At 49.5% G+C, this 117,844-nt stretch overlaps 6 protein-coding genes and 1 pseudogene across 8 annotated transcripts; 3 read left to right on the top strand and 4 right to left on the bottom strand.

Annotated features, from left to right (window-relative positions):
• Positions 1-3,265: 3,265 nt before the first annotated feature.
• On the top strand, positions 3,266-10,046 carry LOC118078313 (zinc finger protein with KRAB and SCAN domains 1-like). Its single transcript, XM_035102126.2, has 4 exons — positions 3,266-3,409; positions 5,719-6,152; positions 7,525-7,651; positions 9,565-10,046. Exons 1-4 carry the CDS (start codon positions 3,379-3,381, stop codon positions 10,044-10,046), a joined length of 1,074 nt encoding a protein of 357 aa, XP_034958017.2. The 5' UTR covers positions 3,266-3,378.
• A 293-nt stretch (positions 10,047-10,339) lies between these two features.
• On the bottom strand, positions 10,340-20,673 carry LOC118078349 (glycolipid transfer protein domain-containing protein 2-like). Of its 2 annotated transcripts, none has more exons than XM_035102171.2 (4): positions 19,124-20,673; positions 17,120-17,211; positions 15,485-15,675; positions 10,340-13,876 (listed from the first exon to the last, which is right to left on the bottom strand). In XM_035102171.2, the coding sequence occupies exons 1-4, from the start codon at positions 19,623-19,625 to the stop codon at positions 13,333-13,335; spliced, it is 1,329 nt and encodes a 442-aa protein (XP_034958062.1). In that variant the 5' UTR covers positions 19,626-20,673; the 3' UTR covers positions 10,340-13,332. The 2 variants fall into 2 exon arrangements, with proteins under 2 accessions (XP_034958062.1, XP_034958063.1); XM_035102172.2 differs by having other exon boundaries at positions 17,120-17,208; positions 19,124-20,654.
• A 1,028-nt stretch (positions 20,674-21,701) lies between these two features.
• On the bottom strand, positions 21,702-30,855 carry TMEM176B (transmembrane protein 176B). The gene is made up of 7 exons (XM_060282013.1): positions 30,569-30,855; positions 28,297-28,577; positions 25,383-25,490; positions 24,338-24,391; positions 23,752-23,961; positions 23,477-23,587; positions 21,702-22,234 (listed from the first exon to the last, which is right to left on the bottom strand). The coding sequence occupies exons 2-7, from the start codon at positions 28,534-28,536 to the stop codon at positions 22,148-22,150; spliced, it is 810 nt and encodes a 269-aa protein (XP_060137996.1). The 5' UTR covers positions 28,537-28,577; positions 30,569-30,855; the 3' UTR covers positions 21,702-22,147.
• Positions 30,856-36,914: 6,059 nt separating this feature from the next.
• On the top strand, positions 36,915-40,560 carry LOC118078321 (vitelline membrane outer layer protein 1 homolog). The gene is made up of 3 exons (XM_060281412.1): positions 36,915-37,286; positions 39,353-39,474; positions 40,254-40,560. The coding sequence occupies exons 1-3, from the start codon at positions 36,915-36,917 to the stop codon at positions 40,558-40,560; spliced, it is 801 nt and encodes a 266-aa protein (XP_060137395.1).
• A 1,244-nt stretch (positions 40,561-41,804) lies between these two features.
• Positions 41,805-47,420, bottom strand: LOC118078315 (transmembrane 4 L6 family member 5-like). 2 transcript variants are annotated; one of them, XM_035102128.2, is made up of 5 exons: positions 47,208-47,420; positions 44,894-44,974; positions 43,548-43,687; positions 42,180-42,375; positions 41,805-41,961 (listed from the first exon to the last, which is right to left on the bottom strand). In XM_035102128.2, exons 1-5 carry the CDS (start codon positions 47,379-47,381, stop codon positions 41,944-41,946), a joined length of 609 nt encoding a protein of 202 aa, XP_034958019.1. In that variant the 5' UTR covers positions 47,382-47,420; the 3' UTR covers positions 41,805-41,943. The 2 variants fall into 2 exon arrangements, with proteins under 2 accessions (XP_034958019.1, XP_034958020.1); XM_035102129.2 differs by having other exon boundaries at positions 41,807-41,961; positions 42,240-42,375.
• Positions 47,421-51,869: 4,449 nt separating this feature from the next.
• Positions 51,870-76,718, top strand: LOC118078355 (zinc finger protein 420-like; annotated as a pseudogene).
• A 6,659-nt stretch (positions 76,719-83,377) lies between these two features.
• On the bottom strand, positions 83,378-103,211 carry ZMYND15 (zinc finger MYND-type containing 15). The gene is made up of 16 exons (XM_035137020.2): positions 102,875-103,211; positions 100,557-100,785; positions 99,847-100,002; positions 99,414-99,574; positions 99,185-99,270; positions 98,660-98,677; positions 98,390-98,423; positions 98,049-98,135; positions 97,486-97,602; positions 96,429-96,517; positions 87,594-87,695; positions 87,121-87,147; positions 86,199-86,322; positions 85,791-85,849; positions 84,792-84,952; positions 83,378-83,561 (listed from the first exon to the last, which is right to left on the bottom strand). The coding sequence occupies exons 1-16, from the start codon at positions 103,209-103,211 to the stop codon at positions 83,378-83,380; spliced, it is 1,971 nt and encodes a 656-aa protein (XP_034992911.1).
• Between the last annotated feature and the right edge of the window lie 14,633 nt (positions 103,212-117,844).

Genomic DNA, 117,844 nt, shown 5'->3' with positions numbered 1-117,844 from the left:
GACTTAGTGATCTCTTCCTCAATTTTTTTATCTTTGTATTTTCCGAATATTTTTCTATCTTTTCCTGATCTACTATTTCCTCCCTATATAAGTTGGTATAGAAATGAACAAAAGATTCCTTAATTTCCCTTGGGTCTACTATCACTTTACCATCCTCCACTAATTTGTCTACAATTTTTCTTTCTGTTTTTTCTTTAACTGCCAGGCTAAGTATCTCCCTGCCTTATTGGAAAATTCAAAAAAAATTTGTTTTAAATATCTTATCTTGTTTTCTATCTCTTTATCTAATAAGGAAGAAACTTGATTCTGCAAAAATTTTATAGCTCTTTTCAATTCCTCTTTCCTTTGACCTTTTAATTTCCCTAATTCGATTTCATTTTCCCTTAATTCTTTTAACAAATTTTCCAATTTATTTTCTCTTTCTTTCCTCTTCCAGCTACTTTGACTAATAAAGAACCCCCTCAGAACGGCCTTCCCAGCATCCCAGACTATATTCAATGGTGTATCTTGGTTTAAATTCATTTCAAAATAATCTTTTAACACACCCTCCGCTTTAGCTATTTCATGCATTAATCATTTTATCTATGTGGCTCTTCACTTTAATTCTCTTCTCTTCCACTCATGCAAGAGCCTGGCTGCTGGATCCGGCCAAAGGCTCATCTAGTTCATCATCGTCTTCTCACAGGGACCGACCAGATGCCTGTAAGAAGCTGTCACAGAAAAATTCTGGGTGCAGGTTTACTTAATTGCCCAGCTGATTGCGTTGCCATTCCCTGTGGGTCTCTCCTGTTCAGCAAAAGAAGGAATCTCTAGCCAAGCAAAGAAGCAAACCAGCAGTCAGTGGAGCTGATCTTGATTGTTGCAACAAGGTTCAAATACACATGGAGTAGGAACCATGAGCATGGGGTTACATGGACCTTTAAGATGCCCCTCCCTTCCCATAATATATTTCTAGATACATCACAGATACCTGTACATCACCAAAATGTCACCAAGAAGGAGGGGATATTGCACAGTAACATGAGTCCATCATTCATCCCTGTTATCAGAGTCAGTTCCGGACACCTTCTAACTACTCACCACCAAGAGAACAATAAAACTACTGGTATTTACACCTATCCTTGCCCTCCGGGCTTTCCTGAAGATGGGCTTTGTGAACACCTGGCTTCTGCGAACTCCACCAAGGGATATCTGTCAGGTCCATTGTTATCTTTTGCCTTGGGAGGTGGGAGGTGTAAGTGACTCTATGCCTCTTCCAGATGAGTCATTTGCCATTGGAACCAAGGAAATGGGTCAAACCATTGAATTTTGGTGGTTATTTGATTCTATATTGGATAGTCAAGGGAAACAGTACAGTTCATGGTAACCACTTATTGCTACAGTTTTATAGAAGTTGTTTAACTGCCCATCCCCCATTCCTGGTTTTAACAGAAGCCCATTAGGAGAACCCGAGTGCAAATCCTCTCTTCTCCCTCAGCTTCCAAAAACTGATATTCAGAAGCATAGCTGCCTTCGACTGCAGAAGTTGATGCACATTGAGAGTTTTTCCAGATTTGTTTGCACAAAGTTTGCAAGAAAGTCACCAGACCCTCCAGGTGTCCCTTTTTTCCAGGGATGTCCTCATTTAGAGAAGCCGTCCTGGTTTCTGATTTGATTCTGGAATATCCCGCTTTTCCTTAGGGTGTCCCTATTTTCATTGGAGAAATGTTGGAGGTTATGGAGTTATCCGACCTCTGAGCCAGGTGAAGGCAATCAGACAGCATAGGGAAGTGCTTTTTTATGTTTAATGTTTTATTATGTTGGAGGCAGCCCATAGTGGCAGGGGAAACCCAGTAACGTGTGGGGTATAAATAGTAAAATTATCATTATGGAATGCAACGTTCCTATTTTCATCGGATAAATGTTGGAGGGTATGAATCACTGGTCTGATCCACCTTTTCCCCTGCAAGCTGCTGCTCCTGTTTCTGTTTCCAAATGTTAGCCGAAATTCCAGGGTGCGAGGATACTCCGCAGACCAGCTCGTGGGGTGCAAGTCCCCCACAGGTCTTTGGTGTCAGCAAAAGAAGGAAGTTCCAGCCAAGGAATGGAGCAAAACAGCAGTCAGTAGACCACGACCTTTATTGTTGCTCAACAGGTCCCCACAAGGAGCTCCCCACTGGTTGATCTTTGGTAATTCACAAAATACAGAGTCCATTCATAAAACGCAGGGTTCATACATAAACCAGTAACATAATTTCAATGTTATATATTGAGCGTATATTTGATCACTTGAATGTACAGGTTTATGGCCATGGTGTAATACAGTGAAGTAATATCAGTGTCCAAGCTGCGGGAGGCAGTGGAAGACAGGAGTGCCTGCCGTGCTCTGGTCCATGGGGTCACCAAGAGTCGGACATGACTAAACAACAATATCAGTGTACTGGATGAAGCAAAGTTTTGAAGCAATGATTCTTCAACATCAACTTCGTTGGACTGGTCATGTTGTGCGGATGCCTGATGATCGTCTTCCAAAGCAACTACTCTATTCTGAACTTAAAAATGGAAAGCGTGATGCTGGTCAGGGCTGGCCCTACGGCCAGGCTGGGTGGTGCAGGGTGCCACGGCGCCGGCCCGCCAAGGGGGGCGCCTCGCAGCTGTGCCCGCCCGCTGGCCGCTCCGCCTCGCAGCAGTGCCCTCGGCAGCCGCGCTGTGCGCTGAGCCCACCCGCCGCACTGGAAAACGGGGCGCCGGAGGGCGCCGGTGGTGCCAAGGCGCCAGAGGTGCTTAAGACGGCCCTGATGCTGGTGGTCAACAAAAGAGGTTTAAAGACTGTCTCGAGGCAAATCTTTAAAAATGTAGTATAAACACTGACAACTGAGAAACACTGGCCTGCGAGGGCTCCAGTTGGAGAACAGGCTTGACCAAAGGTGTCCTGGGCTTTGAAGACACTCGAACTCAGGACGCAAGGGAGAAACGTGCCAAGAGGAAAGTGCGCTTGGCAAATCCACACCGTGATCAACTCCCACCTGGAAACCAATATCCCCACTGGGGAAGGACGTGCGGATCCAGAATTGGCCTCCACAGTCCCTTACGGACTCATTGTTAAAACCTCCTTCCTTTCCGTAACACAAGGGAGGGAGCACATTAGCACGTCACCCCCCCCGAAAACGTCACTGACTGTGCGCAAAGCACATGGCTTCTGTTGGGCTTCTGCTCTGGAGCAGAAAACGCAGAGAGGGAGAGAAGGATGAGCCGGGTGCGCACGGCTTGCCAAGGGTTAAAAGGAGCTGAGCTGGATTCCTAGAGAGGACAGGAAATGAAAGTGTCGCGGGGGGGGGGCAGGTCCTCCGTCCCCCCTCCCTTCCTGCAAGGGGGGAGGGGCTGTCATCTCCTTTACAAATGCTTCCTCGGCGATGGCTTCTGCGCTCTGGTGAGTCTCTCTCTCTCTCTCTCTCCCTCCCTCCCTCCCTCCCTCCCCCTCTCCCCGGAGGGGAGTTGATCCCTCTGGGCAACCCCTTCTCCCCCCCCTCCCCACGGAGCAGACTTTCTTTCCTCTACCTGTTCCCAAAATCAAGCGCAGCTGCGTTTCTTGGCCTGGACGTGGGAAGCAGCAGTAGCAGCAGTGCTGGTTTATTGGGCGGGGGGGGGGGGCTTCCCGAAATGGATTAACTGAATGGATTCTAGGCACTGAGCTGATGAAAAGATCATATATTAATATTCATCATAATAATTTATTATTTATACCCCGCCCATCTGGCTTGGTTTCCCCAGCCACTCCGGGCGGCTTCCAACTGAATATTAAAACCAATGCAGCATCAAACATTAAAAACGTCCCTAAACAGGGCCGCCTTCACTTGTCTTCTAAAAGTAAAATAGCTGCTTCTTTCCTTGACATCTGCTGGGAAAGTGTTGCACAGGGCAGGTGCCGCCACCGAGAAGGCCCTCCGCCTGCTTCCCTGTAACCTCACTTCTTGCAGCAAGGGAACTAACTACCAGAAGGCCCTCGGTGCTGGACCTCCGTGAACAGAATTTTGGAAGGGAGATGAATGTAGAAGTTGTATTTGTTTTTTTCTCATGGGAAATATTTGTAATGGGAAATGATAATATTGTTGTTATTATTACTCTTGTTATTATGCCTGATCCAGGCATCTGGCTGAACTGTTTGGCCCCTGAATGTGCTGCTTGTAAATACACATGGTTTTGGTCCACTCATAGGTTGTTTTATATAAGGAATAGGGGTCTAGAAATTCAAGTTATTGTTATAGCAGTGATGAAAGTTTTAACTTGGGATTTTAACTACCAAAAATGCCCTCTGCCTGGTTCCCTGTAACTTCTCCTGAGCTGAAGAACAGGGGTAGGCAACCGAAGGCCTGTGGGCCGGATGCGGCCCAATCGCCTTCTCAATCCGGCCCACAGACGGTCCGGGAATCTGCGTGTTTTTACATGAGTTGAATGTGTCCTTTTATTTAAAATGCATCTCTGGGTTATTTGTGGGCCCTGCCTGGTGTTTTTCATGAGTAGAATGTGAGCTTTTATTGAAAACTAGTGTATTTCAGCCCGTTCAATAATGGGCGCTAGAACATCCCGGGGTTCGGAGAAGCGCTTGCGCAGCGCTTCTCCGAACCCTGGGACCTGTCCTTGCTGTCGGCGGCAGGGGGACAGGAACGAAGGAGGAGAAAGCAGCCCTTTCTCCTCCTTCCTTTCTCTCCCCCCTGCCGCCGACAGCCCTTTCTGTCGGCGGTGAGGGGAGAGGAACGAACGGAGAGAAAGCAGCCCTTTCTCTCCATTTGTTGCTCTCCCCTCCACCGCCGACAGAAAGCACAAATCCGATCCTCTGCTTCTCCCTTCCCCCACCTGACAGAGCCAAATGCCGGCTCTGTTGGGCGGGGGGAGGGAGAAGCCGAAGACCGATCGGATCTTCTGCTTCTCCCTCCCCCCCTCCCGACAGAGCCGGCAACCCTGCCGCGCCATACTTCGGCTCCGGGACTTCTTCCCCTTTTTCCCGCCGCCGCCAAGCCAGTCCCCCAGCCGAATTGCCCGCTGCCGCTTCGAGTTCCTCGTCTACGGCAAGCAGGCAGACAGCTCGCCTGCTTGCCTTCGCCGAGGAAGCGCTGTCCCATGCCGGCGGTGCGTGGCAAGGCGGCCGGGGGAGGAGCGCTTCTCTCCCCCGCCGCCTCGCAGCGCACCTCCAGCATGAGACGGGGCTTCGGAGCGGCGGTTGGCGGAGCGGTGGTTGTCTCTGCCTCCAATCCCTGTGTCCCTGGGGCACATGTGCAGTAACCCAGGGACACACGGAATCTGGACGCAGAGACACAGGGACTTTATTATATAGGATGCATCTCTGGGTTATTTGTGGGGCATAGAAATTCGTTCATTTCCCCCCCCCCCAAAAAAAATAGTCTGGCTCACCACATGGTCTGAGGGATGGTGGACTGGCCCACAGCTGAAAAAGGTTGCTGACCCCTGCTGTAGAAGGACTCTGGATCCTGTAGCCAAGGGCTATGTTGTCATTCTGGGACCTGGACCTTGTGGTACTTACAGCCTGGGCTGTGGTACGGTCCAACCCTGGTTCCTAGCAAGACTCATCCACACTTGCTCAGAGAACATTTCTCTTCTCCTGACAATGTGTCAATTTTATAGTGAAAAAATGCATTTACTTTGTAGAATTTGCTAGCACCTCTAATTCAGATGGACAGAAAATGGCAGGAAAAAAGAGAGTTTCCTTCCTGTCTCTTGCAGGCTTCCTGAGAGCACAGATGGATGAGCAAGACTTAGCTGGCCCTAAAGCAGGAAGAAGCCAGGCCATGGAAACTGGGAGCAGTGGGGGATTCTGGGAAAACTCCGTTCAGAAGCTCCTGGGAGATGAGGACACCCTCCGCTCAGATGTGCAGAGCCAGCAGTTCAGGCAGTTCTGCTACCAGGAGGCCAAAGGACCTCGGGAGGTTTGCAGCCGACTCTACCACCTTTACTATCAGTGGCTGAAGTCAGAAAAGCACATGGAAGCTGAGATGCTGGACCTGGTGATCTTGGAGCAGTTCCTGGCTGTCCTTCCCCCGGAGATGGAGAGCTGGGTGAGGGAATGCGGAGCAGAGACCAGTTCCCAGGCGGTGGCCCTGGCCAAAGGTTTCCTCCTGAGTCAGGCAGAGGAGAGGAAGCAGGCAGAGAGGAAGCAGGTGAGAGAGACTTTCCTCTGGATACTCCCAAGGGGCTCCAAACAGGAGGGAGAAGATCCTAAAATGCTGTGGCATTCCTTCTCTAACCTTTCTCCCCATTCACTTTCATCTGAGTGGTGTGTTTTGAAACATGGGTTTTTTGGTATTTTACCTGCCACAGGTGTGACATCTGTCTTAGCAGACTTTATAAGAACCTTCAGACATTTGCTTGGGACATTGTGTCAAAATTTGAAAGCAATCGGTCAAGCGGTTTTGGTGAAAAGTGGACATAAACCCACATTTCCCTTTTACATTTATATATATAGATTTATGTGTAAGTGCTACGATGGGCTTCTAAGCAGCTGACATATCATAGAAACAGTGACAAAGATTCCCCAACTCTTCAAAATAGCACATGGGTAACAGGAAGAGAAGATCCTTCCATTTGTGGCCCTTGAAGTCGCCTTGCAATTGTCAAGGGTTTGCTCCATAAAGGTTCAGGCTAGACCTCAACAATTTGTTGGCAGATTAAACACAATGCAGGGTCCCCAAAATAGACCAGGTGCAGCAGCTTCATCCAGTATTATTGACTGAAGGCAAATGAGCATAACAATTCACGAATCCAACTCTTCAGGATTTGCATAGTACTTAAGAATCCGCTTGCAATATAAAAAATTAATTTAAACTTAAAATAAGACTAAGAACTTAGCACTTAGACATACTATATACAGATCACCACACTAGAAATAGAGAGAGAGAGAGAGAGAGAGAGAGAGAGAGAAAGTGAAGCCCAGGTTTCTTCTTATGTTTATAAGCAGCAGGGCCCTGGTTACAGAGAAATAACAGGGCCAGCTTCAACCAGGTGTAATCAGCTTCTCTGAGGGAATAACCCCCAAATCAGGAACCTTCTGCTCGTTTCCAGGCAGAATGGAAAAATTGCTGACCAGCTAGAGACTAGCCGCTTGCAGCTTGTAGTAGCTTCTCGCTTGTCAGCAATACCACCTCCCTCTTCCCTATCCACAAGCCTTGAATTCTACCCCAGCTTCTTTATGGCTGGTCCAAGATTTAAGACTTGTTTACCAGTTCGTCATCCCAAAACCCCCAGTGGTGCCCAACCCTCAGAGCACCATCCCTGCAGGGGCCACGTGGTGCAGCGTAGTGGACCTTTGCTCAGCATTTTTGAGTATCCCCATTGCAATTAACACAAGACAGCAATGAACAGGCAGGAAACAAGACCGCAAAGTGTAGTAGAATCATTAGACTGCCTTAGAGGAGGACCAAAATAAAATAAAAATTCCTTAGAGACCAACTAAGTTTGTTATGGATATGAGCTTTCGTGTGCATGCAGACTTCTTCAGATATCAGAGGAGGACCTTTGTCTTTTCCCTATCAGGGTCCAGTGTGCTTTGAAGATGTAGCTGTGCATTTCACGGAGGAGGAGTGGGCGTTGCTGGATCCTGACCAGAGAGCATTGCATAAGGAAGTCATGGAGGAGAATCGTGGGATCATGGCCTCTCTTGGTAAGGCTCCCGGTTGGATGATAATATCTGCTTTGAAATTCCATAGTTATATACAGTGAGGGGGGAAAGTATTTGATCCCCTGCTAAATTTGCCCGTTTGCCCTCTGACAAAGAAATGACCAGTCCATAATTTTAATGGTAGGTTTATTGCAGCTGTGAGAGACAAAATAACAACAGGAAAAACCCCAGAAACCCAGAAGACAAAAGTCAGAGATTGATGTGCATTATAATGAGTGAAATAAGTATTTGATCCCTTTGCAAAAAATGACTTAGTACTTGGTAGCAATTACAGAGTTGGCAATTACAGAGGTCAGACGTTTCTTGTAGGTGGCCACCAGGTTTGCACACATCTCAGGAGGTATTTTGTCCTGCTCCTCTTTGCAGATCCTCTCCAAGTCAGTAAGATTTCGAGGCTGATGTGTAGCTACCCAACCCTTCAGCTCCCTCCACAGATTTTCGATGGGATTAAGGTCTGGAGACTGGCTAGGCCACTCCAGGACCTTAATGTGCTTCTTCATGAGCCATTCCTTTGTTGCCTTGGCCATGTGCTTTGGGTCATTGTCATGCTGGAATACCCACCCTCGACCCATTTTCAATGCCCTGGCTGAGGGAAGGAGGTGCTCACCCAAGATTTGACAATACATGGTCCCATCCATCATCCCTTTGATGCAGTGAAGGTGTCCTGTCCACTTAGCAGAAAAACACCCCCAAAGCATAATATGTCCCCCTCCATGTTTGACGGTGGGGGTGGTGTTCTTGGGGTCGTAGGCAGCATTCCTCCTCCTCCTCCAAACACGGCGAGTTGAGTTGATGCCAAAGAGCTCGATTTTGGTCTCATCTGAGCACAACACTTTCACCCAGTTCTCCTCTGGGTCATTCAGATGTGCATTGGCAAACTGCAGGCGGCCTGTACATGAGCAAGGGGACCTTGCGGGCTCTGCAAGATCTCAGTCCTTCAAGGCGTAGTGTGTTACCAACTGTTCTCATGGCGACTATGGTCCCAGCTGCCCTGAGATCATTGACAAGTTCCCCCCATGTAGTTCTGGGCTGCTTCATCATTGTTCTCCTGATCATTGCAACTCCACAAGATGAGATCTTGCATGGAGCCCCAGACCGAGGGAGGTTGACAGTTATTTTGTGTTTCTTCCATTTGCGAATTATTGCACCAACTGTTGTCACCTTCTCACCAAGCTGCTTGGCAATAATAGTCTTGTAGCCCAGTCCAGCCCTGTGCAGGTCTACAATCTTGTCCCGGACATCCTTGGACCGCTCTTTGGTCTTGGTCTTGGTGGCTACTTTGGAATCTGCTGGATGGATTGCTTCTGTCGACAGGTGTCTTTTGTACAGGTACTGTAACGAGCTGGGATTACAGGTAAGACCTCTCCTTTATAGCAGGTGCTTCTAATCTCGGCTCGTTACATACAGTGAAGATACCAGGTAGCCTGACATCTGGCTGGTTGATAGGGGATCAAATATTTATTTCACTCACTATAATGCTTCTGTCTGTTTTTGGTTGAACAAAGAGACCATGGACCATGGAAATGGAGCAAAAACAGGTGACTGACAATCATAGCTGCCAAGTTATCCCTTATTTTAAGGGATTTTCCGTTATGCTGAATAGGCTTCCTCGCGAGAAAAGGGAAAACTTGGCAGCTATGCTGACAATAGAGATGCAGAAAATTCCATGATTGGGCCAAACAAAATCCATCCCAGAAGAGTCAGGCTTTGCACATCTCAGGTTCCCACAAATACATCCATGAAGACCAGTTAACAAAGGCAGTGAACCTTGGAGTAAGACCACTTTTCTAACCCCCTTCCATTATTCCACTATCACAAGAGTAATTTATCATTGTCCAATCATTTGGGGCTCCATTTATTTCTGAGGTTCTAATCCATTTTTCTCTCCATCGCAGGTGGTGATGAATTGGAAATGAAGAACAAGGGAGACAACGACAAAATCCACATAGTGGAGAAATCATACGAATATTTGGAGTGTGGAGAGAGCTCCATCTCCCTTTCCACTTCCTATCAAAGAAATCCTATTGGGATGAAGCGCTATCAGTGCTTGGAATGTGGCAAGAGATTCACCCAGAAGGGAATTCTCACTGCCCATCAGAGAATTCATACAGGGGAGAAACCCTATCAGTGCTTGGAATGTGGAAAGAGCTTCACCCAGAAGCAAAGTCTCACTGCCCATCAGAGAATTCATACACTGGAGAAACCATTTCACTGTCAAAAGTGTGGAAAGAGCTTCAAGTGGAAGTCAAATCTCACTTCCCATCAAAGAATTCATATGGGGGAGAAACCATTTCAGTGTTTGGATTGTAGAAAGAGCTTCACCCACAAGAACAATCTCATTTCCCATCTAAGAATACATACAGGGGAGAAACCATAGCAGTGTTTGGAATGTGGAGAGAGCTTCACCTTGAAGGAAACTCACTGACCATCAGATAATTCATACAGGGGAGAAACCTTATCAATGCTTCAAATGTGGAAAGAGGTTTAGGGAAAAGGCCACACTTAGGGCCCATCAAAGAACTCATACAGGGGAGACGCCATATCAGTGTCATAGCTGCCAAGTTATCCCTTTTTTAAAGGGATTTTCCATTATGCTGAATAGGCTTCCTCGCGAGAAAAGGGAAAACTTGGCAGCTATGATCAGTGTTTGAAATGTGAAAAGAGCTTCAGTCGAAATGACAATCTCACTTTCCATCAAGGAATCCATGCAGGGGAGAAACCATAACCATTTTCTCTCACATCCATGGAATGCACCCTCAATCCCCAGTATTTATTTAGACTACATACCCACACCTGGGCCCACCTAGCAGTTCTGAAGGGAGAGATTTGCCATTTGTGTTATTGAGCTAAATTTGATCCTATCGTTTGCATTGCCTGCATTATATAATTCTGAGTGTATGGCAGGGGTCTGCAAACTTTTTCAGCAGGGGGCCGGTCCACTGTCCCTCAGACCTTGTGGGGGGCCAGACTGGTGTTTTTTTGTGGGGGAATGAATGAATTCCTATGCCCCACAAATAACCCAGAGATGTGTTTTAAATAAAAGGACACATTCTACTCATGTAAAAAGACGCTGATTCCTGGACTGTCCGCGGGCCGGATTTAGAAGGTGGTTGGGCCGGATCTGGCCCCCGGGCCTTAATTTGCCTACCCTTGGTATATGCCCCCCCCCAATATCCCTGGGATGTCTTGCTTAAAATGCTTTCCTCTTTGGAAGAGGAATGCGTCTCTGTACCAAAGTGGGCCAAAGTGTAATGAAAACATTTGACAGCTAGCTACCAAGGCCGGATGACTGTCTTGTCTGATGCTAGCAGTCTGACGCACAGAGCAGGCAAGATAGATAGGAACTCAAGCCCCCCACTCAAGGCTGCTTGAGTCAGCATGTGTTTACAAGAAGAACTGGACACAGGAAGATCCTTATATGGACTTGAAACTTATGACCCCCCCTTGCGTGCGCATTTACCAAGAAGTGTATAAGAATCTTTGCAAACTTGTGTTTCTTTACTTTTGTCGTGAAGCTGATCACCAAGAGTCTCTTAAATTTAAGAATTAAATTCTTTCTCTGGATTCAACCCTCGGCGTTGTTATTGACTGTCTCTGTCCTTGCCTGGGCGCAACTTAAGGACCCTTGTTAGCAACTAAGGCTACAGTTCAAAAGCACGTCAAAGTGCAAGTAGATACAGAGGAACCGCTCCAGTGGGAAGGTAAACGGCGTTTCCGTGCGCTGCTCTGGTTCGCCAGAAGCAGCTTAGTCATGCTGGCCGCATGACCCAGAAGCTGTCCATGGAGAAACGCCGGCTCCCTTGGCCTATAGAGCGAGATGAGCGCCGCAACCCCAGAGTCATCCGCGACTGGACCGAACAGTCAGGGGTACCTTTACCTTTACCCACATCTGGAGATGCAAATCATTGGCCAAGGTGTTGAATAACTTCCTCACCTCACACCTGGGGAGAGTTAACAAGGATTTGGCAACACTGAGGAGCTTGCCATCAATGCTGAGCTTTCATTTGAAGATGTTGACAAGCTTTTCACATACTTCCACTTCAAGTGCATCGAGGTTGCAAATCTGTGGAGCTCCTGAGCGCTACTGCCATTCTCAGGATAGTGCACATGCACTGGACATCTGCCAGAAAAGCCACAAGTTCCAGTCCTTCCTCTGGGAGAAGGTGAGGCAGAGGAGGAGTCCCTGGCTTCTGTCCTCCTTCGATCACAAGCGCATTTCAGGAGCAGAGAACGGTATTCACGAGGAAGATGACAGTTCTCTGCTCATCTTACCTCAAAGGTGGGATCCTGACCAAGTACAGTTTTTCTGCTTCTGCCAACTGCAGTTCTCATCTGCAGACATCCAAAACATGGAGGAAGGCTTGGATTGAGCTGAGACTCCAAACAATACAGCTCCCCCCCCCCCCGGGCAGCGTCTGACACCCTTTTCCACTTAGGTGGAGAGAGCACCAGATCTTGACCAGTGGGACATTTTTGTCAGTGCCTCGCATATATTCCTCCAACAGGTGACCCTGCCCTACTGAGACACTGTAGGATGAGGGATTTTTGAAACCACGCTGGGTTTCCGTGTCTCCAGCCCAGGCCTTGCGACCCTCCTCACACGAGGCCTTGCGCCCAACAGATTGTCAGGTATCACATCCCCAATAAGCCTTGCTCTTCTTTTCAAGATTTGGAAACCATTTTGTCCAGCGTATGACACTTGTTTAGGTGTATCCTGCCTAGCAGACTATCACCTGGGCCGCTTCCCCTCAGCTATTACTGAATACAAATGTCTCTGTAGTATATTGCAAAATCTATTGAAGGTTCTGGTTCTATATCATGTTTGTATATTCAGGTGGGAAGCGGTCCAGCCACCCCACCTCTCCCGAGCATCCTCCAAAGGATGAAGTTCAAACTACAAGAAAGAAGATTCCACCTCAACACCTATCTAGCAATATATATAGCTTGATTTTATATAGTATGCAAATATCAAGGCAGAGTCACACGGTGGCCCCTGTCTCCCCCTCTGTGTGCATGCGCGTGTGCAGTATGTCTGGCTCATTTAAGCATATTTAGCACCTTTATATTCAGCAAATATGGAGCCCACATGTGAGGAATACTTTTATTTCTTATCAGTCTTCCATACAGTATTTGCCCCTAAAACCTAGGCTTCTAGGCAGCAGAAGCCGAGCTTGCAGGTGCAGAGCTCCGAGCAGCCACCAGAGGGAGCCACGAGCATCTAGGATCGCCCCCTTCGCAAACACATTTAGGCTTCATTCTGCTCCCGGGTCAACAGCTACATTAGGGGACTGAGCAGGGGCTGCGATGCTGGCACTTCCCGCCAAACACCGCCCCCCCCCCCGGGCGTCGTGCTGCAAGTTGCCCCACCGAATAATCCTGGCACTACAGAGTCCGAAGGGACCCCCAGGGGCCATCCAGCCCCACCCCCTCCAATGCAGCCATCGCAGCTGAAGCATCCCTGTCAGGTCCCCCCCCCCAAGCTCTGCTCGAAACCTCCCCACGAATCCTGGAGCCGGAAGGCATCCCGGGGGTCAGCCTGGCAATGCAGCGCCCCCTCGCCTGGCGCTACCAGCCTTGGTCCCCCTGGGACTGGGTCCCGTGCCAGGGAAGGGACCCCCTGCTTTTTCCCTTGGGGAAGGGAGGGGCAGTGAGGGAGGGGGGCCTCAGGGCAGCGCCAGCATCCCGTGTGCGGCATACAGCTCCTGGGTGGCGTTGTAGACGTGGGCGATGCTGCGGACGGTGTCCCGGAGCCTGCGGAGGCCCTTGCCTTCCTCCTCCTCCTCGCCGCCCCCTCCGGCGCTCAGGATGCGGTAGAGTTCGCGGCGGGAGGGCATGGCCAGGAAAGCCAGGGCGGCCGCCTGGCGCACCCACCAGCTGTGGTAGGGCGCCAGGGCTTCCTGGTAGGCGTCGGCGCACATGCGGGAAGGCTCCGCGCCCTCGGCGCTGGTGCCCAGCTTGCGCAGAAAGAGCTCCAGCCACTTCAAGGCCCGGTGGAGGCGAAGGAGGGTCCGGCAGCCGGACGGGGGGCGGCCGGCCGGCAGGGACTGGAAGCCCACCAGCCCCCGGGCCAGCTCGAAGCGCACCATGGACTGGAGGGTGCGGTAGTGGGCTCCGTGGGGGCCGCGCTGGTTCTCCTGCAGGATGGCGATCTTGGTGCGCGTCTCGCCGGAGATCAGGCCGAAGGCGGCGCCCAGCGCGTCCATCAGCCTGCCAGGAAGGAGAGGGGGCCGGCCGGAGTCAGGCAAGGCAAGAACGAAGCAAGCTGCGGAAATGGTGGGCACCCACCCACCCCCCGCTTGCCGAGTCGGGGGACAAGGGAGGAGGACTGAGCCTTTGCGGGAGGGGGGGAACTTGCAGCGCCTGCTGTGGAGCTGCTGCTGCCGCCTCTCGCATTGTTCTTGCGAAGTGACCTCCCCGGCGGGGGCGCAAGTCTGGGCAGCGTTTGGCGGTCCTCCCCTAGGTGCCCAGTTGACAAGATCGCCCTCCCTCTCCTCCGCCTCGCTCAAGTGGTCCAAAGGAAAGCAGAGTAAGACCAGCTGGGCTGCAGGAGTTGCCGGCAGCCGGAAGGAGGCGGACGAGGCGCCACCCAACCGCCTCAGGGACTCCGCTTCGGATTTGTGGAGGGTTTGCTCCGTAGCCTCTTCTTCTCCCGAAAATATGCTGCCTGCCTGCCATACCATAACGCTTTCATACCAATCTAGGGGGTCAGGGGGCCTTAGGAAAGGAACTGAGTTTTAACCACTGCGTGGTGAAAAATGAAAACTAATTTAAAAATTGGCAAAAAAAGAACAGCAAAGGGACTGAGAATAAAACAGCCCATGTCATAATGCCATTGTACAAATCTGAGGTGCGGCCACATTTGGAGTACTGTAAGTGTGTCTAGTTCTGGTCGACTCATCTCAAAAGGGATATTGCGGTATTGGAAAAGGTTCAGAAAAGAGCAACTGAAATGTTCAAGAGGTTGAAGCGACTCCTCTGTGAAGAAAGGTTGTGAAGCTTGGGACTTTTTAGTTTGGAGAGAAAAAGAAAGTAAATACTCACCCACCCACGCTTCCCTTTCCCCCATGATTTCTAGTCAGGGGTCTGATAGGGGTTGGCTTGTGTGTTTGTCCCGCTGCTTTTCCTGGGGAAACACTCTGTTTATTACTGAGGGCTCCACACACAGAGAGAGGGAAAACTCAACAGGTGCAAACAGCAATTCTGTTTTTTTTGCTTTGTTTTTTTGGTAGATTGCCGTTTGTTACGATTGAGCACTAAAGAGCGGCTTCTCCCTGGGAAAGGAGGGGGGCAAGGGGGAAACTGCTTGAACCCATGTTTTCTAGGCAGAGAACAAACAGGTGGCCACTAGCCACAATGGCCACACTCTGCCCTGTGCAGTCAGAGGCAGCAATACTTCTGAATATTATTTGCTGGGAACCACAGGAGGGGCGAGTGCTGCTCTTTTGTTCAGGTCCTGCTTGTGGGTTTTCTATTTGGAACACCTGGCTGGCCCCTATGAGAAGAGGATGCTGGGCTAGATGGGCCCCTTTTGGCCTCATCCAGCAGCCAGGCTCTTCTGAGGCTCTTCTGGAACCTCCTGGCCCAGGCCCAGTCTATCTGGAGTCCTAGCTTCCCGACTCCTTCCAGCTCTAGGATTCTGTGCTGCTTCTTCACCTGTTTCTGTTTCCTGCGGGACCTGGAAACCCCTCGCTGCTTCTGGCAAGCCTGTCCCGGGAACTTCTGATCTGGGCCAGAATCTCTCTCTCGGGAAATGCGGCAGCTACTTCCAGGGAGGCTCCCTTGGCTTTTGGGGTGGGGGGCGCTGCTCTTACTCACTTGATCAGCTCTTTCCAGCCGCTCAGGTATTCCCGGATGAGGATTTGCCCGCCGGGCGTGAGGCTGGCAGCGAAGGCCCTCTGCAGACGTGCAACTCGAAAGCCCTCGCCCGGGTCCGGGGGCTCAGATGGGGTCTGCAGGAGGAGGGCGGCCCCAGTGGCGGCAGAAGGGGGCGAGGCGGAAGGAGGGGGCTGTGAGCAGAGCAGAAGGGAGGGGTCACTGGGGTGGGTGAGCTGGGGTGCCTTGGGGCAGAAAAAGCAACCCTCCGACCCTCATGCCCACCCCACCCCCCACATCACCATTCCAAATGTAACAAAGAATTTAGCCTCTGGCAACTTAGAATCTAGAACTGTAGAGCAGGAAGGTACCCCCAGGGGCCATCTAGTCTAACCCCATGCAATGCAGGGATTGCAGCTAAAGCATCGCTGACAGGTGGCCACCCAATGTTTGCTTAAAAACCTTCAATAATAGCAAGCAGGGAGGCTTGATTGCTTTTGTTAAGATCCCTGCATTGCAGGGGGTTAGATAACCCTCGGGGTCCCTTCCAACTCTGCCATTCTACAGTTTTATGATTCTCTCCAGCTGGGATCCTGGTGTGGGAATGTTGTGGGTAACAGGAGAGGGTATATGGATTAATATTATCCTTCCTAACTCGTGTTAGCAAGTTTCTTCGCTTAGCAGAGTGTATTCCCCTATTACACAGCAGGAAGCTGGTTGCAGACCCGTTAGAATCTCTTCAGACAATAAGCAATTCAATCTGACTTGCCCAGATTGAGATATGTTCTATTATTCCTGATAAGACCCATTGAATACCTCGTAAAAGAATAAAGACACCACAGTCTTATTCATACCGGTAAGTAACAAAAAGTAGTTTTAGTTACAGGTAGGTAGCCATGTTGGTGTGCCGTAGTCAAAAAAAATAAAAATAAAAATCCTTAGAGCACCTTAGAGACCACCTACGTTTGTCATTGGTATGAGCTTTCGTGTGCATGCACACTTCTTCAGATACACACGATCGTTTACTCACGATCAAGCAGAGCACAGTGTGATCCCTGAAGGCAGACTTTAGGTTTAAAGTTACAAGCATGTACAAATAGGTTTACCCCATATGGGAGATAACACAGCCCAGGTGAATCAGAAAGCAGGCAGGATCAAAAAGAAGGGAGGTGGCTCAGTGACTTGACCTTTTACCAGGTCTGGAAAGGTCTTGCTCGCCTACTTTGTGGTCTGACTCTTCCTGACCCCGTGGACCAGAGCAGGCCCACCTGTAGTCACATGCAAAGGAAGTAACAGGTGTAACAGAAGAAGAATCTGAAGAAGTGTGCATGCACACGAAAGCTCATACCAAAATAAAAACTTAGTTGGTCTTTAAGGTGCTACTGAAGGAATTTTTTTATTTTAGGTGTAACAGAAGTTCAACAGGCTGGACCAACATCCCCTGCATGTCCACTCTAGCACAACAGGTAACGTTGTACTTGATTGCTCCAGTAGATTACATCGCACACCTAGTGGAAATCCCAGCACTGCAAAACTCTCCCCGTTTTTGGATTTGGATTTTAAAGCATGAGCAAATCCCCATTGAACTCCATTCCAAAACTGGGAGGGGCTGAGTTGGGGGGCATTCCGGGTTCTCACCTTCCTCTCTGCATCCTCCTTGCTGGGCAGCGTCCCCCCAAACCAGCGGCACGGACGGACCCCCCAAATGCAGGTGGAGCTCGGCACTTCTGCTGCGGCACAGAAAGCAGGCAATGCGAGACCCCCCCCAAGGGCAGGAAGGCAGAGAAAACACAGGGATTGATTAGGGGGAAACTCAAAGCTAGAACAAAGCAATTGCAGGTGGATGAGACCCCTGTTGGGGTGGGGGGGGTTCCCCAGAGGCCTGTTTGCAATATTGACCCCCCCCCTCACCCCTGGCAGCCTGGAAGAGCCCCAGTTAAAACCAAAGTGACCAAAAACATCTCCAGAGGCCTGAAAGCAGGTGGGGCGGGGGCGGGGGGGATGGCTGATGGAAGTTGTAGCCCAAAAGATCTGGGGGGAGGGCACCAGGTTGGCAAAGGTTGGTCCAGCCCTGACATGTTCTGCTTCTGCCCAAGAATTTAAAGAGCTCTTGGTCCCAGAGGGGCGGGGCATAAATAATTAATAATCCCAGTTCATAGGAAATGCAGTCTAATGGGTCTTTAAAAAAAAAAGATCATAGTTGGAAGGTACCCTCAAGGGTCATCTAGCTCAACCCCTTGAAATGCAACGAATGAATCCCAGCTAAAGAATCTGCATATTGCATTTACACTCCAATTTCGCGTCTATCCTAGGATTGAAGGCAATATCAAAGGGGGCACAGGGAGTTTCCCCCAGGATGTCTCCTATCCTGGCAGCCCAGCAGGGAGGGGGGCTCCATCACACTGGGCTGCCACCCACACCAGAGGGACCTCTGAGACAAACTGGTTTTGCTGCTGCTGCTGCTGCTGCTAAGGGGTTAGGCAAAATTCGGAGTTACAGAGGTCTCCAAGACCCACCTGAAAGGTAGAATTACCTATTGTAGCAATGTGGTGGCTGCAGCCCCCCCCCTTCACATCAGGTCTGCCTCCACTTCTGTGTTTCTTAAGGGTGCAGACTGAGGTGGATGTGAGTGGAGGAGAAGGGGGCACATGGGGTTGAGATTATTGCACTCCAGGGGGTTGGACTAGATGACCCTTGGGGTCCCTTCCAACTCTACAGTTCTGTGATTCGATGTAGCCTCCCCATTCTCTCTCTCTCTCTCTCTCTCTCTCTCTCACACACACACACACACACACACACACACACAGTCATAACTGGGGACAGAGCAGGGGCATATAATTCTGTATGAATTTAAAGCATAATTGATCAAATCAACACTTTCTGAAGCAATCTGTGAGGGGCGAAACACGGGTCTCCTCGCCAGTCTGCCCTTATCTGAATGCAGCCATGCAGTTGCCCAGCCAAAGGGTGTTGACAAAAATATGTGTGTTAGGGGAAAGACAGTGAAGATAACAATGAAAATGCGTTCTGTTGGGGGGAAAGGTCTACATTTGTGAAAACTGCCTGTACAAATGTGTTTCTCTAATAGAAATTCGCACCCAAATGCACCTAGGAACATGAGAGGAGCCTGCTGCTGGATCAGGCCAGTGGCCCATCTAGTCCGACAGCTTTTGCTCACAATGGCTGAACAGATGCCCCAAATGAAAATACGCAAGCAGGATCCCAACTCCCCCCCCCCCGCGGTTTCCAGCAAATAATATTCGGGAACGTTGCTGCCTCGAACTGTGAAGGCAGAGCAAAGCCATCGTGGCTGGTACTAGCCGCCCAGAGCTCCCTCCTCCTCCTCCGTGAATTTCCCTGAGCCTCTTCTAATGCCACCCAGGTGAGTGACCAAGCCTGTCTCTTGCAGGAGGGAGGGAGTTCCGCAGGTTAACGGAGAAGTTCTTTCTTTCACCTGCCCTGACTCTCCAAGTATCCAGCTTCAGCTTTAGCAGGAAAGCTTTTGTCTGCCCCCCCCCGCCCCATTTTTTAAATAACAATTGAAAATGGTTGCAAAATGAAGAACCTGAGAGTTGGAAAAGGAGATCCCAGGGGAAGCGAAAGGCCACAGCCCCCCGACCCCGACCCCGACCCTCGACTTACGGAGGCGGAGGCTGGAGAAGCAGAGGAGGAGGAGGAAGAAGAAGATCCCCACGGCACAGGCCAGGCGGCAGAGACGGGTGGGGGTCCACCCCGTGGCACCCATCCCCGGCTGCTGCACCCTGGCGCTCGTGCCGGCGGCTGTGTCCTTCCCCCGCCCGCCCGGCCTCCCTTTGCACCCTGACCGGGGCTGTCTGCTCAGGTGGGGAGATAAGGCTTCCTTATCAGTCGGGGACAAGAGGAGGGCGGGGGCTGGTGGCGCGGGTGGGGAGGGGGCGGCCACCTCTGCCCCATCCCGCGTCTCCAGGGACAGGGTCCCACCCTTGGGGCTGCCTCTGAGCTTTGGCAAGGGCGCTTTGACATCTCCACCGGGATGGGACTGGAGTGGACCTGCCAATCTCAGGCCCGTGGATCGATGCGGCACGGATCCGTCTCGGGAGACACGTGGCAGCCGCTTGCTGCCCCCGGAATGGAGCCAGGACTCAGGGAAAGAGCCGAGCAGCATTGGAGAGTTGGGCAAAAGCGACCCGAACCTTCAGGCACTTTTGGTACGATCCGGCGATCCTGGATACAGCAGCAGAAGAAAGAAGCATCGTTTTCGGGACCAGCCTAGCGAACCTTGAACGAGACCCGATCATCAGATACCGCTGAGATCCTGCCCTTGGACTTTTCGCCCCCGTGCAGCCAGCCGGGCTCGTTCTACGGGACTTCTTTCAAAGTTTTGGTTTCTCGCATTTCGATTTTGATCTGTTGCTTTCTCTGTTCTTTCTATTTTATTCATAGCTGTCAAGTTTTCCCTTTTCTCGCGAGGAAGCCTATTCAGCATAAGGGAACTTCCCTTTTAAAAAGGGAGAACTTGGCAGCTATGTTTTATATACGCTACAAAACGTTTCCCATCGCATGTATTTGATTTTTACTCGTTTTTACTCGTTAGCCCCCCACACGATCTTTGCCATTAGGTGGCATATAAATATTGGAAATGAAGCGACATGAAATCCATTTGCCGTGGGCCTGCCTCCCTCCCTCCACCCCCCAACCTGGAGGAGCAAAACACAGGTGGGCCTCGTTCCCTTTGGGGTTTACCTTGCAAACAGGCAGTCTGTGGGACTGGGGTTAATGATTGACATGCTGGGAGACCTTTGCTCCAGCGGAAAGCAAACAGGTCCCGGGACAGAGTATGGTCTCCCTTTTTCTATATTGGGACTATGGTTGCCCTTGTTGTCCATGTGTCTGGCACCGATCCAGTCTTATCCCACCCTTTGCTGATTAGCCAGCAAAAGGGTCCACCAGCAAGGGTCTAATTTGAGTTCTTTGGAACCTATCTCATCTGGGAATCCAGGTGTTTTCCCTTGATTTGGCTGGCTAGAAGTCTATTTCATCAGGTGGCAGACACTCAATATAGCAGAGCATGCCTTGCTTGAGGATTTCCACGCTTTTTTTTTACTCTGTTGTTTATGAGGCCACGTGGTCTGTGCCGGAGACTGTGGCATGTAGGGAGGGTGCTGTGGGGGGGGGGGGCGCAGCCTCCTGGCAAATAGAAGGGGAAGAAATGGAGGCAGTGAGAGATTTTACTTTCTTGGGCTCCTTGATCACTGCAGATGGTGACAGCAGTCCCGAAATTAAAAGACGCCTGCTTCTTGGGAGAAAAGCAATGACAAACCTAGACAGCATCTTAAAAAGCAGATACATCACCTTGCCGACAAAGGTCCGTATAGTTAAAGCTATGGTTTTCCCAGTAGTGATGTATGAAAGTGAGAGCTGGACCATAAAGAAGGCTGATCGCCGAAGAATAAATGCCTTTGAATTATGGTGCTGGAGGAGACTCTTGAGAGTCCCATGGACTGCAAGAAGATAAAACCTATCCATTCTGAAGGAAATCAGCCCCGAGTGCTCACTGGAAGGACAGATCGTGAAGCTGAGGCTCCAATACTTTGGCCACCTCATAAGAAGAGAAGAATCCTTGGAAAAGACCCTGATGTTGGGAAAGGTGGAGGGCACAAGGAGAAGGGGACGACAGAGGACGAGATGGCTGGACAGTGTTCTTGAAGCTACAAACATGAGTTTGACCAAACTGTGGGAGGCAGTGCAAGACAGGAGTGCCTGGCGTGCTCTGGTCCATGGGGTCACGAAGAGTCGGACATGACTAAACGACAACAACAAATCCTGTTAGCAATTGGGAAAGGTGGCCAATCCTCTTCCTCACCATGACCACGAGGACCCAGGTTTTCCATGTGCCCATGAAGTGTGGGATGTGATACATAAGTAGCAGTCAAGTACAACATTCCTTGTTTTCCTAGAGCGGACATGCGAGGAAATGTTTAGTTCAGCCAGTCAAAAAACTTCCTGTTTCCTCCTGGCTGTGGCATACTTCCTTTTGCATGTGACTAGAGGTGGGTGTGACCTTACCTGTCCAGGTAACAAAAGGGAGAGGGCACACAGCCCCCCCTTTTAGCTAGTCCCATTTAGCTAGTCCCAGCCACTGGGAGTATCTCCATATGGGATAGATCCACATGTATATACTTTGTAATGTATATACTTTCTTCAGGAATCCAACTGTGAACTGAATGAGTGAGTAAACTACTTTTATATACTTTACACAAGATTGTGGTGTGTTTATTCTTTTAAGAGGAATATAAGGGAACTTACCAGGAACCTAATAGTGAGAGGCTTAAACAAGTCTGCAACCGCTGTGCATTAAAAAGGGGAAGGTAAAACTCTGCTAAGTTATAGAACTTGCTAGCGCAAGTTAGGAAGGATATTAATTAACAATATATCCTCTCCTGCCACCCTGAACATTCCAGCAGGAAGTTGATGGAGAACCCCAACCACCCTCAAACAAAATAACAACATAGCTGCTTTAATAGGTTGAGATGCAGGAGGAACTTTTAACCCCACCCCACACCCCACTCCCCAGGAGAAAGGTCTTGGCAAGCACTGGGTCACAATCCACTGGGCTAAGTCGGGTGAAGCAGAAGGCAAGCATAGCATGACATTTCTCTTAAAGGCTACAGCTCAGCACCACCCCACTCAGGCTATGTGCTCAATAAGGGCCTCATCCTGATCAGGAGGGGCCACATCCAGGTCTCCGACTGCACCAGAGTCTGCACTGCTTTCCTGCAAAGCAAGGGGGAGAGGAGAAGGAAGTGTGAGGGGGCAGTTTGGGGGAAGGAGAGAAAAGTCCTGTGGAGAAACTGAGGCTGGAGAATGAAACTCCCAGCTCTCCAAATCCACCTCGTTCCTCCATTCCATAGCAACAGGTGAAGCCCCACAAGCAGGAATGCTGCCCCCTCCCTCACAGGTGTAAGGTGGGGAGGCTCTTCCTGCTACCCCCTTCTCCTTTTGTTTCCCTGGGGGGTTGAAAGGTGCCAGGAGCCCAAATCCCCAGAGGCTTCTTTGCCCATGAGTCGCACCCCAGGTATCAAAGCTCTGCCCCCTCTGCAGGTGGGCCCAGGCCCCCTGCATGCCCATGCCATAGAATCCTAGAAGGGACCACCAGGGGTCATCTAGTCTGAGGGAATCCATTCAAGTGCTGAGCAGCTCTTCCTGTCAGAAAGTTCTTCCAGATCCTTTGTCAGAATCTCCTGCTTTGCCATTTGAATCAGTTGGGCAGAAAACAAGCCTGCTCCATCTCTCGCGGGACGGCTCTTTCGACCAAGCTGGCAGTAAGTCACACCATTCAAGGTTGGCGCTCATTCTTTCTTAGCAAAAAGAGCATGATCTTCACAGACTTGGCAGAGGGTCATCATGCCTAATGAGCGTAGCAGCAGCTCAACCCGGGTAGGTCTTACCCCAAGAATCAGTTGCCGAGAATGAAAGCTCCCAGCTCCCCACAGCCATCACGTTCCTTCCTCTCCAGGGCTTTCTCAGAGCGATCAGAGACCCCCCCCCCCAATTCACCAAGGTTATAAAACAACAATAGGCAAGATTATTCCCTAGCTCTACTGAACATCACAGGTGATGCTAAATTCCCCCCAGTCTCTTTTCCTATCCCCCCCCCCTTAAAGCCCCTTTTCCTGCATCAAATCCGGTCTTTGCCAGCGTCCATTTTTGCCCTTGTCATGGAGTAGGGAGAGAGATGGGTTCAGAACTCTGGGTTTGGGACTTCCTTTTGCTCGAAGGAGGAGATAAGAGAGCCTTCTTCAGATATCTAAAGGGCTCTTCCGTGGAAGATGGAGCAAGGTTGTTTTCTGCTGCTCCAGAGGTTTGGACCTCAGTCCATGGACTGAAATTACAAGAAAGGAGATTCCAGCTAAACATCAGGAAGAGCTTTGTGACAGTAAGAGCTGTTCCACAGTGGAATGGACTCCCTCAGAAGGGGGTGGACACCCTCCAGCCCCCCCAGTCCCCCCCAACTACCTTCAGGGTGCAGCAGAGGATGCGGAGGCCGTATCCAAGGCAGAAGAGAGCAATCGCCACGGCAGCAACGGAGAAAATGAGCAGCAAGACCTTCACAGCAAAGTTGACGCCCTGGGGAGGAAAAGAGAAACAGAGGAGAAGACCACATTGGGGCTGCTGTTCCAAACTGTGGGAGGGCGCAGCAGGTTTGGGGGAGGCTGCTGCTCTGGCCCCCCCAATCTTGTAACAGGGCCAACCGCAAGCCCCTGATCCGTGATGGGATTCTGCTCACTCACCATGAGATCCCACAAGATTCGCTCGCACTCTCTCTGTCTCCAGTCATAGCCTGGGCTGGGCCGGGTTGGAGAAGGTCCCCATTCGGTCTGGCACGTATTCTTTATCCAGTAGAAGGTCTGGTCAAGGTTTGGGATCCAAGCGATGCCTTTGGTCAGAGCCACAATTCCAGCCACGACACTGGCCAAATTGAAGGTGGTGGCCACATGGACCTGGTTCCAGCATGGTGGGAGAGGACCAAAAATGTCAGGTGAGCTCCCTCCAGTCCAGCAGGCAACCTTGGGTAGGGCTGGGGGGGCAGTGGGGGCAGAGCTGCTCAGGCTTTCAGCTTTTGGGGGACTGGAGGTGGGGGAGGGGCTGAGCCTCCATTTCTCTCATCATGGGTCTACCGGTCACTTCCCTTCCCCCCTTACACGTGAGCTGAAACCTCATAGAATCATAGAACTGTAGAGTTGGAAGGGGGTCCAATGGTCATCTAGTCCAACCCCGTGAAATGCAGGAATCACACAGCTTAAGAATATCTGACCCAGAAATCTTTGAGATCAAAAGTGGGCGACCCAGGTTTTCTCTGGCACCTGCCACACTTACCCAAACGCCAGCACGTCTCTCGCCCATGATGGACAAGGCTCCAGAGAGCATAACCTGTGAAGGGGGAAAGGCCAAAGTGAAGGAAGGCTGTGTGGGGCAGAGGGGAGGGAGACACACAACTCCTGTTGCTCCTGGAGCCACCAGAAGTGGCCTGCACCCCACCCCTTCTGAGGAGACCTTCCTCAGCTGCTTCAGTGGCTATGGGACTGAATCACAGAATTGTAGAGTTGGAAGGGACCCCAAGGATCATCTAGTTCCACCCCCTGCAATGCAGGAATCTCAACTAAAGCATCCTTGAAGGATAGCATCCCACATCTGCTTAAGAACCTCCAAGGAAGGAGAGTCCACCATCTCCCAAGGGACTCCTGTCAAAAAACTGTCAAACAGCTCTTACTGCCAGAAACTAGCCAGTGGTCTCTGGGGATCTCTGTTTACCTGGAAGTAGGTCTGGGGTAGGATAGGAAATAAAGGCCACAGAGAGGATCCGCTGTCTGCCTAGTGGGGGACTGGGAGATGCCTGGGGCTACTGCAGGCTTCACTGGACTCCTAACTCCCAGCAGCCAGCATGCCCAGTGGTCAAGAATCCAGGCTTATTTCTGCTCCTGCCCACCCACCACCTGCTCTTCTGAACTTCACACGAGATGGTGACCTTGTGCAGTCATGGGAGGCATAACTGCATTTGCCCAGATCCATCATTTCTTTCTCCCTCCTTCCTGTCAATCTCTCTTTCTCCCCTCCCTGCCTTACTGCTGTTTTCACTATGGGATGTCAGACTGTAATCTCCTTGGGGGCAGGGACCTGCCTGTTTGTTGCCTATATAGCTGAATTGTGCCATGCTTGCTCATGGCAAATGTTGGTTCTCATCAGCCACAATCCTCAGGGAGCCCTATTGCCCCAGTTGCAGTACAGGAAGAATAATCCTGACCTGATCAGTCCCTCACGCTTGTTGTGAGGAGGTTAAAGTGCGCAAAGTACCCCTGAACATGTCTGAAGTGCTTCATAAACTGTAATTCGCTTCCAAGCATGGCAGCTTCCCAGGACTCACCAGGCCTCCCATCCAGTAAGGCGCTCCTGTCCGTATGTAGAATAAATGTCCATAGTCATTCACCACCCCAAGACTGATGACCACGATTCCCAGCAGGATCTGGGCCCCCTGAAAGGCAAATCCACCCAGGTTAAGGTTTTCGCAAGAGACATGTTTCATGGAACTTCAGCATTGCAGAATTGGAAGGAACACCCAGCGATCATCTAGTCCAACCCCTGCAATGCTAGAATCTCAACTAAAGCATCCGTGACAAAGGGCCACCAAACCTCTGCTTAGAAACCTCCAATGAAAGAGAGTTCGCATCCTCCAGCTGCTATGTCAGAAAGTACTTTCTGATGTTGAGTCGGAATCTCCTTTCTTGCAACCTGAAGCCATTGGGTTGAGTCCTACCCCCCAGAGCAGCAGAAAACACGCTTGTTCCATCTTCCATGTGGCAGCCCTGGAGATCTCTGGAGAGAGATGGCCATCGTGTCATCTCTCAGTGACACATACAAGATACATTGAGTGGCTCTGTTGACTTAGGACTCCCATGTGCCCAGTCTTTAGTTTGGTTTTCCGCATGTGTGTGTGTGTGTGTTTTCCATAGTTTAACAGTGGTTTTCAATCAGTGTGCCCTGGCACCTTGGGGTGCCTTGAATGACGCTCAGGGGTGCCGTGGGCAACGCTGGCCTCTGGCCTCCTTCCCTCCCCTCCCCTCCCTCCTCTGATGTGCTCTGGGGTCTTTACCTCCCAGAGGCCCAGCCCTTTTCTGCAGCAGAGGCTGCCAGAAGGACTCTCAAGGAGACATGAGAGAGAGGAGGCTGAGGAAACACTCCCCAAGGGAGGGCGAGAGGCTGCAGGCAAGGGGTGACATAACTGGGCCCCTGAGCCCCACAGTGGTGCCGCAGGAAGAATGTACTTGGTAAAGAGAGGTGTGGACTCAAAAAAGTTGAAAACCTCTGGTCTAACTATATTCTGCATGTTCTGAAAGAAAAGACTTCTCTCATGTCACCTCTTGCTCTTCATGAGCCTGTATAATTTATAGGCCTGGGAACTCCACTTTTGCAACCGACAACTGCTGTTCGACAAAGTAAAGCTGTGTCAAATGTCACAATGTTGTGTTGATTGGAGAAATCCACCCCACACCCCCATGGCTCCATCCCTATCTCAGCACACCTGAGATGAAGGGAAAGGGGGCGGGGATTTGCAGTGCTCAAATGTCATTGGTGCATCTTTTCTGTGGGATGCAAAGGGTTAAGTGCAGTCAAGTCGCAACAATCCCTAGAGGACTGTGGAGGACTGTGGAGGAACACATGCCTAGCTTGGTTTCCTGTTCCTCCACATGCAAATGAGTTGGGGAAGCGGCAGATAAATTCACTAGCGAGAAGCCATTTCCCCCCTCTTGGACCAGACCTCTCTTGGACTTCAAGGAATCAACATCTAGTGAGGATGAGATGGAGTCTCACTTCCTATAAGTGAACTTCACATGTATATATCACTTTTTACCTAAGCCAGTCTACCTCTTGAGTGTGCTGTACCTCGAGATGCTTGTAAGTAAACATCTTTTATACTCTTAAGAGCATTGTGTCGTGTCTTTTCTTTTAAGAGGGACAAAGGGGAAATACCAGGAAAGTACACTTTATTTTACAGGCTTAAATCAAGCCTGCGCAAACGCTTTTCTGCTGTGTATTTTGCAAAAGGGGAATGTTTATACTCTGCTAAAGTTTGGTGCTTGCTAGCGCAAGTGGGGATAGGATATATTAAACAATATCTCCTCGTCCACATCCCTGAACATTCCCACAGTTTCACTCCCACCTCCTCCTGCAAACCCACTTTTATAGGAGAATCTCCCCATTTTATTCCATCTCTGGATCCATTTTACGCAGTTAGAGCTTTGCAGTCTGAAATCTGTGTGTGTCCTTTCCTGATAGAACAGGCAGAAGGTTGTGCAAGCCTTCTTTTCTTATAGTTCTGAGAGCAATAAAAAGGAATGATGTGAAGATGGAGAACGAAGCACTGGGCAATCAGCCAAGGATCGTGATGATGTACATTAAGTCTCAGGTCAAGAAGGGAACAAAAAGTCTCCACAGAGAGAACTGAAGGAAGACCTTGGCAGACCACTAAGATGAGGAGCAATCGCTCAGAAGACAATGAGGAAAGACACTCGAAGATGGCTATGTATTTGTAGATGTGATTAAAATGAGGAGGTCAGAAGAGCCAAAGCATCTCTGAGTGGTTTAAGAATGAGTGACAACATGTTGTAACTGTGCGACCACAATGAGAAAGCATTGCTGCAATTGTCTGGTCAGGTTTTCATTGACTCAAACTACAAGAAAGAAGATTCCACCTAAACATTAGGAAGAACTTCCTAACAGTAAGAGCTGTTCGACAGTGGAATTTGCTGCCAAGAAGTGTGGTGGAGTCTCCTTCTTTGGAGGTCTTTAAGCAGAGGCTTGACAGGCATATGTCAAGAATGCTTTGATGGTGTTTCCAGCTTGGCAGGGGGTTGGACTGGATGGCCCTTGTGGTCTCTTCCAACTCTATGATTCTATGATTCTATTCTATGATTCTATGACTGTGTAGTAGTTGGACGGGCATCATCAAAGGTAGTCTGTCTGATATTTTGGGAAGCTGATCCTACATACATTTGTGTTAAGAAAGGCCTAATTCTTCACTTAAAGCCTGTGTCTATTGGCGTTCCTTCAGGGAACTCTGATTAAGGCAAACCCTTTAAACTTTCTCCAACATTTACATTCTGCAAACACAATCACTTGTTCGGAACTCTGTTCTTGTGAGATTGGCCTTCAGGGCATGTGGCCCAATCCTGCACATGCTTCCTTGGAAGTGAGCCCCTTCATTGAATGGCTCTGCTGCCTAGTGAGTGTCCAGCAGATTGTGTAGCCAGTTAAGTGTACACACACACATACACACTTACCCCCAAAACTTTCTGCTCCCCATTGCAATGGAGCCAGCAATGGCGGGCTGTTGTGGGGGCAGAGGCTGGTGACTGCTGGGTCTTCTGTGCGGGCTCCTGCTGCCTTGCCCAGCACTGCCCCACAGCCTTGAACAGGTAAGAGAGAGAAGACTCCTGGTTGATGGTGATGTTGATCACATTCTTGTCTGAAATCTCCGCAGGGACCTTTTGCTCGTTCAACGTGAGCAAGCCAGTGGACATCTTGGCCTCTTCCAGTGAGTACAGGTGAGAGCAAGAGGCACCTGGAGGGACACCCAGAGCAATGTGTTACTTTGTAATATTGCAACATTTATGGTTGCATGCCCCTCCAATCTCCATGTGGTGTGAGACTCCAGGGACTCATGTTTCCTTTGGGAAGGAGGCACAGCGGAGACTGTGGTGTCTTTATGATATATGGTTTATTTACACCATTTGAGCAGATGGGGCTCAACCACCTGGGAGAAGGAAAACTGATTTTAAACCTCTGCTGCCTTGAGGGATACGGTATCTCTGGGAGAAGACAAGGCTAAGGAGCAAACCATCCACAAAAAATCCTGATCGAGTCCCCAAGATGGTTGGATAGCGCAGTGTTTTTCAACCTTTTTTGGGCAAAGGCACACTTGTTTCATGAAAAAAATCACGAGGCACACCACCATTAGAAAATGTTTAAAAAGTTAACTCTGTGCCTATATTGACTATATATAAAGTAATTCTCCCATGGCACACCAGGCAACATCTCGCGGCACACTAGTGTGCCGCGGAACAGTGGTTGAAAAACACTGGGATAGCGCCTCAAACGTCTCATTCTGGCAACTCCTGGAGCCCAGCTGGTGGCAAACATCTTGCTCTGCTTTCCTTTGGACCACATCAGCGAGGCTGAGAGGGGGGTCTTGTCATCTGGGCAGACCAGGACCTCCAGACACACGGCCCTGGATTGTGACCCGGGGAGGTCACGTCAGTGCTGCTAATGCAGTGGTTGGACTTCACCCCCAGTGGTGAACTCTGTTGTCTCTTAAGACAGACAGATGTCAACAACAAAACAGCCTGAGCCTACGATGGAGGGGTTCATAGCATTAACCCCCCCCTTTTAAACAAAGGTATTTTCCTCCCATGGCCACAGTTGTGGATTCAAACAGAAATCCAACTTTTCTTTCAATTGTTGCTTGCTGCTTTACCTCTAGGTCTCATCACTTCCACCTTCAACTCTGATCTATCCTTCTTACTACCTAGCGTATCTCATGAGTTGAGGGAGGGGCCTCATACTGTCTTTCAACACTTGCTGGAGCCAAAGGCTAGAAGGACTCACATACAGCCTCCTTCATCCCCTGCCCCAAACTCATAACACTTTTTAAAGACTGTTTCCACAAACATTTGAAACTCATCTTGTGGTGAGGTATGTTAGGCTGAGAGGCGATAACTGGCCCAAGAGAACACCCAGGGAGCTTCACGACTGAGTGAGAATTCGAACCCAAGTCTCACCTGGGTCCTATTCCAAAGCTTTAACCACTGCAGCCCACTGTTTCAGTGTATCTGTTTCAGTGTATCTGAAGAAGTGTGCATGCACACGAAAGCCCATACCTATGACAAACTTAGTTGGTCTCTAAGGTGCTACTGGAAGGATTTTTTTTTTTTTTGGCTCTGGGAAGTGAGCTTATGAGAATTCAACCAAATTATTCCCTGCAAGATACATCAGGCTGATACTGCCTAAACTGTCTTGCTCTCTCTCACACATAATAATAATAATAATAATAATAATAATAATAATAATAATAATAATTTATTATTTATACCCCGCCCATCTGGCTGGGTTTCCCCAGCCACTCTGGGCAGCTTCCAACAGAAACATTAAAATACACTAATTTCTTAAACATTAAAAGCCTCCCTAAACAGGGCTGCCTTCAGATGTCTTCTAAAAATCTGGTAGCTGTTTTCCTTTTTGACAAGGGATTTGCTTGCTGGCTCAGTGCTCACGATTGCAAACACAAGCAGCTAAAACCTCAGCTTTTTAAAAAAATGCCCCAAAGAAGCCCTCACTTCTTATGGTTGGTGTGGCCTATAGGTAGGATCAAGAGGATTAGAATGGTGGAATCCAAGAACTGTAGAGTCAGAAGGAACCCCAAGGGCCATTTAGCCCTTTGCCAGGGCTAGGCCTCCATGGCATTCTGCCTGAGGTATGGTGAGCCAGATTTCCTGTTTGGATCCACAGCCATTTCTGGTGGGATTCTCAGAGAACCAAACCCCGGGGGAGACTCACCCTTGGCAGAAACGCGGACACTCGCTGGGGTGGCTCCTGGCTGTTGGCGCTGCCAGCGGCTGAGGCTGCGTTGCTCCGAGGGGCTCCTCTTCTGCGCAGATGCTGTGGCAGGAAGGAGCAAGCAAAACCAATAAACGGGCCAATTCTGGCAGCAGCCTCTTCCTGCCACAATTGCCTCAGAGGGGATTTCCAGTCTTGGAGGCGCTGGAGCTGAGCGTGCAATGAAAGTTTTTGTCCTCCTGATGAACCCAAGATGCAGCTGGCCAAGAGAACAAGGGAGCCCTGCCAAAGCCGTCCTTGGAGGATGTCAACAAGCCGCTACTCTGGACATTGAAATGGAAAAGGGCATTTGTAATGGCAAGAGCGAGGCAGGCCGGCCTCTGGAGACCAAGTGGGGAAAGCCGTGCTCCAGCAACCCGGGCGCTGCTTGCGGGCTCCCTCCCATTGGGGCACCACAAGGAGAAGATGCTGAACCGTTTGGCCTGATCCAGCTGCTGCGGAGCTCTGCTTAGCTTCTTCTTGTTGTTGTTTAGTCGTTTAGTCGTGTCCGACTTTTTGTGACCCCATGGACCATAGCACGCCAGGCACTCCTGTCATAGCTGCCAAGTTTTCCCTTTTCTCGCGAGGAAGCCTATTCAGCATAAGGGAAAATCCCTTAAAAAAAGGGATAACTTGGCAGCTATGACTCCTGTCTTCCACTGCCTCCCACAGTTTGGTCAGACTCATGTTCGTAGCTTCGAGAACACTGTCCAACCATCTCGTCCTCTGTCGTCCCCTTCTCCTAGTGCCCTCAATCTTTCCCAACATCAGGGTCTTTTCCAAGGATTCTTCTCTTCTCATGAGGTGGCCAAAGTATTGGAGCCTCAGCTTCACGATCTGTCCTTCCAGGGAGCACTCAGGGCTGATTTCCTTCAGAATTGATAGGTTTGATCTTCTTGCAGTCCATGGGACTCTCAAGAGTCTCCTCCAGCACCATAATTCAAAAGCATCAATTCTTCGGCAATCAGCTTAGCTTCTTAGGGTTCCTAAATGGTCCCTCAAGACCTCGTGGGGCTGCTGCTCCCACCACCCCCAGTCACCGTATCTGTAGGAGCCGTGGTCCAGCAGCGTCCACAGAGGATGGAGTAGTTCCTCTGACTTATTGCATTCCCAATTCATCTCCTTGCTCAGTGAGCTTGCCACCCTTGGACTCCCCAGCAGCAGACAGAGTTTGGAAAATGTGGCAGAGAAGCCAGGAGAGCAGAGCTGAGCCTCCACGTCCAGAGGTTTTCTACCTGGGAACAAAGCAGCTGTCCAGAAAGAGCCCTTGGAAAGTTCCTGAGCTTCCCTAGGATCCAGCCAGCCATTGAGGGGACGGGGGATGTTTCGTTTTGAAAGCTCCGGAGCCCCAGCGCTGCTCAGCTCCACCTGAACCTCTCTCTCTCCGCCCCCATACCTCAGAAAGGTCACATGCACCTCTGATCCTAAACTCCCAGTAGCCCAAATGTCAAGTGTCTGGACATGTGTGGACCCTGAAACCCAGAGACTGGCAAGCAAACACACTTCAGTAGTCAAATTAAGGAGTTTTATTTGGAATAAAAGGGAAAGCAGGCAGATGGCAAAAGCAGCGTAGGAAACAAACCTCAGTGCTGTGGCTCTACAACTAAGAACCTGCTGGATCAGGCCAGTGGCTCACCTGGCCCAGCATCCTGTTCTCACAGAGGCCAAACAACCCTAATAATGATGGTGATTTTATTGTTTATATGCTGCCCACCTGACTGGGTTGCCCCAGCCCCTCTGAGCACCTCCCAATGAAATATTAAAAACACAATAACAATATCCGCCAGGTTCTTAGAGAACAGGATCTTGTGGAAGGTGGGCTGGACTATCAGCTGCAGCCGGCAGCCACCTCCTCCTCCTTTTCTCCAGGGTCTCTCTGCCTGGGCATCACCTCATCCAGAATGAAGGCAGAAAGAGCTCAGCGAGGGATAAGAGGGAGGAAGGGAGCTGAAAAATGCAGCCAGGCAGCAGCCTAAGGGATTAGCGCTTGATAAGGGGAAATATGCAGTCTGTTTACTCAGGGAGCCCAGAGGAAGTAAAGGGGGGGGGGAGATTTCAGCAGCTGAGATGGCCAGGCTGCCCAGAAAAGGCAACCAGATAAGGCATTATCAGGTATCCTGGCAGACAGGAGAGAAGCAACAAAATAAAAAAAATCCTTCCAGTAGCACCTTGTTGTTGTTGTTTAGTCGTGTTAGTCTCTTCGTGACCCCATAGACCAGAGCACACCAGGCTCTCCTGTCTTGCACTGCCTCCCGCAGTTTGGTCAAACTCATGTTCGTAGCTTTGAGAACACTGTCCAACCATCTCGTCCTCTGTCGTCCCCTTCTCCTAGTGCCCTCAATCTTTCCCAACATCAGGGTCTTTTCCAGGGAGTCTTCTCTTCTCATGAGGTGGCCAAAGTCTTGGAGCCACAGCCTGAAGCTGAGTGTAGTACCCTAGAGACTGTTAACAAATGAAATTGGTCTTACAAGAAAAAAAAGGGGTGAGATGGCTAAAGAAATCTGACATCAGGAATCACAAGACAGAGAAACCAGTAGGAGAACACTTCACTCTCCCAGGACATTCTATACCAGATCTCAAAGTAGCTGTCTTATTGCAAAAGAATTTCAGAAATAGACTGGAAAGAGAAGTTGCTGAACTGCAACTTATTAACAAACTTAAAACCATGGAGGGACCTGGTCTGAATAAAGACATTGGATTCTTATCTCATTATACATGATAAAGCTATTTTTAGCCATCTCATCCCTTGCTTTTTCCTGTAAGACCAATTGCAGTCGTTAACAGTCAACAGGTTTACCACACCTATCAGCCAATCACCCACCCCCACCACCCTTCTGAGTAATACCCCTCTCTACCCTCTCACTATATATAAGGGTCTGGTGACTTCTGTTTCAGTGTATCTGAAGGAGTGTGCATGCAGACGAAAGCTCAGACCAATGACAAACTTAGTTGGTCTCTAAGGTGCTACTTTCCCCTTCACGGATCACTGCCTTGTCGTGGCGAAGGGTCTTGAATAACTCAGAGAAGCTATGAACTATGCCGTGTAGGGCCACCCAAGATCGACAGGTCATAGTGGAGAGTTTTGACTAAACGTGATCCACCTGGAGAAGGAACTGGCAAGCCACTCCAGTATCCCTGCCAAGAAAACTCAATGGACAAAGACAACAGGCATATAAAAGTTATGACGCTGGAAGATGAGCCCCTCAGGTCGGAAGGTGTCCAACATGCTACTGAGGAAGAGCGGAGGACAAGTACAAGTAGATTCAGAGCTGATGAAGCGGCTGGGCCAAAGCCGAAAGGACGCTCAGTTGCGGATATGCCTGGAAGCGAAAGGAAAGTCCAATGCTGTAAAGAAAAATATTGCATAAGAACCTGGAATGTAAGAACCATGAACCTTGGTAAACTGGATGTGGTCAAAAATGAGATGGCAAGAATAAATATTGACATCCTGGGCATCAGTGAACTAAAATGGAAGAGAATGGGCGAAAGCAGTTCGGATGACTATCATATCTACTACTGTGGGCAAGAATCCCGTAGAAGAAATGGAGTGGCCCTCATAGTCAACAAAAGAGTGGCAAAAGCTGTAATGGGATGCAATCTCAAGAATGACAGAATGATCTCGATACGAATCCAAGGCAGACCTTTTAACATCACAGTAATCCAAGTTTATGCACCAACTACCGGTGCTGAAGAAAGTGAAATTGACCAATTCTACGAAGACTTACAACATCTTCTAGAAATGACACCAAAGAAGGATGTTCTTCTCAGGGCCGGCTCATCGTAGACCCCCGGTGGCGCAGGGCACCATGGCGACGGCCTGCCAGGAGGGCGCCGCGAGCTGTGCCCGCCCGCTGGTCGGCCGGTTTGCTGCGCAGCTGCACGCAGCGCCCACCTGCCCACTGCGCTGGGAAACGGGGCAGAAGGGCGCCGGAGAGATCCGGCGCACCATGGCGACAGGGGCGCTTAAGACGGCGCTGGTTCTTCTCATTACAGGGGATTGGAATGCTAAAGTAGGGAATCAAGAGATAAAAGGAACAACTGGCAAGTTTGGCCTTGGAGTTCAAAACAAAGCAGGGCAAAGGCTAATAGAGTTCTGTCAAGAGAACAAGCTGGTCATCACAAACACTCTTTTCCAACAACACAAGAGACGACTCTACACATGGAGATCACCAAATGGGCAGCATCGAAATCAGATTGATTATATTCTCTGCAGCCAAAGATGGAGAAGCTCTATACAGTCAGCAAAAACAAGACCTGGAGCTGACTGTAACTCAGATCATCAGCTTCTTATAGCAAAATTTCAGCTTAAACTGAAGAAAGTAGGAAAAACCACTGGGCCAGTAAGATACAATCTAAATCAAATCCCTTATGAAAACACAGTGGAAGTGAGGAACAGGTTTCGTACAAAGATTACCATAATAAAGGACAAAAGTGGAAAGAGGACCTAACAGAAGCAGAAGACATCAAGAAGAGGTGGCAAGAATACACAGAGGAATTATACCAGAAAGATATACCGTAGTTAAACTACGGTCATACCGTAGTTAAACTGTGGAACTCCCTCCTGCAGGAAACAGTGATGGTTTCCCGCCTGTGGGGCTTTTAAAGGGGACTGTGCATGTTCCTGGAGGAGGAGAGGGAGGTGGGTGGCTTGGCTACAGGATGGCTCTGCTCTGCCTCCACGGCCAGAAGACACCCGTTGCTGGCAGCCACAGGAGAGTGTTGCTCTTGTGCTTGGATCCTGCTTGGGGTTTCCCTTTGGGGCACCTGAGCCCTCCACATCGTTCGCCTGCTATACGTGCACGGAAAACAACAGCTATAGCCGAGATCTGTGCTGAACATTGCAGTGCGTCCCTGACTATTATCATTGTGCAATTATAAGATTATTGGGTAATCTTAGACGGTTGCATAACATTGGAAGGGGCGTGGCTGTGACTCTCTTGCCAAGGGATCCTGCCCTTTGAAGTTTTCCACCTTCACCTCCATACTGGGTAACTATGAATAAATTGGGTGGTGAGACAAAGCTTTCAGGGTGAAGAGTTTGATTTCAGGGCACTTCTTTCATGGCATGGGCACTACCCCTGGTCCCAATCCAGCTCAGCTAAGAGCCGGGGGGGGGAGCCTACCATGCTGGGACAAATCCTGGCTCAGCCAGTTGTGATCTATTAACTTCCCCTACCTTGCAGGGCTGTTGTTGCAAGGACTGGATGAAAACTGGTAAGAGCGTGAGAACATCAGAACAGCCTGCTGGATGAGACCTGGCCAGGACATGAAAAGAGCTCTGCAGGATCAGGCCTGTGGTGTGGCCCATCCAGTCCAGCATCCTGTTCTCACGATGGCCAACCAGAGGCTCCTTATGGGAAGCCCGCAAGCGGGATCCGAGCACAAGAGCAACATTCTCCCCTCCTGTGGCTGCCAGCAAACTGGCCTTGTGAAGCAGTGCAGCTTCTGATTGTGGAGGCAAAGCAGAGCCGTCCTGGCCAGCAGCCACCGCAGGCCCTCTCCTCCTACATGAAATGGGCTGGTCCTCTTCTGAAGCCATCCAAGTTGGGGGGGCCACCATTGCCTCCTGTGGGAGGGAGTTCCATAGATTAACTCTGAGCTGCCTGAAGGAGGACTTTATTTTTTCTGCCCTGAATCTTCCAGCATTCAGCTTCACTCGGTGCTCCTGAGTTCTAGTGTCAGGAGAGAGGGAGGAAAACTTCGCTCCATCCACTTTCTCCCTGCCAGGCATCATCTTACAGTTTCTATCATACTCTCACCATTCCTCAGTCTAAACTAAAAAGTCCTAAATGCTGCATCACTTTCCACCTTGGGGAGCCCCTCCATTCCCTGGATCATTGCACTGGCTCTTTTCTGAACCTTCTCCAGCTCTGCAATGTCCTTTTTGAGATGAGGCGACCAGAACGTCACACGGTATTCAAAGTGTGGTTGTGCCACAGATTTGCATAGTGGCATTACGATACGGGCAGTTTTATTTCCAACGCCTTTCCTCATGATCACTGGCACAAAATCCGCATTTTTCACCGCCGCCACATCCCAGCTCAGCCAGCTAGTAGCACTCCCTCCCCCTCCCTCGCAGGGTTGTTGTTGCGAGGATAAAATGGAAGGAACCTGTTAGCCACTTTGAGCCTCTCAGAGGATGAAACCGGAATCAAAGGCCAACAGTACAAATGAAGCTGTGTTTAGGGGGGGAGAGATGCTCAGAAAGGAGGCCACAAATTGTCCTTTCTCAGGTGGCTTCCTTCCAGGGCAGATCAATGAAGCAGAGTTCTAGTTTCCCCTTTTGTCCTGAGTTAATCCGAACTGGATGGACCGGTCCTCCTGCTGCGGCAGCACCCGTGGGTGCCTCGGAACAAGCTGCCGCCACCAGGCCTGCGCCCTCCACCCCCCGAGGGAGCCAATCCCTGGGCAAGGAGGAGGCCCACCCCGCAGCCACAGCCCAGGGGATAAAAACCCAAGGGGCACATCCACCAACAGGCACCTCCTGAGCATTGCGATGTGGCCAGTGGGGCGCACAGGCCTGGTGGCCGTCTTGCTGGCCGCAGCCATGGCAGCGGAGGCCAAAGAGGTCCTGGAATTCAAGCCTGAAATTGGGGTGTCCAACGGAGGCCTCTGGGGCGCCTGGGCCTGGCAGGAGATGTGCCCGGAGGAGACCTACGCCACGGGATTCAGCCTCAAGGTAACACCCCCTCCCCACCAAAAAGAAAAGCCCCACCCCTCCTTTGTGCCTGGTCTGGCTCTCCAAAACAGGGGGCCATCCCAGCTGAGCCTAGGGGTGGACCTACATTGGGGGGCCCTGAAGCCTGAACTGTCATGGAGGCCCCTTCGCAACCAGCAACCTTCACAACATCTGCGTTACTGACCCTCAAACTTTCAGATTGTTGAAATATAATATATGAACAAACAATCAATTTGAGTCACACAGCTCAAATTGGGTCTACTAGACCCATTCTTTTAAAAAGTTACAGGTAGGTAGCCGTGTTGGTCTGACGTAGTCGAAACGAAATCAAAAAAATTCCTTCCAGCAGCACTTTAAAGACCAACTAAGTTTTTTATTTTGGTATAAGCTTTCGTATCTGAAGAAATTTGCATGCACCCGAAAGCTCATACCAAAATAAAAAACTTAGTTGGTCTTTAACAGGGGTCAGCAAACTTTTTCAGCAGGGGGCCGGTCCACTGTTCCTCAGACCTTGTGGGGGGCCGGACTATATTTTGGAAAAAAATATGAACTAATTCCTATGCCCCACAAATAACCCAGAGATGCATTTTAAATAAAAGGACACATTCTACTCATGTAAAAACATGCTGATTCCCGGACCGTCCACGGGCCATATTTAGAAGGCGATTGGGCCGCATCCGGCCCCCGGGCCTTAGTTTGGGAACCCTGGTCTTTAAGGTGCTGCTGGAAGGAATCTTTTTTAAAAGGAATGTGAAATGAAGTCACTTCTGGGGCTCCTCTGGGATTAGGGGTCGTGAAGCCGAAGCTTCATTAGTTTCATACAGTAGTAGATCTGCTCCTATGAAGGAGTGAAATTTGGGTGGTGCCCCTGAGCATGTACAGAGCACCTTTCTTCCTGATAGCCTCCTGTGCTCCCCTAGTGACCAGTGACCAAACAGCAAAAATGGAATGAATTCATTCCCCCCCTCCATTTATTAACACTTTTATACAGCTTGATTAGGGGGAAGGAATAACAACCCCCCTCCATTTCCAAGATGTTTTGTGATGTTGCACCTTGGAGGGGGAGTGATGGCGTTCCCAATGGGAAGCCAGCTAGCAAGATTCACACCCAAAACTCCTTCCCCTCCTGCAGGTTCCAGCTTCTTCTTCTTTGGTGATCCCTCCTCCTAGCGAGGAAGATTGTTGCATACGAAAGAGTGCCGTGGCTTCCAGCAACTGTGTTCCGAGAGGCATTGCTGCCTCTGAAGGTGGAAGCAGAGAATGACTGTCATGGCTAGTTGCCATCCATATGCCTCTCTCCCTCCGTGATTTATCCCAACCTCTTTTAAAGCCATCTAGGTTGGTGGCCCTCACTGCCTCCTGTGGCCGGGAGTTCCAGTGTTTAACTACGATGTCCTTCCTGTCACCTGCGCTGAATCTCCCAACATTCACGTTTCCCCGGATGCCCTCGAGTTCCCCTGTGTCCTGAGAGAGGGGGGTGACTTTTCTCTGGATGTTTTCTCCATGTAGAAATGATTTTATACACATTGATAATAATATAATAGTAATTTATTACTTATACTCCGCCCATCTGGCTGGGTTTCCCCAGCCACTCTGGGCGGCTCCCAGGACAATATTAAAAGCACGAGAAAACATCAAATATTAAAAACTCCCCTAAATAGCACCTTGCTCTGCCTGCGTAATTCCAGAGTGGAGTCTCTAAGATGCTTGGATGGCGCCTCGCTCGGACGCCTCCTTCCGGCAACTCCTGCAGCCAAGGCTGGGGTGGGGGGCGTGGGGGTCTCGTCATCTGGGAAGCCCAAGCCCCCCAGGCACACGGCCTAGACTTGCGCCCTGGGGAGGAGGTCACTTCGGTGCTGCTGACACAACGGCTTGGCTTCCGTGGTCTCTCTCCAGACAGAGGCGGATGCCCATTGCCCACCACTCTCGCTCGCCTTTTCTCTAACTTGAACAGCCCCAAACGCCGAAAACTTTTCCCCATTGTGTGTGGGGGTGTGGGTGTGGGGAGGTGTCGCTCCATCTCCGGGATCCTTTTGGCCGACCCCCCTTCTCCCTCGCCGCCCCAGGTGGAAGCCTACCGGGGCCCGATGGACGACGACACGGCGCTGAACGGGATCCGGCTCTTCTGCACTCGGGGCGGCCGTGGGGACAAGCACGAAGCGCACACCGTGGAGTCCCAGAGCGGCCCGTGAGTGGCTCCCTCCCTCTCCCTCTCCCTCTCCCTGACTCCTGGCTGCTTCTGCCCCCTGCGCCTCATACCCCCGCCCGCCCCAAAGGATTGCGGCGCAGCTGCCCTGGTCCTTAGGGCACTTGGCTGGGATAGGATCTGGGTTCGAACCCCCGCACTCGGTCTTGAAGCTCTCACTGGGTGACCGGGGGCAGTTACTGCCTTCTCTCATCCTGGCCTACCTCGCAGGGTTGTGGTGGCGGTCACTCGGTGAGCTTCATGACCGAGTGGGGATTCGAACCCTGGTCTCTCCAAGGTCCTAGTCTTCATCTAATCCCTGCAACACGGGAGGTGGCGGACTCTCCGTCCTTGGATGGCCATCTGTCATGGATGCTTCAGCTGTGATTCCTGCATTGCCGAGGGTTGGGCTAGATGACCCCTTGGGATCCCTCCCAACTCCGCAGTTCCATGTTTGCGTGACTCCACCTGTTCTGACCTGCATCTCCCATCCGCCCCAGAGAGCACAACCATTTGTGACCTCATCATGGCGTGCATTGCAGGGGGCTGGACTAGATGGCCCTCGAGGACCCTTCCAACACCGCAATTCTAGGATTCTACCAACCCTGCAAGGCCGGCGAGGGTGAGAGGCATTCACCCAGCCAGAGGGGATTCGAAGCCTGGTCTCCGCCAGGTCCTCGAGGGTCCGTCCGGCACTCCAACCACTGCACCGCACTGCCTCTCTCTCTGAAGGGCTGGCCCTGGCCTGACTCTCTCACTCCCGCTCCCTTTTCTTCCCCCAGGTGGGGCCAGTGGTCGCCGCCCAGCTGGTGCCCCGAGGGCACGTACCTGACCAGGTTCTCGCTGAGGGTGGAGCAGACCCGGCGCGGCATCCACGACGACATGGGCGCCACCAACGCCCGCTTCGCCTGCTCCGGAGAGGGCGCCCACCTGGAGGGGCGCGGCTTGAGCTGGGGGGAGTACGGCGAGTGGAGCCCGCCCTGCCGGAAGGGCCTGTGTGGCATCCAGACCAAGCAGGACCCCGTGCGGGGAGCCCTGAGGGACGACACCGCCCTCAACGACGTGCGCTTCTTCTGCTGCAGCCGCTGAGGAGGGAGGGACGGGACCCCTCCCGCGCCGACCCGGCCGGCCCTGCCGTCGGGGAAAGGCCAGCAGGGAGCAGCGGGCCCCGTCCTGCTTCTCCTGCACTGGCCTGGTCGTGCTTTCTGAGGGGCAGCGGGGCGGGCTCAATGGCCCTGGGGCGGGCGTGCCTTCCAGCTCGATCCTTCTGATTTGCAGGGAGTTGGAATGGATGACCTTTATGTGGCCCTCTGTCACGGATGCTTTAGGCATTTTAGGGGGCTGGACTAGATTACCCCCGGGGATCCCTTTCAACTCTACACTTCTATGTTACTTCCCTCTCCCACACCTGTTGCACCAGGTCTCCATCAGCAGCTGACACGCCCCCTCCTTCTGAACCCAGGCTTTGTCCCAGAATGCATTAACAATAAAAATTGCCTCTGAGCGCGTGCAAAGTGCTTGCTTGCTTGGACAGTCCACCTTCTTCTCTCCAAGAAGCTCAAGGTAGCGCCTAGGGTTTGCTCTTCCTCATTCCATCCCTGCCAGGTAGGTGAGGCTGCGAGAGGCAGCGACTAGCCCCTGAAGGGAAGCCAGGGAGAATCATGGCCGGGGCTGGGGGCGGGATTTGTACCCTGGTCTCCCAGGTCATGGTCTGACACTTCCCACTACTCCACATGGCTCACTCATCTCTGTCCCCGCTAGCTGTTCACCAGGTATATGAGCAAAGTGCCTCTGAGCCTATGAGGAGTGCCTTTTTAAGGCACTGTCCATCCTCCCCCCCCCTTCCAGTCCACCCTGAGCACTTCCTCCTCCTTTTACGACTGCAGAACTTGGAAATGTCAAGCGATGCTCCTCCGGCCACCGGCCAGCCCTTGTGGCTGAATGGAACCTCACTTCTCGGAGGCACTCTATCCCCAAAGGCCACTCATAAGAACGCAAGACAAGCCCCGCCGGATGAGGGCAAAGCGAGACCACCGAGCCCGGCAGAGTCTGCTGAGCCGGCCAGTCCGTGGATCTGTCTGTCTAGCCCTCCGTGGATCTGTCTGTCTAGCCCTCTTTCAAAGCCATCGCTGCTTCCTGCGGGAGGGAGTTCCGCAGCTTAACGGTGCGTGCGCTGCTTGCTGCAGCCCCAAAGTGTGCGAGAATCTTCTCCCCTTGTTGCAGCCCCCCCCCCCCCGCGCAGCAGATCCAGATCCCTCTCTTCAGGGTCCCCCGTTCAGCGCCTCCCTCCAAAAGCTCCGCCTCCCCCCCCCCCGCACAGCAACCCTGCAGAGCCGGACTCAACAACCGGGAGAGAGCTGGTTTATTCCGACTTTTTAAAACCGTAGAGGTGAGGGGTGGGGGTGGGGGCTGCGGGGGAGCTTGGAGGGAGTGTGCACGTTGCGGGTGGGGAGTCTAGCCCAGCTGGGTCCCTCAAAGGCCCCCGTCGCCCTACGAGAAAAGGAGAGAGATAAATGGGCCAGTGAAACAGATGACTCGCAGGGGCCGTGGCTAGTAGCACCTGGACTTAGCGCCCGATCTGGTGGGAGCCAAGAGAGGCCACAACCCCCGCCGGGGGTGGCCCTGCTTTGCCAGGTGGGGGGTCACTGGCCCTCCTCCCACGAGCCTTCCCGGCCCGCCCCCCCCCATTTGGCAGCAGTCCCCCTTACCGCCCGGTCCTCGTCTTTGCGGCAGTCCCCGCACACGGTGCCCACCAGTCCATTGACCACCTGAAGTCCGCACAGCGCCACCTCCAGCAGCCCCAGGCCCAGCAGGATGGAGAAGAGCACCACGTGCCACAGCACCACGTTGGGGGGGTTCACGCACGCCGCCTCCCACAGCGTCCGGTTGCCCAGGTAGCTCTCACTGAGGGGGAGACAGGCAGGCAGGCCAGCGCCATCAGCTCAGGGGGCGCTATTTCATAGAATCCTAGAGTTGGAAGAGACCCCAAGGGCCATCCAGTCCAACCCCCTGCCAAGCAGGAAACACCATCAAAGCATTCCTGACATATGCCTGTCAAGCCTCTGCTTCAAGACCTCCAAAGAAGGAGACTCCACCATTGATTTAAGCAGAGGTTGGATGGCCCTCTGCTTGAAGGGACGCTTCACTTGTGATTCCTGGGCTGGATGACCCGGGGGTCCCGCTCCACAGCCCTGCGAGATATCCTAGGCTGAGAGGTGGTCAGACCCACAGACCCACAGGGTAGGATTTAGGTTTGAAAGTCATGGGGCCCTTTCTAGGTCCAGCTGTCCTTTGCCAACAACAAATGGTCCCTGCTTTTTTGTGTTGAATATATGCTATATGGCAGGGGTGCCCCAACTAAGGCCCGGTGGCCGGATGTGGCCCAATCGCCTTCTAAATCCGGCCCGCGGACGGTCCGGGAATCAGCATGTTTTTACATGAGTAGAATGTGTCCTTTTATTTAAAATGCATCTCTGGGTTATTTGTGGGGCATAGGAATTAGTTCATATTTTTTAAAAAAATATAGTCCGGCCCCCCACAAGGTCTGAGGGACAGTGGACCGGCCCCCTGTTGAAAAAGTTTGCTATATGGTAATTGATAGACCTCATAGGTATCTAAAGCCATTTGCACAGAACATAATATGTATGTTATCACAGTAATTCTTGAACTGAAATACTATTAAGAAGAAGTATATTAATAGTGAAATACAATTACGAAGAAGTATATTGGGGGGGGGGCAAGAGAGTGGGGACCTAAGCTATAGCTTGTTTAGCTTATACGTAAATCTGGCCCCGCCCACAGAGTTTCTTGGCCAAGTGCGGAGATTTGAAGCCATGTCTCTCCAAACCTGGGTCTATCCCAAACGAGACACTTGCAGCCAGGATCCGAGCACAAGAGTGCTTCCTGCCCGCCTCCTGAGGTTTCCAGCAACTGGGATTCAGAAGCTTGTCTGATCCTCTTTTAAAGTCCCCCAGGGGGTGGGGAGGGGGGGCTGTCCCTCCCTCTCTCCTGCAGGTGTTTGGGAGGAGCCCTTGCAAATCAGTTGCCTCCCAAGAACCCGCCCCCCAGCTCCTCACCTGAGGTCCTTGAAAGGTGACCCCCACGTCCCATTCTTCACCTCGCACCAGGGTCCGTCGGCCAGGCCGGTGGACGACACCACAAGGCAGTAGAAGCCCCCCAGCCCCCCAAAGATGGAGCAGAAGACGGAGCGCAGCATCTGTGGTGGAGGAGAAGGTGAGGAGGGGGCCTGGTGCCGCCCAACACATGCCCCACTTGCCCAGCCCCTCTTCTGCTCCAAGGACTTGAACCCAGAGCCCTCTTGGCACTGCCACGATAGGACGCTCACCCCTCTTCCTCTCCCCTTGGTGGGACAAGGTGGGAGCTCCCAGTCTCCCTACCTAGAAACAGGACTCTGTACCCCTAAACTGCAACCAGACCCCCAGGTTGTGTCTGCGAAAACATCATTGGGGGGCATGTGCAGAGCGTGCCAATGAGTCCTGGTGTCTGATGCACATGCCTCTGTGCCTGGACAGAGTGCCTTTACCTCACTACTGGGCCGGGGTGGGGGTGGGGAGAGGAACCCAAAAGCGGGGTGGGGTCCTCCAGGGCACATAAAATAAACGACCGTTTGTGATCTGCTTGATTCCCCCTCCTTGGCCAGAGCTGAAAATAGGAATAAAGGGTTCAGGGTGCAAGGTGGCCATATTCACAAAGGAGCAGCTGGCCCCTTGTAGGCCTGGATCAGATTATTGGGTTGTTGTTTTTAAAGGGGGGAATGTTTGGGAATGAAAACACCTTCCACTTCTCTGCCCCAAGGATCATGCCCAGCCTCAGCTGAGTTGCTGGCTTGTTCTCACTTTTACACACACACACACACACACACACACACACACACACACACACACACACACGTAATAAAGGCAGAGAAACGGAATAAACACACACACACACACACACACACACACACACACACACACACACAGAGCCAGGCCCTTCCAGCAGTGCAACCTCTGCCAGCCTGGAGTCCTCCAGAGGTTTCCATAGAATCACAGGAATGTAGAGTTGGAAGGAACCCCAGGGGTCATCCATCCCAACCCGCTTCAATGCAGGAATCTTTTGCTCAACATGGGGCTCAAACCCCCAATCCTGTCTACCAACTGGATTATTCACCAATTATTATTATTATTATTATTATTATTATTATTATTATTATTGGGGAGGGACTAGAATTTCCACCAGCCCCTAGCCAGCCCCGTGGCAGGATGTGCTGGCTGGCTGGGTCTGGTGGGAAGTTTAGTTCCGGAGGCCTGGCTTTCTCTAGCAGGCCCCTTGTAGGTAGGGGCTCAAGGGGCCGAGAGAGTGCTGGGCCCCCTGGCAGACGAGGCAGAGGAAGAGATGGGGAAGAGTGGCCAAGGATCCGTACCCGACACCTGTTCCCACAGCATCCGTATCCGCAGCAACCTTTCCCTCCGGCCTTCACGGCAGAGCACCCGGTGCAGAGGACCTGGGGGAGGCAGAAAGGGAGGAGGGGGAGGTCAGAGAGTTGCTGGATCAGCCCCAAGGAAGACCCCCCACACACACACACTCCTGGGTCAGCCTCCTCTCCTCACAGCAGCCAAGTGCCCCAGAGAACCTAGGAGGCCAGATAGACTGCCTCTGGCTCAGGTAGCTCCACAAAAAAGTAAGAAGAAGCCGTCTTGTCCAGAATCCTGCTCTCGCCATGGCTTAAAGGGGAAAGCCAGAAAACAGGACTCCTGATCTCAGGACATAAGGGGACGCCTGGGCCTGGCCTAGCATCCTCCTCGATGGGAAACTTGCAAGCAGGATCCGAGCACAAGAGCCACTCCCCGCTCATGTGGCTCCCAGCAACTGGGATTCAGTAGCCATGGATAGCCCCCTCCATGAACTTGCCCAACCCTCTTTTCAAGAGACCCAAGTGGGTGGCGGCCACTCATTCCCGCAGCAGTGAGTTCCAGAGGTTAACTCCTCCAAGGTGGCCCCTGGATTGGCCTGGCTGCCCACACCATTAATAACAATGACATCAATCTGATGACTACCCCTCTGGATGGGTTGTCCCAGCAGATTTGGGCGGCTTCCAACAGATAGAAACACGGAATGGAACATCAAACATTAAAAACATTCAGGGCTGCCTTCAGTTGTCTTCTAAAAGTCAGATACAGTGGTACCTCAGTTTAAGTACACAATTGGTTCCGGGGAGCCGGTCGCTCCCTGAAAAGTACTTAAATGGAGCAGCGATAGCGCGCGTGTGCGAACCACCGATAGAGCGCTTCTGCGCAAGCACGCACCACACAGATCGCTTCTGCACATGTGCGTGCCGCGGAACCCGGAAGTAAAGACTTCCGGATCCGCAGAGTACTCGAACAGAGAGTACTCAAACCGCTGCGGACTTAAACCGAGGTATGACTGTAGCTGTTTATTTCCTTGACCTCTGATGGGAGGGCATGCCACAAGGAAGGGTGCCACCACCGAGAAGGCCCTCTGCCTGGTTCCCTGTAACCTCACTTCTCGCCACTGCCCCCCTGGCCCTCCCCACGTGATGCCACTGGGCTGGGCTTCTCGGATTCAGGACCTGCCTTTGCTTGAACATCTCTCAGGCTGCAGAATGCCAGAAGCAGACGACACCTGTCATTTGATAGGAAAGGCAGGTGGATCTGAAACATGGGCAGTGGCACACACCCCGGTCAGAGCGGTGACCCCCCCATCAGGTCCCTCCAGCAAACCTTTGCCACTCCTGCCTTCTCCTGTGATGCGCCTCATTTCCCCTTTCGGGGGCAGAGGTCACCTTGTTTTATTGCCCCCCCCCCACTCCATGCCAGCTGTCTCCCTTGCAGATAAGGGCCCTGTTATCTCCCACAGAGTGGGGGGGGGAGTTTGCACAAAGTTCACCATGAGAGAAAGCGAGGCTGTGTGTGGGAAGAATGGGGTGGAGGTGGGGCTGGGGGCAGACTGGGTGATGGGCTTCCTCTGGGTTCTCCAATGGCACCCCCAATCCCTTTGCACCCCGTTGCCAGGAGAGAGAGACCGGGTCCTGCTGTGGGCCAGGGCTGTCAACCTCCCTAAACCAGTGCCAGAGAGATGTATAAGCTAAACGAGCTCTAGCTTAGGGCCCCACTGGATGTACATTTCCAAAATATAAGATAAAAAACACACAAATAAAACCTAGATACAGCAACAGTGGCAATTGGCTTGAGATACCTATTAGGTCCATAAATTACCATATGGCATATGTTCAACACAGAAAACAGCGACAATTTGCTGTTGACAAAGGATAGCTGGACACATCAGGGGCCCCATGACCTTCAGGAGCTTAGGGCCTCATCCAACCTCAATCTGGCCCTGCCGGAGTCGCTCTGCTCCTGAGTATCCCATGCAATCAGGTCATGCTATGGGGGGAACTGTAGGTTGGTGTCAGAGGTGTCCCTGGGTAGACAACTCGAGGAAGTGAGCCAGGCTGCACAAGGGAGGAGGAAGCAGCAGCATCTCTCCCACCCACCAGCGACATGTCCCCAAGCCATGAAGGGAGGCTCTTCCCAGCTCCAAGTCCTGAGAATCATAGGGAGGGAAGGCACCCCAGGGTCATCTAGCCCAACCCCCTGGAATGCAGGAATCTCAGCTCAAGAACTGGCAGGCGGCTATCCATCCCCTCCCTGGGAAGGGCCCCCCGAGGGTCATCTAGCCCACCCCACCCCATGGAGGCAAAAGCCCTGAGCACTCACCATCAGCCCCCCACCGACGAGGCCCCCCATGAGCCACACTTGGGTAGTGATGTGCTGTGGGGTCCAGTCCCGCTGCATGTTGGGGAACATCAGGAGGATGTTGGCCACCATGCAGGCCAGGCCGGCCGTCACCAGGCAGAGGCCCACCAGGCGGGAGCACTTGCCGGTGCACATGGCGGGAGGGGAGGCCTCGGAGGGAGACGGGCGCAGGTGCTGCGGAGGAGGAGGCCAGAGCAGGAAACTGTTTGTTTGCAGATAAGGAGGGCAAAGGGCTGGCGAGAGGAGAGGCAAAACATCTCCTCCCCTCCTAGCCATTTCCCAGCCTGGCATCCCGGCCTCCTCCTCCTCCTCCTCCTCCTCCTCCTCCTCCTCCTCCTCCTCCTCCTCCTCCTCCTCCTCCACCTCCTCCTCCTCCTCCTCTTCTCTGCTGCACAGAAACTCTCCCTCCCTCCTTGCAGGGTTTTAGAGACCCCAAGGGCCATCCAGTCCAACCCCCTGCCAAGCAGGATACACCATCAAAGCATTCCTGACAAATGGCTGTCAAGCCTCCGCTTAAAGACCTCCAAAGAAGGAGACTCCGCCACACTCCTTGGCAGCAAGTTCCACTGTCAAACAGCTCTTACTGTCAGGAAGTTCTTCCTAAGTGGAATCTTCTTTCTTGTAGCTTGCAGGGGGATGGCCTAGATGGCCTTGGGGGTCGCTCCCAACTCTACAGTTCTAGAATTCTATTTATTTGTTTGTTTATTGAATTCATACACTGCCCCATTCCTGGAGGCCTCAAGCCGGTGCACAGAACAAAATCAGAATATAAATATAAATATAAAACCACAAAATATAGAATCTGTTATGAAAAAATGTACCCCAAAATGCGTTGCCTTTTAGGAAGGACAGACGCGGGTCGGAAGCTCCAAAATTTGCACTAAGTTCAGCTCTGCCGGGAAAATGACAGAGACCACACGATGCTGTCAGGAAAAACAAACTGATCCTTTTATTACAAAAAAGAAAGAACTACAGCTGTAGGGTCCCTGCCTCAAAGAATGTAGGAAGGGAACCCCGGGAAATGGTGAACCTCCCTCTTATACCCTCCTGTCCCCACATGAAAATCCCTTTACTGGGAGGGAGGGGAAGGACAAGGAGGATGGGTGGTGATGGGATTAACTGGGTGCAGAGAGGACGATTTCTTCATATGGTGGGATGTCAATCGCTCTCCTCCCGTTGTTGATGAGTTTCCCTTTGTTTGATCAGTCTAGATGGGAGTTGAGGTGGGGCTGTTCCTGGAGATTGCCGAGGGATTGGGGTCCGCCCGGCAGGTGTTTTCCTCCAGGTCATGGAAGGATGGACTACGTTGAAGATGACATTCTGTTTGAATAAAGTTGTTCCAGCTAATCCCTCTATTGTCCGTGTGTCCTTGAATGGGTATAGGGTGGTAGTAGGGCAAGGTTCAGGTGGGTTGGGGTCATACAGGGTTCATACAGAAAATATACCTGGAAAACATACCTAATACAGGGATTTCTAATTAAAAGGTAGCAGTCCTGACATATACAGTTCTAAGGTATAAAACAGTAATTCTAATACAGAGGGATACTAGCTTATATAAAGCAGTAATTGTAATACTGAGGCAGCGGATAGGTTTTCCTAGAAACGTTGGAAGGCACATAATGAAGGAACGTCTAGTGGCTACATACACATAAGGATTTCATAATAAGAAGACATATAAAATGAGCAGACATGTTAGCTAAGAAGGCATATAAGGGGACATATAAAAAAGGCAGGGTTCATGGTAAGAGAGCATATAATAGGCTGTATTATTAACTTGAGTAGAAAAGTGTCGCTTTGGATTTGGGCGGCTTTCCCCCCTCCTTCTTCTGGAAACATTGTTTTGTTCTGGGCGGAGGGGAGGTGGAGAGGGGAAATGTGTGAGTTTATGGCATCCTTGGGAGATGTTTGCATATGCTGATCCTTAGGGCAGGGGAGGGGTGCGGGTCTCTGGAGTGGAGCAGAGGCGAAGGTGGTGTAGCATGGGATTCTGGGTAACTGCAGCTGCCAGATTCGGTCACCCCCAGATTCGGTCACCCCTCTCTGTTCATTAGTAATGGTGTCCTGCAAACCCCCCCCCCAATATGATTTTATAACAAATCAAAATAAAAAGAACAACCAATAACACCCCCCCCCCCAATTTTAAAAAGGCATAGGATGACAACCAAAGCAACCAATGTTTTTGTCTGGTGCCTAAAGGTGTATAATGAAGCCGCTAGATGAATTTCCTTAGGGAGAGCAGGTGGGGAGCCACTGCAGAGAAGGTCAGTTTCTTTTTTGGAAGCCAAACAACTTTGGGCAAAACTTCTTCTTCTTCTTCTTTTTTAAAAAGCTCAATAACTGTGTTCCCAAAAGCTCAACAATCCCAGTTTCAGGAGCTCTGCCCTCTGTACATATAATCATATTCTGTAGTTGGAAAGGGCCTCCAAGAGTAATCTAGACCAACCCACTGGATAGAGATAGATAGATAGAAATGAGAGAGAGGGAGGGAGAGAGGGAGAGAGGGAGAGAGAGAGAGAGAGGGAGAGAGGGAGAGGGAGAGAGAGAGAGAGAGCTTTTTTGTACTAAGCTTTCCCCATTCTCACACATTTTCTTTCTGTGTTTATCAGCTGCCACCATTTGTACGCAGTGATGCCAATAAGTATCTCACATTTATATCACTTGTGATGTTGACCTTTTTTCTGGTTTTGCACTCCTTCTGTTCCAGGACCGAACCCAGAAACGAGTCTTTCAGAACTTGTCGCCTTTGCCGTGTTCTCTGCTAATTGTATTTTTATAGCTTGTTTTATCTCTTACACCTCGTATTATATCATACTCCACAGGATACAAACTGTAATGCAATATAAAGGTAAAGGTAAAGGGACCCCTGACCATTAGGTCCAGTCGTGACCGACTCTGGGGTTGCGGCGCTCATCTCGCATTATTGGCTGAGGGAGCCGGCGTATAGCTTCCAGGTCATGTGGTCAGCATGACTAAGCCGCTTCTGGCAAACCAGAGCAGCGCACGGAAACGCCGTTTACCTTCCCGCCAGAGCGGTACCTATTTATCTACTTGCACTTGACATGCTTTCGAACTGCTAGGTGGGCAGGAGCTGGGACTGAGCAACGGGAGCTCGCCCCGTGGGGGGAGGATTCGAACTGCCTACCTTCTGATCAGCAAGCCCTAGGCTCAGTTGTTTAGACCACAGCGCCACCCGCGTCCCTACTGCAATATAGTAGGGGGAATAAGGGCAGGAACTAAAATGCCATTAAAAATCACTAGGAATATTTCCTGGGATGGATCTACTGTCTCCTCTCTTCAGTCGCAGAAAAGGCAGGAAGCGTGTGCCTCCTCCTCACTCCTCCCTCATCCAATATCTCAAGGGCTCCGTCATGGAAGAGGGAGTAAGTTTGTTTTCTCCTGCTCAGGAGAGGAGAACAAAGGATTAAAAAGACAAGAAAGGAGATTCCAAGCAAACATCAGGGGGGGGGGAATTAGGATGGGAAGAAGGTGGTGGACTCTCCTTCCTTGGATGTTTTTAAGCAGAGGTGGGATGACCATCCATCCTGGATGCTTGAGTTGAGATTCCTGCATTGCAGGGGGTGGACTGGATGACCCTTGGGGGTCCCTTCCAGCTCGACAGTTCTGTGATCTAGGGTGGGGTTTCCTGGTTCTTGCAGGGCCTTTTCTCCTGCATGCTGCTCCTCCAGGTTCTGGCTAAGATGAAAACAGCTCAGAAACCTGCCAGCCAAGAGGCCACCCCGATGGAGGTAGATGGGGGGTAGCTACCCCTCCCACAAACCAAAAAATAATAATAGCACTGTGCCCTACACTAAAATCCTGATTTATTTCTAACGTTCCGTACTGAACGTAAATTTAAGAATATATATGTATGGATATAGGTATAAGGGACTATAAATGAAATGTGTGGATGTATTTATATCTTATAGGTATATATATAATTACAAGAGGAAAGTATCAGGGAAGTATATCGTGATAATGGAAGCAGTAACTACCGGTAGTTAAAATAGTTAATTAACCTGAGATGGTGATAAGTGGAAGTTTAATGGTTGGAGAGGATAATTTTGTTTGTTTTATTTGTTATGTTTATTTATTGTCTGATTCGTTTAATATGATTTAGATTGAGTAAAGGGAAAATACAGATAAAGTTCAGTGGATTTTTGTATTAGATTTTATTTATATTTTATTTCTAAGTTTGGTTATATTATGATTTGTACGATTTGTTTGTTTTGATTTGAACTTCAATAAAGTTTATTAAAATAATAATAATAATACTTACCCCAAACTACAAATCGCAGAAAGATTTTTCTGAGCGCTTGGGGTCAAAAGAAAGTAATTTAAAGCAACTGCTGCTGACCCAGGTCATTCCGAATCTGCTAGACAGAGCCAGACAGAGGATGATGGCAGGTGGGTGTCCTGCCCCCCCCCCGAAAAAAATCCTGGCTACTCCCATGGCTTCCCCTCCCCCGAAAAAATTGCAGCAGCTCTGGGGGTGCTCAGCACTCCTGTCTCTGAGTGTGGCAGGCTTTGCCAGGGTTAAAAGGAGCTGAGCTGGATTCCTAGAGGGGAAAGGGAATGAAGGTCCTCCAGATCAGAAGCCCCTCCTCCCTGCCACTGACGTCCCTTCCTGAGCGGAGGGGGAGTTGCTGTCTTTCCGCTTTGCACCTCCTGCAACCTGGTGAGTCTGGGGTGCATTGCCGGGGGGGGGAGGAGTCCTCAAGGCTTCAGGGGGTCCTGCTCAGCTCATGAATGCCCCCTTGAGCCCCTTGTAGAAATGGATCAAGAGAGGGAGTCCAGCCATCCTCTGGCAGTGGGATTTTGGTGCTGTTTCCCGTCACTGTCAGCTTCACACAGGGAGCGGGCATTGCAATGATCCCGGAGCCTGGAGCCCCGTGCCCACGTCCTCTCTGTCCCAAAGGGACTGGGGCTAGCAGCCTAGTCGAGATGGAAAGGGGCACTGAGTCTCCCAGGTGGGGTATGTGGGGTGGTAGAGAAGGGGCAGTCTCTGGGGTGGGGGAAATGATGGGCTCCTTCTGGCTAGTTCATGCACCTTTGTTCTCAAAAGCTGTCCGTACGACAGTGGCTGCACCCCAGAAGCAGATTGGATGGGTCGGTTAAACCAGATGAGGGTAGCCATTGGGTCTCCAAGCCTCAGTGAGTGAGGGACTTCCTCTGCCTGCAAAGACAGGCTTTGGTGGATTGAGCACACGAGACCCACGGTGGGTTCAAGGGGGAAGGGAATTTCTGCAAGTCTTGTCATCTAGTCAGTCCAGGACTTCAGACACATTGCCAGGCTTGCACCCTAGGGAGGTCACTTTGGGGCTGCATGCGAGAGGCAGCAGTTAGGAGTCATTGACACCCTCTGAGCCCCCAGTGATCCTGTTGGATCCAGGAGGATTCCCAGAAATTTTGGTCCACGTGGGAGTTGTTGCTATTGTGCTCCTGCTGTTAATTCCTGCTGTTAACAATTTGGGCCCTGAGAACAAAGGGACCTTGCCCCTGTAACTTGCCTTGAGAACGTTGGAGCTTCCAAGGGCGAGAATAAGAGACAGAAGCAGAGAAGAAATGTGTCCTGAAATGGGACTGGGAGGGAGAGCAACTCTTGAGAACCCTAGAATTAGGACCCCCACTGTTAGCCTAGTGTGTACATTACATTTGGTACAATTGACACACTTGTCAGTCGGTCTGACTTCATTCCGTGTTTGCAAACACTGAAAGACTGGATCAACCAGGCTGATTCATCTGACAGTTGCCTGCACCTTTGGCATGGTCACTTTCCTTCTAGGAGGGCTAGAGGCTTGCTTTTTCTTAAAGAAAGCTCAAAGTCTGGCCTGTGGTACAGTGTAATCCTGCTTCCTAGCAAGCCTCATCCACGTCTGCCCAGGGAACAAACTGACTTTGTCAGTTTAATAACAGAACAATGCATTTCCTTTGTAGGACTTGCTAGCACTTCTTTTCAGACACACAGAACTTGGCAAGAGAAAAAATGGATTCTTTCTGATCTCTTAGAGGCTTCCTGAGAGCACAGATGGATGATCGAGACTCAGCTGGCCCTGAAGCAGGAAGAAGCCATGCCATCAAAACTGAGAGCAGTGGGGGATTCTGGGAAAACTCCATGCAGGAGATCCTGGGTGACGAGGACACCCTCTGCTCAGATGTGCAGAGCCAGCAGTGCAGGCAGTTCTGCTTTCAGGAGGCCAAAGGACCCCGAGAGGTTTGCAGCCGGTTCTACCGCCTTGACCGTCAGTGGCTGAAGCCAGAAAGGCACACCAGAGCTGAGATGCTGGACCTGGTGATCTTGGAGCAGTTCCTGGCTGTCCTTCCCCCGGAAATGGAGAGCTGGGTGAGGGAATGCGGAGCAGAGACCAGTTCCCAGGCAGTGGCCCTGGCCGAAGGGTTCCTCCTGAGTCAGGCAGAGGAGAGGAAGCAGGTGAGAGAAACTTTCCTCTGGATACTGCCAAGGGGCTCCAAACAGGAGGGAGAACAAACCTAAATGCTCTACTAATGGCCCATTGTCAGATATTCTCAAGTTTTTGCCTCTGTCATTCCTGTTCTAGAATTCTATGAATTCTTTTTGTTCTTTCAGGGAAAGGATCTGTTTGCAGCAATGGGCCCAGATTACTCTGAGGAAGAGAGGCCTCCGCTGGACACAAGAGAGAGGTCACTGGGTCAGGAGGAAGGAGTCTTTTCTCCCTTTGATCCCATTCTGTTGGTCTTGAAACTAATCTTTTCATCTTTTTGTGGAGGACATTTGGGACCAAGAGCCTCAAGGAGGGGAGATGTATGCTAAAATGCACTCAGCATGTGAGGCTTATATGTAGATTCATTTCAGTCGAGGTTTAGGCCCGGTTTTGGCACAGAAACTGATTTGGTCACCCTGTGGGATGCCTCTAATGTAGCAGAAGCATTTATTTACATCCACATATCAGTCCCGGAGAGTCAGCTTGCATGGCTGAATCCACTCCGGACTAAAACAAAACTGTTACAGAGAACAAAGGAACAAAAGCAAAGATATGCCCCTGTTGATTCTGCTTGACCTCTCTGCGGCTTTTGATACCACCGATCACGGCCTCCTTCTGGAGTAGCTGGCTGAGTCGGGAGTAGGTAGCACAGCTTTGCAGTGGTTCTGGTCCTACTTGGATGGTCGTTCCAGAGGGTGATGCTTGGGGAGTGCTTTTTAGTCCTGTGGAGCCTTAAGCGAGGAATTCCTCAGGGCTCAGTTTTATCCCATATGCTTCTTAACATCTACCTGTACATGAAACCGCTGAGTAGGGACACCCAGAGTTTGGGAGGATATTGCCAGCAATATGCTGATGACACACAATTCTACTTCTCTGTTACATCCACAGGTGAAGCAGTGGATGTAGTTAGAGAGGCGGGCACTCCAGTCTCCCCACTTACCTTTGTCTCTTGCAGGTGAGAGAATGATACCGGCGAAACCTCCTCATCGATCTTTTCTTGGTGGCGGAGGGGAAACAGCAACTGTGGAACCAGATGAGGTAGGGGGAAGGAGCCTTGTGGGGAAAGAGGCGGAGGGGTGGGGCAGCCAGGGCATCTCTGGGCATGCGCAAATGAATCTCCTGTTCCTCTTTGCTTCTGTCAAAGCTGCCCTTAATGAACGCTGAAATTGCCTTTCAAAAAGAATTCATCTGCCCAGCCCCTCCAGTTGAGGGCTCCCCCCTCTTCTCCACCTCCCCAAGCCCCCATGCAGTCCTTGAGAGCCAGTGTGGTGTAGTGGTTAAGAGCGGTAGACTCGTAATCTGGGGAACCGGGTTCACATCTCCGCTCCTCCACATGCAGCTGCTGGGTGACCTTGGGCTAGTCACACTTCTCTGAAGTCTCTCAGCCCCACTCACCTCACAGAGTGTTTGTTGTGGGGGAGGAAGGAAAAGGAGAATGTTAGCCGCTTTGAGACTCCTTCGGGTAGTGATAAAGCGGGATATCAAATCCAAACTACTACTCCTACTACTCTTCTTCCTCTTCTTCTTCTTCTTCTTCTTCTTCTTCTTCTTCTTCTTCTTCTTCTTCTTCTTCTTCTTCTTCTTCTTCTTCTTCCTCCTCCTCCTCCTCCTCCTCCTCCTCCTCTTGGCTTTAGGGAATCAGGAGAGGTGTCTCTCTGCACACTCCCGAAATACCACATAAGGAGAGGAGAAAGGGGAGCCTTTCATGTCAGAAACTGGAATGCTTGTGCACAAACACACACAATGTAACCGGCTGCACATAAATGATACTCTTCAATGTATATTACACAGTATCAAAGGTTTTTTCCCATATTAAATCAACATGTAAAGAACAACAAAGCAAAGAAAAGTCCCACTAAACCAGTTCATTCATAAAGTCCCAGATATGAGCTGTTTCTCATCCACATTTTGCCTCTGTGTATTCAAAAGGCCCAACAAGTCCAAAAGGGAGCTTGCTGCAGTTCCAAAACAAGGATTTCCAGAATAATCATCCTGTTTGGCCTACTGATTATGTGCACTCTAGCCTATCCAGTACTAATGGGTCGGATGAAGACAGGGAATTTAGGCTTAGATCTGGCCAGACGTACCAGTCTTTTTCGAAACGGTGCACCCGACGCCCTTAATCCCAGAACATTATGACACCACTTTAGTGGTTAATTTATCTGACAGGATACTAAAACCAGAGGAGTCTCGGGTATTAAATGTAGGACTAGGTTTTGTCCCTACACCCAAGTATTCTGCTTTCCAAAGCAGGATTGATTGATTTAAATTAATTCATCAGATTAAATTGAGGGATTTTTTTTTTTTTTGCAATACCACTTAGACACTGGAACCGTTTAAACGTATATCTACCTTCATTCTGGTTTCTCATAATCACCTTTTGAATAGACAGAGGCAAAATGTGGATGAGAAACAGCTCATATCTGGGACTTTATGAATGAAGTGGTTTAGTGGGACTTTGCTTTGTCGTTCTTTACATGTTGATTTCATATGGGGAAAAACCTTTGATACTGTGTAATATGCATTGAAGAGTATCATTTATGTGCAGCTGGTTAGGTTGTGTGTGTGTTTGTGAATGAATTTCACCTAACCTAGGTTTGGTGTTGGTTTGCTAAACATGCTGGTGCAGACATATGGATTTGAAGAACACCATGTGGAGTTTCACCCCTTTGCACTAAGTTTAACACCCAGTTTTAAAAATACAGAATAAAATAATTCCATGAAGATGCTTAGCTATGCATCCATCATTAAAATGTGCAGTGAAACAATCTTCTGAAAACTACACAGCAATTAACAGACAGGAAAAAACAGAACAATGTGTGATAGATAATCTTTATGCTTTCTGAAAGGAAGACCTTTTCTTTCAGAGCCTGGTGTGCTTTGAGGATATAGCTGTGTATTTCACGGAGGAGGAGTGGGTGTTGCTGGATCCTGCCCAAAGAGCTCTGCATGAGGAAGTCATGGAGGAGAATCGTGCCATCATGGCCTCTCTCGGTAAGGCTCCCTGTTGGATCATAATATCTGTCCTGAAATTCTTTACATTAATCTATGTGACAAACCTCTCAGATTTTGATGGAGCTCAACAGCGCCACCTACAGCACCTGAGATTCTAACACCCACACCCTCAGCTCACCTTGAAGAGAGGGCTATCAACTGTTTTTTTTGTTCTTGATTCTGTCAGATTCTGGTTGACCAAAATGATGACTGACATTAGAGATGGAGCGGATTGTATGATTGGGCCAAACAATATCTCAGAAAGGGCTGAAACACAGCAGGAAGGGCCCCTTCTCGGGAGGAGAGTCCCTTTTCTGGGAAATAGATCTCTTGGCTGACTCTTCAGAGGAATCTGTGGGAACCCAAGGCACCTGGGCAAGGGGCCTTCTTGAATTTAGCAGCAGCCCAGGCCAAGGAGGTTTTGGTTGACCTGCAAAGGCCTGATCCAGCAGCTCCAGGACATCCAGAAGGTCTGGAAAGCCAGGAAAAGGGGTAGGGGGACCAGCCTTGCCTCCCCCTACCCCCTGCAAGGACTCCATTTGCCATTGAGTGGGTCACCCGGCTAGGACAGGCTCAGAGCCTTCCCGCAGCCCCCCGGCCCCGTTAAGCCAGGGGCAGCAGCGGGGACGGGGCCTTAGGAAAGCACCCATGGTTCCGATTCAAGCAGGGCTAGGAACCAGCACAATGGCCAGGGTGCCAGGGAGGATGAGAAAGAGAGCTGATCCCTCCCGTTCCTCCTCAGAGTATTCCTCATCTTGGAGCAGCCTCTCATCCCCTCACAGGGGAAGGGCTCAGAGGCAGGGGACCCAGCACAAGAGGCGCTGGGGAGGAAGGGGCTCTGGCAGAAGGGCTTCCAGAAGAGCTGAGCCTTCCCTTTCCCCCTGGGCCTCAGGCTCTCACACCCCCTTCCTCAACATCCAGACCTGCCCCCACCCCCTCACGGGGAGGACGGGGAGCTTTCTCCAGGTGAGCCTAGACATTGAGCAGCTCCTGGGAAGCTGTGAGGGCAGTCCATGTCCCTGAGCAGGCCCAGGAAGCCAAGGAGCAAAGTCAGGCAGCAGGCAATGCCTCCGTGGCCTTTCCCAAGCGCAAGGCCTGCAAGAGGGTTTTCCCTTTTCCAGAGCATCTTGCAGGAATGGCAGATTCCTGGGGCTGTGAAGGCAGCAAGCTCCCCCATAAGGCAGCTCAATCCATTTGAGAAGCCTGCAGTGGGATTTCTTAGTGTAACTCTTGTAGATGCCCCCATATGTTCCCTTGTTCATGGATCCATTGTTTCCAGAGACGGGCAGGATCACCCCAGGAACCCTGAAGACAAAAGAGCAGAGGTTTTGTTGCTCAGATCACATGAAGCTTCTGCACTAGCCAGGGCCGTCTTAAGGGTATCCAGCGCCGTGGTGCAAAATCCCTCCGGCGCCCCCTCCGCTTGCTAGGCGCTGTTGGAACGGCAAGGGGTTGTGGCGGGAACAGCACACCAAAAGGAGCCCTTTTGGGCACTGTTCCCGCTGCCCCGAACATGAGCAGCACGCAAGGCTGCTGGCCGTCCCAACCCAGCGCCCCTGATGCACCGTGCCACTAAGCCGAAAGGAAAGGACGGCCCTGGCACTAGCCAGGCCCTTCTGGCAGAGGTTGGACCAGAGTTGGTCCATATCTGGCAAGGAATAGCAAAGCAAGCTAGGCCTCTGCCCATGTGGCTGGTGCCTCGTCAGATGCTTTTCAATTCGCAGCAGGAGCCAGTGCAAGAGATGTGGCAGTGCGCAGGCAGCTGTGGCTTAAAGCCAAGACCAGCCTGGCCAGCGAGCCCTTCAAGGGGGGCAAGCTATGTGCAGAGTGGCCGGAAGATGCCCTGGTAGAGACCAGGGACAGAAAGAAGGCCCTGCCTCATAAGGAGAAAGAGTCAGAAAGGAAATTATTCTTCCTTTCATCTCCACAGGGGCTCATTCAGTGCTAGACCCCTTAAGGCAACAAACCCTTCAGGGAGGGGGCAGAAGGAATGGCACTCTCTGGATGTGTGCAGGGTCCTCAGGGTTTACCTCAGTTCCACATATTGGAGGCTCTGTTTGCTTCTTTCCAGTCTAGAACCAAGGGGCACAAGGTTCCCCAGCATCATTGACAGCTGGATCCGGGGGTGGGGTGGGGTGGAGTGCCCTTGGGAATCACTGCCCATTCCAGCAGGAGCACAGTCACCTCAGCCCCACTGGGTGATAGTGATAGTCAGGGCAGCCACTTAGTCCTCTCCCTCCACCTTCATGAAACACTATAAGTTAGACGTCTCAGCAGAGGCCTTCTTGGGGAGAAGAGTGCTTCAACAGGTGGTTAACAATGAGGAGGTAGGGCCCACAGCGGCTGTCAGGGATTATGGGAATTGTAGTCCCAAAACCTCATGGAGGGCCCAGTTTGGGAATGCCTGCTTGCTATACAGTTACTTGCTTAAGCATGAGTTGAACTGGAGATAGGGGGTTGTCCTGCCCCTGATGAATTCCTCAAATCTTTAACTTCTTTTCAATAGTGAGATTGGCAGAAACCAATTCTCCCGACGAAAAAGGAACTTATCTCGATAAGTACCAACATTCGCTTCTCTCTTCGTTGCAGGTGATGAATTGGAAATGAAGAAAATGGCAGACCACGACAAAGTCAAAACGGAGGAGAAGCCATATCAATATTTGGAATGCAGAGAGAACTTGAACCAGAGCTCCAATTCCACTTCCTATCAAAGAAATTCACCTGGAAAGAAACGCTATCAGTGCTTTGAATGCGGAAAGAGTTTCGCTTGGCATGACTCTCTCAATTTCCATCAAAGAATTCATACAGGCAAGAAACCATATCAGTGCTTGGAATGTGGAAAGATCTTCAGTTACAAGAACAATCTCGTTTCCCATCAAAGAATTCATACAGGGGAGAAGCCATATCAGTGCTTGGAATGTGGAAAGAGTTTCAGTTACAGAGCCAGTCTCACTTCCCATCAAAGAATTCATACAGGGGAGAAACCATATAATTGCTTGGCATGTGGGAAGACCTTCCGTCATAGCTGTCATCTCAAGTCCCATCTCAGAATTCATACAGGGGAGAAACCCTATCGGTGCATGGAATGTGGAAAGAGCTTCAGTAAGAGTTCTGTTCTCACTTCCCATCAAAGAATTCATACAGGGGAGAAACCATATCAGTGCTTGGAATGTGGAAAGATCTTCAGTTATAAGAACAATCTCACTTCCCATCAAAGAATTCATACAGGGGAGAAGCCATATCAGTGCTTGGAATGTGGAGAGAGCTTCAGCTACAGAGCCAGTCTCACTTTCCATCAAAGAATTCATACAGGGGAGAAACCATATAATTGCTTGGCATGTGGGAAGAGCTTCCGTCACAGCTGCCATCTCAAGTCCCATCTTAGAATTCATACAGGGGAGAAACCCTATGAGTGCATGGAATGTGGAAAGAGCTTCAGTCAGAGGTCCAACCTCACTTCCCACCAGAGAATTCATACAGGGGAGAAACCATTTCAGTGTCTGGAATGTGGAAAGAGCTTCAGTCAGAGTTCTGCTCTCACTTCCCATCAACGAATTCATACAGGGGAGAAGCCATACGAGTGCTTGGAATGTGGAAAGAGCTTCAGTCAGAAGGGCAATCTCACTTTCCATCAAAAAATCCACAGTGAGGAGAATTGTAGAATCTAGTCCAACCCACTGCAGTGCAGAAATCTCAACTGAAACATGCATGACAGATGGCCACCGAGCCTGTGCTTGAGATCTTCCAAGGAAGGAGAGTTCACCATCTTCCAAGGGACCTGCTTCCACTATTGTACAGCTGTGAACCATAGAAAGTTCCTCCTGATGTTTAATTGGAATCAACTTTCTTGTAACTTGAAGCCATTGGTTTAGGTCCTCCTCTTCAGACCAGCAGGAAACAAACTTGCTCCATCCTGCACGGGACAGCCTTCAGATATCTAGAAGTCACTATCCTATCTCCTCTAAATCTACAATTTTGCGGACTAAACACCCCCAGTTTCCTCGGCTGTTCCTCCTAAGTCTTGATATCCAGACCCTTGATCATTTCAGTCATCCGCCTCTGCACATGTTCCAACTTGTCAATCTTTCTTGAGTTGTGGTGCCAAGACCTGGACACCAGACTCCAGGTGTGGTCTGACCAAGGAAGAATAGAGCAGTGGGATGACTTCCCTTGATCTGCACTGTGTGGAGATTCATTTGCCCCTTTTGAGATTACTTTGCCGTGTTGACATTCAGTTTGCCCTTCTCACAGCCACAGTTTGCTTGGCCCCTCACCCACCTTTTTGCCCATTCCTGTTAGTTATTCCACATTGCCCCCTCTTTCCTGTGCTCCCGCCTCCCGTCACTTGCACCGCCACCCTGCTTCCTGGATCTGCCTCTTTTCCTTGCACCAGCTCCAGACTGCCTCCAGTCATCATCTAGTGGGCAGCAGGGGCTACGGGGGAGGGGCAGGGGCAGGGGCCTGCTGGTGGTTGCTGGCCAAGGACGCCTTGTAGATGGGGTGAAAGATGAAGGCGCTGGGAGCTCCAGGTGGGGAGAGGGGGGCAGGTGTGTCAGTGGGAGAACTCCTCCTAACATTCCTCCCCCCCCTTTGAAATCTGTGTGTCTTGAGCCAGCATGATTACTTTGCTATTTATTTCGTGTTTTTGTTTTTGCGGCTGTTTTGTTTTGTTTTTCCGTGTGGAACCCAGTTCAGCTACTGATGGATTGTGTGACTGCAGTACATTGTTTATTGCTTTCATTTTATGGATCAATGGTCTTGTTAGATAGTAAAATTCATGTTAAATGGCTGTTTTAGGGGTTGTTTTTAAATGCCTGGAACGAACTAATCCATTCTGCATTACTTTCTATGGGAAAGCGCACCTTGGTTTTGGAACAGACTTCTGGAATATTTTAAGTTTGAGAACCAAGGTACCACTGTGCTAGTATTAGCACTAAGAATAAAAAGTTTCAAAGGCTTCCAGTCAATATGCCATGCTGATTGTAAATAATGTGCTAACAGAAAAATGTAATAGAACAAAGGGGACAAGACAGGGTTGCCCCTCGTCACCATTATAGTATTCGAGGTTTTGACTAGCAGAATCAGATTGGATGTCAAGATTGAAGGGATATGCGTGTGGGGCACAGGGCATAGAAACTTAAGGCATTTGCTGATGATGTGGTGATATTGGTAGAGGAGCCTATGGTCAGTGTTCCAAAGCCTCTGGAACAGATTCATAAATTTGGAGAGGTAGCAGGCCTTAAACATAATCGGTGAAAAATATAAATATGAGAAACAACTGGGTAGCTTACAAAGAACTATTAAGAGAGGTAGATCAATACTTAAAATTAAGAAGTTCTGGAGAAGCAAGAGGACTAATAACCAATTGGTTGCAATATCACCAGCTTAATGAAGCATTTAAGTTGGGTAAAGAGAGTTTTTCACATAAAACCTCCCAATTTGAGAGTTGCTGGAAAATAAAAACATAATGTATAAACTTTTATCAGATAGGTAAACAAAAGATGGAACAGTTCAACGCAGTGATGATACACTGGGTGAGGGATTTTTGTTACAATATTGAGTTTGCAGCATGGGAGAGATTATTGATTACAGATCTGAAATTTACAGCATGTTATACTTTGAAAGAAAACTATATGAAAATGATCTCCCATTAGTACTTAACAACTAGTAAATTAGCTAAAATGTATAAATCAAATTCTAATGTGCTGTAAATGTAAAGAGAAAGAAGGCATCTTTTATCATATGTGATAGTTATGTTAAAAAAAAAGCTTTATGGGAAATGATATATAATGAGTTGAAAAAAATGGTGAAAATAATGTTTACTAAGCAACCAGAAGCTTTTCTTTTAGGAATTTTAGGTGCAGAGATCCTGAAGGACCAGAAGAAATTGCTCATGTATGCAACCCCAGTTGCCCGTATGTTGCTGGCCCAGAGATGGAAAGAAAATACAGAGGCTGTTAAAATGAATAAACTATGCTGGATTGGCAAAATTTACAGGAAGAATCAGGAGGCAGAAATAATCAATTTTTAATAATGGGGAAAGTACCGGTATATAATGTATTTGTAAAATTACTGTACATTCATTAGTAGGTTTGACAGAAAACTTGTAAAAATCTGAACCATGGATTAATGATTTACAGTAACTGGAGTTGGTGATGAGATGCAGAATGAAAATGAAAATATAAGGCTCCACAATGGGGGGGGGGAGTTAAATGGGATATGATGCCTGAATTTTGTTTCGTTTTTGTTGTTATGGTTTGTAAAATGGAAAATGCAAAAATAAAATTAAAGAAAAGCTTCAAAGGCTTCCTTATCTGGACCTGCATGTCTTTCTTGGGTTACAGCTCAGTCAGAGAGCACACAACTCTCAATCTTGGGGTCATGGGTTTGAGCCCCATGTTGGGGAGAAGATTCCTGCATTGCTGGGGGTTGGACTAGATGACCCTCGTGGTCCCTGCCAACTCTATGATTCCATGATCCTTTGAGTCTAGGAATCAGTGCTAGGCTGCTACGTTTGCTCCCTATTCAGAATAGGGTCCATGGAGCTTTTGATGAACAGATGCCTGGGGGAAAGCCTGTGGATTCGGGGGGGGGGGTAGGTTGCAGAAACAGGGTGCAGTTCTTGGAAAGGAGGAAGAGGAAGCATAGTTGGAAGGGACCCCAAGGGTCATCTAGCCCAGCAGTTAGCAAACTTTTTCAGCAGAGGGCCGGTCCACTGTCCCTCAGACCTTGTGGGGAGCTGGACTGTATTTTGAAGAAAAAAAAATGCCCGAATTCCTATGCCCCACAAATAACCCAGAGATGCATTTCAAATAAAAGGACACATTCTACTCGTAAAAACATGCTGATTCCCGGACTGTCCACGGGCCGGATTGAGAAGGCGATAGGGCCGGATTCGGCCCCCGGGCCTTAGTTTACCTACCCATGGCCTATAATTAAGCCTTTCTGCTAATTTTTCTGTGGCCAGATGCTAATTTCTTGCAGGGGGTAACGTTATAAATCTCAGGATGCCAGAAACCCCATGACCGGTAGGCGCTAGAATTTAGTGAAGGTTCAGAGCATCAGAGTCATGAGTCTCTATGATAGAACCAAGTGAGACGTTCCCAAACTCTGAAATTAGCGTGATCAGGGCTGATTAAGGCAGGCTGGTGCTAATTAACATGAACTCAATTCATTTGAGGTATTAAGCACCAGCCCTGAGCGCTCACTGGAAGGACAGATCCTGAAGCTGAGGCTCCAAGACTTTGGCCACCTCATGAGAAGAGAAGAATCCTTGGAAAAGACCCTGATGTTGGGAAAGATGGAGGGCACTAGGAGAAGGGGACGACAGAGGATGAGATGGTTGGACAGTGTTTTCGAAGCTACAAACATGAGTTTGACCAAATTGCGGGAGGCAGTGCAAGACAACTAAGGCTGCCATGCATCCGGGGTTTCCTGGACATATCCAGGATTTGTCCAATGCTAATAGCGTCCAAGGGGAATTTTTGGCAAGTGTGAAAATTTCCGGGAAAACATGGCAACTCATTCCAGAAGTGCTGATTTTTCATTTTTTAAAAAAAGCTGGAAAACATCGAATTTCTTGGCAATTTTGCAAAAAAAAAAGTTCAAAAATGGCAAAGACAACAAGGAAAGACAAGTTACAGGTAGGTAGCCGTGTTGGTCTGAGTCAAAGCAAAATAAAAAAAATCCTTCAGTAGCACCTTAAAGACCAACTACGTTTTTATTTTGGTATGAGCTTTGTCAGTGTATCTGAAGAAGTGTGCATGCACACGAAAGCTCATACCAAAATAAAAACTTAGTTGGTCTTTAAGGTGTTACTGAAGAAAGAAAGACAAACAACTAAACAACTTTGACCATAAAAAATGCTCAACCCTTTTTGTCGGGATTTTCACTTTTTGAAATAGGGCAGCCCTAGCACCAGGCAACAACATTCCTCATATGCAGCCCTTTGGCCGTTACTGTATATAATCTTTGCAGTGTTAAGGGGGGGGGAACAATTATTAGGATTGTTTTTATTCCTTTGCTGCCAATCACTATGCTTTGTCTTGTTTTCATTGTCATGCCCTGTAAAATATAAAAAAAATTCCTTCAGTAGTAACCTGTAAAATATGTTATTAATGTGACACTGCCCTTTTGACAATGGGTGGTGTATAAATCAAATAATAACAAAAATGCTCCTAAAGTTCATTGCTTCTTCTTTTATCAGCTTCCCCTTTACCTATTCCACATATATATATATATATATTACCTTTACCTTTATTCCACGTATCCATCCTTTTATATGTGTTGCAGTTTCTCTTCATATGCCATCTTTATACAGAGAGAAACGCTCAGCACCCGGCCCTTGTGGCCCCTTCCTGCGGCCCTCCAGAACAGAAGAGAAGGGGAGAAGGGGACGCCCCGGAAATGGGGCTCGGTGTGGGCAAACACCCCCAATTTAAAAATGTCCCTTCAAGTTAACTGAACTGAACACAGTTTGCTGGGAAACAGAGAGGGAGGGGGCGGCGCCTGAGATTTGGCAGGAAGGGAGAGGCTGAGGTAAAAAGTGGAGGAGGGAGGGAGGGAGGGAGGGAGGGAGGGAGGGAGGGAGGGAGAAAGAAAGAAAGAAAGAAAGAAAGAAAGGAAGGAAGGAAGGAAGGAAGGAAGGAAGGAAGGAAGGAAGGAAGGAAGGAAGGAAGGAAGGAAGGAAGGAAGGAAGGAAGGAAGGAAGGAAGGAAGGAAGGAAGGAAGGAAGGAAGGAAGGAAGGAAGGAAGGAAGGAAGGAAGGAGAGGCTGAGGTAAAAAGTGGAGGAGAGAGAGAGGGAGGGGGCGGCGCCTGAGATTTGGCGGGAAAGGAGAAGCTGAGGTAAAAAGTTGAGAGGCTGAGAAGAAAGAGAGCGGGAAATAGAACTATAAACGGTGGGGAGAAAGAAGGAAGGAAGGAGCCCAGAGATGAGTCTGAGGGAAAAGGAGCTGAAATGGCGGAGTCTGAGGGAAAGAGAAGCGCCTCAGGAAGAGAAGAAATGGCTAAAAGAGAGGAAAAAGAGAAAGAAATCCCCGGAGCGAGAGGCGAGGGAAGTGGAAAGGGGAGGGAAAGCCCCCCCCCCGCCATTGATAGTTTTGTGCTTTCTCTCTGTAAGAAATTCATAATTGAGGATATGTCCTGTCTACCCCATTAAATCTCTTGCTAGTGTACAGGAGAGAGTATGAGCTCTCCTGCGGCCCCCACTTCCCTTTCATTCAGGTTCAACTGCACCTTCTTCTGTGGCCCCACATGGACCGCCCTGGGATGGAGTACGATGCTTTCCCCATCCTCAGCCCCCTTTTTGTGGCCTGTTTAGGGGAGTTTGGGTTCTTCGATGTTTTAGCCTGTTTTTCAATAGAGTGTCTGGGGGAAGCAGCCAGATGCGTGGGGGATCAATCAATAAAGAAATGGTGGTGATCCAGCATCATAGCTGCCAAGTTTTCCCTTTTCTCGCGAGGAAGCCTATTCAGCATAAGGGAAAATCCCTTAAAAAAGGGGATAACTTGGCAGCTATGTCCAGCATCCAGGCTCTCCCGGCGTTTGAGGTCTGGCTAAGATTCCCGTCCTCAAGGTTCTGCCCAAGAGGGGCATTGCCAGACTGGGGCACGAGAGGGGGACAACTACCCCACCCTAAACCAAGTAGGTAAATAAAAGCACCTAACTAAAAGTAGGAATCGTAGGGAAATGATGACACCTTTTTCTGAGCACTTGGGGTCAAACGAAAGGAATTTAAAAGAATTGTTGCTGTCACATTTCATTTTGAATCTGCTAGACAGAGCTGGAGAGAGGACTCCACCCAGGGATATATAATGTGGCATTGAATATTTGGCTTTTGGGGTTGTATCATCATTTGGAGTGTTTTAATGTGGGCTTTATTGGATTGTTAAAATGGAAAATGTAATTTAAAAAAAAGAGAGGATGATGACAGGTGGGTGTCCTGCCCCCCGAAAAAAAAATCCTGGCTACTCCCATGGCTCCCCCCCCCAAAAATTGCAGCAGGTCTGGGGGTGCTCAGCACACCTGTCTCTTGAGTGTGGCTGGCTTTGCCAGGGTTAAAAGGAGCTGAGCTGGATTCCTAGAGCGGTAGGGGAATGAAGGCGGGGGGGGGCAGTCCTCCAGATCAGAAGTCCCTCCTCCCTGCCACTGACGTCCCTTCCTGAGCGGAGGGGGAGTTGCTGTCTTTCCGCTTTGCACCTCCTGCAACCTGGTGAGTCTGGGGTGCATTGGGGAGAAGCGGGGGGGGGAGTCCTAGGGAGGTCACTTTGGGGCTGCATGCGAGAGGCAGCAGTTAGGAGTCATTGACACCCTCTGAGCCCCCAGTGATCCTGTTGGATCCAGGAGGATTCCCCAAAATTTTGGTCCGTGTGGGAGTTGTTGCTATTGTGCTCCTGCCCTTTCCCCTAAGTTTCCACGGTAGATGGCAGCAGGAAATCACAATATTAAAGATGTCTAAAGGACTGAAACTGCCTTGGTCGTGCAAGCTAGGGACAAAGGTGAGAGCTGCTTCCTAGTTCTGCTGGATCTCTCAGTGCCTTTTGAAACCATCAACCATAATATCCTTCTGGACCGTCTAGAGGGCTTGGGAGCTGGGGGGACTGTCATACAGTGGTTCCGCTCCTTCCTCCTGGGCCCTGTTCAGAAAGTGGTGGCGGGGGATGAGTGCTCAGACCCCTGGGCTCTCACTTGTGGGGTGCCTGGGGGTTCTGTCCTCTCCCCCATGCTTTTTAACCTCTATATACAGCCGCTGGGAGAGATCATCAGGGGGTTTGGGCTGGGTGTTTATCAGTATGCGGATGATACCCAGCTCTACCTCTCTTTCAAATCAGAACCAGTGAAGGCGGTGAAGGCCCTGTGTGAGTGCCTGGAGGCGGTTGGAGGATGGATGGCGGCTAACAGATTGAGGTTGAATCCTGACAAGACAGAAGTACTGTTCATGGGGGACAGGAGGCAGGCAGGTGTGGGGGACTCCCTGGTCCTGAATGGGGTAACTGTGCCCCTGAAGGATAAGGTGCGCAGCCTGGGAGTCATTTTGGACTCACAGCTCTCCATGGAGGCTCAGGTTAATTCTGTATCCAGGGTAGCTGTTTATCAGCTTCATCTGGTACACAGGCTGAGACCCTACCTGCCCGCGGACTGTCTCGCCAGAGTGGTGCATGCTCTAGTTATCTCTCACTTGGACTACTGCAATGCGCTCTACGTGGGGCTTCCTTTGAAGGTGACCCGGAAACTACAATTAATCCAGAATGCGGCAGCTAGACTGGTGACTGGGAGCAGCCGCCGAGATCACATAACACCGGTCTTGAAAGACCTGCATTGGCTCCCAGTACGCTTCCGAGCACAATTCAAAGTGTTGGTGCTGACCTTTAAAGCCCTAAATGGCCTCGGTCCAGTATACTTGAAGGAGCGTCTCCATCTCCATCGCTCTGCCCGGACACTGAGGTCCAGTGCTGATGGCCTTCTGGCGGTTCCCTCGCAGCAAGAAGCCAAGTTACAGGGAACCAGGCAGAGGGCCTTCTTGGTAGTGGCACCCGCCCTGTGGAACGCCCTCCCACCAGATGTCAAAAAGAAAAATAACTACCAGACTTTTAGAGGACATCTGAAGGCAGTCCTGTTTAGGGAAGCTTTTAATCTTTAAGAAATTAGGGTATTTTAATATTTCTGTTGGAAGCTGCCCAGAGTGGCTGGGGAAACCCAGCCAGATGGGTGGGGTATAAATAAATTATTATTATTATTATTATTATAGAAAGATTTACTTGCTTTTTGGCGCTGTCCTTTGAACCCACCCAAGTGAACTTTGACCCTGGGGGCGGGGGAGGCCAGATAACAATTTGGGCCCTGAGAACAAAGGGACCTTACCCCTGTAATTTGCCTTGAGAATGTTGGAGCTTCCAAGGGCGAGAATAAGAGACAGAAGCAGAGAAGAAATTTGTCCTGAAATGGGACTGGGAAGGAGAGCAACTCTGGAGAACCCTAGAATTAGGACCCCCACTATTAGCCTAGTGTATACATTACATTTGGTACAATTGACACACTTGTCAGTCACAGGTCTGACTTCATTCCGTGTTTGCAAACACTGAAAGACTGGATCAACCAGGCTGATTCATCTGACAGTTGCCTGCACCTTTGGCATGGTCACTTTCCTTCTAGGAGGGCTAGAGGCTTACTTTTTCTTAAAGAAAGCTCAAAGTCTGGCCTGTGGTGCAGTGTAATCCTGCTTCCTAGCAAGCCTCATCCACGTCTGCCCAGGGAACAAACTGACTTTGTCAGTTTAATAACAGAATAATGCATTTCCTTTGTAGGACTTGCTAGCACTTCTTTTCAGACACACAGAACTTGGCAAGAGAAAAAATGGATTCTTTCTGATCTCTTAGAGGCTTCCTGAGAGCACAGATGGATGATCGAGACTCAGCTGGCCCTGAAGCAGGAAGAAGCCATGCCATCAAAACTGAGAGCAGTGGGGGATTCTGGGAAAACTCCATGCAGGAGATCCTGGGTGACGAGGACACCCTCTGCTCAGATGTGCAGAGCCAGCAGTGCAGGCAGTTCTGCTTTCAGGAGGCCAAAGGACCCCGAGAGGTTTGCAGCCGGTTCTACCGCCTTGACCGTCAGTGGCTGAAGCCAGAAAGGCACACCAGAGCTGAGATGCTGGACCTGGTGGTGTTCGAGCAGTTCCTGGCTGTCCTTCCCCCGGAGATGGAGAGCTGGGTGAGGGAATGCGGAGCAGAGACCAGTTCCCAGGCAGTGGCCCTGGCCGAAGGGTTCCTCCTGAGTCAGGCAGAGGAGAGGAAGCAGGTGAGAGAGACTTTCCTCTGGAAACTCCTAAGGGGCTCCAAACAGGAGGGAGAACAAACCTAAATGCTCTACTAATGGCCGTTGTCAGATATTCTCAAGTTTTTGCCTCTGTCATTCCTGTTCTAGAATTCTATGAATTCTTTTTGTTCTTTCAGGGAAAGGATCTGTTTGCAGCAATGGGCCCAGATTCCTCTGAGGAAGAGAGGCCTCCGCTGGACACAAGAGAGAGGTCACTGGGTCAGGAGGAAGGAGTCTTTTCTCCCTTTGATCCCATTCTGTTGGTCTTGAAACTAATCTTTTCATCTTTTTGTGGAGGACATTTGGGACCAAGAGCCTCAAGGAGGGGAGATGTATACTAAAATGCACTCAGCATGTGAGGCTTATATGTAGATTCATTTCAGTCGGGGTTTAGGCCCGGTTTTGGCACAGAAACTGATTTGGTCCTACTTGGATGGTCGTTCCAGAGGGTGATGCTTGGGGAGTGCTTTTTAGTCCTGTGGAGCCTTAAGCGAGGAATTCCTCAGGGCTCAGTTTTATCCCATATGCTTCTTAACATCTACCTGTACATGAAACCGCTGAATAGGGACACACTTACCTTTGTCTCTTGCAGGTGAGAGAATGATACCGGCGAAACCTCCTCATCAATCTTTTCTTGGTGGCGGAGGGGAAACAGCAACTGTGGAACCAGATCAGGTAGGGGGAAGGAGCCTTGTGGGGAAAGAGGCAGAGGGGGTGGGGCAGCCAGGGCATCTCTGGGCATGCGCAAATGAATCTCTCTCCTGTTCCTCTTTGCTTCTGTCAAAGCTGCTCTTAATGAACGCTGAAAATGCCTTTTGAAAAGAATTCATCTGCCCAGCCCCTCCAGTTGAGGGCTCCCCCCTCTTCTGCACCTCCCCAAGCCCCCATGCAGCCCTTCGGAGCCAGTGTGGGGTAGTGGTTAAGAGCGGTAAGACTCGTAATCTGGTGAACCGGGTTCGCGTCTCAGCTCCTCCACATACAGCTTCTGAGTGACCTTGGGCTAGTCACACTTCTCTGAAGTCTCTCAGCCCCACTCACCTCACAGAGTGTTTGTTGTGGGGGAGGAAGGGAAAGGAGAATGTTGGCCGCTTTGAGACTCCTTCGGGGAGTGATAAAGCGGGATATCAAGTCCAAACTCCTCCTCCTCCTCCTCCTCCTCCTCCTCCTCCTCTTCTTCTTCTTCTTCTTCTTCTTCTTCTTCTTCTTGAAGTTGGCTTTAGGGAATCAGGAGAGGTGTCTCTCTGCACCCTCCCGAAATACCACATAAGGAGAGGAGAAAGGGGAGCCTTTCATGTCAGAAACTGGAATGCTTGTGCACAAACACACACAACGTAACCGGCTGCACATAAATTATACTCTTCAATGTATATTACACAGTATCAAAGGTTTTTTTCCATATGAAATCAACATGTAAAGAACGACAAAGAAAAGTCCCACTAAACCAGTTCATTCATAAAGTCCCAGATATGAGCTGTTTCTCATCCACATTTTGCCTCTGTCTATTCAAAAGGCCCAACAAGTCCCAAAGGGAGCTTGCTGCAGTTCCAAGACAAGGATTTCCGGAATAATCATCCTGTTTGGCCTACTGATTATGTGCACTCTAGCCTATCCAGTACTAATGGGTCGGATGAAGACAGGGAATTTAGGCTTAGATCTGGCCAGACGTACCAGTCTTTTTCCAAACGGTGCACCCGACGCCCTTAATCCGAGAACATTATGACACCACTTTAGTGGTTAATTTATCTGACAGGATACTAAAACCAGAGGAGTCTCGGGTATTAAATTTAGGACTAGGTTTTGTCCCTACACCCAAGTATTCTGCTTTCCAAACCAGGATTGATTGATTTAAATTAATTCGTCAGATTAAATTGAGGTGTGTTTTTTTTTTTGCAATACCGCTTGGACACCAGAACCCTTTAAACATAAATCTACCTTCATTCTGGTTTCTCATAATCACCTTATCAGAACATTTCAGCATTTAGTACATCGTGACCTCAATATTAGAGAAACGAAGAAAAAGATCTGTAGGCAGTATAATTTAAATAAGCAAGATTCACTAATCCTGAACAAATTTACTGCTAAGAATTTAGTGATAAAACCAGCAGACAAAGTGGGAGCTATTGTACTAATGAATAAGTGTGATTACATCAAGGAAGCAGAGAAACAGGCAATTCAAACTTTTACACATCTATACCTAATGACCCTACTACGGCAGTGAAAAATAGGTTACAGGTAATTTTAAACAAAGCCATATCCTCGGGCTACATAATGAAAGTTTAACAGCATTTCTATGCCCAGACCACACCAGAGTGCCAATTTTTTACACACTTCCAAAAATACATAAAAATACACTCCCACAACCTAGTAGACCTATAGCAGTAGGGCGTGTTGAATTTTTCATCTTTAAAAATCCTGATTTGAGGGGGTGTTAAAAAGTTGTGGTATGATGAGGTAATTTGAAATATATTTTGGTTATTTGTAAATATTTAGGTCTTGCTTGGTAAATCTCTATGTGAAAAGTTCCTACTTTTTAACATTTTTTAATTTTTTCTGTCATTTATAAACATATAGGTTATTCCCCAATTTTCATGAAAACAGATGTTGATAAGTGCCCAAAATTGATTACAAGATACAGTGGTACCTCGCAAGATGAAATGAATTTGTTCTGCAAGTCGCTTTGTATAGCGAAAAGCTCATCTTGCAAAGCATGGTTTAAAATTTTCCCGGTTTACCCGGTCTACCCATTTAGTTAATGCATTCCTATTTGTCTTGCAAAGCGCGGTCATAGGAAACTTTGTCTTGCGAGTTGCCTCGCGCAACGCAAAACGCTTTCATCTTGTGAGTTTTTCGTTGCATGAGGCATTCGTCTTGTGGGGTACCACTGTATTGTAGTTCTCTTATATATGTATTGTAGTTATCTATACTATTAATATTAATATTATACAACAGTATGTGATATCTTTTTTGCTTTCTACCACCAGTCCACCCACTGAGGTCATTGGGGTTTCAAAGCCGAAATGCTCTGACAAGTAGATTTATCGTCTATCCAAGATAGACAGAATGGGGTGGCATGAGGACATCTAACCAGCCCTAGCAATTGTCTTCTGTGTTGCATTGGAGACTGGGGGCTGGGGTCTTGTTGAATATGTTACAGAGCATCTCTGGTACCAGAACAATTGTGTGGTCGTCAAAGGAGCTGGGATCCTCACCCACCAACATCATTTTATTATACTATACTATATTCTATATATATACCGGTATATACTATATTCAGCAGAGAATTGTGTCCATTTGTTGCTCACTCCCACCCTTTGCAAACAGAATTTTATTCCCATGAAGGAGAAAAGCATGTTTTCTTTGAAGAATAGCTATGATGATAAACACGATAATGAAGTCTATGCAGAGGACTGGATAAACTACTTGGAGGTGTTAAAAATACACTGTAAAGTAGAGCTACCAAAGTTCAGTCGAGTGACGGTCTTTCCTTATTGGATAAATTGGGGGGGGGGTGCAAAAACAGCATTCTGATAGTGTAGGATTCAGGCTGGTGGACAGTCACCCAATCTTAAGATAAGGATTGCTACATTTTAAGAAAGACAAGATTTTAGTTCCTTCAATAGTAGCATGGATAATAAGCACTATGGTAACCCTTCTATCAAAGTGATGGAAGGATGGAAATACTATATATTCTCCTGCTTCAGAACCATTAAATGAACAGAAGTCTTGACCTGCATGGAATATGGTTTCTCTAAGTCTGACACCATCTTTGTGAGGATCAAGAGCAGGCCTTTAGATTCTACAGGAATCAAATTTTAACAGTGTACACTTCTTTTGAAGAGCATGGTCCAGGGGGCTTCTGCCAGTGGCTCTCCTGCTCAGATGTGGGCCCTCAGCAGATACATGATCATGTGACACCAGCCCTTGAAGTTGTTCATTTATTATTCTTTTTTCCCCTTTTTTCTTTTACTATAATAGGACGTTATAAGATAAAGTAATGATATGTTGTTACAGCTGGAAACAAAATTTATTTATATTTTCACTTGTATAAAATGATTAAAAACTTTAACTTCGCTTCAAAATGCAAGTTTTCAGCTTTTTTTAAGTGTATTTCAAACAGTGTATTTTAGTGTATTTAGTGTATTTCAAACAGATCTCAATTTACCAAGCTAAACATCAACCAATCATAAAAATAATTGCAGATTTGGATTCCTCATGTGCAATAACATATTTTTAGAACCCCTCATTGAGCAAATTCGGAAAAAAATAATCCGTCCTTAAATGACACGCCCTACTATAGCAGGCATCCCCAAACTGCAGCCCTCCAGATGTTTTGGCCTACAACTCCCATGATCCCTAGCTAACAGGACCAGTGGTTGGGGAAGATGGGAATTGTAGTCCAAAACATCTGGAGGGCCTAAGTTTGGGGATGCCTGACCCATAGTGCCCATCATTAAAATGTGCAGTGAAACAATCCTCTGTAAACTACACCGCAATTAACAGACAGGAAAAAACAGAACAATGTGTGATAGAGAATCTTTTTGCTTTCTGAAAGGAAGGCCTTTTCTTTCAGAGTCTGGTGTGCTTTGAGGATATAGCTGTGTATTTCACGGAGGAGGAGTGGGCGTTGCTGGATCCTGCCCAGAGAGCTCTGCATGAGGAAGTCATGGAGGAGAATCATGCCATCATGGCCTCTCTCGGTAAGGCTCCCTGTTAGATCATAATATCTGTCCTGAAATTCTTTACATTAATCTATGGATGATAGTGATAGTCAGGGCAGCCACTTAGTCCTCTCCCTCCACCTTCATGAAACATTATAAGTTAGACGTATCAGCAGAGGCCTTCTTCGGGAGATGAGTGCTTCAACAGGTGGTTAACAATGAGGAGGTAGGGCCCACAGCGGCTGCCCCCTGATCTGGGCACTGCTGAGATACTTCCCACATCATGGACCCCAGTTTTCCCCTACAGGAGAAGCGAACATTGATACTTACCATGATAGGTTCCTTCTCTGTAGGGAGAATTGGGATCCGGCCCCCTCAGGTACCTCTGTGTGCATGTGGGAGGCATCAAACACTGGATTTTGGAGGGTTGCCTGGAGGTACATGGGACACCTTCCCCCAGGGGCCTCTCCTATCTTCCCAGCCTTCTTCCTCTTCAGCACATATCAGAGTTCCCCCTCCTTCACCTGTGCTAGTTTGAGGGGCCAGTAGGAATTTTCATTCAGTGAAGAGAGCGGCATGCCCCACTGAAATCACTGTTCCGTTCCTATTCTTTAGTTGTTATGTTGTGACTATACAGCAGGCATCCCCAAACTTGGCCCTCCAGATGTTTTGGGACTACATCTGGGATGATGGGAATTGTAGTCTCAAAACCTCATGGAGGGCCCAGTTTGGGAATGCCTGCTATACAGTTACTTGCTTAAGCATGAGTTGAACTGGAGATAGGGGGTTGCCCTGCCCCTGATGAATTCCTTAAAACTTTAACTTCTTTTCAATGGTGAGATGGGCAGAGACCAATTCTCCCGACAGAGAAGGAACTTATCTCAATAAGTACCAACATTCGCTTCTCTCTTCGTTGCAGGTGATGAATTGGAAATGAAGAAAATGGGAGACCACGACAAAGTCAAAACGGAGGAGAAGCCATATCAATATTTGGAATGCAGAGAGAGCTTGAGCCAGAGCTCCAATTCCACTTCCTATCAAAGAAATTCCACTGGGAAGAAACGCTATCAGTGCTTTGAATGCGGAAAGAGTTTCGCTTGGCACGACTCTCTCAATTTCCATCAAAGAATTCATACAGGCAAGAAACCATATCAGTGCTTGGAATGTGGAAAGATCTTCAGTTACAAGAACAATCTCGTTTCCCATCAAAGAATTCATACAGGGGAGAAGCCATATCAGTGCTTGGAATGTGGGAAGAGTTTCAGTTACAGAGCCAGTCTCACTTCCCATCAAAGAATTCATACAGGGGAGAAACCATATAATTGCTTGGCATGTGGGAAGACCTTCCGTCATAGCTGTCATCTCAAGTTCCATCTCAGAAGTCATACAGGGGAGAAACCCTATCAGTGCATGGAATGTGGAAAGAGCTTCAGGCAGAGTTCTGTTCTCACTTCCCATCAAAGAACTCATACAGGGGAGAAACCTTATAAGTGCTTGGAATGTGGAAAGTGCTTCAGTCAGAGGGTCCATCTCACTAACCATCAAAGAAGTCATACAGGAGAGAAACCATATGAGTGCATGGAGTGTGGAAAGAGCTACAGTAAGAAGTGCTATCTCACTTCCCATCAAAGAATTCATACAGGGGAGAAACCACATCAGTGCTTGCATTGTGGAAAGGGCTTCAGTCAGAGGGTCCATCTCACTTCTCATCAAAGAATTCATACAGGGGAGAAACCCTTTCAGTGTCTAGAATGTGGAAAGAGCTTTAGTTATAAGAACAATCTCACTTCCCATCAAAGAGTTCATACAGGGGAGAAACCATTTCAGTGTCTGGAATGTGGAAAGAGCTTCAGTCAGAGATCTGCTCTCACTTCCCATCAACGAATTCATACAGGGGGAAAGCCATAGGAGTGCTTGGAATGTGGGAAGAGCTTCAGTCAGAAGGGCAATCTCACTTTCCATCAAAAAACCCACAGTGAGGAGAATTGTAGAATCTAGTCCAACCCACTGCAGTGCAGAAATCTCAACTGAAACATGCATGACAGATGGCCACCGAGCCTGTGCTTGAGATCTTCCAAGGAAGGAGATTTCACCACCTTCCAAGGGACTTGCTTCCACTATTGTACAACTGTGAACCATAGAAAGTTCTTCCTGATGTTTAATTGGAATCAACTTTCTTGTAACTTGAAGCCATTGGCTTAGGTCCTCCTCTTCAGACCAGGAAGAAACAAGCTTGCTCCATCCTGCACGGGACAGCCTTCAGATATCTAGAAGTCACTATCCTATCTCCTCTAAATCTACAATTTTGCGGACTAAACACCCCTGTTTCCTCAGCTGTTCCTCCTAAGTCTTGATTTTGGTTATCCGCCTCTGCACACGTTCCAACTTGTCCATATCCTTCTTGAATTGTGGTGCCAAGACCTGGACACCAGACTCCAGGTGAGGTCTGACCAAGGAAGAATAGAGCAGTGGGATGACTTCCCTTGATCTGGACTGTGTGGAGATTCATTTGCCTCTTTTGAGATTACTTTGCCGTGTTGCGATTCAGTTTGCCCTTCTCACAGCCACAGTTTGCTTGGCCCCTCACCCACCTCACAGTCGTGCGAGTGAGGAAACTGAGGCACATTTTGCCCATTCCTGTTAATTATTCCACATTGCCCCCTCTTTCCTGTGCTCCCGCCTCCCGTCACTTGCACCGCCACCCTGCTTCCTGGATCTGCCTCTTTTCCTTGCACCAGCTCCAGACTGCCTCCAGTCATCATCTAGTGGGCAGCAGGGGCTACGGCGGAGGGGCAGCGGCAGGGGTCTGCTGGTGGTTGCTAGCCAAGGACGCCTTGTAGATGGGGTGAAAGATGAAGGCGCTGGGAGCTCCAGGTGGGGAGAGGGGGGCAGGTGGATCAGTGGGAGAACTCCTCCTAACATTCCTCCTCCCCCTTGAAATCTGTGTGCCTTGAGCCAGCATGATTACTTGTTAATAATAATATCCTATATAATAAAGTGCAAGTGTCTCTGCATCCAGTATTCCCTGTGTCCGCGCTACTGCGCATGTGCCCCACGGACACAGGGATTGGCCACAGAGACTTGGAACGCACACACACACGCGCTCTCCCCACCCCACCCCCACCTACTGTTTCCCTGCGGCCGCCAACCGCTGCTCCCGGCCGGACTGAGCATTGGCGTTGGGGGGGAGCGTGTGTTTGTGTGTGCGTCCAGCAAGGACAGGTCCCGGGGTTCGGAGAAGTGCTGCGCAAGCGCTTCTTCAAACCCTGGGATGTCTCCTTCCTGTCGGCGGCTGGGGGAGAGGAGGGAAGAAGGAGAAAGGGCTGCTTTCTCCTTGTTCGTTCCTGTCCCCCTGCCGCCGACAGGAAGGATAGGTCTCGGAAGCACCGGATCGAGGAGCCGGTCTCCAGAGTCAGCGCCCAGCAACGCTGTGCTGGATTGAGGAGGCGATGCTCCGTGCGGCGATGCTGGGCGCTGAGTGCTGACCGGCTCCTTGATCCGGTGCTTTGCGCAGTGCTGATCAGTGCCTACCCGGCAGGTCGCCGGATCAAGGAAGCGGCCTGCCGGTCGGCACCCAGCAGCGCTGCACGGATCACCGGATCGAGGAGCCGGTCTGTAGAATCAGCGCCCAGCAACGCCGTGCTGGATTGAGGAGGCGTTGCTCCATGCGGCGCTGCTGGGCGCTGATTCTGCAGACCGGTGCTCCGTGCAGCGCTGCTGGGTGCCGACCTGGCAGGCCGCTTCCTTAATCCTGCGGCCTGCCGGGTCGGCGCTGATCAGCGCTGCGCGGAGCACCGGATCGAGGAGCCGGTCTGCAGAGTCAGCGCCCAGCAACGCCGCACGGAGCATCGCCTCCTCAATCCAGCACGGTGTTGCTGGGCGCTGATTCTGCAGACCGGCTCCTCGATCCGATGCTCCGCGCAGCGCTCACATATGTTCTAGCGCCCGTTTATTTAACGGGCTGAACGACACTAGTATAATAATAATAATTTATTATTTATACCCCACCCATCTGGCTGGGTTTCCCCAACCACTCTGGGCGGCTTCCAACAGAAATATTAAAATACACTAAGTTCTTAAAGATTAAAAGCTTCCCTAAACAGGGTTGCCTTCAGATGTCCTCTAAAAGTCTGGTAGTTGGTTTTCTTTTTGACATCTGGTGGGAGGGTGTTCCACAGGGCGGGTGCCACTACCAAGAAGGCCCTCTGCCTGGTTCCCTGTAACTTGGTTTCTCGCAGCGAGGGAACCGCCAGAAGGCCCTCGGCACTGGACCTCAGTGTCCGGGCAGAGCGATGGAGGTGGAGACGCTCCTTCAGGTATACTGGACCGAGGCCGTTTAGGGCTTTAAAGGTCAGCACCAACACTTTGAATTGTGCGCGGAAACGTACTGGGAGCCAATGCAGGTCTTTCAAGACCGGTGTTATGTGGTCTTGGTGGCTGCTCCCAGTCACCATTTTAGTGCAGTGGAACGGGAAATATGTGATTGTTCCGAGCTTGAAAGAACAAAACACACAAAACCATAAAGTAGAGCTAAACTACTTTATTGTGGCAAAATGCAGTGTGTCTCTGCTTGCACAGCTCAGACAGAGCTGCATGTAAAATGTGTCCGGCATTGCTTGAGCCAGTTCAGAAAGTAAAGTACAGTACAGTGAAAAACATCACATGGGGAGAAAGGCTAATAAGATACATTCCTTTCTCCTGGGAACACAGACACACATCACACCAGCCTCGCTGCTGGAGTAGCTCGGCGTGTACAAACATCCCAACATCTACCAGGCTTGTAAGTCTGTCAAAAAATGAGATCATATTAGTCTGACATGACTTATTTTTCAGAAACCCATGCTGACTTTTACTGATCACAGCATTCTTTTCTAGGTGCTCACAGACCGTTTGCTTAATGTTCTGCTCTAGAATCTTTCCTGGTATTGATGTCAGGCTGACTGGGCGGTAATTGTTTGGGTCCTCCCTTTCCCCCTTTTTGAAAATAGGGACATTTGCCCTCCTCCAGTCTGCTGGAACTTCGCCTGTTCTCCAGGAATTCTCTTATTGCCAGTGGTTCTGAAATCACGCCTGCCAGTTCTTTTAATACTCTTGGATGTAGTTCATCTGGCCCATGAGACTTGAATACATCTAAACTATCCAAGTATTCTTGTACTAGCTCCTTACTTGTTCTGGGCTGTTTCCCCTGCTGAATCATCTGCTCCGTATTCCTCAGGTCGGGCATTGTTTTCTTTTTTGGAGAAGGCTGAGGCAAAGAAGGCATTGAGGAGTTCTGCCCTTTGTCCCCTGTTCACATTTCACTATCTTCTAAACCAAGCTGATTCATGTCACAGAAACCCTTCAGTTGCCTGACAAAGTGTGCATGCACATGAAAGCTCATACCAAAATAAAAACTTAGTTGGTCTTTAAGGTGCTACTGAAGGAATTTTTTAATTTTCCTTCAGTTGCCTGCACTTTTGGCCTGGTCACTTTCCTTCTAAGAGGGCGAGAGGCTTACTTCTCCTTAAGCTCTGTGGTGCAGTCCAATCCTGCTTCCTACCAAGACTCATTCACGCATACTCAGAAAACCTTTCTTCTCCTGATAGTGTGTCAGATTTATAGTGGGGGGATGCATTTGCTTTAGGATTTCCCAGTACAGTGGCACCTCTGGTTACAAAAAAATCATTCCAGAGGTCCGTTCTTAACCTCAAACCGTTCTTAACCTGAGGTACCACTTTAGCTAAGTAAGTAAGTAAGTAAGTAAAACTTTATTTATTTGCGTGGCCTACAGGCCATTGCAACAACAGATTCATATTACATATCCTGGTAAAAAAGAAAGAAAGAAAAATGCTATATAAAACAATAAAATGTGCTGTCTCGGGATTCAGCATAACACAATTAAAATGAAACAGGTGAGATCTTAATTATATGTTCACACAGGAGGCGCTATTGTCCTTCAGCTGGTGGCCCTCAGTCTCATGGCCCTCTCAGTAAATCTGGCTACCTTCTCTGTTGTCTGGGCAGTCTGGTCTGCCAGGAGGAAAAACAGTATATCCTCGGATGGGCGGCCCGAAACGCCGGATATCAGCGGTGTGATGATCTCATCCCTGAGGTCTTTATACAGGGGATAGGACAGGAGTACATGTGATACAGTCTCCACACTGCCAACTCCGCAGGGACATAGTCGATTCTGGTATGGTGTTTTTGAGAATCGACCTTCAAGGACGGCGGAGGGTAGCATGTCCAGTCTGGCCAGCGTGAAGGCTCGTCTGTATTTTGGGATGGTTAGATTGGACAGGTATGGTGACCGGAAGTCCATGTAGGAAGGTGGAAGACGGATATACCATGTGCTAAATTTCTTTAAAAAGGCCATATTGTTTTGTTGTTCGATGTTCTTCAGGTGCTGGTATATGAGGCTTTTTGCCTTGGATGGGCCCGTTATAAGTAAATGCTGTGCGTGCAGGCCACATGAGAGGAGTTTTTGGTGCACAGCCTTTGCCCATGCGCCTTTGTGTACATCCCGTGTGACTAGAGGCAATAGCCCAGGTGGATTTAGATTTAGACGGAGCCAGTATTTAAGTGTTCTTTGCCAAGTCCGTGTTTCGACAGATAAAAGGTTGGCTTCAAGGCGTAAAGCCGCATTTGGTGTGCATGATGGAACAGCAAAAATCTGGACTGTTTCAAGAGTACTACATTGATTCCCCGTCCATATTGGAGCCCCATAAAGTAATTGCGCCAGAGGTTTTGCTTGGAATACCTCAAGAGCTGCTGGGATATACCTGCCTCCCTTCATGTAAAAGAATCGCGTCAAAACCTTAGAGCTTTGGGATGCTTTTTCACTGGCGTATTTATCGTGTGCCACCCACGAGCCTGTTGAATGAAAGACAATTCCCAGGTATTTGAAGGTCTTGACCTGGTCTATTAGCTGGCCGTCCATTACCCATCTATGTGGTCTGTGTCTCCTGGCGAACACCATAACCTTAGTTTTCTGGCAGTTCACCACCAATTCTCTCCTACAATAGGCCGAGAATTCCCTCATCAATCTTTTAAGGCCAATTTTGGTTCGTGAGAGGAGGACCGCGTCGTCCGCGTACAGTAGTGCCAAAATTGGGTTTTCAGCCAATTTGGGGGCGTGGAACTCCGGGCCTACTTTAGCTAATGGTAAGGTTACCAGACATCCCCGTTTCCCAGGGACAGTCCCCGGATTTACAAATCAGTCCCCTGACAAAATCCATCTATATAGTAGGAAGTTGAAAAGTGTCCCTGGATTCATTGGGGGGGGGGGGAAACTGGTCACCTTAGCTAATTGGGCCTCCCGTTGCCACTGTGCTGCCGCCGCCAAACAATTTATGTTCTCGTCCTGAGGTAAAGTTCTTAACCCGAGGTACTACTTCCAGGTTAGCGGAGTCTGTAACCTGAAGTGTTTGTAACCCGAGGGGTTTGTAACCCGAGGTACCACTGTACCTTTTTTCAGACACATAGAACATGGCAGAAGAAGAAGAAAAGTTCCCTTCCAATCTCTTGGAGGCTTTCTGAGAGCACAGGTGGATGAGCAAGACTCAGCTGACCCTGAAGCAGGAAGAGGCCATTCCATTGACACTAGGAGCAGTGGAGAATTCTGGGGAAACCCTGAGCATAAGCTCCCAGGTGAGGAGGACACCCTCCGTTCAGATGTTCAGAGAGAGCAGTTCAGGTGGTTCTGCTCCCAGAAGGCCAAAGGACCCCGTGAGGTTTGCAGCCAACTCTCTCATCTTTGCCAGAAAGGCACACGGAGGGAAGATGTACTTTTCCATTATTAAAATATGCATCAAGTACAAATGACAAAATGCACTCAGCTCATGAGGTAATGGCCTGGATGAGAGCCAACTGAAGATCAATCCAGAGAAGACTAAGGCACTGTTAGTGGGGGGGGTTTCACAGACTGGCTTGGAGGTTGCCTGCTCTTTATGGGGTAGCATTCCCTCTGAAGAAGCAGGTACGTAGTTTGGGGGTACTTCTGGATCCGCTGCCGTCACTTGAGGCTCAGGTGGCCTCTGTGCCGACTCAGAGCATCAGCTTCAGCTGGTGGCCTAGCTGTGCCTCTATCTGGATAGGGACAGCCTAACTTCTTTTGTCTATGCTCTGGTAACCTGTAGATTACTGCAACACATTATACGTAGGGCTGCCTCTGAAGTCGGTTCAGAGGCTTCAGCTGCTGCAGCACTCGGCACCCAGGTTACTCACTGGGACAAGCCTGTTTGGGCAGAATAACCGATCTCGGCCTGACAGCACTAACTCCAAATTAGCTTCTGGGCCCAATTCAAAGTGCTGGTGCTGACCTAAAATGCCTTAAATGGCTCTTGACTTCAATCTTTCAAGGACCGCATTTGCCCATATAAACCATCCCGGACCTGAGATCATCATCTGAAGTCGTTCTTCATGTGCTCCCACCATGTGAGGTCTGGAGAGTGGCAACACAAGAACGGGCCTTTTCTGTACTGGCCCCCCATTTTATGGAATGCTCTTCCCAGAGAGGTTTGCCTGGCGCCTTCATGATACATATTTAGGCCTTGGGCGAAAACGGTCCTCTTCAACCAGGCCTTGGGCTGATTAATATTCTATGTACAGCCTGTGGGAAGGGGGGTATTGCTTCAGTGTTTGGTTTTAATTTTTTATTGTGCTTTTATCTTGGATTTTATTCTGTGAACTGCCCTGAGACCTTCTGATGAAGGGCGGAATATAAATTTAATAAATTAATAATAAGTCTTTATCTCTGAGAGAGGCAGGCACTCCTGGCTTCCTACTTCCCTTTGTCTCTCGCAGGTGACAGCAGGATGCCAGCAAGACCTCTTCTTCCATCTTTTCTTAGTGGTGGAGGGGAAACAGTGGCTGTGGAGCCAGATCAGGTAGGGGGAAGGAGCCTTGTGCCCTTTGGAGATTCATTTGCCCCTATTCTTAGCCACATTAAAGGAACCGGAAGGAGCTTGGGGGCTCTTGCGAAACTGATCCAAAATCTTGGAAGACTCAGAACGTGCAGGGATAATGGCCTCCCTCCCCCTAAAATGGTAGCCGTGCTGCTTTTGAAGCTTAGAGGGAGGTGACCCACAGATCTCTCGAGGGTGCCACCCTTTGTGCGGGCTCCTCACCCAGAGTGCAGTTGTGCCAGAGAGGAAACTGAAGAGCTGTTTGCCCGTTCCTGTTTATTATTTTGCCTGCCTTGCCCTCTCCCTTCTATGCTCCACACCCTTATCACTTGCGCCGCCGCCCTGCCGCCCGGATCTGCCTCTTCTCCTTGCGCCTGCTCCGGGCTGCCTCGGGGGGGTCTGCGTTCCCGCTGGGTGGCAGGGCCTGGGGCAGAGGGGCAGGGGTCTGCCGGTGGTTGCTGGCTGAGGATGCCTTGTAGATCAGGTGGAAGATGAAGGCGTTGGAGTACCTGGGGGTGAGAGGAGTCAGAGGCGGTGAATGGGAGAGCAGGGCCTTCTCGGTGGCAGCCACACATTTCTGGAATCTACCCTCTTGGGGTAGGACTTGCCCTGCTTTGGGAGAGGATTAGGGAATTTCATGGATTGGAGGAAGCAGTTATCAACCATTATGAGCCACACTGGTCTCCTCTGCCAGAGGTTATCATAGAATTTAACACTGAGTTGGAAGGGACTCTGAAGAGCAACCAGTCCAACCCCCTGGAATGCAGGAATATGCAGCTGCCCCTACGGGAATTGAACCGGCAACCCTTGGCATTCTCAGCCCTACGTCCTTAAAGAAACTGCTATCCAGTTTTGTTGGGAACTGTAGGAAAGCAGAGTGCTGTTGCGCTCGGATCCCGCTTGTGGGCTTCTTCCCTTTGGGGCGCCGCCTTGGCCGCTACAGTATGGGGACAGAATGCTGGGCAGGGCGGGTCCCCTGGGGCCTGATCCAGCAGGCTCCTCCTGACATTCTTCCTCCCCCTTGAAATCTGTGTGGCTTGAGCCAGCATGATTACTTGTTAATACTAATATTAATTAGCACTAAGCATAAAAAAAACTTCAAAGGCTTCCTTCTCTGGACCTGCATGTCTTTCTTGGGTTACAGCTCAGTCAGAAACCAGGCGACTCTCAATCTCAGGGTCATGGGTTTGAGCCCCACATTGCAGGGGGTTGGGCTAGATGACCCCCATGGTCCCTTCCAACTACAATTCCATGATCTGTGAGTCTATGAATCCGTGCTGTTCATTTCAAAAGGTGCTGTTGGACTGGGGATTTCTAGTCTGCTACCCTAGAGGGTCCAGGGAACTTTTGATGGATGAATGGATGGATGTCGGCAAAGGGTGCGAATTTAGGGGAGTTGCAGAACCAGAAGGTGCAGTTTCTAGAAAGGTGGAGAAAAAACCATAGTTGGAAGGGTCCCCCAAGGGTCATCTAGCCCAACCCCAGCACTGCTGGAGGAGGGGGGTACCATAAAGATGGAGGCAGAAAGACAAAGGTGGCTGGGGAGCCTTTCTCTTGATGGACAAAAACTGACCAGGCCAGGAGTCAGCAGGATATTGGTCAGAGGTGAAGGGGTGGTCCCTTTCAATCGCTTTATGGACTGGGGTCAGGGGCATCCAAAGTTACATTCTGGGGCAGAGGAGTGGGGGAGGTCAGAAGTGTCGGGCTTTGCCAGAACCGCAGCTGGGGTGGGTACCCACCAGGGCATGGCGTTGTCGATTCCAGCCTGGCGGAAAGGCGACCGGAAAGGGTTGATCTGGGGAGGGCTGGCGCTGCCCCCCGTCGCCATGGAGACAGCAGCCTCATCCACAGCACAGCTGTACTCACTGCATTCGGTGAAGTAGGCCGGCACCCGAAGGGACTGCAAGGGGGAGAGAGGGAGAAGGGAGGGGACGATGACCTGGGTTTCTCCCTTGCCACCCCATAATGGCCTTTATTTACTGCATTTATTTACTCGCTGCATTTACAGCCTAGCTCTCCCTCCAAGGAGCTGAGGGTGGCATGGTTCTAAACAGGTGGTGCCTCGAGGTCACACCCAGGGAACTTCATGGCTGCAGGGGGGGGGTGTGATTTGAAGACTGGTTTCTGCCAGCGGTCTAACCAGTACACCCTACTGCCTCTGCCATGGCTTCTGCTGCCCCAGGAGCTATTTTGTACAGAGCCCAGAAACCAGAAATGTTCTATGCTGAGACCAGGAGCTCTCAAACTTCAGTTTTGAAAAGGAATAGGCCTTCCATTTCCCAAATAACTCTGCAGTTCTGCTGATAAACAGCCAGAGCTGACCATTTACTACACTTTTCTCTGAATCTTCTAAATTCAACCGCATTCCTAATTTGGAATTCTGCGAGATTTTCGATGCCTACATTTCTAGAATCAAAATTTAGCCTGGAAGCCTGTGAATTGCCTCCAACGCCAGGGCAGTTATTTCACCAGCTCTAAGGCGGTTGCTTGCTTTTAATTGGCCTGGTGGCATCACAGCTGGAGAATTGGGCTTGGGAGACGGGAGATGCCATCACTTCAGAAGCAGAGCAAAGGCATGTCTGACGTCACAACGCTGGGCGCTGGACCAAACTACTGTATCCAGCAGCCGTGATGTCAAGAGATGATGTCACAGTGATGTCATCCCACAGGATGGAGGGAGGAGTTTTGAGGGGGAGACCCCTTTTCTAAGTACTACGTGATGAGTGGGCTTGGCTTACCTGAAGTCGCGGCAGAGAACTCCGCCAAGTCTCCTTGAGGGCAAAACCAGAGTTGAACCCTGGACAAAAGGGGTATGCATCAGATATAGAAGAAGAAGAAGAGTTTGGATTTGATATCCCGCTTTATCACTACCCGAAGGAGTCTCAAAGCGGCTAACATTCTGCTTTCCCTTCCTCCCCCACAACAAACACTCTGTGAGGTGAGTGGGGCTGAGAGACTTCAGAGAAGTGTGACTAGCCCAAGGTCACTCAGCAGCTGCATGTGGAGGAGCCGAGATGCGAACCCGGTTCCTCAGATTACGAGTCTACCGCTCTTCACCACTACACCACACTGGCTCTCCCAACCCATCCCTGCACCCCCTCCCCCCTTTCCCGTCTTCTCCTGGCCCCTTCCCCCTTCACTCTCACCAATGACCAGGTCCGGTTTGGGCGCCTGCAAGAGGTGGTAGGGGCGGGCACTGAACCCAAACTGAAGTTCACGCCGCCCCCCTTTGCATCTGGGGGCCAGGCCAGGCCGGACAGAGACCCCTTGCTCCTCCTGGAAGGGGGGAAGAGAAGGAGAGGATTCACAATGTGCTTCTGTCAGATTGAGGGAGCCCCTAATTCAGTGCAGAGTTAACCGCTGAAATTCCCTCCCACAGGAGGCAGCGGTGGCCACCCAATGGGATGGTTTTCCATGAGGAAAACAGATGGATGGTAACAACAACCAGGAGGAAGAGGAAGAAGAGTTTGGATTTGATATCCCGCTTTATCACTACCCGAAGGAGTCTCAAAGCGGCTAACATTCTGCTTTCCCTTCCTCCCCCACAACAAACACTCTGTGAGGTTGGTGGGGCTGAGAGACTTCAGAGAAGTGTGACTAGCCCAAAGTCACCCAGCAGCTGCATGTGGAGGAGCGGAGATGCGAACCCGGTCCCCCAGATTACGAGTCTACCGCTCTTAACCACTACACCACACTGGCTCTCCAGGAAGTGGGGAGAGAGAAGTTTCCTGCCCTCTGGTGCCACGGGAATCTGTGGACACCCAGTGAAGCTGAATGTTGGAAGATTAGGGCAGGTTAAAGATAGACCTTATTGATTGGAACTTTTGATACAGGATGGCAAATATGACCCCTAGCTATTTTAAATGAATTCAAATCTCCAGGGCCTGATGAGCTGCATCTAAGGGTAATAGAGGAGCTTGAGGGTGTAATTCCAGAGCCTTTGCATATGATCTTTGAGAATTCTTGGAGAACAGGTGAGGTCCCTACAGACTGGAGGCGGGCAAATGTTGTCCCCATCTTTTTTTAAAAGGGGGGGGGTAAGTCCCAGGTAACTACCGACCGGTGAACTTGACATAGAACAGATAATTCAACAGTCTGTGAACACTTAGAAAAGAATGCTGTGATTACTAAGACCCAGCATGGGTTTCTCAAAAACAAGTCAGACCACACACATTTTGTTTCTTCTTTCAATGGAGTTACAAGCCTGGTGGATCAGGCGAAGGCTGTGGGGTTGTTCCATGACAGACCGTCACATAAAATAAAATAAACTACTACACCTAAGATTTTGATTTAAAATGCTGTAATGGATTATCTCACATGTCAGAAGTCCCTGGTGTGAATAAAAAAATCCTATGCCTTACCGTTTCTGATTTGTGCGACTCAAATTGGGACTACCAAACCTAAAAAATGTAAGCGATGTGGTCTAAAGTTACTTTTGGAGGGGATCAGGGTCCCTGAAGCTTAAGCCTCATTGGTTGCACAATAGATCTGCCCCTGGTGGCCCTCCCTCCCTCCCTCCCTCTCCCCAAAGGCAGACTCACATCCCTCTGAAGGAGAAACTGCTGGCCGTCCAATTGGGGGGGCAGGGCGTCCCCCACAAACAGAAGCTCCAGAGAGACATGGGGCAGCAGCACCGACAACTCCTGCAGGGGGGTCGGGGGGTTGGAAATGAGAAAATGGATGAATTTTAGCCACTTTCCTGTTACATATAATTGGTTTAATTCACACTGAAGCGGGAAATGTCTGTGTGTTGATGAAAATGTCTAACATAATAATAATTTATTATTTATACCCCGCCCATCTGGCCGGGTCTCCCCAGCCACTCTGGCCGGCTTCCAACAGAAGAATAAAACACAATAATCTATTAAACATTAAAAGCCTCCCTGAACATTGAGATATTCCATCTTTAGAAAAGCAAGAAGAGCTCTCTCTGAGCTTTTTGCTGGCTGCTTGTTTACTCTAAACCAGGCTTCCCCACACTTTGGCCCTCCAGATGTTTTGGACTACAATTCCTGTCATCCCCGACCACTGGTCCTGTTAGCTAGGGATCATGGGAGTTGTAGGCTAAAACATCTGGAAGGCCGCAGTTTGGGGATGCCTGCTCTAAACTGAATGTAACCTTTGATCATGTCATGAAGGTATTGAATTGCAAATCTGCCATCTTGGAAATGGGGCGGCTACTTTCTTTGCTCTCCCCAAACTCCTTGGGAGTGAGGATGTAAGTGAAGCGCTCCAGGCCAGTGGAGGCTGGAATGGCAATGGCAATGAAGCTTGATGGGAAGAGAGAGAGTGCAATGTTTCCCAGCTCTGATTATTGTATAAGTTAATTTTATTTCTAAGATGTTGATTTTGAGCTGGACGGCACAAGACATTGTATGGATATTTTGGATGTATTTTGTATGGCTTTGTTATGGTTTTGAAGAAAGTTCTGCAAGTAAAAGTTTAAATAATATCTAATAGGTCCGGACAAGGCTTCATTGCAAAAGGACTCAGTTTTCATCCATTCAGTCGCTTCAAACTGCGACTTCCCTGGACCCTCCCCCTTTCACAGAAGGGGATCCCTTGAGGGGTCTCTGGGGGTACTTCACAGGCGACCACAGAATGTGGTGGGTGCTCCTTTGATGGAGGTCTTTAAGCAGAGACCGGGTCTGGACTAGATGACTCCTGGGGTTCCCTCCCAACCCTACAATTCTATGACCTCGGAAGGTGTTGGGGGTCTCCACCACTGGAGCCTTTTAAGCAGTGGTTGGGGGACCATCTGCCTGGCGTTCTTTAGTTGTGATTCCTACGTTGTGAGGGGGCTGGGCTAGAGGGCCCTCAGGTGGCCCTCCTACAGTCCTACAATTCTGCGACAGGAGATCTACAGCCACTTCACGCGATGCCCATTCCCAATTTTCACTGGAGAGACATGTGGCTTCAGTGTCTAGACCAGTGTTTCTCAACCTTTTTGGGGCCACGGCACACTTGTTCCATGAAAAAAATCACGAGGCACACCACCATTAAAAAAGTTTAAAAATTTAACTCTGTGCCGCCCTATATTGACTATATAATTATGACTGTAATTTATTCTGTATCTCTTCCTCTCCCCGCTTTTTAAATACCAGTAAATGAAGCCAAAAGAGAGACAACAGTGCTTAAATGCACAGATGTTTAAATGCACTTACTTGCAGGCATGCTAAGGTAGATTTCATTCGGAGGGAGGGGAGGAGAGGTGGAGAGAGGGAGAAGGGGAGGGAGCGCAGCCCAGAGCCGGCTCCACTCGCACTCTATTGTTCCAGGCACCGAGGCGAGTGGGGGTGGGGAGAGAAAGAAAGAAGCTGCAGGGAGATAAAGCGGCAGTTGCTTACACGCGCGTAAACGGGTGCCGCTTTATTTCCCTGCAGGGAGGAGGGAGGAGAGCTGGAAAGCTCCGCGAGGGAGGAGGGAGGAAAGCTCCGCGAGGGAGAAAAGCCCCGTGCATCCCCTCTCCCTGGACTGAAAGAAAGCCGTAGCTGCTTACATGTGAGTAAGCGGCTGCTGCATTCTTCCCCTGCAGGGAGGAAAGCCCCGCGTGTCCCCTCTTCCTGCACGGAAAGCAAGCGGCAGCCGCTTACATGCGAGTAAGCTGTTCCTGTTTTCTTTCCCTGCAGGGAGGAATGCCCTGTGAAGGATTGGCTGGTGTGCCGCGACGCCTGGCGGCACAGTACTGTGCCGCGGAACAGCGGTTGAGAAACGCTGGTCTAGGTAGGTACCCCCCCTGCCACTCCCCCCCCCACTTATGCCAAGGGAATTCCTGCCCCGAGTGAGGCAAGGGTTAAGATCTACCTCTGGTAGATGGCTTTGTATCCCCCCTCTTTCCCTTTTCTCTTTTTCTTCTATGCTATTTCCTTCTTTTGTGTTTTGTTTAATCTCTCTTTATTGTATTCTACAATAAAAGCTACAAAATTTCTTATTTATAATCAAATATTCCCCCCCCCCCCGTCCAAACTAAGATGTTAATCTAGATACAAACAACGATCCAGAGGAGAAGAAGGAAGACAGGTAGAGATATAGAGATTATTTTTTAAAAGTTTGAAAGAGAAAAAAGATAAATGAAAGTTAAGGAACTAAGGAACTTCTGATTCTTCATCTGCCAGCTATATATAAACATTATTCAACTCATCCACTTCAATGTAACACCCTGCACAACTACTTTCTATAAACCAACATTACTGTATCTCCAACCTTCAAACCCAAATGTCATTATTATTTTTTCCTTTTTTACGCAGAAAGTCTATGAGAGGTTTCCAATATTTAGTAAATGTTGACAATGATTTTTCTCAGATTTAACATGCCAATTTCACCATCTCTTTTTTTTTAATAAAAAGAAAAACTTTATTTCAATTATATAACGATACAAAATAGACAAAGCAAAATCAAATAAACAATTAACAAATTATCAAATCAATAAATAAATTGGCAAAATAGCAAGTAACAAATTAACAAAATTAACAAAATAAAGAAATTAGCATAATATAAAGAAATTAACATAACATAACCTAACTTAACATAACCTAACTTAATCCGAACCTTAACTCAAACCATAGTTTCGATATTTCAAATAAGACTTAAGTAGTAAAGGAACGAGGATAAAGCTAAAATACTTACTTATACTACATGAAATACACAAAAAAGAAAATAAAAATACAGCAAAAATACTTCCTACTATTCATGCATCGCTTTCCTTCTTTCTTTCCCTCTGTTCTTGCTTTAACTTACTTCTCACTCTTTATTTCATTAATTACATCATTGTATCTAATAAAATTTCCTGCTTCTTTTTCAGTTTAGACAAATCACCAAATCGATATTAAATTTTTCTTTTTTAAAGTACTCCTCTACATCTTTCCATTCGATCATATATTTTTGTTTGGGGATGTTTCTAATTACCGCGGTCATTTTGGCCAAATTCATAAACTCTACTAATTTTTCCTGCCATTCATAGATTGATGGTACTTTCCCTCCTTTCCAATTTCTGGCTATAAGTAATCTAGCTGCTACAATTGCATACAACAATACATTCTTTTTCTCTTCTGGGATGTTATTCGGGGCCATATTCAATAGGAATAATTCAGGTTTTTTTTCAAACGTTAATTTCAGCATCTTTTTCAGTTTTTCATAAACATTATTCCAAAACTTCCGAATTTCGTCGCATTCCCACCAGCAGTGGTAATAGGTGCCAATTTCCTTATTACATTTCCAGCATATGTTAGAATTCTTTTTGCAAATTTTCGCAATCTTGGCTGGTGTTATGTGCCATCTGTAAAACAACTTTAATATATTTTCTTTTATACTTGAGCACGCCGTGAATCTCGTCCCTTCCTTCCACATTTTTTCCCATTGGCAACTATATATGGGCCTTCCTATATCTTGGGCCCATCTCACCATTGTAACCTTTACCACCTCATCCTTAAGTTCCCATTCGAGAAGATAATTATATAATTTAGACATTGCCTTATCCCCATTTCCCAATAATAATTCTTGCAACTTTGATTTATTCCCCAGAAAGCCAATTTTCTTATGTTTTTCGAAAATACTTTGAATTTGATTATAATGTAGCCAGCTTGTACACTCCTGTTTTATCTGTTGGTATGATTTTAACTTTATTTGTTCTCCATTTTTTTCCAGAATGTCTGAGTAAGTCGGCCAGGTTTTTCGTCTGCTGTCTTTGATCATCATGGTCATTTCTGTTGGAGATGCCCACCAGGGCGTTTTCGGCTCCAGAATATTTTTGTGTTGGGCCCATATTTTTAACAAAGATTTCTTGAAAACATGATTTGTTATTTCTTTATATCCCCCTTTTCTTTCTTCTAATAGATAATTATGCCAGCCCCACATATTATTGAAACCCTCTAGATCTAAAATTTCTTTGTTTCTCAATTCAACCCAATCTTTTATCCAGCACAAGCCCGCAGCATCATAATACAGTTTTAGGTCCGGTACTCCCCATCCACCTCTATCTTTTGTATCCGTTAATAATCTGTACTGTATCCTTGGTGTGTTTTTTTCCCATATGAATTTACTTAGGCTTTTCCTCCATTTCTCAAAACATTCCTTCCTATCAATAATTGGTAGCATCTGGAATAGGAACAGTAATTTAGGCAATATTGTCATTTTGATTGCCGCTATTCTCGCGGACAGGGTCAAATGTAAATTGCTCCACCTTTCTAAATCTTTTTCTATTTCTTTCCATTTCTTTTCATAATTATTTTCAAACAAATTTACATTTTTAGCTGTTATTTCAATTCCTAAATATTTGACCTTTCTCGCTATTTCCCATCCTGTTTTCTCCTCTAATTCCTTCTTATCTTTTTCCCTTAAATTTTTTGTAATGATTTTGGTTTTCCCCTTATTTATTTTAAAGCCCGATATTTTTCCATAATTATTCAAGATTTCTTTCAAATAATGTATATTTTCTAGGGGATCCTCCAATATTATGACCACATCGTCTGCAAAGGCTCGTGCTTTATAGGTATTTTCTCCTACTTTTATTCCTTTGATCTTTTTATCTTCTTTTATCTCTTTTAGCAGACTTTCAATTGTCAAAATGAATAAGAGTGACGAAAGCGGACACCCTTGCCGAGTGCCCCTCGATATCTCTATCTCTCCGGAGATGTCCCCATTTACAATCAATATTCCTTTTTGCTTTTGATATATTGTGTTTATGCCTTTAAAAAAATTTCCTTCTATGCCCAATTCTCTCATCATCCTTTTCATAAAGTCCCAATTCACGTTATCGAAAGCCTTCTCGGCATCTAGGAATATCAGGGCAGTTTCCCGACCGGGGTTCCAATCTAAATACTCTATCAAATTTATCAAAATCCTGACATTGTTGTTCATTTTTCTTCTAGGGAGAAAACCCTGTTGTTCACTTCCTATCAACCTATTCAATACAACTTTTAATCTACTAGCCATAATTCCTGTGAATATTTTGTAGTCAATATTTAGCAAAGAAATAGGTCTAAAATTTTCAACTTGGTCTAATTTCTTATCTCCTTTTGGTATGAGGGTTATAAAGGCTTCTTGCCACGATTTGGGTATAATTTCTTTTTCCATTATTTTATTTACTAATTCAACATACACTTCTCCTAACTCTTCCTTAAACAATTTATAATGTTGGCTAGTGAGGCCATCCGTACCCGGAGATTTCCCCAATTTTAAATTGCCTATGGTTTCATATACTTCCTGCAACGAAATTGGTTTATCTAATAATTCTTTTTCTTTATTATCTAATTTGTCTAATTTGTGGCCTGCAATATATTTATCTATGTCCTCCCTATCAATTTGGTCTCCCTTATATAATTTTTCGTAATATTTAATAAAACACTTATTTATATCCTCTTTTTTTGCCCAATTTTTCCCATCCATCCTAATATTTGTGATTATTCTTTCGTCTTGTTTCTTTTTCAGCTGCCACGCCAGCATTTTGCTTACTCTTCCTCCCATCTCAAAGGTTTTTTGTTTGGCCCATTTAATTTTCTTTTCAATTTCTTGTCCCAATAACATCGATAATTCCGTTTGTAAAATTTTAAGCTCAGATACTATTTTTGAATCTTTGGGGTGTTTTGCCAATTCTTTTTCCTTTTCTTCAATTTTCTTTTTTATCATATTTTGGTTGTTTTCCCGTTGCCTCTTTATTTTATTTTTCTGTTGTATATATAAACCTCGTATAAAGGCTTTACTAGCGTCCCACATTACTTCCACCCCTACTTCTCCTGTCTTGTTTATTTGGAAAAATTCTTTTATCGAGTTCTTAACCTTACTTACAAATTCTTCATCATTAAGGATCCCCTCATCTAGCCTCCATCTGGTCTTTCTCTTATAGCCCTCCTTTAAACTTAACATTACTGGATTGTGGTCTGTTAATGATTTTACCATAATTTCACATTTCTCTAATTTAGTTATTAATTTATTTGTAAGCCATATATAATCAGTTCTTGCTGCCGATTTCTGTACTTCTGAGTAAAATGTATATTTTTTCTCCTCCGGGTTCCTTAATCTCCAGCAATCTTGTAATCCATAACTTTCTATTACTCTAAAGAACAACTCAGGCAACTTCCCCTCGTACTTTTTCCCTTTGTTCGATCTATCTAGATCTGGTTTCACTACTCCGTTGAAATCTCCAGCTAATATAATTTCTTCATCTTCGACCCATTCACCTAATTGACTCCATAATTTCTTAAAGAATTCTGTTTTACCTCCGTTTGGGGCATATATATTTACCACTACCACATTTCCCTCAGATAGATATAACTTTACCGCCACTACTCTACCTTCGTCATCTTGAAAGATCTTTTCTGCTCTGATTTTAGGGTCAATATATATCACTACTCCCTTTTTTTTTTCTCATTTGAGGAGGTATATTCATTACCCAAGCGTTTATTAATCAATACTCTTTCATGTTTTTTCGATATATGGGTCTCTTGGAGACAAATTATTTTCCAACCGCCCTTTTTCAAGACATGCTCCACCTTATTCCTTTTGAGCTTATTATTTAGACCATTGATGTTCCATGAGATTACATTAAGATTCATTTCTTTATTACTATATTTAATTTATTAAACTTTAACCTGGCCGTAGCCTTCGTCAGTTTTAAAATAAGAACTAAATTCCCCAACAACTTACACAATCAAATAGAATAATGAATAGAGAGAGATCTTCTAGGAACAGAAAATAAGGGAACCCCCGAAATTGAACACACAAGTCTCTACTATCCTCCTATCCGTCTCCCGCCGCTGCCAACTCTTCTTCTCCACTGTTTTCTTCCTTCTCTCCTAACAGTTCTTTCCAGTTCCTTTTGCTGAACCTTTCCGCCTCTTCTGATGATTTTATAGTTTTCTTCTTCCCTTTGAAAATAAAAGTAAGTCCCTCCGGATATTCCCACACGTACCATGCTTTCTTTTTCCTCAGAATGTCAGTCAACATCTTATACCTCTGCCTTTTCAGCCGAATTCTCTTAGGCAATTCTTTATAGATGTCCACTGTTCGTCCTTCTATTACAAGTTCTTTTCGTTTTTTCATCTGAAGTATTTTGTCTTTAAGTAGGGCAGAGTTCAAATGTACCATACAGTCTCCTATCGCTTTATCATTCTTCTTTTTATCAATTCTTACTCTATAAATCCTGTCCACGTCCAGCCACAGATCGTCCGCCTCCACTTGCAGCCAGGCAGCTAGCTCTTTCACAATCTTCTCATCCACCCGCTCGCTAGATCTCTCTGGCACGCCTCTCAAGCGAAGGGTAAGAGCATTTGTTTTCATTTCAAGCATCGCGATCTGGTCTGCTAAATCCTCATGTAGTTTCTTCATCTCATCTCTTTCTTTTTCATCCTTCTTTTGTTCTTTTTGCATCTCTTTATTTTCTGCCACTATTGTTTGCAATGACTCCTCCTGTTTATTCAATTTTACATTCATTTCTTTTACAGCTCTGTCCAATTCTTTATTTTTGCCACTGAGTTCTTTAATTTGGTCAGACATCTCTGTTATTACTCTGGAATTTTGTTCTATCTTTGATCCCATTAGGTCTAATTTCTTATTTAAAGATTTATTGCCTGAGTCCAGTTTCTCATTTAAAGATTTACTCATTTCGGTTATGAGATCTTTGATGTCTGTTAGTGAGTCATTCTCTGGCGTGATTGACAATCTCTTTTGGTTATTTGTTGAATTTGCCGCCATTGTTGCTTGTGCTCTTCTTGATGAAGTCCTAGATCCTGTCATTACTTATTTCTCTTCTCTCTGAATGATTCACTTCTGAGGTTTCTCTTTCCTTCTGGGAGCCCCTCCGGAATTATTACAAACTCATCTGGTTCTCTTAGGTATCAGTTCAGAATGGTCTTTCCCTCTGATTCCCTCTATTTATCCTTTATTTATCAATTTTGGGCGCGATTTCTATTTTAGCCACTAGGTGTCAGCACATCGCTCCCCCAGTTAGTTATGCTCCTTTCTCTTATTCCCTTTTGTTTCTCTCACTTCCGTGAAGAAAGGGGAAGCTGGCAATCTCTGGTGACTCTGCAAAATCAATCCTCCATTTTCTTGGTCTTTGCCCTCTTTTCCAATTTCACCATCTCGACTAAGTCCAATTATTTAAATAACCGTTCTTCCGGTGTTGGCAACAGCAAGTCTTTCCACCTTTGTGCATATTAAAAGTATTGATGCCGTAATCATATATTAGAACAAAGATGCATGATCTTTTTTTCCAATTGTGTATCCGTAAGTTTCATTTAGAAATGGATAAAAAGGAATTCCTGCCCAGAGAACCCTTGGGCTGCAAAACCAGTGGTACCAGTTTGCCCAGGTCTCCCTCGACACTCCCCTCCCCTGTACCCAATTGCACCTCTGCCCCACCAGGGAGACCCTTCACATACCCAGAAGACCATCAGAACCCCAAATTCTTTGCCTGCCTCTACCACGTGGATCTTGAGAGACTGCTTGTTCAGGATGTTCAGCTCGGGAACTGGAGGGAGAATAAAAGGAGGGGAGAGACCGGGAGAGACAGAGGAAAGCATTTCTTGACTTGAAGAACATCAGGAGAGCCTGTGCCCCATCGGGCCCATCACCCACCTCTCACAGGGACCAAACACCCTAAGAAATGGAGGATTCTCAATAGTGCCCATTATGGGAAGACCACGAGCAGGATCTGAACTCAAGAGCAGCTCCCCCTTCCTGAGGTTTCTAGCCACTGGGATTCGGAAGCATCATTGCCTCTGACCTTGTAGGCAGAGCAGAGCCATCCTGGCTAGTAGCCACTGACAACCTTCTCTTGCTTCTCCCTGAATTTGCCCCATCCTCTTTTACAGCCACCCCTGCTCCTGTGGGAGGGAGTTCCACAGTTAACTGTGCTGCACAAAGAGGGTTAGGCTGAGAGAGGCAGTGGCTGGCCCCCAAGGTCACCCAGTGAGCTTCATGGCCAGGGGGGGATTTTGACAGGAAGGATAACTATTACGAAAGAAAGTACGGCTTGCTGTCCAAAATTAATGCTATGGAATATTTTTGATGGTGTCAACGTTGGCCTTATCTACGATCTTGGCGGAACAAATAACAATTGCAAGTCAATGGGGAACAGCGTCCGAATCTTACAGCTTAGTCACCGGAACAGAGGTACTATGGAGAGAATCACACATAATTTGGGATATTGGTGAGGACTAGAACTGCCAGACACTTTTTGTAGGATCTGGAATTCCCTTTACAGCATATATGGCAGAACCGCCCTTTTCAAGACAAGCCTGGAAGACCTGGAACCAGACCTGGTAATCCTCTTTACTTGGACTTTGTTCCTTTGACTCCTGTGGGGCTGCGCTTATTCCATGCACCCATTTTACAGCTTTACTTTTCATCTGTTAATTCCCACCTCTTCTTACGCTCGTTCTCTCTCTGTTTCATGTATGTTACAAACCCTGCAGGGGCGCTACCCCCGATACTCACAGTGCTGAGGGGCCAGTTGGGTGATGATGTAGTAGGCAGTGAGGGGGTAGCTCAGGAGGACGGCCAGAGGGGCTCCGAGGGGCAGCCCCCGCCACTGGTAATACTCCTTCCAGGACCCTATGGGGAGGGGGAGGCAGCAGTGAGTCAGAGAAGTGGGCCCGTCCCCTTTCCACAGATAGTAGGGTTGCTGTTAATCAGATTTTGCCATCACTCTTTTTTTTCTTTGTCAGGGCGATTCAAAGCAACTTGCATTATTTTAAGCAAAAACAGACTCATATGGATGTTAAGGCCGGTATATAAATCTAAAAGACAATCTTCTTCTTTTAGAAAACCGAGATTAAATCATTTCACCCAGGTAAAAAGGCCATTGATGATTAAAAGCTGAAGGCTTGATCTGAAAGGATCCCCCCCCCCAGTGCCTATAGATGTGTAATTACGGCACCTGGCAAGCCTCCCTAGAGAAAGCTTGCCACAAGTGGGGAGCCACCACCGAAAAGGCCCTGTTATATATATGAGTTGCAAGGTGCAAGCTCTGACTCCCCCTCCCCCAACCCCTGTCTCACCAAAGAATGTCCGGGGTGTGGGAGGCTCTGGGGGGGCTGGCGGAAGAGCTGTCCCTCCTTCCGGCCGCAGCGCCTCAAAAGGGTTCCCTAGGGGGGTGAGAAAAAGGCTGGTCAGGGCAGGGAGGGGAGGGGAATGTCAAGGTTGTAGGGCAAAAGAGCCACCCCAGCCTTAGGCAGAGGGAGCCGGGAGAGGGCAGAGATGAGATGGGGGGCAGTAGCGGCACACAGACCCCCAATCATTTGCCTCTGTTGGAGAGGAGAACTGTGGGTGCCCCACAAGCGAGTGGAATCCCCTCAGCCCCACTCCAGGGGGCTAGGAGGTGCTGCCCCTTTGCCCTCACAGAAGTGAGTTTCGACTGCCAGTCCAGGCAGCTTCTGTGCAAGGAATTGGGGGGAGGAGGAGGAGGAGGAGGAGGAGGAGGAGGAGGAGGAGGAGGAGGAGGAGGAGGAGGAGGAGAAGGAGAAGGAGAAGGAGAGGCACCATCTTCTCTTCTGCCCCAGACGGCCCAGATATCTTGGACTGGTTCTGAAGCGCCATTAGCCCATCTAGTTCAGCCTCCTGTTCTCGCAGTGGATAAATACCCCCTATGAATCTAGGAATGCAGATAGACTGCTCCTGGGCCTGGAAGCTCCATAGGGCTAAAAGAAGCACCCTGCTGGATCAGGCCAATGGCCCACCTAGTGCAATGGGGAAACCACAAGTAGGATCTGAGCACGATCCTTCCTGCAGTTTTCCAGCAGCGGGCATCCGGAAGCAAGACTGCCTCCGACTGGGGAGGACAGGGCAGAGCCCTGGTGGCCTAGCAGCCCTCAATAGCCCTCTCCTCCCCCTTGAAGGGGTCTGCTCCTCTTCTAAAGCCGTCCAGGTGGCCATCGCTGGCTGCCTCCTGTGGGAGGGAGTTCCACAGTTTCACTAGCAAGGATTTCACCCAGCTGCTTCAATGCCCACCAGTCCTGCTGTGAAGGAGGTGGGCTAGAGGCTCCTGGCCCCCCTTCTGACCCCCCCCCGGACTCCGTGGGTCTGCATCACGCACACACACGCCCAACAGGCCCGCTGCCCCCTCACCACTTTGCAGGAAGGGCACAGGCTTCTCAGGACCCCCCTGGAGCCCCACGCCGTAGTCGGGCGCCCTGACCAGCATGCTCTCTCCGGCCCAGTAGCCGCGGGTCAGACCCCTGGCACAGAGGAAGCCCTCTTTGTTGAAGTTCTCGCTGGTCACCTCTGCAAGGGAAACAAGCGGGGGAGGTGAGGTGAGGGGCTCAGCCTCTCAGGACCCCAGACTCTGCCTCCCCCCAGCACCTGACCCCCCCCAACCCTAGGCTGTGCCTCGAGGGACCCCTCCCCCTAGCGCCCGGGCTGCCCACCTGCTGTGAAGGTGAAGGGCAGGTTGGCCAGCTCCCGGGTGCGACTCATGTACCCAGCCATGCGCTGGCACCAGAACTGGTGCCCGATGTCCTCGGGGCTGCGGTTCCAGTCCAGCTTGTGGCAGCGCTCGGAGCAGTACAGGACAGCCCTACAGTGCTGGCTGTGGGGACAGAGAGGGGCTGCTTAGGCCAGGCAGCACAGGGAAGGGGCTGGGGGAGTCGGAAGGGACCCCCAAGGGTCATGCAGACCAACCCCCGGCCATGCAGGAATCCCAGCCATGCAGGAATCCCAGCAAAGGGTAACCCTTTGCAAAGGTGCGGCAGAGTGAGAGTTGCGGTTTTGCACAAGCGCCTTTGGTGTGTGCCGACGGGTGTGCCTGGATGGAATGTGGGGGCAGGGCGGGGAGGGAGCGCTCTCTGGGGTGCTGCTCACCACGCCGTGATTTGTCCCTCGAAGCTGTGCCGCTTGCAGACGTGGCAGGCCCTCACGCGGGTGGTGGGGAAGGTGAAGGCTGGCTTGGGGCCCCAGCCGCGCATTGGGCCCTTGCTCATCTTCACCCCCAGCCTCGAGAGCAGCGGCTCCAGGGACCTAGACAGGAGGACACCGGTGTGGATCAGGCCCAAGGGGGACCAGCGCCCAGTGGCCAAACGCCCCGGGGGACCCAGATAGACTGCCTCTGGGCCTGGAGGTTCCATCCAGAGCATAAGAAGGGCCTGGCTGCTGGGAGATCCACTCGGTTCAACCGCCTGTTCTCCCAGGTGCGCCCATTGGAAACCTGCGGCCAGAAGGACCTGTGGGCAACAGCAGCAGAACTGGCTGCCCTTTCCCCCAACTGTGGGTCACCCCCTTCCCTCTCTGGCGTCCCAGGTGCCCCAAGAAAGTTCCAAGGCAGGGCAAAGGGCAGATAGCCCCATGTCTGTAGGCTACCTGAGCCTTGCAGGTACACTGCCCTTGAACATGGGTTCTCTGCTGTCAGCTCCTCTCTTGCTACTTCTTTTAAAAAGGGTGAGGGGCAAATGCATTGCACAACCTATTTCACAACGTGCTCATTCTTCTCCTGGCACCCCCTCCGCCCTGATGCCAAAGGAGGAGCCCCTTGGAAGCTGCGTCATGCGCTGCAACCAAGTGCCGCAGCCTCTCACTTGTGCAAGGCCGCGTCTCCCACGGTGAGCAGCTTGGGCCTACGCGGCTCCCCTGTGCCGAGAGGGCAGATCATGCTGTGGCACAGGAGGGCGACGGCGCGGGGCTCCAGGGGCTGCTCGGCCCCCGTGGCCCCTGCGGAGGACCCCCCCAGCTGGAAGTCAAAGCCCAGGATGCTGCCGTGCTCGTCCGTCACCAGCAGGAGGTGGTCCACGCGCCAGAGGGGCTGGCCTGCAAGAGAACAAAAGGATTATAGTCATTATAACCATTATAATTTATACCCTGCTCATCTGGCTGGGTTTCCCCAGCCACTCTGGGTGGCTCCCAACAGAATATTAAAAACAGAAGAAAACATCAAACATTAAAAAAACTCCCTAAACAGGGCTGCCTGTCAGACAGTTGTTTATTTCCTTGACATCTGGTGGGAGGGCGTTCCACAGGGCTGGCGCCACTACCGAGAAGGCCCTCTGCCGGGTTCCCTGCAACCCATGGGCGTACCCAGGATCAAAACTAGGGGGGGGGCAAGGGGAGGGGCCAAGGCACGGAAGGGGAGGGGCCACAAAGTGGGCGGGAACAGCGAACTCGCGCTCCGCCGGGCTGTGCCCCTCCCTAGCAGCAGGGCTGGTGGGCAGAGGCGGAGCCCAGCCCAGCGGAGCGCGAGTTCAGCGTTCCTGCCCGCCGCGCCGTGCTCTCTGGTTCCCCGCCGCGCTTGGCCTTGCCAGAGGGCGCGACGGGGAGCTGGAGGGAGGGCGCAGCGCGGCGGGCGGGAATGGCGAACTCGCGCTCCGCCGGGCTGTGCCCCTCCCTAGCAGCAGGGCTGGTGGGCGGAGGCGGAGCCCAGCCCAGCGGAGCGCGAGTTCAGCGTTCCTGCCCGCCGCGCCGCGCTCTCTGGTTCCCCGCCGCGCTTGGCCTTGCCAGAGGGCGCGACGGGGAGCTGGAGGGAGGGCGCAGCGCGGCGGGCGGGAACGGCGAACTCACGCTCCGCCGGGCTGTGCCCCTCCCTAGCAGCAGGGCTGGTGGGCGGAGGCGGAGCCCAGCCCAGCGGAGCGCGAGTTCGGCGTTCCCGCCCACCGCGCCGCGCTCCCTGGTTCCCCGCCGCGCTTGGCCTTGCCTGAGGGCGCGCCGGGGAGCTGGAGGGAGGGTGCGGCACGGTGCGGCGGGAATGGCGAACTCGCGCTCCGCCGGGCTGTGCTCCGCCTCTGCCCACCAGCCCTGCTTCTAGAGTAGGGCAGCTGCCCTAACTTGCCGCATGGTGGGTACGCCCTTGCTGCAACCTCACTTCTTGCAGGGAGGGAACTGCTCACAGGGTCCTTTAAGCCTCTCACTATCATACAATTCGGTATTGAATTGTATGTTCCTGGTAAGTTCCCTTTTTATCCCTCTTAAAAGAACAAAGTCCCGAGAATCTTATTTAAAGTCAGTAAAAGAAGTTTACTCACATCATCAGTTTATAGTTGGATGCCTGAAGGCAGGCTTAGGTACAAAGTATATACATGTGGAACTATTCCATATAGGGATGACCCCAGGGTCCTCTGTTAGCTAAAAGCTGCTCCAATGATGGAGGAAGTCAAAGAGAGAAAGATGTAGTATAGACACCGACAACTGGGAAACACTGGCCTGCGAGCGCTCCAGTTGGAGAACAGCCTTGACCAAAGGTGTCATGGGCTTTAAAGACACTCGAACTCAGGACGCAAGGGAGAAACATGCTAAGAGGAAGGCACACTTGGCAAATCCACATCCTGATCAACTCCCGCCCAGAAACCAGTGTCCCCACTGTGGAAGGGCGTGTGGATTCAGAATTGGCCTCCACTCACTTACGGACTCATTGTTAAAACTGTGTTTATGGAAGACAATCTTACTCAGCTACAAGTGATTGCCAAAGAGGAGGAGGAGGAGGAGGAGGAGGAGGAGGAGGAGGAGGAGGAGGAGGAGGAGGAGGAGGAGGAGGAGGAGGAGAAGAAGAAGAAGAAGAAGAAGAAGAAGAAGAAGAAGAAGAAGAAGAAGAAGAAGAAGAAGAAGAAGAAGAAGAAGAAGAAGAAGAAGAAGAAGAAGTCCTTTTGTGTTACCTGGACAGGTAAGGCCACACCCACCTCTAGTCACATGCAAAGGAAGGCTGTCCCAGCCAGGAGGATACAGGAAGTTTTTGAGTGGCTGGACTAAACATTCCCTTGCATGTCCACTCTAGGAAAACAAGGAATGTTGTACTTGACTGCTCCTTATAGATCACATCCCTGATCCCACACAGAGCCGAGCCCTGATGGCCCTTCCAAGGATGCTGTGGCTACCTGCACCGAGCCCCACCCCCTCTGGTGCCCCTCACCTGTCTCAGGTGCGGCCTCCTCGTCGTCTTCCTCGCCAGCGCCCACAAAGGTGATGAAGCGCTCCAGGTCCCCCAGGGCCAGGGCCTCCTCGCTGTAGAAGCGGCCGGCCACCTGCTGCCCGGGGTCGGCCACGGTGAAGGCCAGCGCCCGGTTGGGCAAGGCGTGCAGCACCCAGAGGGCTGGATCTGGAGGCAGGCGCCGGATGGAGCCCTCCTGGCGCTTGCGGCGTTCGCTGCCTCGCCGGCAGGCAGAATCCAGCAGGAAGCGCCGGTACCAGCTGAAAAGCAGCTCGGCAAAGTCCAGGATCTCGGCCCGGTAGCCGGTGACAAACTCCATGCCTGCGGGGAGAGCGGCGGGGCCAGGCCTCCGTCAGCCACATGCGGAAAACCCCCAAAGCCCTCCCAGACCCTTCACCTTTCATCAGGAGTCCCAGTCAGGACACTGAGAGAGCCTCTGAGCATGTGCTTTCCCTCGACCATCGGCAAACTCCCATGCATCTACCTGCCTTGCAGCAGGTTGGAATGGATGACCTTTTGGAGTCCCACCCGAATCGACAGTTCTAAGTTTCTATGAAACAGGCGATTCCTGGATGGCCAGGGGACCCTTCCAACTCTCAATACAGTACTATGATTCATTGGAGGTTTCTAAGGAGAGGTTGCTTCCTGCAGGGTCTGTCATTTTAGGGGGTGAAACTTATTTTTTGCACATTTCTTCAAAACGTTTTTGGGTGTGAGGAATTTAAATCATCTACTATTATTGTGACTGGACAACATTTAGCTTGGTAGGTTTGAGAAAGAAGCAAATCAACTACTCTCAGCAAACCAAAGAAAATTAATTTGAAATTGACAGGTCATATTGTGCCAGTGGCCACAACAATATAAGATATGTATAATATAGTAATATGAACACATAGTTGTTGTTGTTGTTGTTTAGTCGTTTAGTCGTGTCCGGCTCTTCCAGGCATATCCGCAACTGAGCGACCTTTCGGCTTTGGCCCAGCCGCTTCATCAGCTCTGAATCTACTTGTACTTGTCCTCCGCTCTTCCTCAGTAGCATGTTGGACGCCTTCCGACCTGAGGGGCTCATCTTCCAGCGTCATAACTTTTATATGCCTGTTGTCTTTGTCCATGGAGTTTTCTTGGCAGGGATACTGGAGTGGCTTGCCAGTTCCTTCTCCAGGTGGATCACGTTTAGTCAAAACTCTCCACTATGACCTGTTGATCTTGGGGGCCCCTGCATGGCATAGCTCAGGGGTCCCCAGACTTACCCGCCTTTGGGCCGGTGCCAGCCATGCCGATCGCACAGCGGGCCGGAGGGTGGGGGAGTGCGCGCCAGTGCGCATGCGCACACCCATTTGCTGGCGTGCTTCCAGGCCGAAAAAAATCACCGAAAATTGTTTGTGCGCATGCGTATGGGCCTCCCCAACCCGGAAGTGCACCTCCCCCGACCCGGAAGTGCACCGGAAATGACCTCTTCTGGGTCGGGAGAGACCCATACGCATGCGCAGAAACGATTTTCGGTGATTTTTTTCAGATCTGGAATGGCACCGCCGCGCAGCGCGCTGCAAGAGCAGGCGGCGGAAGCGGGCGGCGGGGGTCGTCGCGGGCCGGATTGGTAGGCGATTGGGCCGCATCTGGCCCGCGGGCCGTAGTCTGGGGACCCCTGGCATAGCTCATAGCTTCTCTGAATTATTCAAGCCCCTTCGCCACAACAAGGCAGTGATCCATGAAGGAATACATAGTATATATATACGGTAACTGCCATTATCTGCCAGGCTTTTCCCTGCACAAATTTACACACATTTTATTTACCAAGCAAAACTAAATTATATTATAGGATTCAAACCAAAATACCTTTGGGATTCCCTCATTTTTGGAATTTGAAAGGTGAAAATCCAACAGGTTGGACCTGCGAATCCTCGAAATAAGATAAAAGTGTAATGAAATCTGGAACCCATTTATACAAAATATACTGGGGGGGGGGTTGTGTGTTTATTTGGATAATAATAATATCTATATATTAGATAACATTATATGGAATTGTAATTCTTAATTCTTGTATTGATATATTATACCTTCCTTTCCGCATTCTCACTTTTAATTTTTATTCTATAGTGTTTATTTTCAGCGCCGTTTAAAATTATTATTATTATTATTATTATTATTATTATTATTATTATATAAATGAAATGAAAGTGCTTCCGCTGTCTCTGTGTCCCCCGCTTCCCTCGCCCACGGTTGTCTTGGGGGGAGAAGTGGGCTCCATTCAGTTCGGACATCTCTGGCAGGTGGTCCCAACTGCCACCAACAGTCAGGTACCCCCCCCCGGTCATAGAGAGGGGCTCCCTAGAGGGCAGCTGTGCCCTGACCAGCCCTGACCACCCCCTGACATGGGGTCCTGCCCCCCACCTATGGCTCACCTAGGCCTCCCCACCTACCTGACCACTTTGGAGGTCAGTCGTTGGATGGGGGGGTCCCTCCGTTCCGCTGCGACATCAGAGGAATCTGGAATCCTGGCCAGGCCAACAGATGGAGGGGCAGCCGGCAGCCTCCTCCCCAGATGCCCCCTCGGACACCTGGGTCCCATCACCGCCGTGGGCAGTGGAAAGGGAGCACCCTGCAGAAGGCCATCGCGGGCAGAGGCCTCTCCTCTGCCCTCCCCTGGCACCGCTGTGGTCCAGCAATGCTGAGCGGACCCTGAAGGTCAGGAAAAGATGTTGAGGTGTAAAAAGAGGAAGCGGTGGTGTAGTGGTTAGAGTGCCGGGCTAGGACCCAGGGAAAACCAGGGTTCGAATGCCCCCAGCCAGCCATGAAGGTTGTTGGTTTTGAGCTCAGGGCAGTGTGTGCCTTCTTCTGTCATCCCAGCCTGCCTCATAGGGTTGTTGTGGGGATTCCATGAGGAATCGGAGCAAGACCAGGGTTCGAATCCCCACTTGGACAAAAAGGGCACTGGGTGACTTTGTGGGGCAGGCACTGCCACTCTGCCTAAACGACCTCACAGGGTTGTTGTGGGGCTTCAATGATGACTAGGATCTGGGAGAGACTGGGGTTCGAATCCCCCACCCAGCGGCTGTAAAGTTTGCTGACGATGACTTTGCGGGGGGCACAGTCACTGCCTTCTCTCGGCCTGACCTACCTCACAAGGTTGTTGTTGTGGGGATTCAATGAGGAGGTGGAAGGCGAACCATGTGCCCACCTTGAGGTACCTGGGGGTAAAGTTGGGCTTTTCAACGCAGAAAATAAATTCCATTCTAAGTGGGCCAAATCCCGCTTTTTGAAATCTCAGGCCTCATACTTCCCCTGCAGACCCCTTTGTTCCCACCCCCCAAATAATCAGCCTTTTTTTAGTCTCACCCCTCCCTCCGCTTAGTCCCTCCTCCAGTCTCTCTTATTTCAGTTGTTTTTTCCCTCTTTAAAAAAAGGGGGGAGCCTCCTGCAACAAGGATCCAGGGTGGTTTACGAAAACAAAAAAGTTGTGATAAAGCTTAGGAAGAAATGCACAAAATAAATCCTAAATAAACCCCATATTGTTGAGCCTTCACTACTAGAGCATGTGGGCCACTAAGCCAATGTGCTGGCATGGAGGGGGCACCTCGTTCTGCCTGCCACCCCCAAAGGCCACCCGGGTGCAGAAAAGGGGTTTTCAAAGGGCCACGGGGGGAGTGTAGGTGCTTGTCCACCTTGTCTTTGAGCAAAGAAACAAAAGCCTCCACCGGAGAGCCAGAGGGAAGCCACTTTGGACCTTCGCAGAGAACTGGAGCCTCCGGTGAGGGTCAGGGGGAGTGGAAGCCATCTCTCCCCACCCCCACTCCACCCCCGTTTTGAGCGGAGTGGTAGCCTATTTTCAAGGCCCTGTTCTGAGAGAGACTCTCCCTTCAGCTCCATTATTCTGGGGTGCCTGCGCTGGAGAAAGCATCTCCTCCGTGAAGGGCCTGGCTGGCATGTGGGATATAATTCATGGGAGCAGTCAAATATGAAATTCCTTGTTTCCCGACACTCTAGGGAGGGAGATGTTACTCCAACCAGTAGAACTGTGGGAATGTTCAGGGTGGCAGGAGAGGATATATTGTTTATTAATATTTTTCCCAACTTGCGTTAGCAAGTTCCTTTATGTAGCAGAGTTACATTCCCCTTTTTACATGCACAGCAGATAGCTGGTTGCAGGCTCGTGTGAGCCTCTCACTGTTATACAATTCAGTCTGTCTCAGATTGAATTGTACGTTCCAGGTAAGTTCACTTGCAGCCCTTGTACAAGAATAAAGACGCAACAATCTTATTCAAAGTCAATAAAATAACTTTACTCACATCAGTTCACAGTTGGATCCCTGAAGGCAGACTTAGTTACAAATATGTACAAGTGGATCTACCCCATCTGGGGGAATAATCCCAGTGCTTCTGCTAGCTGGAAGCTGGCAGAGCAGTCCTAGCTAGAAGCTGGTCAAATGAAGAAGGAAGTCAAAAAGAGGGAGAGTGCTGCATGACTCGTCATTTTGTTACCTGGACAGGTGAGGTCACACCCACCTCTAGTCACATGCAAAGGAAGGACGCTCCAGCCGAGGAGGAACAGGAAGTTTTGACTAGCTGGACCAAACATTCCCCCACATATCCTCTCTAGCATTACAAGGAATCATAGAATCATAGAGTTGGAAGAGACCACAAGGGCCATCCAGTCCAACCCCCTGCCAAGCAGGAAACACCATCAAAGCATTCTTGACATATGGCTGTCAAGACTCTGCTTAAAGACCTCCAAAGAAGGAGACTCCACCACACTCCTTGGCAGCAAATTCCACTGCCGAACAGCTCTTACTGTCAGGAAGTTCTTCCTAATGTTTAGGTGGAATCTTCTTTCTTGAAGTTTGAATCCATTGCTCCGTGTCTGCTTCTCTGGAGCAGCAGAAAACAATCTTTCTTCCCTCCTCCATATGACATCCTTTCATATATTTGAACATGGCTATCATATCACCCCTTAACCTTCTCTTCTCCAGGCTAAACATACCCAGCTCCCTAAGCCATTCCTCATAAGGCATCGTTTCCAGGCCTGTGACCATTTTGGTGGCCCTCTTCTGGACACGTTCCAGCTTGTCAATATCCTTCTTGAACTGTGGTGCCCAGAACTGGACACAGTATTCCAGGTGAGGTCTGACCAGAGCAGAATACAGTGGTATTATTACTTCCCTAGATCTAGACGCTATACTCCTATTGATGCAGCCCAGAATTGCATTGGCTTTTTTAGCTGCTGCATCACACTGCTGACTCATGTCAAGTCTGTGGTCTACCAAGACTCCTAGATCCTTTTCACATGTACTGCTCTCAAGCCAGGTGTCACCCATCCTGTATTTGTGCCTTTCATTTTTTTTTGCCCAAGTGTAGTACCTTACATTTCTCCTTGTTAAAATTCATCTTGTTTGCTTTGGCCCAGTTGTCTAATCTGTTAAGGTCATTTTGAAGTCTGATCCTGTCCTCTGGGGTATTAGCCACCGCTCCCAATTTGGTGTCGTCTGCAAACTTGCTCAGGATGCCCTCAAGCCCATCATCCAAGTCATTGATAAAGATGTTGAATAGGACTGGGCCCAAGACAGAACCCTGTGGCACCCCACTAGTCACTACTCTCCAGGATGAGGAGGAGCCATTGATGAGAACCCTTTGGGTTCGGTCAGTCAGCCAGTTACAAATCCACTGAATGGTAGCATTGTCTAGCCCGCATTTTACCAGCTTCTTTACAAGAATATCATGGGGCACCTTGTCAAAGGCCTTGCTGAAATCAAGATAGGCTACATCCACAGCGTTCCCTTCATCTACCAGGCTTGTAATTCTGTCAAAAAATGAGATCAGATTAGTCTGACATGACTTATTTTTCAGAAACCCATGCTGACTTTTAGTGCTCACAGAGTTTCTTTCTAGGTGCTCACAGACTGTTTTCTTAATGATCTGCTCTAGAATCTTTCCTGGTATTGATGTCAGGCTGAATGTTGTACTTGACTGCCTCTCATGGATCACATCCCACAATAAGTTCCTGTTCCACCTGGTCTGGAGCATCCTCCCCCTGCATGTGACCAGGTAGGTGGGTGTGAACCTTGCAGACCCAACGAAAGGTTCAGTCAAGCAGCCATCTTTTTCATCTTCTATTTTTCTTCTCTTGGACTGCCCTGCTGGCACTCAGCCAGCAGCACACGGGCTGGATCCCCATATGGGATGAATCCAAACCTTTCTCTGTAACAGTAACTACAAGCCAAAGCCTGCCTTCAGGGATCATCCTGTGAACTGAATGTAAGGAAACTTCTTGTAACTTTTAAGGAAAGACTGCTGTGTCTTTATTCTTTTGAGAGGGATCAAAGGGGACTTACCAGGAATAAATCCAATCTGGGCAAGCTAGACTGGATCACTTAACGAAAGAGATTCACACGAATCCGCAAATGAGCTTCCTGCTTTCTAAGGGGAATGTGTTCTGCTACTTGACTCACTAGCGAGAGTGAGGAAGGGTCATAGTTAATCAAGATACCCTCTCCTACTATTCACAACATTCTCATATGGCAGACAGAGACGACGAGAGGAACCAGGATCCCACAGAGGGGAGGAAGGAGCAGATATGGTACAATGTTTAACTTCTGCGATTGAAACCTCAAAAGGGAAATGATTTAATGTTTCCTATTTGTAGCAGCTGTGGCCTTTCACCCCTTTCTATGCATTTGATCGTTTCCCCCCCCATTAATATGCAAATTTTATTGATATCGATGCTGCATTTTATGTTGTGTTTTATGCTGTTTTTAAGTCACATTCTAATCAATGTTTTATATTTGCTGTTAGCTGCCCCTGAGCCCGGTTTTTAAACCGGGAAGGGTGGGGTATAAATAAAAAATAATAATTATTATTATAAAGAATATATTTTCTATAATTTAAAAAAGGTGAAAATAAGGAGAGCTGCCCATGCCGACAGGCCTTTGATGTTGTTAACATCCCCCAAGACCTTCAGGTTCAGCTTATATTGTTCCAGTTTGTAGGGACAGTATGGATGGCACCTGGGGGCCCCTTCCTAGCCTGTGATCCTGCGGGTGGATGGAATCTGTTAAGAGGAAACCTGCTGAACTAGTCTAAGAAAAATGGAAATGACTTAATGGATCACTTTTGTGGTGGCTGTTGCCTTTCATCCCATTTGATGGGAAACCCAGTCAGATGGGCAGGGTACAAATAAATAAATAATAATAAAATAATAATAAAATAATAAATTATTATTATTATTATTTGATGTATCTGGTCCATGTGCGCTGGTCCATGGGGTCACAAAGAGTCAGACACAACTAAATGACTAAACAACATCTGATTCATGCAGTGATCCATCCAAGGCCTGGTTATGGGAGAAGAAAGACCTTCTTGAGGTGCTGATGCTGTGAGCCCCCCCCCCCATTAGAGGCTCAGGTGGTATATATGGGCAAATGAACTATATAAACCCAGAGACACCCCAGTCTCCTCTGAGCCTCAAAAGGAAACACGAATGTTGCATTCACTGCTTGGGACCCCTGGAAAGTCACACCACCCAGAGATTTTTTTGGGGGGGGGGACAGGCAACGTTTCCTGCTCTCCCCACCCCCTTTCATCTGCATTTTTATCCGTAAGCCGTCCCAAATCCCCGTCCGGGTAAAAGGCGGGATATAACTGAACATATGCCTGTTGTCTTTGTCCATGGAGTCTTTGTCCATGGAGATCATGGCCACTGGTCCCATCACCTCCTGGCAAATAGAAGGGGAAGAAATGGAGGCAGTGAGAGATTTTACATTCTTGGGCTCCTTGATCACTGCAGATGGTGACAGCAGTCACGAAATTAAAAGACGCCTGCTTCTTGGAAGAAAAGCAATGACAAACCTAGACAGCATCTTAAAAAGCAGAGACATCACCTTGCCGACAAAGGTCCGTATAGTTAAAGCTATGGTTTTCCCAGTAGTGATGTATGGAAGTGAGAGCTGGACCATCAAGAAGGCTGATCGCCGAAGAAGGGATGCTTTTGAATTCTGGTGCTGGAGGAGACTCTTGAGAGTCCCATGGACTGCAAGAAGATCAAACCTCTCCATTCTGAAGGAAATCAGCCCTGAGTGCTCCCTGGAAGGACAGATCGTGAAGCTGAGGCTCCAATACTTTGGCCACCTCATGAGAAGAGAAGAATCCTTGGAAAATACCCTGATGTTGGGAAAGATTGAGGGCACTAGGAGAAGGGGACGACAGAGGACAAGATGGTTGGACAGTGTTCTCGAAGCTACAAACATGAGTTTGACCAAACTGCGGGAGGCAGTGCAAGACAGGAGTGCCTGGCGTGCTATGGTCCATGGGGTCACGAAGGGTCGGACACGACTGAACGACTAAACAACAACAACTGAACATAAAACAACAATTATAGCACCACTAGAAAGAAAACACAAACATTTGGAAAGTTAAAAGGGCAATAAAAAAGACGCGTTGTTTTGTTTATTTCCACCCGCCTTTTCCCCACGCAGCTTACGGATAAAAAGGAGAACCGGCCAAAAAAAAATAATTAAAATATGGGCGGGGTTTGTGGAAATGTCTCCTCTATTGCAGGGGGCTAGACCAGGCAGGGATCCCTCCCGCAGGTTCCCTTCCAACCACGCTGGGCTACGATTCCGCGACCGAAAAGCAATTCCGCGCCGTCGGAAGCCGACAGAACTGCTAGCGCGCGGAAGACCGAAGCCAAGTCCCGACCCGCCGCTCTCCTGCGTCCGGAGCATCCCGCGCGTGGACTTGAACGGGTCTTTGGGGGGGGGTCCTTTTTTGGGCCCTCCCTCCCTCCCTGTGCTCGCCTGGGCGTACAGATTTCATAAGTACAGTAAATACAAAGAAACAAATGAACCTTTATTCCGTCTCTTCTGCTCAGCGCAGGGCCCAGCAGGCGGCCCCCAGGAGCCACGCGAGGGCCGGGCGCTGCTGCCCGGGGGGGTCGGCTCTGGCGGCGAGGGCTTCCTCCACTCCGGCCCACATGTCGATCTCCGGCTTGGTCGCGTGCACCGCCGCCGCCACGGCTGGGGGGGCCACGGCGTGGGGGGAGGCGGCGTGGGTCTCCGGGGTCTGCGGCACGTGGAAAGGGTGGCTCTCGTGGGCCGAGGTCGTCTCCAGCCACGCGTGGAAGTTGGCCACCCTGGTGTAGACGCCGGGGCTGTGGCGGGCCGCGCAGCTGCGCCCCCAGCTGACCACCCCCACTGCATACCAGCGCTGGTGGCGTCCCCCGTGGCCCGGGGGGCGGCACATGAGGGGTCCCCCGCTGTCCCCCTGGAAAGGCGGGAGGAGGGGAGTTGGAGTCCGGAGCGTCTCCCAGCCCCAGCCCAGCCTTCCCCGGCCTCCCAGCTCTTCTGCGCCCCACCCGGAGCGCCCTGGGCCCCCTTCGACGCCCAGAAGGGAGTCGGGAAGGACGAGCGGGGGGGGGGGTCTCCTACCTGGCAGGCGTCGCGACCGCCCTCCTCATAACCGGCGCAGATCATGTTTTTGGTGAGGGAGCGCAGCCAGCGGAGGCACAGCACCCAGTCGACCATCCCCACCTGCACGTCCAGCAAACTGTAGGATCCCTGACTGCTTCCTGGGCAGAGAGAGGAGAGAGGAGAGAGGGAGACAAGCCCCACGGGCTGGCTGGCTGGGGGCGGGTAGGGGGCGCAAGCCCCAAGACCCATTGTCCCATGGAAACACTCCCCGGAGCACCCAGGAGGGGCCCAAAGGATCAGCTCCACCAGCAGGTCCCTTCCGTTCCGCTGCCTCTTCCCCGCAGAGGTAGACTGCGCCTGAACGCGGGGCTCCTCCTGCGCGCTGCCTCTTCTCCATGCATTTGCCCCGTCCCATTTTACAGCCCTGGAGGCCACATCTTGAGGCAGAGGGGGCTTTGGGGGGGACGCTGCATCCTGCCTGTAGGACGTGGGGTTCTTTCCTCCCCCGCCCCCGCCCCACCCCACCCCACACCGCTGCGCCAACTACGCAGGCAAGGTTCGAGTCTGGCATTCGTAACCACCTTCCCATTTTACAGGTGGAAGAACTGAGGAAGGGAGGAAGAGCGGGGTGGCAACTGCCCAGGGCCAAACCCTGAGTCAGCATGGGGCGTGTCCCCTCCCCGATCTTTGTTGCCCAACCAGGTAAATCCCCTCTGGTCAAACAGGGGTCCACATCATAGCCGCCAAGTTTTCACTTTTCTCGCGAGGAAGCCTATTCAGCATAAGGGAAAATCCCTGTAAAAAAGGGATAACTTGGCAGCTATGGTCCACATGCGCAAGGGGGGGGGTGCCAACTCCCTGGGTCCCCGGGTCCCCAAGCACCCACAAAATTCCCCAGGAAGGGTCCGGGCACCCACAGCTTTCGGTGCCAGGGTTATGCACGACCCCGGGGCGCTCACGGTCGCGAGCCCAAGTTGCCACTCCTGGTCCGGCTCGGCTCTCCCAGCCGCGGGCAGAGGGGGGGGGGTCTCTTTTGGGAGGGACAGGGGATTTTGTCAGGGGAAAGGAAGCGCGGAAGACGCAGCGGCGCCTTCCTTCCTGGGCTGCTGCTCACCGGCTTTCGTGAGCCCCCACCCGGCCACGGTGCAGCTCTCCCACATGTTGTCGTCGGGAACGACGCTGTGGTCGGGGAGGCAGAGGGGGCTGTGGTAGAAGCTGTAGGGGATGGGCTTGTCCAGCAGCAGGAGCGCCAGGTCGTTGTCGTAGGTGCGGGTGCTGTACTCGGGGTGCAGGTGGATCTTGCGCACCCAGCGGGTGACGTTGTGCTTCCCCAGGAGGTTGCTCCCCGCCGCCACCCTGACCTTGTCGCTGAAGGAGAGAGGGAGGGAGGACGGATTCTGGGCTCAACGGGCGTTGAACCCGTGTCCACATGCCGGTTCACACACACACATACTTCGTAGCACCCGGCTGCACCCAGAGCCAGCCTTCCCCTTGGCTCAGGGCGTGGCTTGGCGGGCAGGAGAGAGAGAGCACACTCCTTGGAGGGCACACAGCCTGAAGGTCCACCCCTCCAGCAGCTGGTCCTCTGCCCTCCTGCCCCTCCTTCCTCACCTTCTCTCTGCGAAGCAGTGGGCGGCGGAGAGGACCCACCAGGGGTGCACGATGGATCCCCCGCAGAAGTGGTAGGTGCTGGTCTGTATGCTGACCACCCAGGGCCACTTCCCAGGCAGGGACTTGGAGCCCCCCACAATGCGCGCGCCGGCCACGGGGGAGGCGTGGGGCCCGTCAAACTCTGGCCGGAAGCCGCAGCCTGGAGAAGAGGGGCAGGTGGAGGCAAATGCATGTCAGAAGGGCCAAGGGGGGCCCCGCCATACTGCAACATCCTGTCCTAACAGTGGCCAAATGCCCTAGGGAGACTGTCCCTGGCCATGGAGGCTCCATAAGGACATAAAAAGAGTCTGGGTGCAGGATCAGGCCATTGCAGGCCCACTGGATGCCCTTTATGGGAAACCCAGAAGCAGCGCACTCTTGCGTTGTCCTTCCCGGCCATACCTCTGATGTTCAGAGGTAGACTACCCCCAGCCATGGAGGTTTTGCTGGCACAAGAGCCCTTCATAATAAAAGCCCTGCTGGATCAGGCCTGTCACCCACCCAGTCCTGCGTCCTCTTCACAGTGGCCAGACAGATGCCGCAAAGGGAACCCTGCAGGCAGGATCCGAGCACAAGAGCCGCTCTCTCCCCTCCTGGGGTTTCCAGCCTGGGCCTTGTGTCTGGTCGCCAGGAAGAGGCCCCAAACCAGCTCAGCCTTGCCACCCTCCCCGCTCCAAGAGGTGATGATGTCACATCATTCCTGTGATGTCACAGGAAACGGAGCAGCCGGGGGGGGGAGGGGTGCTTGGAAGATTGGCTGCCAGAAGGTAAGGGGTTTATTTGAGTCTGCCAAGGGCCTCTGAGGGAAGGAGCCAGAGCGCCTCCAGCTCGGCCTTCAACCCATGGCAGCGCCCCACTCCCCTTTCCTTGCACCCAGTACCTTGTCCCCAAATGACCAGTCCCTGAAGCATCAACAGCAAGCCACACGCCAACAGATGGTCCATAAGTTCTTCCCAGAAGTCACTGGCTTCCCATCTTGAGTGTGGGAGGGGGTCTCAGGCTGCGCCCTGTGATGTCATAGAAGGCCAGCTCATGATGTCACAGGTGCAGAACCGAGGCCCCTCCTCCTGGTCCTTAGCTCCGCCTCCCCCAGCCTGGCGCTTGACTGGAGCACACATGGCTCTCTTGGAACTGCCATCATTCTGTGAGGCGCTGAGGTCACTGGGAAAGAAGGGAGAGCTGGGTTCAAATCCCACAAGCTCAGTTTCCTCAGCTGCAAGAAGAAGAGTGTGAACATGCCTGATAGGGCCAATCGCTGCTGCTCTTGTTCAGTTTAACCCCCTCCCTGCCAATGAATCATAGAATCATAAAGTGGGAAGAGACCACAAGGGCCATCCAGTCCAACCCCCTGCCAAGCAGGAAACACCATCAAAGCATTCCTGACAGATGGCTGTCAATCCTCCGCTTAAAGACCTCCAAAGAAGGAGACTCCACCACACTCCTTGGCAGCAAGTTCCACTGTCAAACATCTCTTACTGTCAGGAAGTTCTTCCTAATGTTTAGGTGGAATCTTCTTTCTTGTAGTTTGTTGTCCGGGTATATGTGGCAGCAAAGTTGGCATCTGGGTTTGTTGCAGGCTCTGGTACCAGTGTCCATGTTAAGTCTGGTGGTTGTATTATTGTGGGTGAGGAGTTGTTTAAGATTGGGTGGCTGTCTGTAGGCAATGAAAGGTCTTCCTCCCAGAGCTTGAGAAAGGGAGCTGTCATTGTCCAGCAGAGGCTGTAGATCTCTGATGATGCGTTGTACTGTTTTAACTTGGGAGCTGTATGTGATGACTAGTGGTGTTCTGTTATTTTCTTTTTTGGGTCTGTCTTGCAGCAGGTTCTCTCTAGGTATCAGTCTGGCTCTGTTGATCTGTTGTTTAACTTCATCAGGTAGATATTTTAGCCTGTAGCCAACAGAAGGAATGATGCGCTCACCACAATATATTGAGGTTCTACAAAAGAGAGTTATGCCAAAGCTGGAAAAGAAGTATCCTGGCAGAACTGGGATATTGCAGCAGGACCTAGCCCCCTGACACACACCAAAAGTGGTGAAATAAAAAAAATTCCTTCAGTAGCACCTTAAAGACCAACTAAGTTTTTATTTTGGTATGAGCTTTCGTGTGCATGCACACTTCTTCAGAGGACTTCTGAAGAAGTGTGCATGCACACGAAAGCTCATACCAAAATAAAAACTTAGTTGTTCTTTAAGGTGCTACTGAAGGATTTTTTTTTATTTTACTTCGACCCAGACCAACACGGCTACCTACCTGTAACCAAAAGTGGTGAAGAAATTTATGACAGAGTAGCCAATACAGGTACTTGATTGGCCAGGGAATTCCCCGGATGTAAATCTCAGAAAGGCACCAACAATAGATGACATTGTGTTTTAGGGGTTTATCGTAACATCAGGATGAGATCATCAAAGAAAAGATTGTAAAAGAACTGGGAAATTGGCTAGGACTACAAGAGGACGACATTGCACTGGGCATTGATACAGTATTTAGGGTTAAATCAATGAGAGCCAAGGCCAACAAATGGCCAGGAGATTGCCTGGTATTCTTCAATTCCAGACTACTTAAGGATAAGATTCTGCAAAACAAAAGTAACAATTGAGAATAGAAGAAAAGAACATCATTATCCTCAAGGAAATACCAGTATGATTGTTGTTAAAGAAAAGAAATAATTCTAAAGTCCTAGCAAATGCCTAGGGAAACAACTCCATAGCATATAGATGGGAATTCCCTGAGGGGCTATCATTCCCATATAAAGAAAGAAGAAAGAGGATTAGAGGAGCTGGATAAGTTTTGGAGGAAGTACAGGAAGGAGTTGGTCAAACTCATGAGTTTGACCAAACTGCGGGAGGCAGTGCAAGACAGGAGTGCCTGGCGTGCTCTGGTCCATGGGGTCACGAAGAGTCGGACACGACTAAACGACTAAACAACAACAACACAGGAAGGAGTTGGGAAGGAAACTAGGGGAGGAAAATGAAGAAATGAGTGGGGAATAGGAAGGAATAGTAGGCGGAAATATTTAAAGATGAAAAAGGTAGAATAGGAGTCCAAGTAAAGAATGAAAAGGGGGGGGGGAATATAATAGGAATTTATGCACCAAATGAAAGAAAATCAGAATATTATAAATCACTGGAGGAAAGACTGCTAGACTATAGCAATGAAAAGATAATATTACTGGGTGATATTAATGGTGTAACCTCACTAGAACTAGACAGAACAGCAAGAGAGAGAGAATCCTAAAATGGAAAACTGTCAACGACTTTCTTCCAATTCGTGGAAAATTTCAACTTACAGGACGTTTAGAGAATTAAGCAACCAAATGAGAGAGAATTTACACACAATTCGGAGGCTCAACAATCAGCAAGAATAATAGATGCAATATGGCTGTCCTATAAATTAACATTAAAAATTTGAAAATCAGAAATACAACCAAGATTAATCTCGGACCACTATCCAGTCACCCTAGAATTAAGAAATAATAGAAGAACAAGATGGAGGTGGAAAATGAAGGCATATTGAATATCTAGACAGGAGGCCAGATAAAGAAGCTGCTCTGATATTCATAGGTGCCGAAAAGGCGTTTGATAATGTCTCGTGGAAATTTATGGAACGAACAATAGAAACACTGGGCATAGGGGAAATACAGAATACATTTTTAAGACAGAGTTATTTACACGGTGGAATTTATCTTAAGGCTCCCAGCGTTTTCAAATGTACACTATTTTCACCCATATATTCAATAAACATTTCCCACTGTTCTTTGGGTTCTCTTATTCTATATGTTAAATCTGCAAGCTGTATATTTATTCCATCCGTTTCACTTGCCACTCTTCTTTGGTTGGGACCAAATAACCTTTTTGGACACCTGGGAATTTCCACAGGATGGCCCAAATCTTAAGCTTTTGTTCC

Source organism: Zootoca vivipara, chromosome 13 (genome assembly GCF_963506605.1).
Source record: "Zootoca vivipara chromosome 13, rZooViv1.1, whole genome shotgun sequence".
In the NCBI taxonomy this organism is placed as follows: Eukaryota; Metazoa; Chordata; class Lepidosauria; order Squamata; family Lacertidae; genus Zootoca; species Zootoca vivipara.
Note: the sequence above shows the minus strand (reverse complement) of the source record. Positions and strands in the feature narration are given on the sequence as shown.

Bases quoted from the DNA above. Each gene is read 5' to 3' on its own strand.
- LOC118078313 (XM_035102126.2), top strand. From the start codon at position 3,379: ATGCTTCCTCGGCGATGGCTTCTGCGCTCTG. The intron at 3,410-5,718 runs GTGAGTCTCTCT...TGTCTCTTGCAG, and splicing joins GCGATGGCTTCTGCGCTCTG to GCTTCCTGAGAGCACAGATG. The intron at 6,153-7,524 runs GTGAGAGAGACT...TTTCCCTATCAG, and splicing joins AGCAGGCAGAGAGGAAGCAG to GGTCCAGTGTGCTTTGAAGA.
- LOC118078349 (XM_035102171.2), bottom strand. From the start codon at position 19,625: ATGCTGCTCGGCTCTTTCCCTGAGTCCTGGCTCCATTCCGGGGGCAGC. The intron at 17,212-19,123 runs GTAAGTCGAGGG...TCTGTGCCGCAG, and splicing joins CTTCTCCAGCCTCCGCCTCC to CAGAAGTGCCGAGCTCCACC. The intron at 15,676-17,119 runs GTGAGAACCCGG...CTCTGCTCACAG, and splicing joins AGGAGGATGCAGAGAGGAAG to CCCCCTCCTTCCGCCTCGCC.
- TMEM176B (XM_060282013.1), bottom strand. From the start codon at position 28,536: ATGTCCACTGGCTTGCTCACGTTGAACGAGCAAAAGGTCCCTGCGGAG. The intron at 24,392-25,382 runs GTGAGTCCTGGG...CCCCCTTCACAG, and splicing joins CTTACTGGATGGGAGGCCTG to GTTATGCTCTCTGGAGCCTT. The intron at 22,235-23,476 runs GTAGTTGGGGGG...CTTGCTTTGCAG, and splicing joins TCCTCTGCTGCACCCTGAAG to GAAAGCAGTGCAGACTCTGG.
- LOC118078321 (XM_060281412.1), top strand. From the start codon at position 36,915: ATGGACCGGTCCTCCTGCTGCGGCAGCACCCGTGGGTGCCTCGGAACA. The intron at 37,287-39,352 runs GTAACACCCCCT...TCGCCGCCCCAG, and splicing joins CCACGGGATTCAGCCTCAAG to GTGGAAGCCTACCGGGGCCC. The intron at 39,475-40,253 runs GTGAGTGGCTCC...TTCTTCCCCCAG, and splicing joins GTGGAGTCCCAGAGCGGCCC to GTGGGGCCAGTGGTCGCCGC.
- LOC118078315 (XM_035102128.2), bottom strand. From the start codon at position 47,381: ATGTGCACCGGCAAGTGCTCCCGCCTGGTGGGCCTCTGCCTGGTGACG. The intron at 44,975-47,207 runs GTGAGTGCTCAG...TGCCTCCCCCAG, and splicing joins TCGTCGGTGGGGGGCTGATG to GTCCTCTGCACCGGGTGCTC. The intron at 42,376-43,547 runs GTGAGGAGCTGG...TCTCCCCCTCAG, and splicing joins TCACCTTTCAAGGACCTCAG to TGAGAGCTACCTGGGCAACC.
- ZMYND15 (XM_035137020.2), bottom strand. From the start codon at position 103,211: ATGGAGTTTGTCACCGGCTACCGGGCCGAGATCCTGGACTTTGCCGAG. The intron at 100,003-100,556 runs GTGAGAGGCTGC...CCTCCTGTCTAG, and splicing joins GGAGACGCGGCCTTGCACAA to GTCCCTGGAGCCGCTGCTCT. The intron at 84,953-85,790 runs GTAAGCCAAGCC...TCCCCCTTGCAG, and splicing joins GTTCTCTGCCGCGACTTCAG to TCCCTTCGGGTGCCGGCCTA.